The 144,179-nt window shown below is 34.0% G+C and overlaps 1 protein-coding gene across 2 annotated transcripts; it reads right to left on the minus strand.

Annotated features, from left to right (window-relative positions):
• Positions 1-17,897: 17,897 nt before the first annotated feature.
• On the minus strand, positions 17,898-104,307 carry Glrb (glycine receptor beta). 2 transcript variants are annotated; one of them, XM_005330924.4, is made up of 10 exons: positions 104,139-104,302; positions 102,329-102,478; positions 64,077-64,183; positions 62,374-62,441; positions 46,892-47,121; positions 46,702-46,784; positions 44,849-44,989; positions 37,603-37,755; positions 29,174-29,466; positions 17,898-20,270 (listed from the first exon to the last, which is right to left on the minus strand). In XM_005330924.4, exons 2-10 carry the CDS (start codon positions 102,448-102,450, stop codon positions 19,974-19,976), a joined length of 1,494 nt encoding a protein of 497 aa, XP_005330981.1. In that variant the 5' UTR covers positions 102,451-102,478; positions 104,139-104,302; the 3' UTR covers positions 17,898-19,973. The 2 variants fall into 2 exon arrangements, with proteins under 2 accessions (XP_005330981.1, XP_077878092.1); XM_078021966.1 differs by lacking the exon at positions 37,603-37,755 and having other exon boundaries at positions 104,139-104,307.
• Positions 104,308-144,179: the final 39,872 nt, after the last annotated feature.

Consider the following 144,179-nt stretch of genomic DNA (forward strand, 5'->3'; position numbering starts at 1 on the left):
AGAGAGCCTACATCCTGGGAACAAATTTTTACCCCTCACACCTCAGATAGAGCCCTAATATCCAGAATGTACAAAGAACTCAAAAAATTAAACAATAAGATAACAAATAATCCAATCAACAAATGGGCCAAGGACCTGAACAGACACTTCTCAGAGGAGGACATACAATCAATCCACAAGCACATGAGAAAATGCTCACCATCTCTAGCAATCAGAGAAATGCAAATCAAAACCACCCTAAGATACCATTTCACTCCTGTAAGATTGGCAGCCATTATGAAGTCAAACAACAATAAGTGTTGGCGAGGATGTGGGGAAAAGGGCACACTTGTTCACTGCTGGTGGGACTGCAAAATGGTGAGGCCAATCTGGAAAGCAGTATGGAGATTCCTGGGAAAGCTGGGAATGGATCCACCATTTGACCCAGCTATTGCCCTTCTTGGACTATTCCCTGAGGACCTTAAAAGAGCACACTATACGGATACGGCCACATCAATGATTATAGCAGCACAATTCACAATAGCTAGACTGTGGAACCAACCTAGATGCCCTTCAATAGATGAGTGGATAAAAAAATTGTGGCAGCTATACACAATGGAGTATTATGCAGCACTAAGAAACGACAAAATCATAGAATTTGCAGGGAAATGGATGGCATTAGAGCAGATTATGCTAAGTGAAGCTAGCCAAGCCCTAAAAAACAAATGTCAAATGTCTTCTTTGATATAAAGAGAGCCACTAAGAATAGAACAGGAAGGAAGAGCATGAGGAAAAGACTAACAGTAAACTAAGACGAATGGGGGGAGAGAAAGCAAGAGAGAAGGGAAAACATATGGAAATGGTAGGAGACCTTCAGTGATACACAAAATTATAAGAGGTTATGAGGGGCAAGGGGGTGGGGGGAAAAAAAAAAAAGGGGGAAAGAATTGAACAACAGCAGAGGAGGTAGAGAGGGAAGATGGGAGGGGAGGGGAGGGGAGGGGGGATAGTAGGGGATAGGAAAGGTAGCAGAATACAACAGTCACTAATAAGCCATTATGTAAAAATGTGAGTATGTAACAGAAGTGAGTCTGTATTATGTATTTGGGGAGTTCAAAACCCAATTGAGTCGAATGTATGAAAGATGATATGTCTTGAGCTCTGTAATGTTTTGAACAATCAATAAAAAAAAAAACAAAAAAAAAAAAAAAAGAAAAGAAAAAAAAAAAAAAAGAAAGGGTTCTTACACTTGTGACCTCTGAGGAACTCCTCACTTTTATTTCTGTGTATGCAGAAACTTATTCTTTGCCAGCTCTGGAAAGTTAGGCTTCTTGGTCACTGCCTGGAGTTCACAATCTTAGGGCCATGTTGTTATTTGGAAATGAGCCACATACACTCATCAGATGGTTAAATTTTGATGAGAAAAGGCAAGTGAAAGTTCACAAAGGAGACAGAACTAAGAGGTGTTTGATTAAAAGTGGAGGAGAAATTAGGCTCAGACCCCCCCTAAAGAGTGTTTGAATATTTGTAGTATTTGTAGACTTGAGCTGTAGCCAAAGGCTTGCTATATAGTCAGGAAAATGGGCTCTAGATGAGTACACGATAAAAAGTCCCACATGTAAGAGCATTTGATATGGCATTCTCTATGGAAATTTAGTGCAAGAATGAAATTGGTTCATGCAGATGCCCGATACTGCTGCCAGCTAGGCAAAGATTGGAAATTTTAGGTAGATTCCTCCCTAGCTCATGAGGTTATGAACAAGTGGGCATGTGTGTGCTTAAGTCAAAAGGTTTATAGCCTAGATGACACCATGTTCCTCTGGTACCTGATGGAATGACTGACACAATAACAAATTGTACCTAATATCAACAGGAAGGAAATCAATACCTGCAAAACTGATCATAAAGCTTGCTATATAGTTAGGCAAATGGGCTCTAGATGAGCAGACAATAAAAGTCCAGTCCCACATGTAGGAGCTAAAAGTAGTGCCTAGGATCTAAAACTGGGTTTTAATTGGAATTGGCGTAGGTTCTATTCTAGACTTTTCTAATTCTCCCTCAAAAACAACCTTAGAGAAAATGATTAAAAAGTAAAAGTAGCAAATTTTCTACTGCTTCATCCCACCTGGATATATTTCTTCTGGAAAACAAAACAACAACAACAAAAGGTGTGCATTTTACTGATATCAATAAACCAAAATGGAAACACACACACACACACACACACACAATAGTGTATGGACTTAGTGGATTTTAAATTTTTAATTAAAATACTAATTATCCAAAACAGGTAAGGAGAACATGAGAAATGGTTGGATCAGTTGTTTAATTGATTTGGTCCTCAAATCAATTTCATGGGGAAAATAGTCAGGGACTCCACTTTAGAGATTTCTAGCATGAAGAGCTGGGAGTCTGCAGGTACATATGCCTATAATCCCAGTTACTCAGGAGGCTGAGGAAGGAGGACCACAAGTTCAAGGCCAGGTTTGTCAACTTAGAGAGAATCTGTCTCAAAATAAAAAATAAAAAAGACTGTCGATATGGCTAATTGATAGAATGTCCCTGGGTTCAAGCCCCAGAACAACAAACACATACGTGAAAGTGTGTGGATGGGAAAAAATGCAATGTCTAATAATGAGTTACATTTTTGCTGTATCCAGTGCTTCCATACCTGGATTTAAATTTAACTATACAAAAGAATGGTGATTATAATATAAAAGATACAATATCCATGCTATTAAATATTATAGCACCTATATTCACTAATAAAAGTCCTCACTTCACTGCATGCAGACAAATCAGGGCTAGCTATGAATGTATCATCACCAAATGGCAGGGACAAACCTGAAGTTTTTAATCTGTCATATTCTTCTATTGCTTAGGAGTAGCGTCAAGAAGAAATTAGCAAGGCTGGTGCTATTATGAATCCTGTGGGTGAATAGGACATTTGAACCAGAAAAGGCTACCTTGAGTGAAAATAAATGAGAATAAGAGGAAATAAGAGCCTACAGAACAGGATTTCATAAATGAATCATAACCTGAGACAGGAATGCCATCATGTTATTTCTACAAGATATTTCCAAGAGAATCCTTAAGAATGAGAAAATAATATTTTTAACAATTTCTCTTATATCTGGCACTGATTGGGTGATTAGGGAAGCAGCCTGAACCTATTTTCTTTGAAGAAGTAGAATTGAACTCCTCCTCTTGATATGAGCTCTCCTGTAAGAACTGGGCTCAGAAAATACAGGACAAAAAGATAACACGGAGCACCCTAACAAGTCAAATTGGCTATAGTCAAATCCAACTCTTATTCAGTTTATTTCTTCAGACTATGAAAGCATAAGAAATTGAATAATTACTCGGTTGGAACACTGTACCTGTCAACAATCACAAGAGAGGGCTGACATTCTCACCCAAGAAAGAATTTGAAACAATCTAATCATTATGTAATTTGATATGTTTAAAGTTTAGTTCAGGAAGTGCTTGGAGGAATAAAGTAATTGAAAACATTTATGGAAATACAATCGGTTACAGTCCATGTTATAGTGTGATGCTATAGAATCATTGGACATTGGTGTTTTCCAATGGATCAGTATTTCAAATAAAAAGGTGCTGTCATTTCCATGATCCAATGAGTTAGAATTCAAGGAAGAAAGGTATATTACTAGATAGCCCACAGCAAGAATAGGTCAGCAGTTTGACATTATGTCTCTTTGACATCAGGCTTTGTAGAACCCTCTGCCATAATAAATAGGATATGGTTATGTCCACAGGCCAGATAGAATCTAAATTTACTATACAAAGGCCTGTAGTCATCACCCCAGTTGTTCTGATTGTATGCACATTATAAAATATGCTTTCTGTTAAGAATGAGTGGAGAAAGAGACTGTGATTTTATTGATGTATGATGTGCCAAGTATTCCTTTTTATCTGCTGCATCTCTATGGGCAACAAAGGATTTGTAGCTCAATAAGTAGAATAAAATAAAGATTGTGCTTATTATAGATAATGACCTCCAGAATGAGAAAATATTTTGAGACCAAATTTGAAGACCCAAAGTGATTTAAAATCACTTTCCTAAGGGATTTTCCAGCAAAAAATTAAATTTGCCCTTAACCTATTAAAAATTCCTCCATCAACACATGTTTCTTTAAAAGTTAAAAAAGCTACAGATGCTGGAGTTGAGAGAGCTAATAAAAAAAAAACTGAAGAACTGTAAAAAGACATGGTCACAGTTAACATGTTTTATAGAGAGAATTCCTTCTACACATATTCATAGTTCATCATGGTGGTCAATTAGGAGCTTTATTATTTAATATAAAATAGTCTATAAAATAAAACATGAAAAATTATGAAAATGTTTCTGATAAGCATGTATCAAGGAGATCTCAACTGAGATTAAAAGGGGAGCTGGAAAGGAAAAGACCTACCAGCAGGCACACAATAAAGTCTTTCCTTTATCATTGGTGAATATGAAGAAAGGAAAGAAAAGAAATCACATCTTTGTAAAGATGCTAGTAGTAAAGTAGCTGGAAAACCCATTGGTAGCAAGACTCCCTATATTTGGAATGTTTTTAGAAGGTTATACTTTGATCTATCTAGAAATAACCATGGTAAATAAATCTGAAGCATACAGACCCCATGATTCCTGGAAAATATAATGTAAGCTGTGCAACTATTCCAATATATATGAAAGGGCAATGCTTCTTGTCAAATAAATTTCCTTCAATTTAATAAATGAAGAGATTAAGATGATTATAGAAGTTTCAGAGAAAGGCAATAAAACAACAATGAGGCTTTAATTTTTTAAAAAATATCTAATCTGGGCGTGGTAACACAACCCTATAATCCCAGACACTTGGGAGGCTGAGGCAGGAAGATCATAAACTCAAGTCCAGGCTCAGCAATTTAGCAAGACACTGTCTCACAATAAACAATAGAAAGATCTGGGGATATAGCTTAGTGGTAAAGCACCCTTGAGTTTAATCTCTAGTACCCAATATGCAAAAAACAAAAACAAACAAGAGCAAAAAAAATTCTCTAAAACTAAGAAGGAAAAAATACATTATATTTCAAAATTCTATAAGAAAAGGAATAACCTTAAGAGAAAAAATGTTACCTAATTAAAATATAGGATATAAAAAATCTTAAAAGTTATGAGAAAAGGCAGCATACAAAAATCAGTAACGTTTCTCTACATTCACAATGTAGAGTCCAAGAAGGAAAGAGAAATTAGAATTTGTACAAAATAAATTGTTCTTAAGAAGTCTTAGAAATAAATTTAACAAAGGAAGTGAAAGATATGCACACTGGAAACCAAGTAGTGGTGAGAAAATTTTGAAAAGACACAAAAATGAAAAAAAAATACTGTGTTTATGGATTAGAAAAAATAATATTGTTAAAATATCCATACTACCCAGAGCTATTGATAGATTGAGTGCAATTTCTACAATCCCAGTGGCCTGTTTATAGAAAGAAATTGGAAAAACAATCCTAAATAGAATCTCAAAAGACCCTAATAAACTAAATCAATTTTGGGGAGGAAGGGGTACAGGATATTGAAACCAGGGTTGCTTTACCACTAAGTCACATCCCCAGACCTTTTTTAATTCTTTTAAATTTTGAGACAGGGTCTTCCTAAGTTGTTTAGGGCCTGGATACATTGCTGAGGCTGGCTTCCAACTTGGGATCCTCCTATACCACTAAGATAGACCCAAAGCAATCTTAAGCAAAAAGAAAAACATAAAGGAATCATACTAGTTGATTAAAATACACTAAAAAGAAATAATAATCTGAGTAGCATGGTACTGGTAAAAAAAAGAAAAAAAAAACAGACATATGAATCAGTGCAACAGAAGAAAAAGCCCAGGCATTAGTCCTTAAATTTATTACCAATTGATTTTTGATGTTGGTATCAAGACAAAATGGGGAAAGGACAGTCTCTTTAATAAGTAGTATCCAGTAAACTGGATATCTACATGTAGAAGAATAAAGTTAGATCCTTATTTTACACCATACACAGCAATCAACTCAAAACTGATTAATGACTTCAACATAAGAACAAACTGTGAAACTAAAAGCAAACATACAAACAGGAGAAGAGCTCCATCGTATTGATCTGGGCAATGCCTTTGGATATAAACCCCAAAAGCACAGAAAACAAAAGTGAAAATGGACAAATTTGATTACATCGAACTGCAAAGCATCTGCAAAACAATTCAACACAATAAATATACAAATAGAAGATGGGAGAAAATATTTGCAAACAACATATTTGAAAAGGAGTTGATATCCAAAATGCATTAAAACCTGAAGGACAGCAAAACAGAGCCAGTTTTTTTAAAGGAACAAAGATCTAATTAGGCATTTCTCCCAAGAAAACATACAAATAGGCAATAGGTATATGAAAAGGTACTTGAGATCACTAATCACCAAGGAAATGTCAACCAATACCACAATGAAATATCACTTCACATGTGTTAGGATATCTATTATCAAAACACAAGAGTTAAGTGTTGGTGTGAGTGTGCTATGGTTTAGATATGAGGTGTCTCCCAGGAGCTCATGTATGAGACAATGCAAGAAAGTTCAGAGGTGAATGATTGGGTTTGGAGAGTCAACCTAATCAGTGAATTAATCCAGTGATAATAGATTAACGGGGTGGTAAAAGTAGGCAGGTAGATGTAGCTGGAAGAAGTAGGTCACAGGGTTACCTTTGGGATTTAAATTTTGTCCCTGGTGAACAGAGTTCTCTGCTTCCTGGTTACCAAATCATGAGCTGCTTTTCTCTGCCAGATCCTTCCCCCATGATGTCCTACCTCATCTTGGACCCAAAGTTAAGAAGTCAGCTAACCACAGACTAAACTTCTCAACTGTGAGCCAAAATAAACCTTGACTCCTTCAAAGTTGTTCTCATCAAGTCTTTTGGTCACAGTAATGCAAATACTGTCTAAAGCAGGGTGTGGAGGAAATAAGTTGAAGAGATTTTATTGTGCAACATGGTGACTATAGTTAAGAATGTATTGTATTTTGAAAATCACTGAGAGATTTTAAGTGTTCTCACCAGAGAAAAATGATAAGCATGTGAGGTAATGCCTGTTAATTAGCCTGATAGAACCATTTCACAACATATGCATAATTTAAAACAGCATGCCACGCTGTACATGATTAATATAAACAAAATTTATTCATAAATTAGAAAGTAAAGTACACTTTTAAAATCTTCTAACTAATATATTCCAACAGGAAAAAAATGATCGGAAGAAATTGGATATGTGAAAAGGATTAGCAAAGAAATATTGAAAAATTTCAATAAGTATTGAATTCAATAATAAAAATGGTTGGGTTTAATAGTATTCCAGAATTAAATTTTCAGGCAACTATATATAATATCTGAGTTAAGAATAAAGAAGGAAATACTCATCTTGTTTGGTTCAGGGAGTGAATAGATTTATTAAATTTATTTAGACTTTGAAGAAAAAACTTAGATATGTGTGTTGGTATTTTTATACCAAATAATATAATGAATAGATTTCTGTCTGACAGGGAAAAGATAGACTCAAGAAAATGTGATCAAAATAACAAATAGAAGTAAAAAGAGGTAAAAGCACCATATAAAACATCAGACGTAGGTTCGATATATCACTAAAAACAGTAAATATAAATATGTCAAACATGCATGTTAATATATTGTTAAACTTTTACTTTTAACTTAGTTTTGATTCATACAAGAGTAGCAAAGGAAATACCCATTTCCCATGTTTTTCTCCCAGGTTGCTATAATGTTAGCATCTTATGTAACCATGTCACATCTATTAAAACTAACACACTAGCCTCAGCAGTCTCTCTAAATGAATTACAGGTTTTATTGTAATTCCTCCTGTCTTTCTATCAAATTTTCTAGGATCCCATGCAGCATACCATGTTGTATTTAGTTATCATGTCTTCTTAGTTTCTTTAAAAGCATGAGTTTCCTTGTTTTTCTTGATCTTGACACTCTTGGGCTGGGGGTATAATCTGTTTTTATTGTTGCATTATAGTTATTTATAATATTGGAGTTCATTTTGAAATTATTATACCTGCATGGAATTTACTTTGTTCTGATTGAGTGAGTACCCAGTATATTTGGGGTTCTTGGGATTGAATCCAGGGGTGCTTTACCACTAAGCCACACATCTCAAGCCCTATCTAGTTTTTGAGATAGAATCTCACTAAGTTACTGAAGGTGGCTTTAAACTTGCCATCTTCTTGCTTCACCCTCCCAAGTAGCTACATTTAGGTGTGGACCACTATGCCCAGTGCAACCTTAACACTTTTGAAGATGACTGGCCAAGTCTTTCATAAAATGTTTCCCAATTTGAATCTAGTGTTTTATTATAATTAAACAAGGATTCCAGATAGATTTTAAAATAACTCATATCACAGAGTTATACACAATTCACAGGAAATATACATAATGCAATTAACACAAGAAAGACGAAAATGTCAAAAAAGAAAGTTATATGATAATATTAACATTAGGTAAAATAAAGAATTAAAGGACAAAGGTTTGAAGTTGTATAATACAGCAAAATTCGTACAAATAAATGCAACAGTCCACCAAAAAAGTTCATTGTGAACTCATGTGCATGCAGTTGTATTTATTTTTAATATTTATTTATGTTAACATAAAGCTTCAAAGTATATAGTGGGTGAATAAATCTGTGAAAAGAAAATGACAAACCCATAATTTTAAAAAATGTTTTTGTAGATTATATTAAATCACACACAGTAAAATAAGAAATCACTAACAAAATGATAGCCAAATGTACCATCAATTATGATACTAAAATCCACACTCATAAATAATTTTAGATTGCAGAAAAAATAAAAATTAAAAATGTGGAGCATTTATAACTAACATTACATAAAAATATCTGTCCACATTTGTGGTATGCAGTAGAACTGAAAGGAGAATTTATAGTGCATTTGTTAGAAGATAAAAATGGTTGGTAAAACATAAACAAAGCATTCAAATCAAAATATTATGGAAAAAATAACAAACTAAATCTAAAGAAAATAGAAGAAAGGAAATAATGAAGATGGAAGGAGAAATGAATGAAATAGAATAAATGAAATAAAACACACACACACACAGGATAATTCAATTAAGACCAATAAAGTAGAAACTCTCAAATACAATTACAAAAAGAAAAACACATGAAAAAAATATCATTAAGGGTTCATTGGCATTAGAAAATGACATAGGTTTTAATAACTATTTTATGTGTCACAATACATTATGAATGATGTTGAGACAATAGAGCTGAAGTCTAAATGAAATGGGCAGTTTTCTAGAGAAAAATATAAATTATCAAAATTTGCCAAGAAGGAAAACACTTGAATTATATATATATCATAAATGTCTCCCAGCCTACCATCAATTGCACAAGAACAATTCAATTCTATGACAATTATAGAAAGCTGAAAGAACCATTAATTTCAAGTTTATTTAATCTTTTCCAGAGTTTGGAAAGAACTAGAAAGCTACCCAACTTATTTTAGAATACTAGTGTAACCAGATGCCTAAATGAAATATAGATAAAATTTTTTAAAATTATGATTGACCATTCTCACTTTTAAATAGACATATAGCAATTTTAGAGAACTTTTAAATGATTATACTAAATATAAAAGAAGTATGCCAAATTAATACATCACAAATATAGCTTATCCTAGGAAAATAGGTAGTATTTCAAATTTACAGCAGCTACATAGTAGGAAATAAGAGAAAAAAATACAACCATCTCATTAGCTAAAAATTAAAACAATGTGTTCAGCATTTTAGCTTAATGAAATTACTGGATGTCATTTTCTAACTATATGAGTTATTAAAAGAAGAACATGAATTCTTCCATATAATTCTGGTAGTAATGTGATTGTATGGGATGTAGTTACCTTGCATAATAATTTTATATTATCAATGAAATTTTGGTTAATTACTGATGTGTGGTATTCTACTTGCTATCTACTATACAGAATCACTCTCACATAAATACCAGGAAAAATTCACAAAAAAATGCTTATGGAAGACTTGTTTGAAATAATGAAATATTTTAAAAATATTATATTAATTACTAATTAAATAAAATGTGATACATTCTTATAAAGCAATAGTCTGGATATTTATGTGAATTATTCTCAAAGATCCTAATGTTGTGAAGGTTGTAAATAATTTATCATTTACATAAATCTCAAAACACTAATATTTGTATATTTTTCTTTTTAGTATTTAATTTAAACTAATAATCATGCATGCCTACAGGTATGATTTTATAGAATCAAGATAATCAAATGTAGGTGATAACAGCTTCAGCTTTATTTTTCTCTTCTCTTTCATGTTCCATTTTCTTTTAAACACTAAGTTGATGTGTTTATGTGTTACTTATTGATAAAAAGAAAAAAAAAGCAAAATTTAAACCATATATAAAATTAAAGTGATTTAATTCTCAATATTGGACTACAGGTAAACATTCTTTACTTTATCATGTTTCTGATATTTTTCCTTCGCACCTCTCTTTCCTTCCTCCTTCCCTCTCATACACATATACATACTTAAAAGCATCATATAGAAAGATAGCTAAGTCTTCAAAAGAAACAAGTTTTACCTAGGTAGAGAAATATTATTAGGAAGCAAGAATATTGATAATTCAAGTCCCATAACCCATATATGGTGAAACAAAAAAAATGCCTATTTAAATTACATGTAATTTACCATCTGTTTCACAGTTTGATATCTAACAGAAAGTTCTCTGGAGAGTTCAGCTTAAGTCCAAGCAAGGTAGGGTAGCAAATAGAACAAATAAAACTTGGGGTTGGAAATTTTAGAAAGACTTAGGCATTCCAAAGTGCACCAAGGAAGATATATGGGAAGGAGGGAACTAGAGGAAGACTGAGCCCCAGAAATGGAAATTGAGTTGGATTTGGGACTGTAATCAAGAATGGCAGCTCATGAATATGTACCAGATAGGATACCCTAACAAAATTTCCGCAGGTCCCCTAACCCCAGGAGAACAGGAGTGACTTGGCCTAGGTGAAAGGAATTAAATTTCGCCTGAATTTTGTATAAGTTCAAAAGAACTAAACTAGGTGAACAAGGAGGCAACTGGATATGTTTCCTCTCAGGATCATTTGGCATGGAAGAAACAGGAGTTGTTTTTGATGTATGGAATGAAGGGGGGGTGGGAAGGGTGTATAGTTCATTTTATGAGGTGAAGAAGAATGAGCCTGGGGTACATACAAGAATGGGAGTGTTTTTAAATGAATAAACACACAAATAAATAAATGGAACAATCTGTGGAGACTAAGTTTTTCTTTGTGGGCCATCTGGTTCATATCAATTAGCACACACTTATTTTATTTGATCTTTAAATAGGCATTCTGGCAAAAAGCTTCTAATGTAACCTTAAGTGAAACTGTCCCACATAGACATAAAATAGCCTTCAGAACTTCAAAAGGGGAAAAATATAGTATGTATTAGTTACAAATAGAATACAATTGATGTTATTATATATTTTTGTGTGTATATGTATACTTATCCAAATATATCCAGTATGTCTATATATACATACACAGACATATTCATATACAAACGTGTGTGTGTATCTCATGTGTGTCATATGTCCGTGGATGTTGTGTTCATCTACACCACTCTCATCTCAACTTGTTGTTTTGTAGGTAGAATACAAAATAAATCAGGGAAATAAAGTGTACTACCCCTTAAAAACATACACAGGAATTTATCCCTAAGAGTTCTTATGAGGTTAATATATATTAACCTCATAAAATTTCAAGGACATTTTCCATAGTATAACTCAAACAATCTATGTTTGTTAGTTTTAAATGCTCTTGACCTGAAATAGATTCTACCTAGCAAATATATTGTTAATGAAATCCTTTATTAATAATTCATCCATATCTTTTGGATCTAGTGCCTTTTTATTTCAAATTATCCTATGCAGTACATCTCAAACTCTGTTCACCTAATTTTTCTTTGACCCAACAAACAAACAAACAAACAACAACAACAAAATGACAGCTTCTAAAGGCATTTCAAAGTCCCCAGGTATTTAAATAATGGGACAAAGTGTTACTATACAGTCACACTATACATTCTTTTTCTGTTCTGGAGGTTATGATATTTGCTTCTCATGTCTCATCAAATTGCATATAGAGTTGAAATTGATTTAGTACATTAATTTATTTACCTTCATCTCTGTCCAGCACTGTACTTGTCTGAAGTGTTAAGACACTTCAGAAAAAGTTTTCTCAGTAAAATGGACGAGTACTTTGGTTCTAATACAAAATATATTGCCTTAGTGTGAGTTAAATATGGTTTTAATAGTTAGAGGTTGAAGTTGGCTTCATACATTTTAAGGATGAGTTCAGAATACAAAACATTACCATTTATACATTAATGTATAAATTCATTATACAGAATTGGGTTAATTTTAACATTTAATTAATTGAGAATAACCATTATATTTAGTAGTTGGAACTTCAAAGCATTAGAATGTGATAAAATCTATTAATATTATGATTTTATTAAACATAATTTAATATTCCACCTATGTTTCAGAAAGAAATTTAGAGTCATAGGGTTTTCCAGAATAGTCACTATGAGTGTCACTATGACCTTTTGTTATTACCACACATGGATTAATATAAGAAAATGAAGCTCAATTTCTATATTATGTTTTCTTTCAAAGATTCAGAAACATTCACATTTATTTGTGTTTTTCTGTGTTGTAAACTGTATGACATATTATTCTTAAATATGTGAATTTGAAAATTCTTTTTTTCTGGCATTATTATATTGAATAACCCACAACCTAACTTTTAATTATGAATTCCAAGTCAATATTCCAAAGACTCTGTTGCTTATTCCAAAAATAACAAGTAATTTATAGTTTTATCTAATGTATGTACCTTTAAATTATATTCTACATTGATAACAATGAATTTGAATGCTAAGGTATCTAAAAAGCAAAAGTAGTATGCATCTTTTGTCAAAATGGCTCTGTCATTTTAATAAAGACATTTTGAAAAAATGTGTTGTTAATAGTAATTTACTGCTAGAAATAGCATAATAGTAGTAAGAAATAAAACAAGGTAATTAAAAATATTTTCTCACATCCTTATATTCTGGAAACTCTGTTATATGCTGTGTATATAATGACACATTAAATTGTCACAATGTATGAAGTTGTCATTTTATTAAATATACAGGTGGGGAAACTGAGGTTCACACATTTAAATGTCTTGCAAAGATCTATATTACTAGTATGACTGTAGCCCAGACTATGTCCAAGGCATTGGTTTAACCACTATAAAAGACAGACATAAACATTATAATTTGTAATATTTATAGTATTGTTTATCCCTTCTTAAAAAATGGATGACTGAAAAAAAAACAAAAATTCTTTGACAAAATCAGCAGGATTATAAACGACGAACCAAGATTCATAACCCAGTATTTCCAATCCAAGTTTCTTTCTCCCATCTTCTCCTATCGCCCCCTATATTTATATGTGATATGGGCTTTCAGGTTAATTTAGCTCCTTAGTTTATTGTGCTCTGGTGCATGTTCCACATATATTCCTTAGAACATTTCACACTTTAATTTGTACATTTAAATTAATTCACCTTCAAATTTGAAAGTTTCCAAGATGCCAGTGGGCTGATTGGAAACTAGTGATTTTCAAATGAAAGAGCTTTTGAGCCTAGGAATGAATGAACCGGAAAAATGCAGCTGTGTTTAGAAAGAGGCTTTATAATAGTCCAAGGCAGAATTTATTAGGTTATTCCCTCTTAATGAGTTCCACATAATATGCTCTCAGTTAATATGTTAAAGATCATCTTTGTAGTTGACAAGCTAGCAGACTCTGACTTAGCCTTAGGAAACATGCTGCAGTTTGTTACTAAGCAAGCACATCTGATGCTGCACTTGTCATTCACGTACTAAGCACAAGGTTCCCAAAAGTCTTATGCTGAGAGTATAGTCATCAAAGAGAGGCAGACAGATATATACTACTGTCAAATTCTATTTCCCTTCTGTCCCATTTACAACCCTCAGACAGAAAAGAACAGTCTGTCCAGTGGGAACACACAATAAGCTGAGCTGAGTTTTCCAAAGGCTAAAATGATTTGCATCTTCCCTTACTTTGCCATTTCACAAAAACGTGTTTCTCTTACTGTCATCAATGGCACAGGGCAGGCAATACTAATTGACTAATAAAATCTCTATTCATTGAGGTAATTGGCAATGAACCTGCAGTTTCATTGCAATTCTTGCTAAACAGTGGGGGGCTCTGCCCTCCTTCGGGCTACTTCACTCTCAATGATATTAATTGAACTGCAAGTGCCTCAGGCTGCAAATCGGGATTTGCTGAAAATTGTGTAGGTTATAGGATTGAGATCAGATGTGGGTTTTAGTTAAGAAACATTAGCTAAAGTGCATTACATCACCAGCTCAGGAAACTCTACTGCTCATTATTTCCTCAACAATGTTAACTAGGATAGAAAATTCAAATAGCACTTTAAGACTTTTTACTGCAATGTTTCTTCACTTTGCAACTTGCATTTCTTTTTAGTTTCAATAAACTTCCAACTTCTAGCCTCAAAATTCTGTAATCTGTTATAAAATAGTTTTTATTTAGTCATCTTAAAGTATTTCTTTATTTTTCTTTTAGACAAATGATTTTGTTCAGTCTTCTTATGTTTCTTAATAATATGCATTATATTTTCATTTGTATTATGGTGATTTATATATTTAGTATATATGTCCTTCTCCCATTGTTGACTATATATCACTTAAGAATGGAAGTTATGTTTTATTCATCCTATAAACTCTTATTGATTTACAATCTTTTTGTTTAGTATTTCTTTCTGAGAGGGTTTAAAAGGAATTGCCTTTGAGTGTGATATGTGAGATTTTAGAAATCGAAAAAAATACTTATGGGAGTAAACTGTTTTACCAAAAACCTAACTACAACAGAATTCATAAGTTTTTTTATTATTATTTTACCTGGTTAAGAACATAATAAAATAATACATATTTATGTATAATTCAAATATGTACATATATAGAAAATACAAAATGTATTAAGGTATAAAATAATAAGTTTATGCATATGTATATATAAACACTAAGAGTATAAGCAATTTAAATATGACATCATATTTTCTGTTAGTATTAATGACAGGAAAATGTGTAAGGTGTTCTTACTCTACTGATATTACTAATGAATAAAAGAACTTGACCCTAGCCCCTTGAAAGATCCAGTTTCATTAAAAAATGAAAGTTAATGAAGGCTAAATCATTAATATATTATATATATATATACAATTAATTTGAAAACATAATTTGAGTAAATCTCCTGTTCTAAAGTAATGATATCTTATCATGAAAGTATTCAGTAAAGACTATAAACAAGATTTCAAATTACTTCTCATTTTAGGCCTGATAGTTTAAAATTTTATATCCAACAATGTATGTTCATTGAAATCTTCAGTAATAAAGATGAGGATAAACTGAGTGGGTTTTAGAGCCATTTAATTTGAGCACAGCACATGTAATAGAAAATATTTCAATTTTATTATTCACAGATCATGAAATCATTTGACTAAAAAACATTTAATATTGAATAAAATACATATTACTTAAATGAGTATTTGAAGACTCTTGACATTCAAGACTGGTCCATTTAAAAGAAATAGTGAACTTTAAATTAAGCACTTACCTAAAAGGAAAGAGACTGGCTGAACTTAAATGAGATATAAAATGGTCAATATCATTTTGGTTGGATTTTAGGATGTGAGCAGAATAGGAGTGAGAAATGGCTACAGACATAAGTTCAATATTAATAGAGATAATTGTATATACATTTTAAGAGAACTTTTTATTTCATTCATTGGCAGCAAAAGGCACTAAAAATATTTGATCCAGAGAATGCAGTAATCACAGCTCTATTTCAAAGACACTAATGTCATGACAATTAAATGAAACATGTGATGCTAGATTGCATCCTGAACAACAGCAAAAAAAATTAATAGGAACTTTGGTAAATTCAAATTGGGTTTCCAGATTACAGCATTTAATCAATGCTAATTTCTTGATGTTGGTACATTGTACTACTCTGGTTATGAAAGAAAATGGCATTGTATTTTAGGAAACTCCTAGATTAGTAGGGGTTAAAGGACATCCATCTGCTACTTCATTTTGAAAGTTTCAGGGAAAAAAAAGTAGGGCACACATAGAAGAGAGAGAAAAATAAAGTAAGCATGAGAAAATATTAATATTGGGGAAATTTGGATGAAGGGCACACAGAATTCTCTGTAATACTTTTCCAGTACTTTTAAACGTCTGAAATGGTATAAACAAAGTTTTTTAAAAAGAAAACTAATGGAGTAACAACATGACATGGGGTGAGAACTAAGATCAGAGATTGGGCAGATTATGGTTTACATGGTTTAACATCTGTTTGGAGGGAAATTTGAGAGAATCTTCCAGAATTTAAAATGTTTTTTATCTTTCAATTCAGCAACTCCATATTTGACATCTGCTTCATACAAATATACATATCCATGCACACAGATACTTATTGTGATATTGCTGTTTTTTATTAGAAAAAAAGCAAGCTAAATTTCCACTTTAAAAAGAAATGAAATTCAGGTACATTCATCCTATAGAATAAAAAGAGACAGAAGTTAGGTTTATGAAAGTCTTATATGTCCCCACCTGGAAAGAACTCCAATACACAGTAAATAAAAACAACAAAGAAATTGCAAAACAATTCATATAACAAAATCTTTTTATGGTATACCACATTATGTTAAATTACCTTTTATATTTAAAAATTATATAGAGAATGAAATACCCAGAATCAAATCTGGATTGTTTCAAATCAAAGGTGACACCTGGGGAAGAGAGAGACTAGTTCATAGAAAGAACGCTATGTCAGGAACACCAAGTGCTTACTCTATTGTTTTTGAACTGGGGATTGAACCCAGAGGCACTTAACCACTGAACCACATGCCCAGTCATTTTTAAATATATATTTTTTTTTATTTTGAGACAAGTCTCATTAAGTTACATAAGGCCTCACTATGTTGCTGAAGCTGGCTTTGAATTTGCAATCCTCCTGCCTCAGCCTCCCGAGCTGCTGGGATGACAGGCATTGTGCCACTGTGCCTGGTCATGTGTTTTAAAATACATAAATATATTAATGCATCATTTGTGCAATTCACAAGTAAAAAAAATTCACAAACTTAGTTCAAAATGAAATAGAGTTATAGTGGAGTGAGACTGTCAACTGCTGATATAGTAGAGTGGGAAAGTTCATTAGGACAGTGTCATTAGGAATGGAGAGGAGACAGAAACTGTAAGATGGAGAATGTTAGTCAGCTTTCTGTCACTGTGACATAGATGAAATATTAATCAACTTAAAAGGAAGAAAACATATTTTGACTCACAGTTTCAGAGTTTTAAGTTCATGGTTGGGTGGTTACTTTGCTTTTAGGTCTGTGGCAAGACAGAACATCACGGTGTGGAGCATGTGGTGGAACAGAGATGTTAACCAGGGATGCTGGGAAGCAAAGAGAGTCTGGGGTCCCAATATCCCCTTCCAAGGATACGTCCCTGACGACCTAATCTCTTTCCACTAAGGCTCACTTCTCAAAGGTTCCCCTATTCTCCAGTAATGCCACGGAATGGCTACCACTCCTTAAACACATGGCCTTTGGGAGAAATTTAATTTCTGAACCATAGAGAGAATATATAGGACTTGGGACTTGAAAAAATATTCACTGTGATAAGGAAGGGAAACTCTATGACCGGAATAAGCAATGTCTTTAACAGAAATAAAATAACCTACTGATTCATGAGGCAGATGATAATTTTTATTTTGAAGATACTTGATTTGAAGTACAGGAGATCCCACAAATTTAGAAATATATACCATAGAATGTACACAGGTGAGAACTGCCCTGGAATTAAATTACTAAACTCTTGGTAACACTTCTCAGTTTTGATGGAAGTTATATATACACACTTAATCCTGGGATAGCTATTTATATATAATTTGGTATTAAAATTGATCTTAAGGAGATACAAAAAAGAAATTCATTAACTTTATTTTCAACAAATATATTTCTATATAATGAGATCCATCTTCAGTATGTTAGAGTATATACTTAACACTCTAGGTCAAACTCCCCAATATGAATACAATTTGTAAAAATAAATAAGACATAAGCATATATAATTTTTGCAAATAAAATTTTTAGTGATTTAAGTGCTATTCAAGATCCTGTTTATCCTACCCTAGTTCCATTAGACTGCTGTTACCTTGGGTCTTAATAGGATACTGAAATCCATCTATATGGTTACTTGCGGCATTATTAAAATTTAAGATGGGTATGCTTTTGCAACTAGGGGGTGCTGAAGGACTAGAGAAGATGAGATTATATCCCATTAAAAAGCTCATGATCCGCAATAATCTTTTAAAAATGTCTTCAATGAACTGAAGAGCATTGATTTACAAACAGTGATTTGCAGGAGCCATAATTTTATTGAGTTGTCCATAGAAACATTCAGCTGGAACAAAACTCTCCAAATACCGTAAGTGTACTCCTTTGGTCTTACGTTTATGTTATGTGAATTACTGATAGTTCTAATTTTGGCTGTGGCAGAAATAAAAAGGAGCATTGGATGTGATATTATTAGAAAATGGGGGGTCTCATAAAAGGAGACTTAGTGCTTATTTTCAGGTTGGAACAAGATCAAAGTAAGCAAAACTCGGTCGTCTAGACTTTTGGCAAGAGAGAAAATACAAGTAGAAATGAAGTCTAACATAAACAAAGATATCATTTACATAATCTTTAAGTGTTTTGTAACATATCCCCAAATATTCAAATACATAAAATATAAAATAAAGTAGAAAACATTTTCAATTTTACTTAAAATATGTAAGTATTTTAATAAAGTAGTTAATATTCTTTCATGATTATGTTTTTTTTAAATTTCCAATTCAAGTTACTTCTAGTAATAGGGTACTTATTTCCTCTTGCTTTCTTAAAAAACATGTGAAATCATATATCTGTCATTGCATTCTGATTTAAAATATGTAAAACTCTTTTTAAGGCACAATGCTTTTGTGTACTCTCTCAACAAATGAAATCCATGAAAATCAATTTGGGTTTTAAAATAATTTAAATAAATTTTATGGTAAATATTTAACTGATGTATCTATCCTTTATGTATTTTTATTTATCAGAAGTCAGAATCCAGTATGCATTTATGTAACTGTGGGTTTCTCTTTGTTTCAAAAATGCTTTACTGTGTTTTATTATCTGGCAATTTGACAACACAGGCACATCTTAAAATGAGCTGATTTTACAAATTAATAACATTGGGAACTTTATTTCTCCACAGAGCCTGCATAATTATAACTGATATATTTCTACTTACAAAGTTTAAACAATATGTAACACTACTTGGCTTAATCTGTGATAATATCATCTAAAATTATACAAGAATAAGATGGTTTTCTTTGAAAGATACAAGGAAGGAAATTGGAAATATTACATATATTAGAATAGCGACCATAACAGGAATCAGCGTGCACATCATTTTATTACCAGAAATATCTGAAGTATTTGCAGTTTACACTAACCGAAGAAAAATGTTTGGAATTATATTATGTAGTATGCTTATCCTTCATTTATTCCTAAAGCAATATGCTTGCTGTACATATATACATCAATATTAGAGCACAGACATTATAGGATCATGCTGCCATTCAAAAGTAAGGTGCCACATTTTATTACAATCAAATGGCATCCAAAATGCAATATATTGCTATGAAAATGCAAAAGTTTTCACAGATCAGCATTTATGAATTGGGTTGGTCACAATGAAATGGGATTTTATTTGATAGAAATGGAAAAAATCATCATAAATATATAGACCAATATATAACATTGAAGAACAAGAAACAGAAGGGAAATAGTGCTCTTGCATATAGGTCAATTCGCTTTGCTGCTGTTGGAATAACAGGTTTGGCAGGGGGAGGCTTCTTATTGTTCTTTGCCTGAGATTTCCCAAGTCCATTGTTGACTTCAATGGGTTTTCCATAGCAGTCATAATTGGATAATTCAAAATCTCTTGGTAAGCTTCCAACAATGCTGAAGTCATTAGATCGCAGGTCAGACTTAGAAGTACAAACCTTTTTGCATCTGGTCTCACCAACCTGAGGATAAAAAATTAAGAACAGAATGCATTTAGATGGTACATCTAAAATTTTCTACTTATAAAACACTCCTCTTCAAAAGTATTTTTTTAAATGGCTGATTTGCACAAGAAGGTGTTTGTTTACACCACAAAGGACCAACAGAGACAGTAAACAACTAATGAAACTATCAGATTGTGTTAACATTTAGGGTTTTGAAATATTGCCTAAATAACAAGAATGTATCATGCAATAAAAGTTTGATTGGTTATTTTACATTAGGCTTGTAAGAGTTGTCTCAGTTTGAAGACCAAGTAATAAAAATTCATCCTTGTTCCAGTATGCAACCACGGTACAGATAATATTGCTATGATGTATGGGTAACAGAAATCTCCTACTTTTAATCTTGAATTTCCCTACTGCTCCTATTTCTAAATAGGGTTGTTTATAAATTACAGGCATTTATCCCTTCAATGAGACAGATCAAACCTCATGTACAAATAAGAAGTAAAAGACGGTCTCAGTTACAAAGCAAAGATTTGCTAGTGGTAGACATTCATGGCTTGTTTGTTAAAGTTGCACAAAACCATCACAGAGAAAATACAAAGAAATTTTATATACTTCACCTAGATCATACAGTACAGAGATTATTGAATTATTAGTCTTTAAATTATTAAATTTGAGTCATTTTCTTATAAAACACACAATAATTCTTTCTCACTGAACTCTTGTCTGACAATCAGAAATGTGCTTAGAAAACTTAAAGGTACATTTAACCAGCAATGCCCTAGAATAACACTATTACAAAAGGCCATGGAAAGGTGACCTAATGACTCAGTTGCTTAATTTTTTTTTTTCTGTTCTTACAACTGAGTTTTGTGATTTGCCTCTGGAATCTTCATTATTGACATTTAGCAACTTTTTACTAAAAAGGGAAACCATCTTATTATCTACTGTTTTTTATCTATTATAGTTATTCTATATTTTGCATTCTTTGTATAATTAATATATTAACACATTCTGTATATTGCATTTACCTTTACTAGATTTTGGCTAGATTTAAAAATAGGCCTAATGTAATAAATAAAACAAAACAAATTTTATTCACCAGCAATAATTTAGGTATCAGAAGACTATCTTTTATTTGACATACATTTCCTTAGCAAGTGCCGGATGGTAGTGTTCAAAAATAGATAGCAACAAATAATCCAGACATGCTAACTGAAAAAGTAAGTTCCTCAGAATTTATGCCTCTTATCAAACAATAACACTGCACTCCTTTATTGACCTTGGATATGCTAACTACTCTGAGTTGAACATTATATTTATATAATCATTGTATATGATCAAAACATCACATTGTACCACAAATGTACAAATATTATGTATCAGTAAAATAGTAAAAATTAAAAATTAAATGATAAAATAAAAAGTTGATGCTCATTTTCTAAAAAGCACATACAAATGCATTTATATGCACTCCTGACATTATACATTTAATTTATTTCCATTTTTTTTCCAATCATGGAAATTTTTTATTATATTATTTTTTAAGTTAACAAACAAATATTGGCTTCATTATTATACACTTTATTCACATCTATATATTGGGTAAGAATTTTATTGAAAGATGTTTATATAAATAAAATTGTAGAAAATGCACAAAACATATTGATAAGGAGGAATAGTAATTAGGGAGTTAAAAGTTCACCTTTGCAACTTCAAATACTTTTATAAAAAAAGATGTGAATCACCAATATGTTGAGCTTAGAGACTGCTTGTTATAAGCTCACATGAAAACACAGTCTCATCGTGGTTTAATGGGACTTTGTTTTAACTTTGGTAGGCCAAAGTGAAGAAAGAGGATCTTCCCCTGACCCCACTTTTTTAATATGCAGTTAAAATTTATCTATTGTAAGACCCCCACTGAGCCTAAAAGAGCTGTCCCTACATTTGGAGGGTGTCAGCACAGGTTCCAGGACTGGTTAATGGAGAGAAAGAGGTGACAATCATAACAACTAAAGTCTAATTTCTTTAAATATGAATTCAGGAAGCACACACACATGCACACACTCACACTCACACGTTTACCTCTGGCCCCCATTCACTGTCCCACTGAAGTTGTACAGAATGAGTTTTTAAAATTATTTTTAGCAACTCATCCACCATTTAAGTTCCACTGCCTGTGCACATGTAAGCACATGCACAAGCATGTGCACACACACACATACACACACACACGTACCTTTTCTGTTGTTGCTCCAGATAGAATCCCAGACAGAAGACCTCATGGAAAGCTCAAGTTTCCAGTGCCAGTTAAGGCATGTGTCAGCCTCTATGTGGTTCAGTGAACTTTTTAAAAGAGCAAATCACTACCTTGATTGGAGCAGAAGTTAAGAACAGACTCCAAGTATGAAATCTTCCCATTATCCTCAGAATCTCAGAGCAATCTTTAAATTCAGGGATTCTGGGAATCCCAGTCTTATTTTCTCCCTTTACAATTCTGGATATCAAAGGCTTTAGTTGCACTAAAGAATTCACTTTGCAAAACAAAGGAGTACTCTAGTTCCTGCAATAGACTTCAAAAGCATAACTCCTTATCATTTATTTTTAATTTTTGCACAAACAAGACCAAATGGTTTTACTGTAGAAATGTACTTATTATAAATCAGAATTTTTAAAACAGCTTAAGATGTGATTTTATTGTCTGTAAGTAGCTAAACATGCAACCAAATTTATATGATTGTGACCTATGTCACACATGAATATTTAAAAATTTTAAATATTTTTGTTTATATAACCATATTCTTTGATGAAGCATTTTAATAATTTAAAGATTTTTTTCCTACACAGTTTATTATGTGGCTATAGAATATTATGTTTATGCGGAGAGATTATTTAAATATAATAGACATGAAACTAAAAGAATAACTTCTTCAAGGTTAAAGCAATGTACAAAAGCAGTCCAAAAAACTTCAGGTTGGTTATATTAAGATTTTTACCCTTTTAATTCACTGAAACCTCTCTCAAAGATATATTGGAGAATTCTTATATTCAAACGATTAGAGTACTCTTTGTGCTCCTGAGTATGTGCGTGTACATGCCAGTGGAAAAAATAATTTTTAATGATGATACAACTGAATAAGTAAGATTAGTTTCCCAACTGCGGGGATGGGGGGAGGGTCTTTGAGGTTTTATTTAATTAATTAATTTATTTATTTATTTAACTTTTTTTTTTTTAAATTTTTGGTGGTCACAACATCTCTGTTTGTATGTGGTGCTGAGGATTGAACCCGGGCCATATGCATGCCAGGTGAGCTAACTAGTTGGCTGATCTTTTGTTTCATTCATCAGAGATTTCACACATACAAAAAGTTGATACTTTACACCTTATTAGAATATCAAATATATACATGAACATATAAAAGTGCTTGTAGTATGGACACCATTTTCAGTAGTTATAATATGGAAAGAAATAAACTGCTTAAAATAATAACCACACTTAATAACCCCACTTGTGGCATAAAAGGAGAAATGTGAGTGAACTATCAAATTAGTGAACCAAATATTAAAATAGCTGAGAAAGTATTACCGTTAAAATTTGAAAAAAAAATCTACACATTCCTAAAAATAAGTATGGCTGTGTTAATCTATAATTTATAATTTTTCAATTGTTCCTTAGTATGAATATATGCCTCATTTACTTTCATCATATAAATTTCTGTCACTTCTGAAATTACTGGTAGCAAAAACAAGGTAGCACAATAAAGAAGTTGACAAGAATTTTTTTTTAAATGATGCAGATAAAACATTTCTAATGCTTCAAACTTTAGCCTCTAAGACTTTTTGTGGTCCTTTTAAGTTTCCACTGATATGCATTTAAAAGCAAATATTTAGTGCAGTATTTCTTGACATGAAGACTTAGGCATGATTTCATGGTGATATGATTTCTTCCACAGAAGATACAGACGAAATAATTTGCATCTATCAAATGTTAATCAATCCTTATTCAAAACCAAATCATCATTATGTTAAAAAAAACAACATCTCATTGGTGGACAAATAGCAGCTTTTTAATTTAATTTACTCCCAAATTATGAGCATGCATATTATTTGCATTTTATTCATAAAACCTTTGGTGTATGACTCAGAAAAGGTGCTGTGGAGAGGGTGATAATACCAATAGCAGATCCTCAATTGCTTTTGTCGCATAAAAGGAGAAACGTGAGTGAACTATCAAATTAGTGACCCAAATATTAAAATAGCTGAGAAAGTATTTACCATTAAGATTTGAAAAAAGTCTAGGCAATTATGTATATATGATGATAAAATTTTTGTATGCAGGCCACAAACCTCATACTAAAAAAAAGACTAAATTATTGTTTATCTTTTCTACCTTTTAAAGTCATTCTTTTCTTGAGCAAGCACAATATTATTTGAAAATTAGCTTCAATTTCTATAGTCCAAATTACATTATACTTCCATTAATTACTATTGTCATTCCACATAAAAATAAATGACATAGCACCTGATTGAAATTACTTGGCAAAAGGCTATGTTTGGAAAAGTGAAATACATTGAAACAAATGAAGTTTGAATCCAAAACCACAAATATATTTTTCACAGGAAAACCACTAGCATGAAAGAAAACAGAAAAATAGAATTTAAAAATTGTTTCCATTATTATACTTTCTTTCATGCATCCAATATGGATCAATCTTAGAAATAAAGTTACAGAGTTTATGTAGGTTTGATGTGTACATTCAAGCTTATTTATTTTTAGACTCATCATTTTGAAATCTGTCTCAAAATAAAAATATTACCTGAGTATAATATTTATTATGGAAAGTTTATTTTCTCTGATAGAGACTAAGAATAATTTACATTTATTTCCAGAGATTAAAATTTATGGTCAATTCTTACACTATGTAAGCACTTCTCTGATTTTTATAGCAAAAAAGCCATAGCAGTTTCAGAATCCAGAGAAGCCATGTTATTATTAGCAGCTAAAAACATAATTAAAATACAGAAGTCCTTAAATGTGTTGAACTTTTATTCACTGGGTTATTATTTTAATGCTTGAAAGATAACTTTAAAATAACATAATTGAGTCTAATATTTCAGGGATTCTCTTTTCCTTCATAACCATGTTCATAAATAATCTTAATATGCTCTATAATGCTCTAAAAAGATGCTTCCAATTAGTCTCCTTCCATCAATATTCTACTTGACAGAGTACATTAAGATGTCAAGATCATCCATACATTGGTACTCTGTTACTAGGGGATTTCTGCAGTTATTAAGACCCCATAACACACCAGTGGATGGAACTGATTATGGCATTGTTTGAAAATAAGCATCTGTTCTGTGGAACATCCTTGCTTTCTTTATGCACCAGATCTCAACCAAAGCTCAAGGTAGAGGGATCGGTGGGATGGAAACTTGAGGAACTCCCACCTCGGTACATGAGCAACAAGGCCCCTCTCCCTGTGCAGTGTCCATACAGACTATATAGAAGATGTGGACTTCCATCTCCACCCAGCAGTAATAAGGTACTCCTTCTCCTCCACATTGGGGTGAGATCATAACAGCTCAACCATGCAGTCAGAAGGCACCCCTCTGATGTGTCAATAGAGACCACATGGGGAACTCTCCATCCCACCCAGTAGTAACAATCCCACCTTTACTGAGTGGTAAACCTGGACTTCCTTTTCCTGGAAGGACAGAGTCAGAAAAAGCCAGCTGAAACAGGTTTAAACAAGATTCAACAATTCATAATATAATGTGAAAATGTCTAGTTTACAACTGAAAATCATTCATCATGCCAAGAACTGGAAAAAATCACAAACTGAATGGAAATAACTCAGTGGATGTCAAACATGCAAAATCTGAGAAAGATATCAGGGCATTGATGATAAATATGCTACAGTGAACTATCATATTATGCTTGAAAAAATTTTAAAAAAATAGAATGCATCAGTGAAGAAATGCAAACTGCAAGCAAAAGACACACACACACACACACACACACACACACACACACACAACCACACACACCAAATGGTAAATTTTAGTACTGAAAAAATATAAAACTAAATCCTAAAGCTTATGGATGGTATCAACAGGAAAATGGAGGGGCAGAGGAAAGAATCAGTGAACTGAGAGGTATAACACAAGACATTATCTCATCTCAAAAATAACACAAGAAAATGGGGAAAAATGAAAAGAGCCTGGGGACATAAAAATATTACAATGGCTCTAACATTTTTGTAATCAGAGTCAGAAAGATGGGAGAAAGAGGGCATGTCTGAAAAAGTCCTCAAAGAAACAATAACTTAAAACTTTACATATAAACAGGAGACATAAATCTACATTTTCAACAAGCTGAACAAATCACAAAGAAGATTAACCTAAAAAAACCCCACAGAAACATTTAACTTAACTTCTGGTCACTAAAGACCAAAAAAAGAACAAATTGAAATGCAAAAACAAGAGACACTTTTCCTATAGGGAAAAAATAATTAGAATGTCACATTTTCATGAAAAGCCATGAGGTCAGAAGGAAGAGGCACAATACTGGTAAGGTACTAATAAAAATGAAGTGTCACATCAGAGTCCCATCCCCAGAGAAAATATCATCCAGGAATGAGAGAAAAACCAAGACATTCTCAGATGAAGGAAAACAAGAGTTCTCACCAGTACAACTATCCCAAAACAAAAATGGATAAAAGAATTATTTAAACAAAAAGAAAAGAATAAAACATCACCTTGGAATATTAGAATGCAAGAAAAAATATAGTAAGAATATACAATAAGCTTTACTTCTCCTGAATTTCGTAAATTATATTTTATAAGGAAATAAAAATCATAACACTGTTTAATGTGGTTCTAAATGTACACAGAAGAAACATTTAAGGCAATTATAAAGAAGTAGATAAAAGGATGTCAAGGGAAGCATGATTTTGCACATCTACAAACTTCTTAAGATGATGGCAGCAGTAGACTGTGGTAAGTTATGTATCCATGATATAGTATCTTGAACAACCACTAAATAAGTTATACAAAGAGAATATAGAATATTCAAAATGAAATTCTAAAAATTGTTCAAGTAACCCACATGAAACAGGAAAGAGAAAATGGACAAACAAAAACAAGATAGGAACTTACAAATGAAATATAGACTGAAATCCTAACACGTCAATAATTACATTAAGTATAAATGATCTAAATAAACCAGCTAAAACATTAGACTTGGCAGAGCAACAACCATAAACCAGCTACCAGTTGTGTACCAGACACTCACTTGAAGTATAATAACATAGACATGCTGGATGTAAAAGGGTATGTAAAAGGGTAGGAAAAGAGATATTACAGACATGCCTTTATCAAAGCCATGCAGTTTCATATTAATGAAATTTTTTTCACTACTCTTCATGAAGTGTATTAGGAAATGTAAAAGTTATACAATCTGAAGAAGCCTCCCCAAAAGTAGCAGCTAAGGATTTGCGGATGGTCTGGGCTTTAGGCTCGGAAAATGAGCGTAATGATAATAACAACAACAACAAAGGAGCTGTAGGCAGTACCATAGTTCATTTGCTTTTCTAGTGATGGTCAGCAAACTTATAGAGTGGTATGAGGTCTGAACATAAGCAGAGCAGATAAGATTTTTAAGATTGGAGGACAGTGTGAATTGGTCAGTCTGCTATGGAATTTGTCATCCTTAATGGAATGAAAATGGTCTCCTGGTTAACTAGTCTTCCCTACAAGAAGACATCAAAAAGGGGCCCTTTAGGGTAGGGAGAGACCAACCTTAATCAAAGAAGCTGCCTGTTGTTCCAGGACTTGTTATTACTCGACTCTGAAGGCAATGCCTACTATTCTTATATCAATGCCAGGATCCAGTGGCCAGGCAAGGTCAAGGAATGAAACCCTATCCAATTCTCCAGCCACTAATGGTTGGACTAAGTCAGTAGCCTGCCTGGTGTATTCTATAGGCAGTTCTCTAACTCCCTGGGGAACAGGTGGGTTATTTCATCAAGGGCATTGGTTCCCCCAAGTCTCATGACTGATGGAAGGTCCCTGTGGTCCTCTGTCCTTTCACCAAGGTCTATCAGAGGAGAAACATAGGGAGTCCCACATTCCGGCAAGATCTCCCTGTTTAATTATAACCGTGAAAACAAGCTTGTCGTGAGCAGTTAATAAATCACGTGAAACCTGGACCTTGAGGCCTACTTTTGAGAACCCTGTGATGGGAGGGCGCCAGGAGAAAGCCCATTTGCAGCTTGACTCCTGTCGATAGGAAAGTTCCTTGCTTGCTATGGAATTCACTAGTTCAAAATCCTTGATCTCAGATCCCAGCTGCCCAGGGGTAGAAGAGATGGGCTTAGTGGGCTACGCCCCAACTGTGTTGTTTTCCTCAACTTCGTCCTTGCTTACCCTAGAAGTTTTCACACCGAAACCCTTTAATGACCATAACTATAAAATAAATGCTCGGGTTCTCATTCCCTTTGTTATATCCAGCCTCCATCAGAGCTGGATCACCCCTTGGGCCCCTGCTTTTCACTTATTTCCATGTCTTTGTCTTTATCTCTTAAATTTCTTATACCTTTCATATTTCTAATATGACTTACTGCCCTCATTCGGGCAAACTGAACATGCAATGTTTTTTATCATTAAACTCAGTGGAAAGTCCTCAAGACATTTTTAATTAAGTTACTGATTTTTTATTAAGTAGTGTTTGATGTACGTGTTTTGAATGTTATCTAGCCCAAAATGTATGTTGGGCTCAATTCCTTTTCATCTGTGAGAAAGATAAAGTAAGTGAATGTGAATTCTGTCACATCTTTTCACACAGAGAACAGTATCTCTGTCCTGATACTGCAGAGAGGATGGGGAATCATTTCAATGAATAATGTCATTCTTACCTGCAATGTGCTAATATGAACAGGAGTCCCTGTACCATTCACAGGATTCTTTTTAGCTGCATTTCCACCTTTCCCATCTGCTTGCTCAGCCTTAGCGATTCTGGCTTTCTCAGCCTCAACTCTTTTAGGGTTGTTCAACATCACCTGGACAACAGCATACTCCACCAGGGAAGCAAACCCAAAGAGGAGACAAGCAATGAGCCAAACATCAAGGGCCTTCACGTAGGATACTTTGGGAAGCTCAGCAGCAAGGGTGGTGCACTCAGAGGCCAAGCTCAGGACAGAGAAGATGCCTACAGAAACAGAAACGGAAATTAAAAGTTGCCTGGATCCCTAAAAAATGATGTGCACTCATTGATGATTCACTAATTTCCTCCCCAGTAATTTTCAATGAGTCATAAACAATTCGTTAGGTCCTTCTAGATCTCAAAGACTAGAAGAAATAATGTATATATGCTTTTTATAATATATAAAATATTATTGATTAGGTTTTGGGATGTTTGTAAATACTTAACATCTTAAAAATAAACATTCAATGAAAACACAATTTGGTTCTGGTTTAAATACTGAAGTTGTCTAAACTATTTTATGGGATCTGAGGAACTATAGAGCTCTCTGATTAAAGAGGATTATTTCATTCTTCAGTTTTGTTTCAGGGATATTTCAATTACAGAAGGAATTTACACGCATGAACAACCAAATTTGAACAAAACAGAATTTACAAATATATTTTTTGATAAGAATTATTTTTAAAAAAAGATCTGATAGAGAAGACAAAGTAGAGAATATTTATGATTGCTTCAGGAAAAGCCAATAGCAACAACATCCAATTAATTATAACTTTTCAACAAAAGGATTAGAATTCTACTACACATAATATTAACTGTACATAAAAACTTGATAAGTCAATTTAACTAAAGTCATTAAAGCTAGCATAATACACTTTAAATCACATAATTTTAAAGTCCTAATGAAGAATCCCAAAAATGAATCTTTCTCAATTGCTACCCTCTATCCAATTTTCCCTTCTCACTTTCTCCCTTGCTTCATATTTTCAGGAAAAGGGAATCGGAAATATGATCTGTTGACACAGGCTACCAGTTACACAATGGGTCAGAAGAAACCTCATTCACTCTCAAAGGAGACTCCCTTTAAGTCAACTCAGTTACAGGCTAGACTTGGCTCTCTGAGTCCATTTCACTTAATCGGATGAATATAGTATTTTCTTCTTAGATGTGGCCCCTTTTAAGGATTAATGAATATATAATTACAATAATAAAAAGTATACTGAACTCTCATTTCCCTTCCGTTTAGGGGATAAGCACTATATGATTATTAATAATTGGTTAAAGCACTAAAATTATATTCTATTAATTACATAATTTTAAAAGCTTCTGAAAGGTGTCAGTTTTGTTAAATTGTTCAAGAACCTAAGATACTCTCTACTAGATATACGACCAATAGCACTTATACAGTTTTAATGCAATTCCTATTGAAATGCCAAAAATGTTCATAGAGATAGAAAGAGCAGTCATGATGTTCATTTGGAAAAATAAGAGACCCAGAATAGCCAAAGCAATTCTTGGTGAGAAAAGTGAAACAGGAGCCATCACTATACCAGACCTTAAATTATATTACAGAGCTATGGTAACAAAAACAGCATGGCATTTGTACCAAAACAGACTTACTATATGAGTGTACCTTAAATGTATGAGTGAAAAAGATACACTCATACCAATGGAAAAGAATACAAGAAACAGAGACAAACCCATATAAGTACAGTTATCTCATACTAGACAAAGACACCATAAACATGTTGGAGAAAAGATAGCCTCTTCCACAAATGGTGCTAGGATATCTGGAAATCCACTTGTAGCAGAATAAAACATAAAGCCTATTTCTCACCCTTGACAAAACTCAATTCAAAGTTTATCCAAGACATAGATATTTCAAAAACTGTACATCACCTATAAGAAAATATAGGCCCAACACACTCCATTGTGTCAGCTTAGGTACTGATTTCTCAACAAAACTCATAAAGCACAGGAAGTAAAATCAAGAATCAATAATTGGAATGGAATCAAACCAGAAAGGTTCTTCACAGCAAAGAAACAATCAAGGTCATGAAGAGAGAGCTTACAGAATGGAAGAAAATCTTTACCACCTGCACCTCAGCCAGAGCATTTATCTCTGGGGGATATACAAGGAATCCAAAATACTTAACACCAAAAAAGCCAAATAACCCAGTCAATAAATGGGCAAAGGAATTGAACAGACACTTCACAGAAGAAATAAAATTGATCAACAAATATATGAAAAAAATGTTGAACATGTCTAGCAATTAGAGAAATGCAAAACAAAACTACACTGAGGTTTCATTCCACTCCAGTCAGAATGGCAATTATCAAGAATACAAGAATAAATTATCAAGAATAACTGTTGATGATAATGTGGGGAAAACGTATACTCATACATTGCTGGTGGGACTGCAAATTGGTGCAACTACTTTGGAAAGCAGTATGGAGATTCTTCAGATAACTTGGAATGGAACCACCATTTGACCCAGTTATCCCACTCCTCAGCATATATCCAAAGGACTTAAAATCAGCATACTACAGTTATGCAGCCATGTCACTATTAATAGGAGTTAAATTCACAATAGCTAAGCTATGGAACCAACCCAGGTGCCCTTCAACAGATGAATGGATAAAGAAAATGTGATACATATACACTATGGAATATTACTCAGCCCAAAGAAGAACAAAATTATGGCATTTTCAGTTAAATAAATGGAGCTGGAGAATATCATGGTAAGCAAAACAAGCCAAACCCAAATAACTAGAGGCCAAATGTTTTCTCTGATATGCAGATGCTAATTCACAATAAGGGGCAGCTGTGGTCGCCAGGAAAGGATTAGATTAGATTAGATTAGATTAGATTAGATTAGATTAGATTAGATTAGAATTGGATTAGAGAGAGGAATGAGGGGAAGAAGTATCCTGGTAGGAAGGAAAGCAGAAGAGGAATCAGACAATATTACTCTGTGTGCATATATAATTACATGACAGATGTAATTCCACATCATGTACAACCAGAAGAATAAGAAGTTATACTCCATCTATGTATGATGTGTCAATATGTATTCTACTGTTATGTATAACTAGTATGAACAATTTAAAAATAAAAAAATAAAAGGGTTACTAGTGCCCTTTCGTCAGTAATAATAATAATAAAAGACTCCTGAAATACAAGAAGTAAAATCATGAACCAATAAATGCAAGGAATGATATGAAACTAAAAAGCTTCTTCACAGCAAAGGAAACAATCAAGAATGTGAAGAGAAAGCCCACAGAATGGGCCACCATCTTTGCCACCTTTGTACCTCATATACAGCACTAATCTATTAATCTCCAGGATATACAAAGAACTCAAAAAACTAAACCAAAAAAAAAAAAAAAAGAAAGAAAGAAAGAAAAAGAAAAAAGCACCCAATCAATGCATGGGCAAAGGAACTGAACAGTTACTTTACATGGATTTTAGTAGGAACATCTTTACTGCTTTCCTTGCTTCACCTTTACCTGCCATCAGAATATAAAGTAGGCTACATTCAATTTGGTGAAAATTGATTTAAATTAGCCAGGTTGGTGGCGCACACCTGTAATACTCGTGACCTGGGAGGCTGCGGCAAGTCAGGGCCATCCCACGGAGCATTCCTGAGCCTAGTTACTTTTGCAGGAAGGAGAAAGATAAGGGGAAAAAGGCAGGAAAACAAAGGAAGCCTAGGACACATAAAAAGGGCAGAACACCTCATTTCTTGGGATACCAGGATACAAGCTGTGGCCTCCTTCTCCCTCCCTCATAAGGAGAAGTCTATGTTACCCCTTTTTAAATAAACCCTGCTTCATAAAACAACAACAACATCAACAAAAACAAAAACGAAAACAAAAGACAATTGCAAGTTCAAGGTCAGTCTCAGCAACTTAGTGAGGCCCTAAGCAACTTAGTGAGAAGGTATCTCAAAATAAAAAAAAATAAAAGAGCTGGGGGATGTGGCTCAGTGGTTATGTGCCCCTGGTTCAGCACCCCTGGGTTAAATCCCCAATACTCCATTTAAAAAAAAAAACTGATTAGAATTGGAGTCTGATCATACTTTAAAGCCATTAGAAGGTTCTTATGTTGCTCTGAATAATGTTCAGAATGCATTCAGAGGTGTTCTGTGGTCCAACCCTCACCATGGCTAATCTTTCGGACCTCATCTCTCATTGCTCCACCTTTACCTCATTCTGTTCCAGCTATGCTGGCCTCTTTACTGTTCACCAAATACTCCAGCCATGAGCCTGCCTCAGTGATGCAGCCTCTGATGCTCACTGCCCATGCCCACTCTTTTTGTTTGTTCTGTTTCGTTTTTATGGGTACATTATGATTGTATATAACAGTAGGATTCATTGAGACCTATGTGTCGTTGCACATAATTTGATCAATTTCATTCTCCAGTACCTCCCCTTTCCTACCCTCCTCTATCCCCCTGCTCCTTTCTTCTAACTTAATGTTTTCTTTTCTACTTTCATGACATCATTTTCTTTTTCTTTTCTTTTTTTTTCTGTCCAGGTTCCACACATGAGAGGAAAACATATGACCCTGGACTTTCTGAGTTTGGCTTATTCCCTTTAATAAAATGCTCTCCAGTTCCATTTTCCTGCAAATGACAGGGTTTAATACTGCTTTATGGTAGAATAAAACGCCACTGTGTATATATACACCATATTCCCTTATCCATTATCGGTTGGTAGGCTATCTGGGCTGTTCCATAATTTGGTTATTGTGAGTTGTGCTGCTATATGAATGGATAGTCATGCATCACTATAGTATGCTTACTTTAATTCTTTAGGATAAATACTGAGGAGCTGAGGAGTAGTATACCAGGGTCATTTGGTGGCTCCAATCCTGCTCTTTCCAGGATGGTTGTACTAATTTACAGTCCCACCATCAGTGTGTAGGTGCTCTTTTCCGCTCACATCCTTGCCAGCCCTTATTATTACTTGTACAGATAAAGTTATCTGGTTCTTAACAAAAGTGCCAAAAACATACATGGCAGAAAAGACAACCTTCTTAACAAATGGTGCTGGGTAAAATGGACATCCATATGTGAAAGAATAAAACTAGTTCCCTATCTCTCACTCTGCACCAAAGTCAAACTCAAATGCATCAAAGTCCTAGGAATTAGGGCAGAAACTTTCCAACTGCTAGAAGAAAACACAGGGGCAACAATCCAACATGAAGGCACAGGCAATGGCTTTCTCAATAAGACTCTAAAGCTCAGGAAGGAAAGTAATGGCAAGAATTTTAAAATGAGATGGCATCAAATTAAAAAGTTTCTGCACAGCAAAAAAATAACAGGAGCATGAAGACAGAACCTACAGAACTGGAGAAAATCTTTGACAGATACTCTTCAAATAGAGGATTAATATTCGTAGTATAGAAAGAACTCAAAAAACTTACCACCACAAAAATGAAAACCCCAATCAATAAGTGAACTAATAAGCTAGATAGAATTTTCTCAAGAGAAGAAATTCAAATAGCCAAGAAGTATGTGAAAAAGTGTTCAACATCTTTAGTAATTAGGCAAAAGAAAATAAGAACTTTCCTGAGATTTCATCTCATTCCAGTTCAAATGACAGTCACCAAGGTCATTCTTCACTCTTTCCTAGATAACTTCCTCTTTTATTTCTTCACTTCCTTCATTTCTTTATCAACATTACTTCTCCTTAAGGCCTTTTCTGATAAGGAGGATGCTTTCCTTATATCACTGACTGACATGTTACATACTGTATTTATTTGGTGTCTGTTTTCCTCTCAAAAGAATATAAACTCATTAGAACTAAGAAGTTTTGAAAAATTTATTAGCTACAATTTATTTTTAGCTATTTATTTTGTGAACTACATCCCAATCTTCTTGAACAGTACCTTGAAAATAGCACAAAATAAGTATATATTTTTTTAAATTTCTTTTTAGTTGTAGGTGGACACAATAGCTTTGTTTTATTTATTTATTCTATGTGGTGCTAAGGATTGAACCCAGTGCCTCACACATATGAGGCAAGCATTCAACCACTAAGGTACAACCCCAGCCCCCCAAATAAATATTTTTAATAAATTAAAATATATGAAGTGCTTTTCAAACTGTAAAGCACTATATAAGGGTAGCTTAAAATTAACTTCTGAGTATATAATGTGGACTTTATACTCATTTTGTTAATCTTCTCAATAGCTCCTGCAAACTTTCCCATCTTGGTTAATGTTCACATTATCTTTCTAATTTTTCTGTCAAAGAAAGAACCTTGAATTTCCCATGATTCTACTTTCTTAAATCCCACAAAGGACACAATGACAAATATCTTTTATCATCCCTGAACTGACATTTCAGCAGATTTATGTTTAAAGTGGTTAGATCTGTTCTCTAAGTTTTTCTTGTGAACACAGAGCTGGAATTCAAAGGAAGGTTTGGCCCTGGAGACTGACTTTCAACCAGCAAATACTTTTGCCCCAGGGATTAGGGGTATAACTCAGTAGTAGAGCATGGGCTTAGCATGTACAAGACCCTGCAAACAATCCTCAGCAACAAAAACCAAAATAATTACAAAACAATAAGATACTTCTGCCCCATATAACAGAACCACCTGAATATTAAATGAAAGCTCAAGGACCTCATATCAGAAGTCTGAAAGAATGGGGATTTGCAGAGAAAAATCCTTTAAAGAAATATTAAAAGAATGGGATGTCTCAAAAGTACCCTTGGAAATGTAACACTTAATAGATAGCACTGCAAGATTGCAAAATATTTTCAATATAAAATGATTATTTGGGAGAAATGCATGATAATTTTGACAAGTCTAAAAATTTAAATCTAGTGGGATTTTTTTCTTGGATTGGTTTGTCTCCAATACAATTTACTACATAGTTGATTTTTATCCCATAATGAATTAGTTAATCTATCAATTATCATTTTGTCATCATTAACCGTAAGATGAAATTCCCCACATTTTTTATTTTTTAAGATATTAATTTGGTCTTTGTGGTTTAATATTAAATGTAAACCATGAAATTTCTTATTCAGGTAACATTATCCTTTTCATTGCTTCTTTCCTGATTTCCTAATCTTTAAAATCTGTACTTCATTTAATTCCTCCAGTGAGGTAGAAACAAGAGGTACACTGGTCTTTTGAATGCAAGGAAAATATCACATGTAACAAGAAATCACTCATGAAAAAATTAGAAACATCACAGTCCACCTATATGAATTCCATGTGACATTCAGAAAACACACAGACACAGAGAAATAAAAAATTTTAGAACACTCCAAAGCAATCAAAAATCTATGTCACAATGTCCATATTTTCAAATTTGTTCACTTTACCCAGAGGAAGGGCTCTTGCTAATTTTCTCAAGCAATGACTTTTCAACTCTTACATAGACTTAATTTTCAAAAGAATAGCTAATGATGTTTCTATGTCACCAATTATTAAAAATAATAAATTGAGGAGCAGGAAAAACACAGGAAAGATAATTAACTCTTATGTTAAGTAATATAAAAAGATAACTCATATCATTACACTTATGTATCACTCAATGCTAGGGTTATATTCAGAGAAAAGCATCATTAGGTGACACTGTCATTGTGTGGATATCATAGAGTATACATACACAAATCTACACGGACTAGCCTACTATTTACCTAGGCCACAGGGTATAATATCATATATGAAGTCCATGCATGACTGTATACCCTAAGATTGTGAGATGTATATAATATTATTGAAAAAGATTTTCATCAAAACAGCTGTTTTTAACTTTGACACTATTGAAGATGTTTGATTTCAATAATAGGTAAAAATTATATATCAATAATTATTGAAAAAGAATAGATTAAGTGCTTCAAATATCCCGAGTATACGAAAAGAAAAGCTTCAAAATATAAATATTAAGAAAATCTAGTTCATTATTAAATTTTGAAAGAAGTTTCCCTCCATCAATTTCAAGAGCCATAGTTTCAAAGTAGCTGATTATATCATCAGTTACTTAAAGATACAGGTCCTTTAGTACTTAACTGAAATCCAAAGTGTTTCATATTTCAGATTTCTTTTTGATTTTTAAATATTTGCATTTATTTTATATGAATCTTTGGAAATGGGGCCCAAGTCTTGATACAAAACTCCTTTACATTTTATATACACTTTGAACACATAACCAGAAAGTAATTTTGGACAATATTTTTAGTGCACCTGCCTACCAATGGTAATCTATCACCTGAGGTCAGGTGTGAAATTTTCTACTTGTGGTATCAAGTCAGAGCTCAAATTCAGATTTTTGTATTAACAATGTTCAACCTGTGTAACAGTCCTGACACGAGGGAGAAGGGTAGAATACTTTACCCAGGGGTACTCTGGCAGCACTTGCATCTGGGTTGATCCAGAAGGAAAGCCAGGAAAGAACCACAATCAGCAAGGTTGGGGCGTAGACACCCATCATGTAAAACCCGACCTGTCTCCTCAGGGTGAATATGACTTCCACACATGTGTAGTAGCCTTTCAGAAACAGACACATTACAGGTATGAGGTTTGCACCAACATTTTCCTGTAAAAATAACTAACATACCCATAAATGACAAGACATTTCCATCCAAGTCAATTTCACAAAGTCAATGCTGCAACATGAGAAGCAGATCCCACCTGCTGCTCCACAACAGCCATGTCTAGGTATTTAAGTCTCTGTGCAGTGAACCTCCAACAGTTCAACCCTTCCTGGCCTGAGAGTACTACTGGGGAAAAGGATCTATAGGAGTCATACAGGGAACAGTAAATCAAAGCACAACAAGTATAAAAGGAAACACTCTTGGACAATCCTTTCCCTGCATTAGATTTTTAGTCACATGTAGCACTGCTTATCAAGAAGGGATGGCAGTCTACCGCAATTCAAATGCATATTTATAACAAAATTTTGGCCCGGAGCAGTGGCACAGGCCTGTAATCACACTGGCTCAGGAGGCTCAGTTAGGAGGATTGCAAATTCAAAGCCAGTCTCAGCAAAGGCGAGATTCTAAGCAACTCATTGAGCCCATGCCTCTAATAAAATACAAAAAGGGCTGGGGATGTGGCTGAGTGGTTGAGTGTCCCTGAGCTCAATCCCTGGTACCCTGGTAATAATAATAATAATAATAATAATAATAATAATAATAATAATAATAATGGCGAGATGCTAAGCAACTCAGTGAGCTCATGCCTCTAATAAAATACAAAAAGGGCTGGGGATGTGGCTGAGTGGTTGAGTGTCCCTGAGCTCAATCCCTGGTACCCTGGTAATAATAATAATAATAATAATAATAATAATAAAAGTTATATTATTATTATATAATAATATAATAATAAAATATATATTTATATAATAAAAATATATTTTTATTATTATATAAATATAATAATAAATATATTTATATAATAATAAAAGTTATTATTATTATTATTATTATTATTTAAGTAGTTTTGGAGATAAACATTAGCAATGGGAAGAAATTGGTGTTTTCAGTTTATATTCACAAAAGACTAAAGTGCCAACATTTGGTCTTATTCTCCATTCCCTCCCCACCTCCACTCTAGGCCTTCTGGATGCACTCTAATGGGGGGAAAGGACTTTCATTTTCACACACTGAGACAAATACAGAAATTTCTTTACAACATAATTCTAGAACTGCCATGACAACTAGTCCCTAAAGTTAATCATTAATTATAGGCAGGCTCATGGTAGCCTTTGCTGCTTTAAGAAAATAAATGACAAATCTCACAGCACTCCAAACACAAGATATAGTTACAGATGCTGAAGGTGATTTTTAAATGCTTCAATCCTTTTAGTTAGAAATTCATAACTTATATACAAACAGAGATATGATAAATTGTGGTATAAAGGTGTATTAAGAATTGAAGTACAAATAATAATAATAATAATAATAATAATAGAACTCATGTATAATGGCATAATTTGGTGTGAACACACTTTATATAGAGTTACGAAAAAAATTGTGCTATGAATGGATAATTACAATTATAATGCATTCCACTATTGTCATGTATGCAAGAAAATTTTAAAAATAAATAAATAAAAGAAATTTACACATTAGATTTAATGCCTAATATGCCTACTTTAGGTAAAACAATGTCATTGTCCAGTTAATCAAAGTGAGATTATGCATAAATACCAAAAAAATTAAAATTTCTCTATGTTTTCAATTTAAACTGTACATAATTACTTAAAATTATTGGAACAAATAAATGAACAGAGAATAAGGGAAATAATTAATGGGGGAAGTATAATGTTACTTTTTACTCTTTTACAGTTAAATAATAGTTTACCTAGTCTTCCTAATTAGGATGATTATACACATTTCTAATGCTAGAAAAATGTTCATATTTATACATTATAGTACCGAGAGCAGTATTTATACACAATAGCTTCTTAATAGCAGTTACAAAAAGGAAGATTATTTACATCCTCTTAATAAGTAAATAAGAAATCTATTTTTTTCTTATGAATTATAATCCTTGCTGCCTCTGACACATTTTAAAGGTAGTAGGAAGAGTATGAAACAAAAACAATTTATTGATTGTAACTGACATAAACTGTAATTATGCCCAATACTCCCATATTATATAAAAAACAAAAGTGCAGAGCTTCTTTCTAAATTTTATTTTCATTAAAACTAGGCAATATATTAAATCATTCACAGGTTTTATGAGATAGAAAAAAAGCAAAACAATAAAAAATTTACCTCCCTTTCCTGTTTCCCACCACTCATTTTAACTTCCTGCCCAATCAAGAACATATGTTTTCAACAATCATGTGTAATATTTCAAAAATATAAACTTTTGTAATCACAATTACTGCAATTAAGAAAGATCAGTTCCAATTAAGAAATGCAGTTCAGAAGTACTCTGCTTTGAAATACCTTCGCTTCTTCAGACTGTTTTACATTCACCAACCACATAGGAAATGGAGCATGATACATAAAGGTTTCTAAACGAATTATATATATTTTAGGTAGCCTTAGTTGTCACAAAGATTATAATTTACTACAAAGCAGCACACGTTAAAAATAAAATTTTACGTTCCATCCCACTCTGTTTAAACGCCAGCCTAAATCATAGAAGTCCTGTGTTTTGAAGCAAGTTGCTAGCATGTACCTTTTGCAAAGTTACTCACAAGGGGAGCCTCACAAGACATGGATGCATTTTGCAATAAAATACATGCTTGATATTATAGTGATTTGGTCCATAAACTTTGATGAGAAACATTTCTTGATCTTTTTTGATCTTTCCCTAGTACTGTTACATTTATGAGAGGCAGGTGGCCAGTTAATTGATATAAATGTTCATTGGGCAAATTCAATTTACTTTCTATTTCCTGTAAGGTTTTATTTCATTTTTCACTCAGCCTACAAATTTAAGTACTTTGAAATACTTCTCTACCTTTCTGATTTCTTTCATCATAGAAAAGCATATTTTTAAAAAAGTTAATGTTGAGTCATTATTTCTATACAAATTAAAGAGAATAATGGCCATCACTTTATATATATATTGCTCTATTGTATCTTTCTACTATTTTACATGGTTCAGCATTCAATGTCCGATTTTTATAAATATCTAAGTACTGACCAACATTAAAGTGTTTCACTTATATTCATATAATGACTTATATAAATGTTGATGAAGTACCTGGAACACAGCAAGTGTCAAAAAATATTATATTAGCCATAAGCTCTTTATTATTTTCTGTAGCTAATGAGATTTCAGTGACTTATTTATGATTACTCAAAGAATACCACAAAAAACCCTACTCATGACTTTTGACTAATCCTCCCAAGTCTTTGTACCATACTAAAACCTCTTTTTTCCCTCTAACAACTAAAATGCATTTTTATTGTATTTATTTATCACACTGGATTATGGCTCTATAAAGAGCAGAAGCCTGTCTTTTATTCATTGCTAAGTCTCCAATGGAGATGTTTTAAAGTAGGCCTTAAAAGCGAGACAAGAAAAAAAAAAAAGGATGGTGGGGGGACCCTAGGATTTTCAATGCTATTAAATAACTTTGTGCTCTAAAACAAAATTACAAATAAAATTGCTAGCTTTATTTTCCTCTCTAAATGACAGTTAAAACTTCAATAAACTAGTCTTCAAATTTATCAAAGAAATTTAGACAGTATTCATTTTGAAATGCTAAGTATATAATCTGAATGTAGATAACTAATTTTTAAAATTATAACAGGACTCCACAAATTGTGTAATGATATCAAATTCAATATTCTAGTGCTTTACTTAGTAACAGTATGACCTCAGCCAAGTGTCTCTGCTTCATTAGCCTAATGTGTCAAATGGGGATAATAAAATACTTAACTCAGAGGATTATTGTGATGATTAAATAGTATAATTCCCGCAAAGCACTTAAAGCAATGCCTAGCATAGTAAAAACTCAAAAAGCTGTTTACTAAATATATGTTACTATAAAATAATCCCAAAACACATTTTTTGGCTTTCAAGATAATTTTTTTCATTACTAGATGGGTTATAAAATTCCTTTAAATTCTAGTCTTCTTAATTTGAAGGAGTTTGGATGGGTGAAGGAATACTATAACTAGTGCCAAGGCTGATGTAAATTTGCTTGTTTACATTCAGTAAGTCCTTCAGTTTCCCTGCACTTCAGTTATTATATGTGTTAAATAAAGGAGCTTGCAGGGTGCCATGATGCATGCTTGTAATCTCAGCAACTTGGGAAGCAGAGGCAGGAGAATTGCAAGTTCAAAGCCAGTCTCAGCAACTTAGCAAGGCCCTAAACAATTTAATGAGACCCTGTCTCAAAATAAAAAATAAAAAGGGCTGGGCATGTGGTACAGTGGTTATGCTCTTCTGGGTTCAATTCCCAGTACCAAAATAAATAAATAAATAAATAAAGGAGCTAGCTACTGTTTATCTGTAAGATGACTTCTATATCTAATAATCTATGTTTATTTGTGGCTGATTCATTGAGTATGTGACAACCTAATTTTTTTTGAATACTTAATATTGTTAAGATGGCAGTACTCCTCAAATCGACCTACAGATTTATTGCATTCCCTATCAAAATCTCAGCTACTTTCTGGGCAAAAATTGACAACCTGATTCTAAGATTCACATGAAAATTCAAGGATCCCCAAATAGCCAAAACCACCTTGAAATCTAAAGGATTCACCCATCCCAGTTTCAATAATTATGACTAAGTTATAGTACTCCAGATTGTATGGAAAACTGGCAAGGGTTTAGACAAAAAGACCAATGGAATAGAATTGAAAGTTTATTTAAACATTTAAAATATATAAAATAAAATATATCTATATATTTAAAGTCAATTGTTTTTTTGACTAGAGCACCATGACAATATGTGGAGCAAAAACATGGTCCTTTTATTTAATGCTGCTGGGATACTGGATACCCACATACAAAAGAAGGAAGTTTAGGCACTCAAACCATATACAAAAATTATCTCAAATTTGAGGCCCTGTGTTTAATCCTCGCCATCACACACACACAAAAGAATTTGACTCAAAATGGATCAAAGACCTAAATAACCTAACAGATAAAAATCTAGTATCCAAAAACACTAGATTCTTAGAACTCTACAACAGAGCTAGGCACAGTGGCTCATGCCTGTAATCCCAGGAACTCAGGGGGATCAAGCAAGAGGGTCACAAGTTCAAGGCCAGTCTTGGCAATTTAGTGAGAGGCTGTCTCAAAATTTAAAAGAAAAAAAAAAAAAAGAAAAAGAAAAAGGGTTCAGGAAGTAGCTCAGTGTTAGAGCATCAGTGAGTTCAATCCCATTACTGGGGGGAAAAAAAACTCTGTAACAGAAAGACCAACAGCTCAACTCACAGATAAACAAAGAACCTGAATAACCATTTCTCCAAAGAGATAAACAAATGATGGTCTAATTTTTAAGAACTCTCAGTTTTTGACTTGTTTAAAACTTGATAATTTTTTAGCTATATACTCAATTATTATTTCTCTTAAGCTAATATACTATAAGCTCCATTACTGAAAGAATTACATAAATGTCATATGATATGTCAATGTAATTGAAAGTCGACAATAGATGCTTACTTAGCCTATTTCTAAGGGTTATGGTTTAGATTTGGAATGTCCCTCAAAACCTCACATGTTCAGAGAGAGGGCTTTTGGGAACTGATTGGATCCTAAGGGCTCTGACCACATCAGTGGATTCATCCACTGATGGCTGAATGGAGCACTGGGAAGTGGGACATAGTTGGAGAACATAGGTCACTGAGGACAAGATGCCCTGGAAGGGTTTATTTCCTTTCAGCTTCCTCTTCTCTCTCTGCTTCCCAGCTGCCATGAACTGAGCTGCTTTTCTCCACCACATCCTTCTACTCTGATGTTCTGCCCTACCTCCAGCCCAAAGCAACACAGCCAACAGATCATGGGTTGAATACTCTGAAAGATGTGCCAAAACAGTTCTTTCCTCCTCTAAATTTTTCTTGTTAGGCATTTTGGTCATGACCACAAAAAGCTAACTAATATGCCCTTTTCTCTTTTGTTGTCTTTATTAAAATGTTGTAGATACATAAATGTTCACTCTCTTGTTTTACTATCAAGAGGATTGTTTTAAAGTATAGTTTGTACTCGAAAATGTCATGATAGTGGCCTTTTATCTCAAACATTTGATCCTCTAAGGTCTCCGTGACTAACCTATATACCATTTTACTACTGCAACATAAATATTGCAATACAGTTAAACTTTACTTTCATCTACTCCTGAATATCTTCTGGCATGATTTATTTTTTGATATAGAATTAGAATTATGTGGCAACTCACAAGTTGAACTGATTATTACTACTAATAATGCTCAAAATTTCAGCATTTTAAAATTTATGTTGCTAAGTGAAATAATACTATATTCACTAGTTAAAGCCTCAATGCCTATAACTATCACTAGGCTACAAAGTTGAATGCTAATTATGACATTACTGAATAGCAAATATCTTATTTTTTGCAAGGGCTCAACATATTTTAATAAATAAAGATGATTTGCTTTTCATAACTCATTGTTCTATGATTTAGGCCAACAAGACAGTACAGGGAATATTCACTGATATCCAATTACCTTCCTCTTTCATTGGTTTCTGTATAGCACAAAGATCCATATTCATATTTTAAAAAATTTTAAAATGGGCAAATCACCACTTAAAAACTGTTCAAAAGATAGTGGAAGAATACACAAGGATTACATTGTTCATACCCAAAAATATTCAGCCCCAAACTGAATCTCACCAGAAATAGAATATCTTGGTGACATGTATGAAAACCAATGCCTGGGAGAGTTTGCATTACTACAATAAAAAATCAAAAACCTCTTACCACCAGAATTACATAAAGCAAAGCAAATCTATCTCATAATTAAAAGACCAGAAAACTTCAGTGAACGTAATTCTGTGTAAGTTTTAGTATATGAATATAAATAAAAAAAATACTTGTACAGAACTTATGTTTAATTCTTTTCTATCCTTTAGTGTCTATTAATATTAAAATGAACCTTTGAAATAGATCTCAGTTTTATTTAAAATAAAGACTATCACTTACCAGTGCCTTTGTAGTATTTTGTACAGTTGCCGTATTCAATATCCTCCTTTTTAATATCAAATTGAGGCAAAGCAATTTTTTCTAACTGAACAGGATCTCCTGACTGCCAGATAAATCTTAAATCATCTGTTGTGTAACCAACTATAAACAAAAATTAATGAAAATGTTAGAATGAAATATAATTATTAATAATTTCTCAATATTTTTATACTCCAAATATTCAATAAAGGTAATAAAATAGGGCACTCTTATTGTAGTTAAAAATGTAGAGTTAAAAATCAATGGTCATCCATAAAAAAATATAAGCAGAATGGTTACAGAAAATTATCCTAAAGAAGGAGTAAGTTTAATTAACCAGCATATTTTTAATAGTTGAAATCTTAGGGCATCATATATAGCAATTCACTTCTATATGTTAGAATTCTTAAGTCTCCATCAATAAAATGATAATAAATGATACAAGATTTTTGCATACATGTATTTATAATCATGCGATAGGAAACCCTAAAAATTTTAAAGGAATGTAAGCATTTGAACTACCTAATTTTTTGACAAATCTGTCAGGAGAACAGGACAGGAGTTGCATCATGACAAAAGAGAAATCACCATTTTCCTGTATATACATATGAATACCATAGTGAATCTCACTATCCTGTACATCTATAACAATGGGATCCTCATTAGAATAAGATATATCCATGCTTCCATAATTATATCAAAATGAATTCTACTGCCATGTATAACTTAAAAGAACCAGGGAAAAAAGGGCAAATCAAACCATCTCTCAAATGGACATCATTACAATATCATTTCAGCATCCTTTTGGTAGCAGTTATTGTGGCTACAATTCAAGGGTTACACAGTATAGAGCAATCTACCATTGATATCTGTTGTGCATCTATTTTTTAAATTCAATATTTTAGTGCATCTACTGATATAACTAAAATGTAAATGCATAGTTGAAATATTTTATAAAAATACCTATCTATAACAGACATAAAACACACATACATATAACAGATATAAAAATATGTACACACATCCATATACTTATATGTGAAAAAGCTCATTTTATAGTTTGAAAGCAGTAACTATTGTCCAAATATAGGATACACTAATAAAAAATAATAACAAAGTAACTGTAAGTGTAAAATCTAGCAAGCATATGCATTACATTTTACAAGTTTATTATTCTTTACTTGTTGCCCAAATAGGTCATGTTATATAGATATTCAGACTAAAAATTTCATGTTAATTTAGTGTTAATTTGTCAAGATTTATGAGCTACTTTTATTTTCAAAGGATAAGCACATAGCAAATTAATTAATGTTTTGCAGAAAATTTCAATTAATATATCTAGCACATCTTTTATAAACTAAAAAAATGATCATGGGAACATTAAAAATATAATTTTGAAAAACACCAAAATATATTTTACACATTCATAAGAATGAATAATTGATAGAATTTACAGAGTTATTTTTCAGTGTTTTTCAAATTTCCTGCTATGAAAATGGGTCATATCATTATAGAGAAGTTATTTTAGTTAGGATACCATTTTTTCTTTACCTTTTCTCTATTACTCATTCAAATGAAGATAGCAATTGGATTTAGGTTAGAAGGGTATGCACCCATATCAACTGTACTAAAATCAGACTGGAACAGAAAGTATTTGTATATCTTCATACAAATTAATGTAATAAAATAATAACTGTAATTTTCCAAAATTATTCAAATGACCATTAATGGTCAAAATTATTTGTTTTATCACTGTTATATAAAATTTTAGTAGATTATATTTTCTAGATATAAGTATTTTATTTCCAAAATCACTTATGGCATTATTTACATACAGCTCTCAAGTTGCATCTTGCAGCGTTGTGTGTCCATGGGAAACAAAGTCAAGTCCAAAGGGCATGAGAGGGTAATGGATAACCTGAAAGCAGGAACAGAGAAATCAGAGATAATTTATTATATTCCTCTGTGATCCACTGATTGGAAAAGAAAAATATAAATAGACAAATATTAAGTATAAAGGAGTACCTCATGCTGACAAGGACATCACCATCCCGAAAAATAAACAGAAGGATATTTTCCTGGGTGACATCATGAAAATTGGCACTTTTTTCATTTGCAAAAAATAAATCAGGTTTCCACAAACATTTGTACATGGTGGGATCCACTGTCAGTGCATCTGAGCCCCTAAAATCACTAGGTAGCTTCAGCCTGGGATCGTTCCATTTTTGTCTCAGAAAGATGTTAACTCTGTAGTCCTGGGAAAAAATAAATAAAGGTGTGCATGTGTGTATTTAATGCTATTTTCAGTTATTTAAAAAATAATTGATGTTTATATGAATTGTTATTTCTAAGAATATGTTCAACACCAGAATAAAAATGCATTTCAGCAATTAGACAAATATTTTTGCTCCTCTGACATTAACTAAGATCCCAACAACTCACAGAGTTCACACACGATAGTCCTTTGATGTCTCCTGGGAAATGGTTCCAGGATTCCCTGTGGATGCCAAAATTCATGGATGTTCTAGTCCTTCATATAAAATGATTAGTATTTTCATATGATTGATGCAAGTCTTATGTATACTTTGAATCATTTCTAGATTACTTATAAAATACAATGTAAATATCATCTAAACAGTTTTTATATGCACTGCTTTAGGAATGGTGACAAGGAAAGTTCATACATGTTCAATACAGATGCAACATTTTCCCCAACAGTTTCCATCTGTAGTTGACTGAACCCACATATATAGGTGGGTTCTACTATTCTTTCAGTAGATTGAAGAAGGTAGATACAAATGGTTACTATATATTCTGTGGTAGGTCAGAGAAAAACTACCTGGGATACCCACATGTGTAAGTCATTATAGATAGAGTTTTCAATCAATAGCCAATAAGATGGAGATTATACAAAACAGATCAGAGCCAGGCATAGTAGTGCATGCCTGTAATCCCAAGAGCTCAGGATGCTGAGAGAGGATTGCAAATTCAAGGCCAGCTTCAGCAACTTAGCGAGGCCCTAAGCAATTTAGCAAGACCCTGTCTCAAAATTTTAAAAAATAAATGAATAAAAAGAGCTTGGGATGTTGCTTAGTGGTTATGCACTTCTGGGCTCAATCCCTGGTACCAAAACCAAAACAAAATAACAACAACAACAACCAAAAAAATAATAGGTCAGAGTAGATGCTAATTTCATAAATGTTACATTATAGACATTCAACTACATAGAAAATATTTTTAAATGCATTTAAGTAGTTTAATATTTAAGTCAGTTACTTGCATGAGTAATTTTAATTTTAAAACTTTACAAAAATCGAATTTTTAAGACATATAGATTCTGAAAGTATATGAACCTGGGAAGATTTGTAATATCTTAGTATATTTTATATTTGCTAATAAGGTTCTGGTGCAAATTGAGTTATTAGTATATACAGTCAAATTCAGTATTGAGACATCATGCTCAGATCTTCTAGCTTTAATTTTTTATCTATTAAACTCAGAATATGTATAAAAAATTCGAGCCATAAATTATTGTAGTGCCTTCCTATTTTCTTTTATTCTTTCTTTTCTTTTTTGGAATTGAGGATTGAACCCACTTCTTTGTTGTTTGTTTGTTTGTTTATTTTTTAATTTGAGACAGATTCTCCCTAAGTTGATGAGGGTTTTGCTAAATTGCTGAGGCTGGTCTTGAACTTGCCAACCTCCTGTGTCAGCCTACAGAGTCACTGGGATTACAGGTATATGACACTGCCTGGTCCTTTCTTGTTTTTAGTTATCTAAAATCCACACAATACTATTCCTCCAAAGATTTTGTCATGGTCAAAATGAATTAGATTATAAACTTCAAATCAAACCCCAAATAATTAAATAGGATAGAATGATAGATCATATTTTATTACACGATACAACCTAAAACATATCCACAGGACACAAATATGTGTGCTTTAATATACAAATAAAAAGTAAGCAATGAGTAGTGAGTAACTCGAGAAAAATGTGGGAGCTTCTACTCTGACCAATAAAATCTTTATATCCAGATTCTATATAGCATTTGGAGAAGGATAAGGCACTAAATAACAATATGCATTTACTGAACTACAGGTAGTGAAATAAGATTTGGTCTACTGTTATCCTACAAGTCTAAACTAGATATTCATAAAAATTTCCACATACTGAGGTGATAGGTGGTAATTACACTGCTCTGATTGTATGTGTGTATTGAAATATCACATTATATCCCCAAAATATGTACCATTCATATGTTTATTAAAATAAACTTTTTTTTCAAAAACTCAACATATAAGTTGATTTCTAAAAATCATATGCAGATAGTTCTGAAGTTAAAGATTATACAAACTGACACTGAACACATTCATACCCCTGAAAAAATAACATTTTTCTATCTCGATGAACATGAAATCAAGGAAACCCTATAATACAGAAAATGAAAATCTGCACCATATAGCCACATAAACTTTGTATCATAATGCACAAAATGCATAAAATTTGTAATGGCAGTTAATTGACAATTCCATATCCTATTACAGTTGTCACCTGTGCAAAATTTAACTCAAGCATTGTCCAAGATGAAGGGCTACTTCATGTGCATAAGCTTCCAGCAGATACACTGTTGCTTTCTGGCAGAACTTTTTATCCATTCCATGCAGGCATGAATGGCTTCCACTTAAGAAGGAATTCCTGAACCCCCAGTCAAATAGGCATGTAAAAATTTGATTTATACACTTATGATTTGTGTGTTTTTTAACAATATAGAAGTTGTAACTTGATAAAAATGTAAATGAAAAATAATTAAATAAAAAAGAATACACATTAGTTTCAGTCATTTTCTAATAAAATATCAATTATACTGCATTAGTGAAAGCACACATTTAAAAGCCACTTAAAATCATCTTAAGCATTCAACAGTATTCCATTTCAAATTTTTTGCTAAAATCCTTGTAATGATCTGCCAAATTTATTGGTATTCTAAAATTTTATAGACATAAAAACTATATTATTACCTTCTATAAATGCTATGCTTTATAAGGTATATTGTCAGATGGCTATACCTTTAAATTGATGTGTTTAATCTAAGCATTCACAACAATATGATCAAACAATATCATGTAACTTTTCCAAGGATCAGTATAAGAAAAACCTAGATGATGTTGTCTGTCTTTTATAAAATTGAGATTGAAGCTATAGTCCCATATTTTGATCAATGACTCTTGTGTAAAAGCATACAAGATGATTTCCTTTATACATATTTATTTAATGTTTTCTTTGTTTATTCATCCATTACAAACATAACTGTATAGATATTTAGTAAGCTTATTTAGTGTAAGTGCTTTACAAAAATACACCCAATAATCAGAGTTTATTTTGAAAACCTTCTCCTGATGCTCTTAAATGCTTCCTTTTACTGAAAAATAAAAGTTAAGTATCTCACGTTTTCTTTTTTTTTCTTATAGGTAGGAAACTGCAGGTTATTCCTATTGACAACTTCACTAACAATCTCTCATATTTTGGTGTAACTGTCATTATTTGACCCTTGCACATTTTGTTCAATTATGTCATTTGTTATTATATGCCTTGAACACTTTCCAGAAATAGCAAATTATGAAAAATAAATAACATAATGATCCTTGATAAGAGTCAGCATTATTTGGGTGTAGTTTCCAGACATCTCTGTCATTGTGGTTTCCAAAATAAGGGCATCTTACTTTAGCCTAATATTTGGATCTTTTTGTTTTACTAGAATATTACATTGATGCCCAGAAGTAGAAATATTAAGACCTCATTGGTATTCTTTAGACCAAAACAATTACTTCTCATAATATATGCTAGTTTGCTTATCAGTAATTAATTTTAAGGACATTACATCCATATTTTATAATAATATTCCAGATATCAGGCAGGGATTAAAATAATGTTCTGACTTAATTAACCACAGCCTATTTTGCATAATTAAAAAATGTCATCTACAATATTTGGGTAGACACTGAATTATCCTTAAAATTTCCAAACACACACACACACACATATATCCACACAACATACATACTTTTGGTAACACAATTCTGTGGTCTACCTATTTCCCAAATGGTATAGTTAACTCATCTAAAATAATAGCAAAATTATTTTTCCTCTTAAAGAATCATTATAGTAATTTTAGTAGTGTCTCTCTTGCAATCCAATCAATATTCTCACACAATTCAAAAATATATTTATGTCATTTAGTATGTTAAGTTCAAAGCATTCTAGACTTACTCAGTTTTCACTGATAAGATATATTAACAAAGCAAACTTCCTTCATGGAGAAATAGAGTAAAATATCTAACTGTATGTTCCATTTAATCATTAATTTTTTTGTTTGTTTGTTTTGGTACTAGGAATTGAACTCAGAGGCAATTGACCACTGAGCCACACCCCCATCCCTATTCTGTATTTTATTTAGAATAAAACGAGACCCTGTCTCATTGAGTTAGTGGCTTATCACCTCACTTTTGCTGAGGCTTGCTTTAAACTGATGATCCTCCTGCCTCAGCCTCCCCAACTGACGGGATCACAGGCATGCACCACCACTCCAGGCTCATTAGTTTAATTATTAATGCAGTTTATTTTTTTAATTTTTTTTTAAAGAGTGTGAGAGAGGAGAGAGAGAGAATTTTTTTTAATATTTATTTTTCAATTCTCGGCGGACACAACATCTTTGTTGGTATGTGGTGCTGAGGATCGAACCCGGGTCGCACACATACCAGGCGAGCGCGCTACCGCTTGAGCCACATCCCCAGCCCTATTAATGCAGTTTAGATAATAATTGATTTGGTTCACAAGTAAGAAAGTAATTGGTAAAGACAATAAAGGTAGTAAGAACAAATGAAAGTTGTTAAAGAGAATTAATGATTGCTTCAGATACCAGGGGCCAAGGAAGGCTAGAGTATCAAAGTCTAGGAGGCTACCAAAGAGAAGGAGAATTTTGACAGATAGTGATTGTTTTTGTCAGCTTTTTGTTACTGTGAGGGCTCATGGTTTCAGAGGTCTCAGTTCACAGATGGTTGACTCCATTCCTCAGGGCCCAAGGTGATGCAGAACATCATGGCAGAAGGGTGTGGTGGAGGGAGGGGGCTCAGCACTTCACACCAAGAAGCAGAAAGAGAGCTCTGCTCAAGTAGGACAAAATATATACCTAAAAGGCATACCCCAGGGACTCACTACTTCCAACAACACCCTATCTACTTTCAGTTACCACTCAGTTAACTCTATTAGGGATTAATTCACTGATTGGGTTAAGGTTCTCATCATCCAATCATTTCACCCTAAACCTTCTTGCCTAGTCTCATACATGAGCTTTTGAGGGACACCTCATATCTAAACCATAATAGTAATATGAGGGGGCAGAAGAACTAAAGAGTGAATAAATCATCATTTCTTAAGCACTTTCATCAACAACACAAAGCAATCATTAAATGTTAAGCTACAAAAATGACAATTAGGATCATCTCTAAAAAGAAGGCTGAACAAGAAATAGTAGTTTTGGAGTGATTATTGGAAAGATTTAAAATCAAGACCAAGAAATATGCAAACATTTAAAACTCAACAATAAGAAAACCACCTGATTTTAAAAATGGCCAAAAGACCTGAACATACAGCTCATCAAAGAAGATATATACATGGCAAATAAGCATACAAAAAGGAGTCCAACATATGTCATCATGGATATGGAAATTAAAACAACTATGAGATGCCATAACACACCTATTAGAATGGCCAAAATCCAGGACACTGACACCACCGAACCTTGTCAGGGACATGGAGGAAGAGGACCTCTCATTAGTACTGACAAAAACTGCAAATTGGCATGGCCATTTGGGAGGACATATTAGTGGTTTATTATAAAACCAAACCTTCTCTTACCATATGATCTAAGAGTCAAACTCCTTGGTATTTGTCTTAAGAACCTGAAAACTTATATCAACATCAAAACTTGTGCATTAATATTTAGAACAGACTTATTTATAATTACAAAACTTTGAAAGCAACCAAAATATACTTCAGGGATGAATGGATGAATAAACTCTAGGACAAAGAGACAATGAGAATATTATTCAGTGCTAAAAAGAAAGGAACTCTCAAACCATGAAAAGATATGGAGAAAACATTAGTTTGTGTTACAAAGTGAAAGAAGCAAATATGAAATAGCAATACACAGTATGTTTCCAAGTATATGACTCTTCTCAGAAAAGATAAAACCATGGAGAGACCAAAAAAGTATTTTTGGTTGCTAGGATTTAAAGAGGAAGGAAGGATGAACTAATGAAGCACAGTTGATTCTGTGTATGACACCATAATGGTGGATACATGTCACTATGACCTTTGGATGATTTTGATGTGTCTGACTAGGTTCATGAGTTGTAACAAAAAAAACCTTTTCCCATGGGAACCTAAACTGCTCTAAATCAAAAAGTCTATATGCATTTTGTTTATGGAACATTTTGTTTTCACTTTTTAAAAGGAGACTTTATATTTTAGAATAGTTTTAGGTTCACAGCAAAACTGAGCAGAAAATTCAAATTTCCCATATATACTTTGTCCCCAGTTACTCTATCCACATCCAACACCAGAGAGGCACATGGATTACAATGGAGGAAACCACGTTGACACTGTATTTACCCAAAGCGCACAACTTACTTCAGATTTCTTGGTTTTGTACATCCTATGGGTTTTGACAGATATTTGATTATGATTAGTAACTTATCAATCTTCTATAAGCCACCCAATTTTATAGAATTTAATAAATAAAAAGTGAAAAGTCAAACAAAATAACACTATCCTGGAAAATCACATGGCCTTTAGATGGAAATATTAGATAAGGTTTTATGTTTTAGATAATAATAAAAAGATAAATAGTAATATTTTTGATTATTCACAGTTTGGGAATAATTTTCCTGAATTTTTTATTAGATTCTTGAGTATGTAAAATTAGACAGCTTATAGAAGATGGATAAGTTATCCTACAAGGAAAACAAACAGAGATAGAGCTTATCCAAAATTGTTACACAGAGTAACAGAGTAGGAATAAAAGGCAAGAAAAAAATAAAAACAAATAAAGAAGCCTGCAGAGAGCAAGCCTTTGAAGAGCTGGTTGGAAGACTTATAATAATAAAATAAATAAATAACTTTGAGAATGTTATTTTACCAAACCAAAAATTCAAAAATTTGATGATATGGTCAACAGCAGCAAGTGCCACAGAAGGCCACGTACAGACGGAATGGTTTCAGATAGTTGAGGAAGCTACCAAAGAGTATAGCAAAACCATTTTTGGCTACAGTGGCATATTCAAAGCAAGATTGCAGAGGATTAAGGAGTGAACAGAAGATGCTTTCCTTATAATAAGGTAGGAAAAACAATGAAACACAACATAGAGTTTTAATAAGGATTAAGTGACATGATATATGTATAGTACATGAAATGAACCTGGAGATATTAAGTACTAAACAAATGTTTCACCCTTTTAAGAGCTGTCCCTATGTCTCTGTTATTCCTTTATAGTAGTGAATAATATATTTTCTCTGATTCAAAAAAAAATTCTTCAGCAGGGTGCAGTGGCACACACCTATAATCCCAGCGGCTTAGGAGGCTGAGGCAGAAGGATTACATGTTCAAAGCCAGCCTCAGCAACTTACGGAGGCCCTAAGCAACTGAAGGAGACCCTGTCTCTAAATACAATATAAAAAAAGGGATTGGGGATGTGGCTCTATGCTTAAGTGCCCCTGGATTCAATCCTCAGTACCAAAAGAAAAAAACAAAATAAAATTCTTCATATGGTATAAATAATTCAGTTTGTTCTGGGCAGGGGACACTGACCTACAATTATCCTTAACAGTAATTTATTTATTTGCAACAATTGTCAACACAGTGCTAAAATACAATTTCAGTAGCATCTTCTGAATGCTCCTTCTTGCTTTAAAATGTACTATTATAAGGTCTGTATACTTCATAAATTTCAGGTCTCTTTTCCAATCCTTTTGAAATTAATTTTAATGGATAACTTTCAGAGTCATATTCCAATGAGCATCACCAAAAACTGGAGATCACCTGCTTCCTTGCCTTACTCATTGTATCATTCTTGGCTATGTTTTACTGTTTTATTTTGAAAGAACTACAAATATACTTTTCTATTACTTTTGTAGCTACAGACCATCATGTTTCAATACAAGTTACAGTAAGTTTACAGGTCTTCTAAGAATGTGATAAAATTTCATAACTTAAATTAACATTTTGGGTTCAACATTCATTAAAAGGAAAAAGCTCATTAGTTAGTATGCTTTGGTTAATGTTTAATGAGAATTTCCAAATAATTGCTACTTATTGGCTTTGTAAATGCTTTATATTAAGATAACTATCTTTGAAACATTTATTTTCATTTTCAATTATTCAATCACAATAATTATAGCTCTGTTATTTATTTTTCAATGAACAAATTCCCCATCAGAAACAGACTGCTTTTTTATGAGTGGGAAATTACTTAATTGTTTTTAAAGTGCTTGGTGACAAATACTATTCATTGTTCATTCCAAATGGCACACTATTAGTCATTATCTGGAAAATGGATGTTCTCCAAAATTTTCAGTATCAATTAACACCCAAATTAAATTCTTTCTTCAAGGCAATAAAACATTTCATAACAAGACAGTAAAACTGGTTAAATTTCATTAATGGCATTTGACTACTAAGAACTTTTTATCTATATTTTGTAATGCAGTTAGGCTAGCTCTGCTGGATGTCATTTTTATCTAACTCTCACATACAAAATCATCAACTCATTTTATTTTCTCTACTTTATGATAAAACATTAGCATTTAAGAAAATAAAAGTGATGAGCATCTCACAGCGTCTGGCAGCATTATAATTAGAGTTCTGTCAACTGATCTATTACAAGCCTGATTTGAAAAGATTTAAAATTTAGACTTTAGTGAGGTTCAAAGTTTTACATAAGAATTATAAGTTAACAAAAATGCCAGTAAAATCTCTTAAGTGATATTTTAGCAATTTTTCTCAAAATATCACTTTTAAAGTTTTCAGTTAAATATGACTTAATATCACCTTACAAATATTCACATTTTTACACACCTACGCTTATAACTCATTTTTTGTTAAGAGTGTCTCAGGTAGTGCCAATATGCCACACTAGACTGTAAATACCCTGTATGTAGGTGTTAGTTGTATTCCTGCTATGATAATAAAATACTTTAGACTGGGTCATTTATAAGTGAAATTATTGCTCACAGTTCTAAGGGCTGAGAAGTCCAAAGTCAACGTCTAGTGAAAGCTATTGTTCATAGATGGCAGTTTCTGTATGTATCCTCACATGGTAAAAAGCACAAACAAGTTCCCTCTAGCTTCTGAATTGAGGGCACTAATCCCGTTCACATGGCTCCTGGTAATACTATTGCATGAAAGATTGGATTTCAAGATATGAAATTTGGAAGGACACAAAGAGACCATAGTAAGTAGTGACCTGATAGGACTGAGTGTGCAGAAAGTGTTCAACATTCATGTAACAATATTTGAATGAAGAAAAGACTTTTGTCATATTTTAACAGGTTAGAAGTTTAGCATCTTCAAACTATTAATTTCATGTTTCACTTACCTATCTATTGATAACAACTATTGGAAACAGTTAATAAAATAATTACTCAAAAGAAAAAAAATGCAATGTGCATGTCTCATCCTTCCTCATTAACTAATACAATACTCTAACTTAGGAAGTTTAGTTATCAATGCTCCTGAATAATAGAAGTAGGAGAAAAAAGATACAGATAAAAGTACCCATAAAAATTATGTTATTTTTCAATTTCAGATATACCAGAAAATAAAACTTTGATAAAGAGATAGAATGCAGTATTTTTAACTACTCAAAACATCTATTCTTTTTTAATTTCTTAGAGAATTAACTTTAAAGAGCGTGCTTAGTAATTACTAAAGAAAAACTGATTAGTCTGACATTTCCACGTATGGAAACAGTTAGATAGGATCAGAAAACCCTGTCGCAGGACTAGGAAGAAGGTTATATATAATAGGACACCTATCCAGGAGAATTTGGGAGAAAAAAATTATTAAAAATTGCTCTCAGCATATATATTAGTTTCCGACTGCTGCTGTAACAAAATTACCAAAACCTTAGTGAATTAAAACACTACAAATTTATTATCTTATATTCTGTAGTTCAAAAGACCAAAATCCATTTCCATGGGATAAATGTGAGGTATCTTTGCACAGATCTGGTTCTTGCATAGGCTTTGAGTAAAGAATCTATTTCCTGGCACTTTTCATCTTCGAGAGAATTCTACCTGAATCCTTTGACCTGTGGTCCCCTCCTCACACCATTCCATCTTTATGATTCCTTCATCACAACAACTGTTAATTGAATCACATCTGCCATGTCTCTTTGACTATGAAAAACGCCATAGCCATAAGTTCTGGTGGTTAGGATATGGATATCTTTGCAGGACCATTATTCAGCCTACCATAGGATATAATTCCTGAAGGTGAATAATATGAAGAAAAATGAATATAAAGTCATTTTAAGCTTTATGATTTTATATCTGAGATGTAAAATAAAATTTACTAGAAGAAATGTTTTAAAAACTGGGAAAATATGCCTAATATCATTATATAGTAAATGAAACCATGCTAAAAATTCATAGCAAAAGGAACAAAACATGAAGAATATTAAACTAAGACATGTTTTAAGGAAAAGATTTTAAATATATATACACAAAGAAACACTGTTTTGCAACAACAAAGATGAGCAATTGCAAAGAACTTAAAATGAGCTCTTTAAGCTGATCTCAAATATGATTTTTTTTTCTTGACAAGCACAGCTGTGTTGCCCAAAATGAGTTGAAGTCTATTATTAAAACAAACAAAAAGTCATGCAGCGAAAAGGCACAGAAAGACTGGCAGGATCATGAATTGTAGTGCAATAATAATTCAATATAATTACAAAGCATGCCTAAACTAAAGAAAGAAAATGGATTGCATAAACAGCCTTTTATTTCTATGAAAGAGCTCTTATGTATTTCTGATGAGACAAAGTGCCTGTGTATAGATTATTACAATAAACCATAATGCCCAATTTTTCCCCATGAGTGCAATAGTTCATATTTTCATTTATGAAAATCCCACTGGCTCAAGTCAGTGTAGGAAATGAATGGAAAAATCAACAAATATTGTAAGCATAGAGCAGATGCCACCAAGAATCTAACAAATCATTCTTCTCAGAGTCTTGAATGCACCTACTTCATTTGTCACAAATAGCACTACAAAAGCTGATAAAATTAGAAGTCACTGTTCTAGTAACTTTGAGTTGTGATGGTAACACTTACGTGATAATTTGGGTGATCCTACTATTAATGTCAGTAAATGTCACTTATAGTATTAATACTGATACTTTACAAAAATTTTATATAGTAGAATGTGAATGAACACACAGATATAAGAAATAGGAACTATAAAGCTACAGAATGAAACCATAAAACGGGCGGAAGGATGGCGTGGTTGCACACACCGGTAATCCCAGAGACTCAAGGGTCTGAGGCAGGAGGATTACAAGTTCAAAGTCAACTTCAATAATTTAGCAAGACCCTAAGCAATTTAGTGAGACCATGTGTCAAAATCAAAAATCAAAAGGGATGGGGGGGTCAGGATGTGACTCAGTGATTAAGTGTCCCTGGATTCAATCCCTAGTACCCCCCCCCAAAAAAATCAGTCTAAAGGAGCTTATAACCACAGAGATATGAAAGCACATAAATAATATGAATTTGGCTGTAGTGTTTCCTCCACTACACAAGGACAATTTGTGAATTGTGTGAATTACTTTTAGTTTAGCCAGCATTTTTTGGCATTCAAAACAAAAATAAGTAAGTGGGAAGGAATTTTTCCAAATGTAATTGGCTAAGATTTCTTCACCACAATGTCAATGTTGATTACCTTGAGTGCTTTGTTGTTTGATAATCAATTTTAAACACTGGAGAAAGGAGTTGAACCTCTCCCTTTGTAAATTGTTCCATTTCTGTCTGCTGCCTGACTAGTAGCAATTAAATGTACTATCTACCCCCAGGCTCTGTGTTCTGCATTGTGCTTTCTGGAATAAGCAAATAAGCAACTGCTTGTTGTGGTAACAAAGTCTGACTGGAGAGGAAAATGTTGTGAAAATATTGAAATTTCCAAAAGGTTAGGATTTTCTTTATTTCAGATGATCCTTTTAAGGAAGATTTCTAGGAGGCTATTAAGAAATAGAGCCACAAGTATACAAGGAAACTACTGTTACACCCATAAATAGTTTGGTTTATTTTCTTCAGCACTTTCTTTAAGGTTAGATTCTCTTGGGAAATATTGTAACCGTTGCAAATGCATAGGGTCACTATCACTGAATAGTTACTGTGCCGGGCAAAATACTATTGCTTTAAATTTGCAGTGTTTCCCCTTTGTTTAAGGTGTAACACAGCAGATATACAACAGACCCAAGCACAGTTCTATCTGATAGAAACTCACATACTGTCCACCATTATTTTTCCATGAATAAATATCCTGTTCTTAGACAAATCTAATCCCTCTTTTTGAGGAACATTTTTTATACATTTTTGTTTTTGTACCTATTTTGTACGTATTTGTTTGTTTTTAAATTATCCTCTCATGATAATTTCTACCCATGAATGAATGTGCTTTTAAGCTGCTCTCTTGAGTCTTCACTGTTGATTCTGATCAGTGTTTGTAACAAGTCATGAAGAACAAGTTTTGTCTAGATCCATTATTACTTTAGAAGACATTTTCATGCTATTTATATACCTGCAACTTGTACCTTTCCTAACTATTAAGCCACAAGGCTGAATAAATCTATGGAGTAAATCTATAAAATCTGACATCCTCACAAGATAAGTCTATGAAATTTTATAGAGGTATATGAAGTAAACATACTGAAAGCAAAAAAATATAATAATTAGGATACAGCAAAATATTCAAGTCTATTTGATGACTATAGTTCTGATTCTAACATTTAGGCTATGTCTGCCAACATGAGGTGTAGAACAGACCGATTTTCATTCAGGTTATCTGATCAAAAGAAAGAGTAAATAAATAATTTAACTCCTCTGGAGAAAGGCCTCCCTCCAACATTTCAAAAATTAATACTCTATAATAATGCTAAAAATTAATCTAGTGTTTAAATTTATTCTGCAAATCCTTTTACTTAAAAAAGCCAAGAATAGAAATTATTCATTCATTTATTCATTCAATATTAGCTAATATACGAAATTATTTATGTGTTCATTACCTATAGTCTACCATCTTCTATATTTTATGGAAAATAAAAAGTAGAATATATTACTTTTAACTTTAAGAGGTTTATAGTCCATTAGGGAATTAAAGGAATATATACAAAAAATATATATTACAGTATATAAGGTATCATAATTAAGTAAAAAATAATTAGAGATGAAAGAGATGGATTAAAAATAGGTCAAAATGAGTAAAATAGCCATAATAGGATCTGCTTAGAAGATAAGAGCTCACTGGAGATGAGATTAAATAATATGGGCAAAGCTCCCATGGTGAGAATCTGAACCCAGGAATAATTTTTTTTTTCCCGCAAGCTACTATATTGGGTCTGTACAGGAGAATAAGATTATTTAGAAATGATGAAATATTTATTACAATCCTCAACTGTAAAAAGTCCTTCCTTTTCTAATATTCTGTTCTCCCAGGTGTATTCAACTCAATACAGTCACATAATTGCTCATGGGACCTAGAGAAGTTTAGGTCCCTCATACTTAGAAGGTATTCCATATTTATAAAAGTATAAATACATTAATGACACATGCTGGGCTCTGACTCATATGAAAAAATTTAAACAAGAAAAATGATCCTGGCATTAGTTACACCTTAGATATGATTCCAGAGGCAACCAAGGTAAACAGTGGGGATATTCCCAAGAGGACACAACATCTCTGTAGTGGTGTTTGAGGTTGGTGTAAGTGGTGGCAGGCAAGATGTCCAGGGTTCAGAGAGGAGCATGGAAATCAAACAGCTGTACTGATGTACTTAAAACTATGCCTTTAGGAAATGTTATCTCTTACTATCACATAGAAATGTGCTTATACAGACTAAGCACGTTTTCAATTAACAAGTGCTATCCTAGTCTCCTCAATGATATATGGCATTTATATCTTATTTCAGAGAAGTCTTCTAGTGATCAATAATGTAGATCTATATCATTTAAATGAACATAAAAGTCACTGGAGGTGAACTTTGGATTTGATCCCAAAATCTTCTTTTAAATAATTCTCTAAATGTATCTCCATACTATCCAAGAATAGCAATTCTTTGGGGACTTATATATGTGCTCCTACAAAATAAAAATTAAAAATAACATTCATATCACAATTAGATATACTGATGAGTATCATAAGTTAAATACAACATATAATCACTATGCTTCTACTAGGACTAAAGAAGTAAATATTTTAAATCATTCTTTCTCTAGTTCACAATACTCCTGAAAAGATTATACTGTACTCTAACCATTTTTTACTGGCCTTACTATCCAAATTGGTATGACTACTTAATGTACAAAATCTAAGTATCTCAAATGATCAAACAAAAAAACCTTTGGGTCTTCCTTCTTTCACCTCAAGTATCCTACCTGCACATCATTTTGTCAAAAAGGGAATAGATCTAATGTTCTAAAACCTTGAATGGCAAGTAGACAATACTTAGAATATCTTTTAAGAACTTAGAGGTAATTATATTACACAACATTCAGGAAACATAGAGGTCTTTGTCCCTAAAATCTAAATCATCATGGGCAAAGGGCATTCTCCCAAAACTTTCTTCTCCATTTTCTCCAAGAGAGGAGGTAGCCTAGTCACTATTTCCCACCCTTCAGCTGTCTTTCCATTGCCTTTTTGCCTTGGTTCTCTATCTTTTCAGAGAGTTCTGGTACCTATTTTATGAAAATTAATTTTCCTCTTTGCTTCTCACAGTTCCCTGTTCCACACATCACTAAATTAGCATATCAGAGTAAACAAAGTTTCTCCTCCAGGAAACTGCAAGAAAAAACTGTGAATATGTAAAGCGTTTTTGGAGGCTCACACATATAAACATATTAGAAAAAAAACTGTTACTCAAGAGTTTTTATTACATAAATCCTTTTCCCAAATGATAGCAAGTCATAGCTTTTCAAGAAGAATACATGAATTTTCACAAAACTTTAAGTTTCAGTGCAACACTAAGGTTAAATTTGAATTGTACAAGTATATAGTCATTAGCTTAACAAAACCTGGGAATTCAGATATTTATACTAAGAGAAAGAACACATATTTTCCTTACAGAGACTCCTTATTTTTCAGTTATAATTGTAATTACACTAAAATTAATTGTACTTACTCTAAAATAATTGTACTTACTCTAAAATTTTGACAAAGATATTAAACTGTCATCTTACCATTGTTGTCTCTTGAATGGATCCAAAACTGTTAATAAAAATGTTCACTACCACATCAACAGGAATGCCTATGAATAAAAATTAAGAATATATTTAGTATTTATTAAAAAAAACTTGATCAGAATCTTCCTGATATGGTATTTTTTCATCCACACTGAGATGCAAAATCTATGGTCTTACTATAACATGTTCACAACTTATATTAAAATATTTTTCTAAGTAGGGATCATAATACAAATAAAAATGAGCTGTGTTTTATAATGTTTGATATTCAGAAATATTTCTCCTAATTTTCAAAACTCTAGAAAATATGTTTAACTTTTTAAAAATGCTTCAATTGGACTACTGCGTTTAGCTCTATGAAAATGTAAATTAATCTTTTAAAAAAATCATTTTTAAAAGAGTTCATTTTTCATTTTTTTCTAATTATTCCATATTTTTAAATCAAATGGCATAATACTATTCAATAACTTTTACCTGTAATGACTATAGTTTAATTTCTAATTCATGAAAATGCAAAGTTAATAAGATGTGTAACAGAACCATTTTAAAGATTTCTGACTGACCTGTTTGAAAATAATTTGAAAGTTCATGGAGTGAGAACTAAGGTATAATGTTGCAACTCTTTCTCTATTTTTTTTTTTTCAAATCATTGTGACTGCTGGTTGGGCTATCAAAGAGAAAATGTGAATTTAGCCTTTTAGCCACATAACCACTGCCTGATGAAAACCAGGTGGGGAATCAATATATGGTGGACATGTGACAACCCAGACCATGGCTGTTGTTGAAAGTAACTGAGTAGGTTCTGGTAATGAACAAAACCCCCTGTTTTTACAACATAGTTGTATAACTTCACTTGACTAGAAGCAGCTGCAGACCATTTTTCTGCAAAGGAGAAAAAAAATATCAAGCCTTATAATGTTAATCTGATCTACATTAATACCTGTCCTTAACCAACAATAAGAATTATAGTTTTCCAGAGGAAATTTTTTTTCCACATAGTTTTCCCTAATTCATCAAGAGGATTAAAGAAAAATGTTGGGGTGAGTATACAAATATACAATCTACTCATGACTTTTACTTATTGAAGTAGAGTTTTTGTTCCTAAAATGTGTAATAAATGATAATATTCTGTTGGAATAAAAATAATCTCTGTTGTAGAACGTGTAGTCACTTTTATTCATAAAGTTAACATGTTTTAAAAACCATATGGCCATTTTTTTTTCAGCAAAAAGAGATTTTTTTTTTAATCAATGTGAAACACTAACAAAAGTAAAAGAGAACTTAAGTAAATATCAGAACTGCTCTTTTTCTCTAAGTGGATAAATGATTGTTCTACAAATTATAAGTTTTGTGTCTGTAAATGAAATCCAGAGCTGAATGCAAATTAAAATTTTTTAACCACTAAAGTTAAGAATACACAGAAAATCTTAGAAAATCCATTATTACTTAAAAAATCCATTATATGAGTTAGCCTATTCACGGTACATCATTTTTTATTTTCTTAAACTAAAAACCATATTAAACTCTTAAAATTGCTTATTATTGACTATGCCAGGCATTAAATTGCTCTGAACTTAAAAGCATATAACAGTACAGTTATATGTCAATTTGAATTCATATTGTTTTGTATATCACAAAAATGTATTTTTAAACTTATAAAGAATGAAGAGGTTCTTTTTAGAGGCAGGCCGGCAACAAACCTTTGAAATTTGGTCTTATCCTAGGATCATAACTGACCAATAGTCTGTTCAAGATATTGCTAGTGGAATTGGCAGGTACCCTTGCAAGGTCCTCTGCTGATTGCTGACTATAAGAGAAAGAAAAGAAAATTTTATGAGTAAAAAACAACAAGTAACATAAATGGGTTGTTTTCAATGGGATAAAAGATTTGACTTTTTTGAGACAAATCCACAGCTATGACAGGGCTTTTCCAAATACAAGTAACTGAGCAGTAGCAAATATTTTAAGAAGCCCAAGAGATATCTGTATTTAAAATAAAAATAACAACAAAGTATTTTAGCACTGACTTTACTAAATGCTCAAAACACTGGCCTAAAAACTCCAAGTCACTTCTAATAAGCAGATATCCTTACTTATCCTGGAACAACAACCCACAATCAAAATCTGGGAAAGCCCAAAAGGAGTCAACCCATTAAGTCAAAAAGAGCCAAGAACAGTTTTGAACAACACATATTATTAACTTTCTGCTTAAGCAAAGGAGTATGGTCATTTTATGAGATATTATAGCTAGAGATGTAGCCTAAGAATTTATAAAACGATCATGCCAACATTTATAGAGTGATATTTCTCAAGACCCAGTGAATATTCTGATTACTGAGTTAAATGTAGTAATCTAAGCCAGGCATGGTGTCAAACACCTATAATCCCAGTAGCTCGGCCAGCTGAGACAAGAGGATCACAAGTTCAAAGCTAGCCTCAGCAACTTAGCAAGGCCCTGTCTCAAAAGACAAAATAAAAAGGGGTAGGGATGTGGCTCAGTGTTTTAGCAACCCTGGGTTAAATCCCTGGTGCCTCCTCTCCACCAAAAAAATTTAAAAAATAAAAAAATAAAAAGTACACACACACACACACACACACACACACGTGTTTATATATATGGGGGGATAGTTAGGCCATGGGAGGAAAATGCTCTACAGAGCTATAGGACATAACTAGCTATTCATTTACTGAATGTATTATCATTAGCTCTTTATTAAAAAGAAAAAAAACCTGCCATGTTTTCCTATTTTAACTTTTGCTATTTTAACTCTTTGAATAATGAGTCATGACTAAATAGGTGGTTGCTTCAGAGAACTTAAATAAAAGGGAATTTTTTTTGGTTTTGTTTTTGGTTTGGTTTGTTTAACCACCAAAATGTTTTGTCGTATAATCAATTTCACCCCCAAAAAAACAAAACAAAATTTAAAAAGCTCATGACAATCACAAGGAAAATTAACACTATTCTTGGAGTATCTAGCATTGCCTATATATATTTATAAGGCAAAAAGGCTTAATTTCATAAATCATGTTAATTTGTATGAAGCAAACTTTGATGCAACAGGTTTGGCTTTGTACTGAAATCAACTCTTTCCTATCAGGAAATTTGATTCTGACTTAATTATCATACAATTTTTGGATACGAGGCAAAATATGACAGCACAAAGTTTATTTAAAAATCTAAAATGACTATGAATTGATACACACAACTCTTTCAAATATAAATCAGAGTGTAAAACATTAAATCAAAAATGAAAATAAATTAGTTAAAATCCCAAAGGTTCAGGAGCTTATGTAGATTTTCTGAAATTGCTTCCTATTCCTTATCAGCTTCCACATCACAGTTTCAGGGATTTCAGCCTTGGTAATGACATTTTCTATTTCATTGCAGGTGAAACTGTAACCTCTTTACAGCCCATTGTGATTCCTTTAAAAGATGGGAAGCTCTACAGAGAAGGAGAGTATGTGGTGAAATTTGATACTGGATGCAAACTGGTGCTTGAACCTATCACATTTTGAAGTTTTCTCATTCAAATGAGGAAACAGAATTGATTATGAAATGCACTTGTATTGGATCAATCAGCCTGCTATTGTGCCTCCTCATATAAAATCCTTTATATGTCTTCAAAGCAATGAAAAAAACAACATAAAAAATTAACATCAATTTTTGTAGAGTACAACTTCCTAGCCTAATTTTTTTCTACCTGTAAGCTATATCAAATTCAAATACCAGCCCTCTAATTCAGCAGCAAATTTCATCTTTCCTCCATGCATTGGTACAGAATTGATCCCTGTTCCCTGAATGTTAAAATTTATACTTTCCATCATGCTGCTCTAAACACAATGTTTGTTTGTTTATTTATTTATTTATTTATCTATCTATTTATTTATTTATTTATTTATTTATAGCAGGGATTAAACCAGGATGGCTAAAATTCCCCAGCCCATTTTATGTATTTTTATTTTGAGACAAAGTCTCACTAAGTTGCCTAGGCCTCTCTAAGTTGTTGAGGCTGACTTTGAACTTGCTATCCTCTTGCCTCAGCTTTCCAAGTCGCTGGGATTATAAGCACATACCACCAAAACTGTCTCCAATGTGTCCTTAACATTGTTTTAAAACATCATTTTTCTAAAATTTTTCCTCAATCATGCCACCTTATACCAATGAACACAAACTAATACATATACCCTTTGCAATTATTTTGTAACTTTTTTCATATCTGTGTAAAGTACTAACTACAATGCAAACAGTATGGTTATTGAGGAACAGGTGACTTCCATACTTTTATGGTTCTCCATAGTTTTTGCTTAGTATTAAATACACATTGGTTCAAGTAATTTACATCTTCCAACTTTTCCCAGTAAATTTCAGCATCATGGAGAGAAAGAAAGAAGCCAGATTGGTAGAGGAGAGAGCAGGAGGTAAGTAAATACAATGAAAGAGTACATAGTATATGAAGAAACTGAGACACGGAAAGATTAAGGGATTTTTCTAAGATGGTAGAATAAGACTGTGGCTGTCATTCAGTGATAGAATACTTTGCCCAGCATACATGAGATCTTGGGTTCCCCAAGCATCATCAAAAGCAAAAGCAAAACAGTACACAGATACACACACACACACACACACACACACACACACACACACACGCACAGATAGAGTGAGAGAGAATAAATATTGGCTATTCTTAATTAGGATTCTCATTCCAAGTAATGCTGACCTAAAGGAAATGAAATTAAATCTATCTTCTTATTAACATTTGTCAAAGGACAAAATTATAGCAATTGAGTTTTAACATCTTGATTGATTTTATTTTCAAGTATAGAATCAGACAACACTCCATTGCAAAATAAAATAATAACATAAATATTCCAAAGAATCCGTCAGAGACGATTTTCTTGGGTAGATAGGAAGAAAGTGGAATAAATAAATAAATAAATAAATAAACAAGGTAAATTGTTCATTTCAGAGTTACTTTTCTCTACATGGGGACAAAGGGACAGAGTAATAGAAAAACAATTGATTAACAGCAGATTACTTCAAATGACCTTTTTTGTATAAGGATTAAGGCAAAAGGCATTTATTATTATGGCAACTGAAATCGACCTGTTTAGGAAATTGACAGTAATCTCTAATACTAATTTCTTGGGAAGGAAAATAAACCTCTAGTTTTGTCACAGAAGAGGTGTCTCTAAAGAAGGATCCCAGGGGTTCCCAGAAAGAAGGGGAATTGGACTCAGGACCAGCAGGGTTCTTGGCATAAGTAAAAGCAAAGAAATTGAGCATGTGCCAATCAGACCTAGACAGAGGTTCACTTAGGAATGTGAAAGCACACGCAAAGGAGAACACGTGCTATCCTAATAAGAAGCAGCAAACCTTGCCAGGTTGGTGTCACATGCCTATCGCCCAAGTGGCTTGGGAGATTGAGGCTGGAGGATCATGAGTCCAGAGCTAGCCTTGGCAATTTAGCTGGGGACTTGGCTCAGTGATTAAGCAACCCTGGGTTCAATACTGGGTACCCATCCCCAACACAGCGCCTCAAAAAAAAAAAAAAAAAAAAAAAACCAAAAACCAAAAAACAAAAAACAAAAAACCCACAATCTGTTGGTTTGGGGTTTTTTAGAGGAAGGGTTGGCTAGTGGCTGGACTAGAGGTTAAACTGAGGAGGGGTTAAGCAATTTCGTGCCAGTCCCCCCTCCCTTGTCCATTGCCCTTTTGTTACTTTTGCAGACAAGAATATGGGGTCAAGGGTGCAGGCCAAGGTCATAAACTGTGTTGATCAGAAGTTGTACTGTTTATGAGCACTTTCTTGCATTTCAGTGGTTCACGGATGTCTCCTGCATTTTAGTGGCTCCTGGGAACTTCCTTTAAGAATCAGTATATCTTTTTTGTATCCCCAGTTTCCTATCCCAGTTAGTTTGGCAATGTGGGACTTCATTGTGAGTGGCTCCATTCTGATTGTTACCCATTTTGTTGGAGGCTAATGCAGAAGTTGGGTCTGAAGAAAAGGCCTCCAGTAATTTTTATTTGATGTCATCCAGAGAGATATTTACTTAGGGTTCATGTATGTGCTTTGGGTTCTATTAGTATTATGGTTTGGATGTGAGGTGTCCCCCAAAAGCTCACATGTGAGACAATGCAAGAAGGTTCAGAGGAAAAATAATTGGGTTGTAAAAGTCTTAACCCAATCAATGATTTAATTCCCTGATAGGGATTAACTAAGTGGTAATTGAAGTGGTAGGGTATGGCTAGAGGAGGAGAGAATTGGGGTGTTGCTTTGGGAATATATCTGTATCTGTTCAGTGGCTTCTCTCTCTTTCTCTGTGTTCTGATCATCCTAGGAGCTGCTTCTCTGTGTCACATTCTTTCACCATGACGTTCAGCCTCATTTCAAGCCTGAAGAAATGAAGCTGGCCCTCCAAGGACTAAGACCTCTGAAACCATGTGCCCCTAAATAAACCTTTCCTCCTCTACAGTTTTCCTGGTCAGGTCTTTTATTCACAGCAGCAAAGAAAGCTGACTAAAACAATTAGTCTATACAGCAATCTGTATACAGGGTAAAAATGGGAGTTCATAACCCACTTGAATCAAACTGTGAAATATGATATATTAAGAACTGTGTAATGTTTTGAACTACCAACAATAAAAAAAAGATAAAAGTTCAAACCTTAAAAAAGGAAAAAAAAAACAGTTGAAAACAAAGCATTCTGCTCATCAAATGGAAAAATGAATACATCTATATACAATAGAATGCCAATAATAAACTATTTAGAAATAGTTTACAGCTTTTTTTCCTCTGGAATAAATTACATTAGTATACTAAAAAAATTAGTATAATCATTTTTTTTAATCATTGGTACTGAGAATATGGATTGGCCTATTCAAATGCTCAATGTTATACTAGTCACTTCCAAATTTTATTTCTCCCTGTGGTTAAAAACAAATGTGTGTTTGTTAACAACAAAACTATGCCCCAGTTGACAAAATCCACAGAAAATTAAACAAAAAAAAAAAAACAAGAGTTTTTATCAAATATCACACAGCCCCTTCACTTCTATTCTTTATTTGCGTCGATTTGAATTTCCATGACTCTGCTGCAGGTAACCTGACATAAATATTTAATCAACTTTCATATTAGAAATTCAGAGACTTTAAAAGTCAAATGGAATTCCATGTAGTTTATATTCACAAGCATGAATTTTGGATTCTTTCCCACCTAAGGAAAAAAATAGAAATCACATCTTTTAGTTTACCAATATTAAAATCATAATCGTCTCTACCGTTGAAAATGTTTAAGCATTAGATGGACACAGCTATGCCTGCAAATTACTATATATAAATGCCTTACAATTTCGAAAGTGATATCATCTAGGCAAAATGAGCAGGAAGGAGAAGAGTTAAATGACTTTGATTAGGTCACACACTTAATGCCTGGTCCATTATTAGCATCTTCTTATTCTGAATCTCAGTCCAATGCTTTATCCATTTGACTACATTATTATGTTTGATTTCAAGAAATGTAACAATTCTAATATATCACAAAGAAGGATTTATTTCTTGAGAATATGATACTAATTTAAGAAAATAACTTACTCTACTAAGACAAAGTGATCAAATGACTAGAGAAAATAATGTTTCATATCAAAAGCCTTTTTACAACCAGTCCGCTTTTGTTCACTTGCCTAAACTTCAACCAATGTCATTACTAATATGCAAAGTTATGCAAGGAATGTGTCAGGCTGTATAGCTGCATGATATAATGTTTTCCAGCACTGAGGGCAAAATCCAGAAATTTCTTTGTAAAGGGGGAAGGCTGAATTTTCCTTCACTCTAGAATATTCTTATTTTTGCATGACCCTTTAGTGACTATTTCAAAACAAGTGTGTATGAGCATATTGTCTTAATCTTCTCTCTCTAAAAGTTTAAGTCTAAAGGGATTGATTTATTTTTTTTTCAGAGTTATAAATGCACCAACTATGGTCACAGGAATTCTCAGACCTGAATGCAGTGTGTTATATGGCACTGTAAGTAAACTAGGGTGGGGCCTCCTCTGGACATAAGTGAAAGTAATCATAAAGCCACAGACATAAGGGAAGAACAAGGTATGCAAAGTGTATAGGTAGTAGTATTTTATTTCTGTTCTAAGGAAATGATTTTTTACCTCTTTGTTAGGTGACAGTCACATCTGAGAATCCAATGAAACCCATGTTTCCCTGAAAAAAATGTACACGAGGTTTGCAATTCTGAGGGAGTCCTATATCTGTGGACTAATTTAAGACACAGTTCCTCAAAGAAACAAATATAATCATTCATCCTCACATAGAAGAGATGCTAACTCTGTGGGAGTCTTTGGTAAATGCTAATTGTTCTTCCCAGACACCAGAAGACATAAAAAAAAAAAAAAAAACACAAAGGATCTTTGTTGGGTGAGCCTTTACATGGTAGATGCCTTTCTGAATACCAAACTAAAAGAACTCACAAAGAAATCATACCAAAGAAAAAAAATACAACTGCAAATAGTGGCAACAATGACTTTATTATTCACTGTTTTTTAAAAGCTGATACCCTATAAAGTAGGGGAGAAGAGAATATTTTAAACAGGAAAGGAGGGGAGAGGTATTTTACAGTGACCTCTCACAATGATGGTAAGATGTCCAAGTGGGACACAAAGGTCAACTGACAGGATACTCAGTGGTCAAAGTCAGAATGATTTTGATGACAAAATAAAATAGTGCTGGATTATAATACAAAGTATAAAAACAAATATATGAGTCCAAACTGGTAAAAATAGATGAGTAAATAAATAAATAAATGGGGAAAAAACAGCATATCTCCCAGGCTGAATTCCAATAACTGGCATAGAACCTCTGCTTTCAAATTAGTGGAACAGAACACCTCACTGTAGTGCTGTGCATTCCTACCAAATGGTTTGGGATGTAAAAGGAGACAGGAGAGTAACTTTACAGTAGAGGAACTTGACAATCACTTTCTGAGCAGATGACCAAGAATACCCTCAACAGTGACATCATGTTAATAAGACGTACCCTTTATAAGATGTGATGAGAATGGCATTTTAACCCATTCTGGTCTTCCTCCCCAAAGCATATGACCGTTTAATCATGAGAAAAATGGCAGGCTAATGGAAATTTAGGAATAGTCTATAAAATCCCTGACCAGTACTCCTCACGGCTAGAAAGGGCAAAAAAGAAACTGGATGGCACTTTCTTATTTCAAAATCCACAGTCTTACCTGGAAACAAGTGATCATATAGGAGTCACGTCTTGATAACATGTATAGCTGAGGCTTATGAAAAAAAAACCTGTCACAGGTCTGTACATATCAACTTATTAAAAGTTCAGCATGACATTTTCATCTACACAGAACAATTTTTAGACATACAGGTAGGTAGAGCGATAACCAGATAGACATTCAAAGAATTTAACACTTCATAAACATCAGTAATTATTTATGAATATAGATCATTGTGAGCTTATTATAGAGTATTTTACTTGCTTTGTATTTTCCTATCTATCCCATAACATGCCATCTCTTTTGACAGCTTTCATATTTATTTTCCATTCATTTTCATGGGTTAAGCTATGAAGGTCATGAATACAGACAGTAAGTGATACCTTTTATACCATTAGTTTAGTCTAAATTTATTTTTTAAAAAAATGTGTTATGGTATGTGTATGTGGGTGACAAAGTCTGTTGGGTTCTTATGGGCCAAGAATCTTGATTAAGATCAGTTTTCCTCAGTGTTCATTTTATTTATCCCCCATTTGGACTGAAGGAACTGTCATAGACTGTGGAAACATTATCAAATCTTTTATATCTCCAATTATGCCATTACATCATTCATGGCTCAAAGAAAAGTATTTTTCATTAAGTAGAAACATTTATTTGGAGAGATGCTGGATTTTGAACCAGCAATTTCCAAAGACCATTGAAGGCTAACCGTGGTCACTTTTAACTTCATATCACATGTGAGATGACTCACTCTCTGAAAAACATGACAGAAGTATCTCCTATATACATGGTATGTTTCTCAAATAATGTAAAATATTATACATTCTCACTTATTCTAATCGATTTCCTCCTGAGATACAAACCTCATGACATAAGGAATCATATTTAAACCTCAACCCAAACAGAATACATTATTGTGTAGTAACTTCCCATTTGCATAACAGGGTTTAATCTGGCTCAGCAAATACAAATGTACAGTAAAACTTCTAATTCTACTGTAATGGAATCTTTTTTCCTTAATTTCCTACATACAGTACAAATATAAAATATTTCCTTCTTGGCCCAAGAAAAATGTTTATAAGATAATCCCCCCCACACACACACACACACATCCAAGTTAAGTGTTAGTGTAACTGAAAAGCATTTCCCAAGATTCAAGAGACTAGTGGTGCAGCTCCATTCCATATGATGCTAAGCAGATCACTGTGAGCTTCAGTACACTTACCTTGAAATTAACGGTTCAAATTAGATAGTCTCTAAAATCCTCTTCAGTTGATAATCTGATTCTACCAAGAGTGAATACAGTGTTACTCAATCAAGTGAGGCTTCTCCCAGGAATGTTCGCTGCTCAAGGTTTGGAACTAAATCTCTTCTGGAATAGCCTTCCAGAAGGAATGGACCACGGAAACCCTGAGATACAGTTGTTGATCAGAAATATCAGTTACAACCCTAGGCCTGATGTAACTTGTCTTGCCTTGTGGCAGCCTGTATCCAATGTTTGAAATGGAGATGCAAATGGCTGCATCCCTTTCTATGAACTGAGACAACTCTGAAGGACTATTTCAGATTCAAAGCTCCATGTGGCATGGACCACTGACTCAGATAAACCTACACTGTTTCTGTGTTTTAACCACTTTGCTTATAATGAAGAGCTGTTGTTCCCCAAAGCAATCCCTTTCATGCAAATCTTCATCTCAGAGTCTACCAATGAAAGAAGTCAACAAACAACATCAAAACACTAAGTCCTGTGGTTGGATTATGATCTGAATGATCCCCAAAGACTGGAAACTTGTTTTCCAGCATGGCAAAGTAGAACTTTAAAAGATAGGGCTTAGGGGAAAACAATTAGATCGTAGGGGTATTATCCTAAGAAGAGAATGCTGGTCTTGCTGAATGTGGTGAGTCGGACTTCTCACCTCTAAAACTTGAACTAACTAAACCTCTTTTTAAAATAAAGTACCTCGCCCTAGATAGTTTGTTATAGCATCAGAAAATAGACTAATAATCTAAGCTTCCTTAAAAACACAGAAAACTTTAATCCATTAGGCCACCAGAATGATAAATTTCTCTTTTACTTTAGGCATTCTTCACTTTAAAAATTTTGAGTATTTACTTTATGCCCTGCACATGATCATCTAGTTATACATTTGAGAATCAAAAACATAGTCATTATTCTAAATGAAAACAATATTTAAAACCTTGGTTTTAAAAGAACTTGTCTAGTGATTCTCAATCCTGGCTATACATTGGATTTAGCTGAGGAGTTCTAGAAACTAATTATGTCTAACACTAGGAAAATCCTCAAATGAAATGTGAGCAAATAAGGGAAGATAAGTCAACAACTGATAAACTGAGAGACCTCCCCAGAAGAGGCAAATCCAGAAGTGTGAGGTATCAAAAAAACTCAAGGAAAAATAATAGATCATGGAATGGTTAGTTAAAATGGCCAGGTGACCATTGGAGATTAAGATGAGGAATAAAAACTCCCCATGAGATTTAACAAGAGTACTATTTTTTTTTTGGTTAAGAAAGAGGTAGAAGCCAGATTGGAACAGGTAGACTAGTCATGATGAGGAAGTGCATTTGACATATTGCAAAGCTTGACTAGCAGTGACACCCACATATCCACACAGCAGCAATCTCCAGATCTCCCTTCCCTCCATCGTCACAGATTCAACAGCAATACAAGGATCAGTGTCTTTTGTGGAAAGTCTAAAACTAGTTTGGAGTCTTCTGCACCCAAGGAAAGTATGAAATCAGCTACATGTAACCAGTAAGAAAGGGAGAGACACCCTCCTGCCACATTCCTCACTGCAGCCTGGTACAAAGTGATCCGGGGGGAATCCACAGCTCATTGCTTCTCACAGAGAAGCAAAGAAGCTGGATGATGTATGTGGTGTCCCAATTTCTCTAAAAAAGGCGGGCTTTCTATCTGAAGTACTGGCTTTTGTCTCTCTTCTGTGGGAACATTGATGGGGTTCAGAATACACTAGTGTCCTGAGGGTCACAGAAAAATAAATAAATAACAGCGAAAGTCTGACTAGCACGCAGCACTTGCCACAGCTCAGTGCAGAGCAAGGAAGCAGTAAACCCCCGCTGTCCGCTTCTCCCTGAAGAGGGAAACAGCTGGACCACACACCTAACATCCTAACTTTTCCTGGTATTACCACAAGGAATGGATTTTATCTCATCTTTCTCAGAAGACGGACAGTGTCTAAGATCCTTAAACCCTTGAAGATTCTAGAAAAGGAAGTGGTTGTGTGAACCAGCATACAGGACTCAAGACAAATCTTCCCAAGTCAACATAAATGGAGCAAGTGAAAAAACACCAGCTTCCTGATTCTCCCCAAGAAAGGAAAAGTTGATGAAAGATCCAACTTCTCCAAGAACTATAGGAGGGATTATCTTCTGACCTATCTATCTTGGAGGGCAGACAGGACCTGAAATATTCTAGACATCTGGGGGCAGTAAGATGAAAGGACAGTGGTTTTTCACTAGCAGGAAGGTTTGAGAAACCCACAAAGAGCTGAACAAATTGATTAGTAAAGATATTCTCCTGTATAAGGTCAGTCCATGCAGTTAGGAAGCCGGGAAGACCGAGAGAGAGAGAGAGAGAGAGAGAGAGAGAGATTGTTTCTTCTTTATTCTCATTTTCTGGCAGAGTGCCTAAAATCTTTGGAATGACATGGCTGCTGGATGGTAGTCCCTGAATATCCTCAGGTTATAAGCAGTTTCTCAGAAAGTTATGGTTACAGGTTTTAGCACCAACCACAACACAGCTTCAGGTGTGGGGAGAAAGGCTGAGTTTGAATTGATGACTAATGACCAGTGATTTAATCAATCATGCCTGTGTAATGAAATCTCCATAAAAAAATAAAAGAACTAGGTTGGGAAAGTTTCCAGATTAGCTGACTATGTCTTTCAGAGGGTAGTATATCGGGGGATATCACGGAAGTTCCCTGCCACTTTCCACATGCCTCGCTCTATGCATCTCTTTCATTTGTATTCCCAACAATATTCCTTCTTAATAATTGGGTAAGTGTAATGAAAGTGCTTCTCTGAGTATTATAAACTGCTTTTAGGGAATTAATTGAATCCCAAAAGGGGACCAATGAAACCCTGAGATACAGCTGTTAATCAGAAATATCAGTGACAACCCTATGCCCTCTAATTAGGAGGGGGGTGTCTTCCTCTTAGAACCCTCAAGCTGTAGAATTTGATATCATATCCAGAAAGACAGTGTCACAATTAAATTACAATATAGGTAGCTGGTGCCTACTGGAGAACCAGGCTGCCCCCTCACACACACATGCACGTTTGCGCGTGTGTGCGCGCGTGCGCACACACACACACACACACACACACTCACATATCTGTTGTCAGATGTATAGTAGTCAATGCAAAGTACAGTAGGTAAAACACTTTGTTTTTTTCTTTCCTACAGGCAACATCAAGTAGACACATATGCATTGTGGATGTTCCAAAAGGAAAAGAAAGAACCAGAAAGCTTATTCTAAGAAAACACCATAAAATTTCTTCAACTGGACATCCAGATCCAGGAATCCCAAATTAAAAAAAAAAAAAATCCAGGAAATATAACCTAACATATACATTCATAAAGATTGTCCAGAGAGACAGAATCAATAGGATATATACTTTTACAGAGAGATATAGATCATATAGATATATGAAAGGGAATTATCTCAGGGAATTGACTCATACTATTATAGAGGCTGAAGTCCTAAAACAGACAATCTGAAACAATCACATGACAGCATAATAAAGTGTAAAACTTGTTGGTAAAGTGAAATATATAGACTAATACACAATACTGTATTACTATAATATGAGTGAGTAAATAATTTTAGCTTTAATATAAAACTTAAGTATCAAAAATAGCCAATTAAATATAAGATAAACTAATGATATCACTGACAAAGTGAGAGGAAAAAAATAAACTGTGGAATCATTTATGTTATTAACATCATCATCAGCTTTACATAGACTATAAAATATTTAATACTTAAAATGTTTTTCTAAGCCCCTTTAATGATCAAAAAGAAAATTCCTTTAGAAGTTACAAAAAAAGAACAAAAGCACATGAATACAATCCCCCCTCTCATTTACACAGACACACAACACACACACACACACACACACACACACACAGAGCAAGAGAAGAAAATAAGAATAAAGAAATAAGACAACACAATTTACCAAGATAATAGCACATCCCACCCATTGATGATTAAATCTATATATATGGCTGTAATTTCTCAGTCAAAAGATACAGAACAGATGAATGGATTTTTTAAAATATTGAACCATACTTCTCTACAAGGGGTCTATTTTAAATTTAACACACACATAGGTTGAAAGTGATGAATTAGAGAGACTTATTCCATGCAAATCGTAACTAAACTAGAGCAGGGCGAACTATATTTATATTAAATCAAATAGATTTTAAATTAAAAAACTGTCATAAGAGACAGAGAAAAATGGGGCAAAATGCCAGGTGTAATAATAATAATACATATATAGGTATCCAACACAGAGGCACCTAAATACACAAGGAAAATGTTGATAGAACAGAAGAGAATAATAGCAATACCATAATAGTAGGGGAGTTCAATATTGCACTTTTAATAACTGATAAAACAACTAGTCAGAAAATCAACAAAAATGTGAACTTAATCCACATATGGAATAAATATACATAACAAATGCATAGCAGTTTATCTAATAACAGAATATACATTGTTCTCAAGCACACATGAAACATTCCACAGGATAGATCAAATGTAGGGTCCAAAAATAATTTTTTAAAAAAATTTTATTGGTGTATTCTAATTAAGCAAAATAATGAGATTTATTTTGATATATTCATATGTTCATATCATACATTGGTCTATTTCATTCTCCTGTGCTTCTTCTCTCCCTCCCTTTCTCTCTCCCCGCTGGTGCTCTCCCTCTACTCTGTTCGTCTTAGTCCTATTTTCACAATGTTCCTTTTGTTTTCTTTTTTTTCCTCTCTAGTTTCTGATTATGAAAGAAAACATACCACCCTTTACTTTGAGTCTGGCTTATTTTACTTAGCATGCGGTTTTCTACTTCTATCCATTTTCCTGTGAATGCCATAATTCAGTTCTCTTTATAGCTGAGTAAAACTCCATTATTTACAAAGAAAAAGTCATATTAACCAAATTAAGAAGAGTGATAACATAAGTGTTTTTCCCATCTGCAATGGAATGAAATTAGAAATCAATAGCTAAGTGGAAACTGGAAAATTCACAAATGTGTGAAAACTAAAGAAAATATTTTTGAACAAACAAGGTATCAAAGAATAAATGAAAATGAAAATTAGAAACACCTTCTTCAGATAAACAGAAACACAATACATGAACACATGGAAAGCAAAGATAAATAAATAAAGCAGCACTTAAAAAGAAGTTGATAGTGGTAAATGCCTACATTAAAAAGAATAAAGATCTCAAATATATAGTGCAACAGTACACTTAAAGAACTGAAAAAAGAAAAAAAATAAGTAAACCTAAAGGTATCAGAAAGTAGAAAATAATAGACTTGCAGAAAAAAAATAAAATAAAGAATAGAAAAAAAAAACAACAGAGGCTGAAGTTAGCTTTTAGAAAATATAAACAAAATTGACAAACTCTTAACTAGAACAACAAAGTAAAAAAAGAGAAGACTCATAAACTCAGAATTGGAAGAAGAAACATTACAACTAATGTCAAAGAAATACACAGGATTATAAGAGAAACTTTACGTATGAACTAACTAATCTAGAAGAAATAGGTAAAATTCTAGGCAAAATACAACATACTAAGACTGAATCATGAAGAAGGAGAAAACCTAAACAAACCTATAACTAATTGGGTTCGATCTTCAGCTCCACATAAAAATAAACAAATAAAATATGAAATATGATATGTCAAGAGCTTTGTAATGTTTTGAACAACCAATAAAAAAGAAAAAAATGAATAAAGAAAATAAATAAAATAAAAAATAAAGGTATTGTACCCAACTACACCTAAAAAAAATATTTTAAAAAATCTCCAACAAAGAAAAACCCAGGAAGAGATGGTTTTGCTGGCAAATTCTAGCAAACATTTATAGAAAAATTAAAGACAATCATTATCAAAATCTTCCAAAACACTAAGACTTTCTAAGTAAGTCATATACCATGGCCAAGTGGCATTTATCCCTGAGAGTCTAGGAGAGTTTATACCAAATCAATTAATGTACACATTGCCCACACCAGTAAGAATCAGATAAAAATTATCTAATCATATGGATACACAAAGGGCATCTAGTAAAATTTAACATTCTTTTATGATAAAAAATGTTTAACAAATTAGGAATAGAATGAAATTACCTCAGTATAATAGTATGAAATTACCTCAGTATAATAAAGGCCATACATAAAAATTCCATAGCTAAAGTCATACTCAATGATTACAAATTGAAAGATTTCATGCTAAAATCAAGAACCAGACAAGAATGTCTACTCTTATTACTTCTATTCCACATAATACTAAAAGTTCTACTATAGAGAGAGTAAAAAGTATAATAATGGAAAAAATAAATGTCTCTTTGCATACCACATGACATTATCTATAACATACTCTAAAGACTACACACACACTGTTAAAACTGATAAATTCAGTAAAGTTGCAGGATACAATATCAACATGCAAAAAGCAGTTGCTTTCCCATACATCAATGATTCAACTCCATGAAATGAAAATGTGGAAAACAATCCCATTTACCATAGCATCAAAAAGAATAATATATTTAGAAACAACTTTTACTAACATAATGAAAGATATTTACACTGAAAACTATAAAACACTGATGAAAAAGAAATCAAAGACACAATAAAATGGAAAGACATTCCATGTTTATGATTTGGAAATCTTAACATTTTAAAAATATCTGAACTACCTAAAGAGATTTACAGATTCAATGCAATCCCAGATTCAACTCAAAATCCCAATGAAAATAGAAAAATCAATTATAGAATTCATATGGTAGGACAAAGGGTCAACTCCAAATAGCCAAAGCAATTTAAAAAAGAAGAAACCTTATGGCATCACATTCCCCAAATTGAGAGTATAACATAAAGGTACAGTAATTAAAACAGTGTGGTATTGGCATAAAGATATGTAGGCCAAAGGATCAAATAGGTAGCTCAGAAATAATTCCAGATTATATAGCAACTGATCCTCAACAGCAGGCCAAGAATACACTATGGGAAACAAACAGTCTCTTTAACAAATGATCTGAGAAAAAAAAAAGAAACTATTTCTTTCTCTTAAACCAAACACAATATCAACCCAAAACACAGACCTGAAACTGTAAGATCTCCAGTAGAAAACATAAGAGAAGGCATTTAAGACATTGTTCTTGGCAATGATTTTATTATGTTATATCAAAAGCAAAGGCAACAAAAGTCAAAGTAGACAAGTGTAACTGAAACTAAACAGCTTTTGCACAGCAAAAGAGTTAGTATACTGAAAAGTAGCCTATGAAATGGAAGAAAATATCTGTAAACTACGTATCTAATAAGAAATTAATTCCCAAAATATATGATGAACTCCTACAACTCAATAATGACAACAACAACAATCATAATAAAACCTAATAACCTGTTTTTAAAAGTAATAAAGATTGAACATATATTTCTTGAGAGAAGACACAGAAACAGCCAACATATCTATGAAAAGATGCTTAATGTCACTAATCAGGGAAATGCAAATCTAAAACATAATGAGTTTTCACCTCACAGCTATTAGAATAGCTGCTATCAAAAACAACAACAAAAAATTAAATACTTGTTTGCAAGAATATGAAGAAATTGGAACCCTTGCACACAGTTGGTAGGAATGCAAAATTTGCAGTTGTTATGGAAAACAGTATGAAACTTCCTCACATTTTTAAAATAGAGCTACCATATACATTGGCAGCAATCCTGTGTGTTTATCCCAAAGAACTGAAATGATAATTCCCAAAAGATATTAGCACTGTCACATTCATTGCAGCATGATTCAAAACAGACAAGAATCAGATATACCCAACTATTTACCAACAAGGGAGTGAACAAAAAAGTGATATATATATATATCACAAAAAAGTGATATATATATATATATCACAAAAAAGTGATATATATATATATATATATATATATATCAGAATATTATTCAGCCTTAAAAGAGAAGGAAGTTCTGCCATGTGCAACAAAATGGATGAATGTTGAGGATATCATGCTAACTGAGGTAAGCCTGTCCCACAAGGACAAATACTATCAATTTCCAATTATGAGAAGTAACTAAATTGTCAAACTTGTAGAAAAAGAAAGTTGAATGGTGAGTACAGGAGCTGGAGTATGGGAAAGTGGAGGATTGATGTTGAAGTGGAATAATTATGCAGGATGAGTAAGTTCTCAGTATCTGTTGTATAATACTGTGCCTAGAGTTAATAATCCTATATACTTAAAAATGTGTTAAGAGGGTAGATCTCATGTTAAGTGTTCTTATCATAATTTATTTATTTATTTTTTAAGAAAACAATCCCTAGGCAATGTTTCCTAAGAACCAAGTCAGATATGGATATATATACAACACAATGATTTTTCCAATTATGGCTATATTTGGTACAGGAAAGAAAACTTGAGTATATTAAGAAAGATCAAGTGGAAGATAAAACTTGAAAAAGCTAATGCCAATTTCAGGTCTTTCCAGAAAATTGGAGGCAATAAGATCCAAGTCTCATTAGCATTAGAATTGGAGAAGAGGAGAGAAAACTTCCTTCCTCCTTGTGTCTAGGAGAAGAAGTAGTGGGCAGTAAGACTAGGTTTTACTAGTCTTACTAGTAAAATGTGAACTAGATTTCCTTCTTAAAATTGTCAGGCAAGCAAGCAAAAATAATAATCTTGTGTATATGCCCCAAATAAAGAGGCTCTGGATGAGCACCTAAAAGATTAAAAATGAAGTAGACTTTATTGTATTTTTAAAACAACTCAGAACCTTAAAAGGAACCAAAACATGTCGAGTTCCTTATATAACACTGCATACTACTTGCATGTAACCTATACAATCCTCCCATATAACTTGAATCATTTCTAGACCACTTATAATATCTGATATAATGTAAATGCTATGTAAAATTATGATGGAGCTGAAAAAATTCTATCACTTAGTGATGGTTTTTGGGCAACACATTATACAAATGTTGGTAGCAATACTGGTGTAAACAAACCTGTTGAGTTGACAGTCTTATAAAAGTATAGTACATATAATTTTGTATAATACATAACACTCAATAATAACAATTGTTAGTAGCTTTTGTATTTACTCCACTATATTTCTAAATTTGATTTTATAGTGTACTCCTCCTACTTATTTTTTTTAAAGTTAACTGTAAAATTAGCTTGGGCAGATCCACTAGGAGGTGTTCTTGAAGAAAGCATTGTTACCATGAGATGACAGTTCCATGCATGTCACTGCCACTTGAAGACCTTCCAAGGACAAGGGACAGGATGTGGAAGTGGAAGACAGTGATACTGATGATTCTGACCTGTGTATGCTTTGGCTACCATGTGTGTCTGTGTCCTAATTTTTAGGAAAAAAAAATCAATTTTAAAAATCGAAAAAGCTTAGAAGATAATGATATAAAGAAAGAAAATATACACAGATATGCAACATTTGTGTTTCAAGTGAAATATTATTACAAAAAAGTTTTTAAAAATAAAAATCCATGTAGTAAAAATTTCCACTAAAGTTAATATGTTATTGAAGAAAGTAACATTTTCAAAATAAACTCAGTATAGCCCATGTGTACAGTGCTTATAAAGGCTACAGTGGTGCATGGCAATATCCTAGGCCTCAAATTTGCTCACCATTTGCTCACAGACTCACCCAGAGCAACTTCCTCTGGGCTCCAATCATGGTAAGTGCCCTCTACATGTATACCATTTTATAATCTTTAGTTTTGTATTTTTAGGACACCTTCTCAATGTTTCAATATGTTTAGACATAAAAATAATTATCATGTTTTATAATAACAGTATTCAGTATACTAACATTCTGTTCAGGTTTGCAGCCTAGGAACAATAGTATACAGCCTAGATGTGCAGTAGGCTTTATCATATGGGTTTCTGTAAGTGTGCTCTGTGATTTCACACAATGATGAGACCAGTAATGATGCATTTCTACCACCTATTCCTGTCATTAAGCAATATATATTTATGCATGTAGTATCTGAATAAAGATCTGATCTAGCATATATAAAGAACTCCTACATATCAATAAAAAAATCAACAGTTTTTCAATGAGCAAAAAGTTGAAAAACAACCTTATAAAAGGGGCCAGCTAATGTGAAAGTGAATGCCAATAATATCAAATTTTGATGAGGTTGTGGAACAACAGAGATTCTCATACATTGATGATAGCAGTAAAATTGGAAAACTCTTCATATCTTCAAAAGTTACATACCCTCTGATACAAAAGTTTTACTCTAGGGAATATGTCTAACAGATATGAGTGTATACGATACCCAAAGTACATGTATAAAATTGTTCATAATGCCTTTAACCATAATGGACCCAAAATGAGAATACTCACCACTAGCAATAACAGTGATAGCTGAACTTTATCTGAGCTCCTGAAACAGGAACAACATTTAGAAATACTCTTATTCTTTTCTGTTACACGAAGCATCATCTTACTGCAAACAATTATCCTTCCCCAAATTACCTAGAAGAGGCCAGCAGGTGGTCTCCTTGTTCACCTAAGGCAAAACCAGATACAGAGCCTCCAAACTCCTGCATGGTCTCATCTATGAGTAGCTTAACTGTTTGTTCCTGTGGACCAATCTGAATGAAATGCTCATCAACTTTACTTGATCATACTTGACTTAGGCTTCTTTCTCATGGTCTCCTCAATTTTCTCGGACCCACTGTTCAGTCATGCCACATGTTCATCCCATTTCCCAACCCTGGGTTCCTCCAAACCTCCTGTGTTCTTATAATAGAGAAGGCTTTTCTGCTAATCTTGGAGAGGCTTACAGGTCTGACAGTTGGCACATTCTCCCTCCTGCGACACTCTTTTCAAATAAAGCCCCTCATCTGTATCTGGATTTGTTTTTTCATTCGACAATAAAATGGGAAAAGATAGCATCTAAACACTACAGAGCAATGAGAAGGGCCTGACCCCTGCTACCGACACCAGCCACAGGGATGAAATCTCACAGACAAGATGTGGAGCAAGAGGGCACATTCACGACTGTCTACAGTTATCATGCCACTTATTTGAAGGCCAACAAGAGGAAAACTCAATCTAACACCATCAAAATCAAGAGCAATTGACCTCTGGAAGGAGACATTAACTGGAATATGGCATGTGGGAATTTTCTAGAGTATAGAAGTGTTCTATATGTTTGTCTGAGTTGAAGAATCATGAGCTAAATGGAAAAAGTCATTGAATTAGTCACTGAACTATACTATTAAGATTTGCATCCTTTGCTGAATGTGATAGCTCAATTTTAAGGAGAGTTTAAAAAATCACGTAGACAGAATTTGGTATTTTACCACATAATCCATCAAAATATTCTATTAAGAAGAAAAATAGACGACTATGTAATTTACAACTAGCATTTGTGGTGAATATACACTGTGTATTGTACAGTTAGAACTAAAATAACAGTAATGTTTTAATTCTTAGGCTGGGTAACATGTACATAGTGTTTGTTTTATTATCATTTTTTTGAATTGCACATCATTATTATATATCTATTTTTCTATATAGTTTTATAGTAATTTTTAAAATTGTTGGCATATCACTTCAGTCTTCCTAATTTATAGACCAACAAGCTTTCTTTCTCACCTAACAGAAAAAAAAAATACCTAGCTCGACTGCCTTGGGAATGAAGCATTTCTCTTCTGGAGACAGAGTCTGGATTTGAATCCTAGGATATTACTGACTAATAAGCTTTGGACACTTAATCTCTGTGCCTTAGTTAGCTCATTTGTAAGTAGAGATAATAATCTCAGAAAATCAGTTATTCACAAAAAAATTTTTCCATAATTAAGTTAAACAATGTATGTGAGGAGATTAGAATAGCATCTAATGTTTGTATGATTCACAGTAATACCAAGAAGAGAAATTTATGTTCCAAAAGTGCCATCTCAGAAAAAAAAAAAACTATCAAGATCCAATTTCTTGAGAGTTCTCAATATGGGGTTTGATTAAGTATTTTTTTTTACATAAATATATACTATATATCCATGCATTCCTACAGTAATTTCACAGTTTTAAAAGGGAGTATTTTCCTTGCCGCTATAAACAAAAACTGAAAAAGAAGAAATTAAGTAAAGAGAGGATGGGATTTGAGAACTGAAATGAGTAATTTAAATTTCACAGCCCCTTGAGCAACTCACTCCAGATAAAGTTGCTTTTCTTCCTGTCCAGGAACCTAATGAACCTAATGAAAAAGCCCTAAAATACCACCCCTAATACCTACTCTGTTGGCTTTCACTACTCTTTGCAGGTGATCTTTATATAATTTCATATGTGTAACATTATTTGTAACAGACAAGAAAATAATCCCTTTTGAATTGTTAACTTCATTATAACAAGCACAGGCCCACCTGTCTGGAAAAAAAAAAGTGACCTAAATGCTCAAAAAAAAAAAAAAAACCCTATAGCAAACAGAGGTGACAAATGTGGTTGTGATTCTCAGTGCAGACCTGCCATCTTGAATACGGATAATGATAAGTCTTTGTTCCGATCAACCATTGTCTAGAAACCAATGTCACCTTTGATTGAATAAGCTAGAACCTAGAGGATTTAGTTATAAAGGAATTCTGTTTTCCCCCAGAGCCATCCCAACCTGCTCTGCAAGCTGGTACTTGTCAATATAGTTGGATGACATCTCCTACCTACTGACTTCATAACATTTCCAGTCTCTCATGAGAAAAACAGTTCCTCCTGGCACTTTCCGAACCACTTAAAATTGCCACGCCATCAGTCAGATGTGCACACCTGGTAATAATAAAACTCTGAGTCTGATTCAATACTGAAATCTCCTTCTTCCTCAGCCAGACCTTCCAGAGACAGGGAGGCTGCCTTGGGACTGGGGATGTGGCTGTGTTCCCTCTGTTCACCTGCCTTGATAATTTTCAGTATCTTCATGCTTCCTCAAAATCCCTCTTCAAGAAGCTCAAAATTCAGTTACCAAAGCCCTTTTTTCCTTTTTTTTTCTTTTTTTCTTTACTTCACAGCTGATTCCAACCTTCAGCTGCAGGCATTCTGCAGTCCAGAGACTATGGCAGTCACCTTGAGGTTCCACCACCCTCCTTGGCTCTTTAAGGTAAAGATTCTTTGTTTCCTACTTCAAGCTGATACTTTACTGATTTGCTCTTTCTCTTGATCTCTCACTTTCTGGGTCTCTGTCCTGTGATCTAAATCTGAGCTACAGTAAATATTCAAGTGCTCCTTTCCCTGACGGAAAACATTCCCTTCCCACGGCAGCCCTCTTCTGTCTGCTTCCTTGCTTCTAGTTTACAGTCACAGGCTGCCTTTGACCTCTCCAGTGAGGATCAGACACCAGCCCTCAATGAGCATCCCCCCAAAACAGAAGGAGATACAATTCTGCCTTGAAGTCCCTCTCATTAGGTTTGGGGAAAAGGAAAGGCACTTTTCTCCCATTCCCATGACTGATAGTACAAAAACAACCACAGCATTACCAGAATTTCCTCCAAAGAATGTCTCCCACTTGGTCTCTCCAACCTTATTCCTTTTAGGCCACTGGAGTAAATTCTGCACTAAAGGAAATAAAGCCAACTTTCAGCTTCTATGTAAAAACCTTTTGTGGTATGACTTACATAAGAGATCAGAATCCTGATATTATAGGGGTTCCTGGTTCTATTATTTTGTTCTTGACTTTAGGATTCAGCCATAACTGAGAGAGAAAGAGTCTCCTTTAACTTTTTAATATACTAAGTTAACTTTTAACTGATTTAAGTGGTAATTTAAACAGAAAATAGAACTAGTAAATGCACATCTTGCTCAAATACATTGACTACATAAGTAATATGAAAACAAAGTTTACTTGAAAATTATGTATAAGTAATTGTATTCAAACATTTTGTGTTGCTATAACAAAATACTTGAGATTAGTTACTATATTAAAAAACAGTTTACTTAGGTTTAAGCTCTGGCAGTCCAGAAGCATAGTACCAATGTCCTGGTCCCCATGGCTAAACCACAACATGGCAGAGAAACAGAAAGGGAAATAGTCATGTACAGAAGGAGCCAAACACATCAGGGAGCCTCCCTTTATAAACCTGTTTTCATGAGAACTAACTCACTCTGCAAAACCAGTATTAATTCCTTGCAAGGGTGGTGGTCCCATGATTTGATTCCCCTATGCTATGCAAAGCCCTTTAAAAGTTGTACTGTGTAAACAGTACTACCATGGAGACTAAGTTTTAAGTACCTAAACTCTTGGGAAACACATTCAAACAATGTCCAGACCATAGCAATAATTAGGGGTGTTCCTTAATAGCAAAAAATCAGTGATCATGTCTGTATTTGGGTCTGGAAGGACTTAGCATAAAGACAAAAGACTTTTAAATAAATAAGGTTATGGTAAATAAATGTAGCTATGCATATATTTTGAAGTAGGAACTTAGGAAATTTCTCATGAGCTAATATTTAAGAGTTATTAACATTATGTGTTTTAAATTTAATAACTTGTTTTTAATTAAGGTTCTTTGTTCTAACCAATTGTTTCATCAATAATTGTTCATTTCTACACAGAACTTTAAAAAGTCTCTATGTGAAAACCTAGATTCCTGATAGCTAAGCTATGGAATCAGCCTAAATGCCAACCAACAGATAAACTGATAAATAAAATGTGATAGATATATGCAATAAAATATCATTTCCCCATAAAAGTATGATATCATATTATTCGTGGCAAAATAGATGGAACTGGAGGACATCATGTTAAGTGAAATAGGTTAAAGGGAGAAAGACAAATTCTACATGTTCCCTCACATACATAGATGTTAAAAAATTCCAATATATTGGAACTGGGGTTGTACAGGCTCAATGGCACTTGCCTAGCACTGGGTTCGATTCTCAGCACCACATACAAATAAATAAAATAAAGGTCCATCAACAACTAAAAAATATTAAAAATTCCAATATAACATATAACAGTAATTACTAGAATGGGAAGGGAGGAGGGGAGAGATAATAGGTGTCCAAACACAACTGTAGAGACATACGAAGTCCTAGTGTTCTACAGAAAAGTGGAGGTCTATTGTTCACAATAACCTATGACATGTTCCTTGAATAAGTGAAAAAGATGAGTTTGAAGTCCTCCAAAATAACAATGAAAGGACATGGGAAAAATATTACCCTGATTTGATTGGCACCTATTGTATGAGTGTACTGAGCCCATGAATATGTATAATTATTTTGTGTTAATCAACATTTAAAAACATGTTTTAGGATATGGAAATGTTCACTATTCTGATTTGATCACTATCTACCATATAAATATAATGAATTATCACATGGCATTTCATAAATTTATAAAATAAAATAATAATTTCTCAAAGAAAACCTAGCTTAACTTCTGATACAAAGAATTCATATCTTAGAAATCTTATTCCTTTCCCTGCAAGGTCACCAAGAATTTTATCTGATATCCATAAGGAGATCTTAAGACAATTAAGACTCCCATTCAAGCAAGCTTTTTCCCCTAAGATTTCATATGCTACTAAAAGGTAATTCATAAATACTTCTTAGAAATTGGCCTCCATAAGTAATCTGAAACTCCATACACTAATCTTCTGGAACCTGAGCTGAAGGAGGAGCCACAACCAGCTATCTATGATTTGGCAGAAGGATCAATAATTAAAACTTACCCAGAATTTGCAGAGCCTTTGTGCTTATATAATTGAGCCTTAAAAGAAAACATTTGATATTCTATTATTTATCAGAACACTTTGACTCTTACAACCACACAAGTAAGGCATTTTGCTTTGAATGTATGTTCTAATTAAATGCCAGAGTTGGAAGGTGCTGACATGCTATCATGTGAAATTCCTTGTTATATTCCCCGACTTAATATGGCTTTTAAACAGAACCATGGATAATCTAATTTTTCTCTATCACTGTGAATCTCATGATAAGCTGGAAAAAGAGAAGAAAATGCTACTCAAGGTCATACTTTCCAGTCGTCTGAGAATCTCTGCCATTGTGGAATCACTCCAGAAATTGTCTCTCTTTCTTGCATCATAAATTTTCTCTCTCTACTAGAACATTTTCATCACCTTATAAATATGCTTTATTATCTCTCATCTGTTAAAAACCTGTCCAATGGTCCTCCCTCTCCTTCAACTATGGCCAATTTTTCTGCTTTCGTTTACATCAAAATCCATCAAACAAATATTAATACTACAGTCTCTGTTTCTTCTCTTTGCAATATCTTTTGAATTTGATCTATTAAGACTTTTGTAACCACCACCTATATAAACAATCCTTGTCAAGGTCACACATGCTGTCAAACTCCATGGCCAATTTCCAACCTTAGCTCTCTTGACCTAACAAGTATCAAATATTGTTGACCCCTAACATGTTCTTAACTTCACTTGAATTCCTAGTAAAAGACCTCACACTTTTATTCCTGATCTTACTTCCTTGATGTTTCTTTTCATTCTTCTTTGCCTGTTCTTCATTTCCACAACCTGTTCCCAAATAATTATTCCTCATATACCTTTGTATTTCCAGTTAATTTACTTTCTAAGCAATCTCATCAGGTCTCACAACTCTCAAACTTAGGCCTGCTGCTTGCACCTTTTTCCAGAATTTCTGACAACTAACTGACATTTCCTTTTTGATATCTAATGGATACCTCAAACTTACCATGTTCAAAACTAAACTCCTGGTTTCCCTCATCTCCTACCTACTTTTACCGCAATACATTTCATACTTCGCTTCCTTAAATGCGCACATGCTCTATGAAAAAGGAAGGCATCAGATGCTTTTTCTTGACCACAGTAGCACAGGGTGACTTCTTATTTATGAAACTCCCATTGGTAGTCAAATTGACTACTTTAATCAAACTCATCATTATTTTTTATTGGTGAAATATATATGCATGAAGAGGAAGATTATAAGATTGTATGCTCAGAAAGTAATATTCTGTTATTGAAAAAGAACTTCAATGAACTTTAAATTTCAGTAAAAGGCTGTAAGCCCACATGTTGCTTGAAAATGATAAAAATAAACAAAGGCCAAATGACAATGAACATGAAAAATTTGTTCCCATTAGTGAAGGTAATAACTAAATAAATATAAACACAGTGGCAAGAACATTAATGAAAAAACTTGGATAAGGAATGAAAAGAACAAAGACTGACTGCCAAATGTGCCACTAATCAGATATTTTCCCCATAATTAGTTTTTCTATCTTTACAAATTATCTTAAGTAATGGCAGAAGAATGAGACTAAAAGTATTATTTAAAATGCAAAACTCCTTTGAGCTCTTTAAAGGAAACTCTAATATAACAAAGATAGGTAATCCACTTTGTAGAATTTTTGCAGTTTAGAAAATACTCTCAAATATAATTTCAAACTACACAGTTTGAGAATTCTGTGAAATAAATAAAGATGATCATTTCCATTTTGCAGATAAGAAAATGGAGATCTGAAGAGGCAAAATGATAGCTTATTCAAGGCCACAAGTTCATATAGTAATTCATTCTAAAACAGAAGCCAGGTCTCTTCTGACTCAAGACAGCACTGTTTCCACATATTAAAACTGCAGGATAAATGTCTTCCCCAATGACACTGAGAAATTCATAAAATCATATTGCTAATGCCTTTAGTTTATGAATCAGGACCCAACAAAGATTATATGAGGAAACACAATAAATCCATAACAGAGTAAATGGGAGCTCTATTCCTTGAATTTTGTGGTCCATTGATTACTCCTCTGTATTAATTCAACTAATTTTACTTGAAATTTATCAATATTAATGTGATATTTTTATATTTTTAGCACTCATTTTGTATAGATTAAATGGCAGGAAGTTCATACAACAGATAATTTCTGTCTGGCACTAGAAGGGTAAGGAGGGGTGCAACAGAGTAAGAGAAAGGATAAGGCAAATGGCTAGAAAAAGTTACAGAATGTACAACAGAATGGGCTCACCAAGAGGGGGCCATACAGGGATACTAAGAAGTGCTGCATGGCAGAATATGATGGAAATGCAGAGCAGAATGAGAAAGAAACTTGAAGGCTAGCCCAAAGCAGGGAATAAAGCATCAGATACATATGAAACATCACAAATAATGTTGACACAAAAGAGTGACAGTTCTTAGAGTGAGGAACACCAAACCCTGAGCTACCCAAGACACTCTCAGGCAACAGAATCAAAATTATTTTCATAATAAAATAAAATATTACTTACTTTTTCAATATGTTGACATTTACCCTGATGGTACAAAAACAACTGATAGAGCAATAGGACAAATCAAGAAAAACAATACTCATATGTCTAAATGTAACTGTATTCCTTACCACCACATATCCACAGTAATATCCAAGCAAAAAATTGAAGACAGTGTTCCTAAGCAATGTTACTAAGAAATTAGTTTAAAAAATTATTAATTTTGTGGAATTATGAAACTTATATCAACACTTTTTAATATTCTGCATGGTAAAATACGGAATATCCAGACACCATTTCTGTTGAATTCCAAATTATGATAATTTTTTTCTGAGAAAAGTACAGTTGAGTGATTATTTAACTTAACATCAGAAATCAATAGCTATGCCTCAGGAAAGGCCATTTTCATGGAGCATCATAGAAAAACTATAATAATTCAGATATAAATATTTGGGCAAACTTTTTGTAAAAGTGAATGAAAGGAGCTTGTACTTTTGGGAAAACAACCGAAAGTTATTTGCTTTCAGTGACAGAATCTGAATTTCCAAACAAAAATATGAATTTTAGAGAAAATAATTGCCACCATGATTTTGACAGTTTCTCAATATTTACAGACTAATTCCAGTGAGATAGGCAGTATTATTAGATGAATGTGACTTTTTTGATGTTGTATAATAAAATATGTCAGCATTTGGAAGATTTGCAAAATATAAACCCCAGCAAACCAATATTTTCCAAATGTCCAGTGCATGATGTTATAAAATCACTTTTGAACAAAAGAAGTCATTCAATGTGCAAGAGAGAACAGTGAATTTTAATGAAACAGAGAACAAAATGTTCACTCATCTGATTTCACATTCACATTGCAACTCTCTTTTAGGGAACTATCACTTGTTAAACTTTGGCATGACATTAAAGAACATTCACAGTTATGAAAAGGCTATTAAAACATTCTTCCCTCTTTCAATTATATGTCTGCATTAGGTCATACTTTCTTCATATACTTCAACCAAAACAATCTATCATAATGAACTGAATACAGAAGCAGATGAGAATCCTTCCATCTTTCATGAAGCTGGTCATTAAACCAATGAATAAAAAAAGCCCCTTCTTTTATTTTATTTCTTTGGATTTTGAAAATATAATTTACTGGGGCTGGGGATGTGGCTCAAGCGGTAGCGCGCTCGCCTGGCATGCGTGCGGCCCAGGTTCTATCCTCAGCACCACATACAAACAAAGATGTTGTGTCCGCCGATAAATAAAAAATAAATATTAAAAAATTCTCTCTCTCTCTCTCTCCCTCTCTCACTCTCTCTTTAAAAAAAATATAATTTACTTTCATAAAATAAGTTATTCACGTTAATATTTAATGGATACACTTATTTTCAGTGGTTTGTCTTTGGTTTATGATGTGTGTGTGTGTGTGTGTGTGTGTGTGTGTGTGTGTGTGGTGTGTGAGGGTAAAGCCAGGGACCACTGCACGCTGTGCAATGCTCTATCCTGAACTACAACCACAGCCCTTAGATATTTTAGTGAATAAATATTATTTAAAGTTGATGCTTTATTTGTAATAAGGTAATATAAATAGATACAACCCACATAAGCTAGAGCTCTTTGTGTCCTTAAAAATGTATGAGATTATATATTAGATGTATTATATAAAGGGTTCCTGGAAATATTTGAGGTCCACTGCTGTAGAGTATCAACCTGTGGAGAGGACAGAATGGAGATCAGGAGTGTAGGTACGTAACTGCAGTAACAGACTCGAGGTGAAATGTTAGGGCCTGACGAAGACAACAGAAATAGGGATGGGGAGAAACAGCCAGATGCAAGAGTCATTGCTGAGCAAGAACAAACAGAATGAGTCATGATGAGATGATAAAGATAAAAGGACATAAAAGAACTGAGGATGATTCTGACATTTTTCATGAAAGCCTGGATACAGAGCCAGGGAACTCAGAAACAGAGCCAGCTTAAGATGTTTGATACCTTAACCTTGAGGTCCAAGAGGAAGATGAAGATAATGGCCTGGAAATCACAAGAGTAGTTACACATAGAGGTGAAGATACAGGCATAAACACTGACATGACTGGAAATTACTAAGAGGAAAACTGATGAGTAAGAGACTAAAAGAAACAAGCACACAATATCTGCTAAAACTCAAAGTTTCTGGACAAGAAAGACAGAAGAACAGTCAAAATCAGTTCCAGTCAGAGAGGTAGAAAAATGACCCAGAAATGACCAAAATTCTGTATATTGAATTGAATAGGAAGAGCAGATAAAATCCAGGGTTATTTCAGAATGGAGAAGATAGTATTTCTTATCAAGTAATAATAAAAACTTGAAGAAAGTCACTAGATTTATTTAAAAGGAATCAGATAAATATCTTTATCAAAAGGTACAGCAGAGACAGTAATCAGTATTAATAGATGAATAATTAAAAAGCACATAATGCCTTATTTGTTTTAAAGATCATGCATGGCTTTTGTAATTTAAGGAACTTCAACTAATGGAAAAAATACTGAAGGAGAACTAAAAAATTGTAGGCCATTTTGGTTCAAGAAATAGAGCAATTAACAGACCAGGGCAAGTGAATAAAATAGGAATATAAAAAACTACATATTTTTTTCTGGCAAGAGACCCTTCAATATGTTTGCAAGCCCTTAGAGGGAAAAAACTACCAAATAGTGTAACAAAATTAAAAACATGAGAGACCTGGGGTAAGCTGATAAGAGATGACGCAGGAGAGAATGGAGGAGATGGGACCTAGGGCTTTGATCAAAATAAGTTCCTTTTTTCCTTTTCTCCTAAGGTAACAGCAGAGGAGAAAAAGAAAAATATTGTTATGTTTGTTAGCTTTGGAGTAAAAACAGACACCAGCAGAGTTCCTGTTCAAAGACTTTTCTTCTTTTTCTTTGAAGTAAAAGTTAAAATTTCATGCTAAGACTGATAGGGCTGGGGCTGAAAGTACATAGTCAGAAAAAACAGAATTGCTATGGGACAAGAAAGAGGATTGTGGAACCATAAGAAAGACCCAGCCAAGAAGAGAATAGCACAAAACAATTAATAATGATCTGAAATGATAACATACACACTTGTAAAATTAAAAAATGTTATATTCCAGGAAGGTCAAAGCAGAACATATAGATGATAATAAAGAATGCTGCATTATGACCTTCAGATGACCTTGTCAGCCATGTCTATGGTCTGAGGTATCATTGAGAGTTAAATTCTGATGCAAAGAACACCACACATCTCCTCCATCTCCTCATTAATAGCTCAATCTTTCCTATGAGGTTATTCTCAGGAATCAGGAATTGAAGCAGTTAACTTCCTGAATGATCATGAGTTCCTACTATTGTATCCTTACCTGAGCATTAATAAAGGTCAGACATTTCAAGTTATCCAACATATTCTATTAATGACTTAGTAAGCATTTTACTGTTATTCCAATCAGAGCTCTAGAAATATTATTTCATAGTTACATTATTACTCAGAGGAAATATTCATATATATAAATTTGAATAATTTACTTCATGAATTCAAAGTGTAAATTTCTATAAAATGTCTGTGGTAAAGGAACTTACTTAAAGAGTTCTCAGCTCTCTGTAAAGGGCAGTCACATGTCTCTCTTAGGCAGTAGCCCATAAAGAACACAGGAGACTTTTATAAATCTACTCCATTCTTTGCAATATCACAGAAATTATTAGCCTCCAGAACAACAAATAAATAGCACAAACATCTTAATTTGTAAAAATGCAGTCAGCTAAGAAGGTAGATAATTCAACTGACACATGCATTATTCTACTTTGGAATCCTTATAAAAACCTACATTTGGTAAATCAACTCTAAAATTAGATCCCTTTGCAATTAGCTTGGTTAAGAAATAGAATTTTGAGTATTTTTTCCCAAGCTTGACTGGTTCAAAATTGGAAAACAAAATAGACTGACAAAAATGCTCAAAAACAAGCATAAAAATAAATTTATATCATAAACAGTATAGTTGCCATGAATGAATAAGGGAAATTAAGAAACTACTGAGATCACACTTTTCACTGTACAAGGCAGACCACTGAGACCCAGATAAATGAAATGGCTCACAGAATGTCATAAGTCAATCAATACAGTGCTAATTGAGATGTGGCAGTATTCTTTCTGTTCTATTACAATTCCCATCATAATTTTGTAAGTAGATGCATAAAGTTAATATTAAACTGTACAAGTTTAGAAGTATTACTTTTAAACAGTACCAGTGAGCCACTGACGCATCAAAAACCAATTTATGATTTTTTTCTATATAATCAGTTACCCATTGGATTCCATTGGATTCATCAAGCATGAATAGAGCTCATATACAAAGAATTTTGAAACAGGCAGCTTATATAACCCTCTCACCTCAAATATTTACAACATACTTAACTAATACCAAGTATAGTTCAACTACAAAATGAAGGATGTTGTCACATAAAGAATTAAATAATAAAATATCAAAATATGCAATATGGACAAAAACGGTTTTGGTAAACTGTGGGTTACTGAACTTAAGACCAGCAAGAGGGATATGCAAGCAGTATGATAAGGTGGAAAAGAAAAAAGAGGGTGAATAACTGAGAAAATAATGTAATGAAAATGGTTAAGATGATAAGAAGAGATACACTAAAGAAAAACTTGAATATGATGATCTTGGAGATCATTTTAAGAGAAGGGGCAAATTCCACTTAAGTTTCATGCTTGAGTAGCTGATGAAATGAGGATGCCAAATTAATTGGAAAGGGGATCATCATTAATTCAATCAATTGCAAAATAATAGCTTGCTATTAAAGTGCAATTGTTCAATAGGTAGTAAGAAAATACAAAACCGAACATTAGCAAAAAATCAAAAACTTGATCTAGATAAATATTAATAACAATATAGGCAACATTCATTTGTATCTATTTTATAGATTATCTGTATCTTTTCCCAATCAGTCTTTCATCTTTGAGCCAATATAAATGTATCAAGCATTTCCATAAGGAAGCAAGAAATTGGTATTAACTTGAAATTCATTTAGTCTGTTAAATAATACTAGATAGAACAATCAGAACAAGAAGATGACTGACACAGTCCTGAGATAACACATAATGGCTTTGATAAATCATTAATCTTCCCCTCCCACAACATATAGACCTCAAGTGCACACATTCTATCATTAAATGGCACTGTGCAGTAGACAAAAAAATTCTCATAACAGATATCAAACACCTTTAAATACATACACCATGTTTTTAGCTTATGAACAAACTACTATAAATAAGTCACATTTTCCCCAACTGCATATAGAATCGAACCAAAAAAAAATGATTATGTCACAAGTTTTAAAGGTACAGCGCCAACAGTTTGGAGGAAAGGTGATTTAGAAGATAAGATAAATACACACTAACATAAAAACACACTGATATAAAAGCATCCTTCATGCTTGAGAGCTTATTAAGCTCCTCATACCTAAGATAGAGTATGAGCCAAAAATGAGAGCGATTTGGGAGGAGAAATTTCAAACACATCTTGTAAACATATTAGTTGCACTTATCATAAACTAGCAGACGTCTGCAATCTGAACAATTCTCAACAAAAGGGAAAAGTTTCCCTAGCTCAGTGATGGCAAAAATGATGCCAAGACATTGCACAGCCTGGACAAGTTCAGTATTAAAAAGTATTATGTCTACTATGAGCAAAAACAAAAACAGCAAAGTGTTCCTGGAGTTTTCTGATGTTATTGTTGAGACCATTCTGTTCTGGTTTTTATTGCTGTTATTCAATCAAACATTCTGAAACTATATTTTGGTATGTTGTGGCTTAATATAAAATATACAAACAAGCAAATACAAACGCACATTATTATGCCTTCTTAGAAATTTATGGTAGGCATTGATTAGATCATTTATATTTGTCATCCTGTAATGATTATTTCTCAAGAGGTTTAGTAGCTTGACACATTTTTTCTGACTGACTTAAGTCAGAAAAGTAGAAAAGATTTTTCTGGATTCCAAAGAGACATTTTTAAGAACTTGATTATTCATGAAATTTCAAGAAGAAATTCTGTCACTGAGGATTACTAAATCCTTATTATTAACACATGACCAAGATATATTTATCTTAGGTAGTTGAGCTTTCCATGCCGATGAACCAAAAATAAAGGCAGACCAATTTAAATAAGTGAATCCAGCTAAAATTTGTTTAAAAAAAAAAAACGATTTTTTCCAGGTCATTTTGCTATTGGACAATCATAAGGCTGTAACCAATTTTAATGTTACAATCACAGAATCTTAGAAATCTCACAAACTGAAATGACCTTAAATATCAACATCCAGCCTAGCTACCTATCCAATGTTCAATGTTTCTCTAAAGCATTTCTGCCAAGTCTGAGTGGCTCTAATAATAGGGACTTCACTACCTCCCTTTCTCCTCAACTGTATTTTGTCGGATCTCTATGAGAAAGTTCTTAATTTGGAGCCAAAAAATCTTTCCCTGTAGCTTCTATTCATTAGTCCTGGTTTCAATTGTGGTACCAAGTCAAAGTCTACTTTCTGAACTCCAATTTACTTTTTCAAAAATTTGAAGACAACTATCAATTATCTCAGGTCTTTCAGCTCTTCCTAATGTGGCATGATTATAGTTACTTATATCATTCCTATTTTTCTACCCTGAAAATACTGACTAGAAGGGCAGAAATCCCTATAACTTTTGCTTTAAATCATCCTACTAAGAAAATCAATATACTTAACATGGAATTATTAAAATAGAAACACTAACTTCTTTCTTAAGTATTACACATGTACCGACACATTCATTTGTGTCATTATTACAATATCTAATATTTTTCCAAATGCACACTGCTAAGCTATTTACATCCATTCTGTTCTTTCACAGTGATGTCTGGAACAAAGTATAATTAATATTTCAATCTTATTAAACCTAGCCTGTCACTTTATCCCTTCTGGATCATAATGGTTTCCTAATTCTGCCTAACACATTCACTACATATCCCAATATCAAATATCCTAAGTTTGGATGAGTATTTGCTTTGTAAAATTTTATTTTACTCATTAATAAGGTATTTTTTATGACGAGACCAAAATTCTACCAGGCAACATAATCCAAAATAAAGATGCCTCACTAATTACATACTTGTCAACACATAGCTTTCTTTTGTTTTTCAGAGAGAGAGAGAATTTTTTAATATTTATTTTTTAGGTTTTTTTCCGGTGGACACAACATCTTTATTTTATTTTTATGTGGTGCTGAGGATCAAATTGCGCTACCGCTTGAGCCACATCCCCAGCCCACACATAGCTTTCTTTATATAGAGATCATATTTCTAAATATTTTTCATAGGGACCATGAGTTACTTTTAAGTGACTTAACAAAATCCAGATATAATGACTTAACAACAGGTAGTCAAAGATCTTTTGGTTTTAAAGCCTTTTTTTTTTGGTGGGGGTGTACTAGGAATTTAACCCAGGGACACTTTACACTGAGCTACAAATCCAGCCCATTTTATATTTTGAGACAGGGGTTCACTAAGTTGCTTAGGGCCTTGCTCAATTGCTAAGGCTGTCCTCAAACTTGCAATCCTCCTGTTTCAGCCTCCACAGTGGATGAATTACAGGCATGCCCCACCATGCCTGGAGGTCTTCAGGGTTCTACTGAGCCTTTAAACAAATTTTATTAGATGTATATTTTGTGTCGGGCACTACATTGTTATTTGGTGATTGAGACAAATAAGACGCTGATGCTAAGGAATTTAAAATCCAATGAGGAAAACAGACAATTACAACTTATGATTACCATAAAATATTATAAACATGAGAGGAAATCAGGGAACTTTGGAGGTATAAAATGTGATTATCTAAATCACACTATCAAAAATTAGGAAAGGAGACTAAAGGTTAGCACAATGGTACAGCATATATGAGGCCCTGAATTTAATCCACCTGTACCTCAAATTAAAAACAAACAAAAAAAAAAACCAATTAGGAAAGGTTTTCCAAAGGAGGCAACAGAGTTCAAGTTTGAGTCTGAGATCATAATAAGACAGTCAGATTAACACGTTGGGTGTAATGTAGTAGGTCCTTAAAGAGCTCTGGGCTGGACATAGAGGCTTAGGAATCAATAGTGAATAAATCACAGTAATAACCATGAACTTGAATTTGGAAAAGACCACTGAGGCAAGAGAAAGAGTCAAAGCATTGGTACAGCAAAGAACAATGGGAGATGTAAAATATCAAATATAGACAAGACATGGCTCATGTGTATGCTACATAAGAAGGGGCCAGGATAGAGGAGATACTATTGTATCTCAGATACCAGATCAAGAGCTTTGTGAGTGGACCAAGAAATCTGAACCTCATCCAGAAAGCTATGCAGTCACTTTACGGACCTCAACATTGGAATAGCCTAAGTAGATTTAAGATTTGGGAAATATGCTGCAGAGTCAAGTTGGGATATGAGTTTATGGAAGAAAATAAGAAGCACAGAGACTAAAAAAGGGTCCACCAAAGAGAGTGGAAAGTAGTAATTAAAGCAATGTGTACATGGAAATGGAAATGAAGGAGATTCAGAGATGGTAAAGATTCTGCATTTGGGCTGGGGTTGTGGCTCAGTGGTAGAGTACTTGCCTGGCACGTGTGAGGCACTGGGTTTGATCTTCAGCACCATATAAAAATAAATAAATAAAATAAAGGTATTGGGTCCATCTAATAACTTTAAAAAAAGACTCTGGATTGACAACTCTGCATGATTGCTAAATTTGAGAAGCTTGGATAGAAAGTGAAGGTCTATAGTGATCCACACAGTGATCCCCAGGATTTTAGTTTAGACAGCAAAGGCAGGAGGGTGCCATTTTCTAAGAAAGAGACTATTATGTTAGGAGTGGTGAGGAAGAGTTTTGAATTCAGACTTCATCATGTTGAGTTCGAGGTCATGATAGTCAGGATAAACAGGTGTAGCACTCTTCAGAGAGATCTAGACACAGAGACCTAGGAGTTAACAGGAAATGATGGCAGTTTCAGCTATGTATTTGGACAAAATCACTGAGGTAGAAGAGAAAAGGAGAGGAAAGACCAATGTTACTAACATCAACTTCGAGCTGTAAGATAAAAAAGTAATGGTACCCAAGGACATATGTAAAATATTTTTACTAATTTAAATTTTCTTATTTGTTAATCCATATAAATTTTCTAAAACTTTGGAAGTAAATTTATCACTTATTTTATCAAGCCTAGTATTGCTGCTTCACTTACACATCAAAAAAAAAATTAAAATCAATTTGTGATTTTCTAGTGCTTCAAAACAGTATGGGTTTAAAAAGTGAATTTAAAAAGCCAGGACAGTTTCTGATCTGACTTAAACTTCCCCCCAACACACACACACACACACACACACACACACACACACACACACACAGGCTCACTGTTGTAAGATATATGGTAATTCTAAGACTTGCTGTTGCAATTTTCATAAAAATCCAATCATGACTTTTGATTTAGGCAGGGGACAGGGAGGAGAACAGAGCCCTGTCATCTTCATCACATAGGGAAACCTGACTGACCTAAGAGGACTTAAGTCCACACATGGAATCATCATGACAACAAAGAATTTACCAGAGTTGGTGTCAGTATGTCAGCCTTAATCAAAAAAAGGTTACTTTAAAGAATCTCTAACATGAACATGTGTCCTTTAACTAGGGAAGAGTAATATCTGACAACATCCACTTCCCTCAAATGTTCATCTCTTGGTTATGGCACAAAAACTGCAACAGTGAAGGAGGGTAATGGTTGTAGACTGTGGTTAACCCTGAACCTGCCGCCACTATCCCCAGTTGATGCTCAACTGGGCAGATGGCCAAGAAGGGACGTGTATAACTCAGGGACATGATGTCAGACACCAAAAAATTTGGCCCTGACATCATACGGTTAAATAAATAGAAGTATCAAAGGTGAAAATCAGGAAATATCCTTTAATAAAGAGCTCTGCTAAATGCTAGGCTTTATGTCTCCATGATGCTGACTCCAGACTCTTAGTCTCATATAACTACATAAATACCAATCGCAGAATACCAATACCAATACCAATGTGCCTTCTTTACAAAATATACTTCCCCAAATATATTCTAATTTTTTGTTTGTTTTGGAGTACTAAGGATTGAACCCAGGGGCACTTAACCACTGAGCAACAGAGCAACATTCCCATCCCTTCTATTTTTATTTTGATACAAGGTTTCATTAAATTGCTTATGGCCTCAGGAAGTTGCTGAGACTGGCCTGGAACTTGTGATCCTCCTGCCCCACCCTCCCAAATTCCTGTAATGAGAGGAGTGTGTGACCACACCCAGCAACCTAATGCTTCCTACAGAACATCAATAAAAGTATAATAGAAAATATTTAAGTAATAATGATGCTGCAAAAAAACGTTGTCTATGATCAATATAACATTTAAGAAATCTTAATTAAAAAATGACCTGTAATAGCAAATTAATTTCTATTCCAGATCACTGCGCATGTTGCATTAGTTGTGAAAAACACATTATATTTTGTGAAAGTTATTTATGTATATCCTGTTCAACTGTTCTGCCTTTATTAATCAGTAATATTAGCTTTTTCTATAAAAGTAGAGTCTAAAATGCAAAATATTGTCTTTTGTAGGGTTGGATTTATATGGTAAATGAACTAACATTGCATTTAATGACATGCTTTTTGGAAAATATCCTAATTTCCTAATATTTCATTGCCTTTACTAAATTAGAAACTTCATTTACCATATAAATTTTCTTCCTTCATACATTAATATAAACTAAAAAGATTTTGAAATCATAGATTAGCTATCTGATTTTTAAGGAACACTCATTTTAAAATATATTTAAATATTTTTAAATCACCTTTTTAAATTAGTGCTTATCAAAACACGAAATCTCAGTATCTGGTTTAAGTTGCACACATAAGAAAGCAATAGTAAATTTTTTCTTACTAAAGGATATATAAAAATTATATAAATTCATGGCACCAATGAAACTTTATAAAACTTTAACTCAGAGAATTAGGTATCACATTCTAAACCTCACTTCACACTGTCATTTTTTCATATGAAAAGTTTGGCAGACGTGTATTTTAATAAACCACCTTGCTCTTATAACAAATGCATTAAAATTTCTTTATGTAAGAATATAAGACATGAAGAACATACGATGGGCATAGGTACTGCTTCTTTTTCCCCTTTCCTTTCTTTGAAGACTTTTCTTTAGAATAGACTTCTTCAACCCACAAGGAAATTAAAATAAAAAAGGCTATTGCCAATAAAAACTTCATCTTGAAAGGTTAATTTCAGGAGCTGGATCTATAAAAGAACAAGAAAATGTTTACATTTATGAAGCAAATGATAAATATATAATTGTCCCTTTAAGAATTATGATCCTTAGTACCCACAGGGCAAATACATTTGTATATCAAATCCTCATTGCTCAATCCCACATGGTTACATATCACTCTATATTTAAAGTCTCTTTTATATGGTAGTAGTAAAGTCTTTTTTATATAGTAGTAAAAGTCAGTTGAAATAATGATATATACAAAATAAGATTCCAATGAGGTATAATAGGTTACTATGTAAAATTTCCATTCTATGGTTATATAAAATTGTAAACTGATATTGAATTGAACAGGATATCAAAATATGTTTAGGAAGATACCTGGGAGGATGCCTGACAACATTAAAATGGTTATTTCTGATTAGTACCTTTGAGGTAATTTTTGTTTTCTTTTAAAATGTCTATGTTGTTTGGATTTTGTATGTAAAGTTTTCAAAAACAATAAAAGTATTTTAATTCTAAGTATTAAACAACTGAGATAAAGGAAAAATTTAGCATCAAAGTTTCCTACTCTAAGTTCATTGTGTTTTTATTTATACACATGAAATTTGCAAGCTATTTTTACCCCCAAAACAGTACATATTAGTTTGTTAGCTTTCCAGAACGCTTATGGGATACGAACATTCATCATCAAAAAGATTTCTCTAGAAATTGGAGGTAACATTACATGAAAGAATACAGCAAGTGTGGTTACACTCTTCAAATAATCTTCTTAGCTACATTTTAATAAAGTGTTGATGCTCAAATGAGAATTAAATTCTTCCCAGTCTAATGCATCAAAAAAAAAAAAAAACTTTAAGCATCTTTTAACATTGGAATATTTGAACCTCTTTTAGACTCATTGTCAAATCATAAATTGTTTCTCTCTCATTGTTTTCCACAAAGTACAAGACTTGTCAGGTTCCTGAACACTAACTTAATTTCCATCTCACCCTCATAAATCTGCATCGTCTATGTCATGTTTTTCAACTCTTTTTCCCAGGATTTTTTTTTTTTCTCTTCCAATGCAGGCCAGAAGGGCATCTTCCCAAGTCCTTACACCTAACACAACTGAAGGACCTGATGAGACCCACAGCAACTGATGGCTCTAAGTCAACGTATAGCCTTGAGGGCTCCCTTCCCCCATCCTACCACCCCAAGCATCTGCTTCCAGTCACTTTTGCCCCAGCAGCAGGTACTTGTCCACATCTTTCCCCCAAGAAAATGGTTCGAAGGGGAAGCAAGAGAAAAATTCCACACTGCTCTCAGGCTTCATTCCCAATCTTTCAAAAGAGACAGCGGCAATGACTGGAGGAATCCGCACAAATAGAACTCCACCAGGAGCCCGCCCCGCCAATCTTGCGTTCCCTAATTATCCGCGGCCCTCTGCGCACCTTCTTCCCCCGCGTCCGGGTGGACGCCACCGCATCGGTGACGCGGCTGCAGCGGCCCTGTGCCCCGTGCCCCTCGGCCGGGCAGGCAGTGCTCTCCGCCTCCCGCTGCACGCCGCAGTGCTCCCCGCGCCCCCGCCACCCCAGCCTGGACCCGCTCTTTCCGCAGAGGCGCTGATTCCTGTTCCCAGACCCTCCGCTGCTGTCCCTGCCCACCCTCTCCTGCACCTCCCTCCTGGGTGAAGCCCCCGGCCCTTACCCGAGGCGCCCCGCCCGCAGCCGCCAGGCGAGATCGCGGCGGCCCGGGGCCCAGGTAGCGGTGGCGGCCGGGGTGCAGCGGGCGCAGAGCGGGGTCAGCTGCGTCCCCGCCGCCCGCGCGACCGCTGAGCTCGGCTGACGCGCCTGCTCGGGCCGCGGAGCGTGCGCTGTGGCGCGCCGCTGTCGGGACCGCTGCGGGGACCACGGGGGCCGCGCTGAAGCGGCACCGTGACGCGGGAGGGAAGAGGTATCCCGAAAGCGTCAGGAAGGACGCGACACCTCCCCTCTGAGAGCCCTGGCGGGTTCTAAGCAGAGCGATTTTGTCGCCGTGCGTTTTAAGGGACTAAAGAGATTAGGGAGGGATGCCGAGAGGACAATGTTGGAACAAAAAGGAAAATAGTAATAATAATGATCCCTTTCATGGGACTGGAATTATTTAAGGTCAGTTTTTTGACCACTAGCAGGAAAAGCAGGATAGAATACAAACGACCTTCTTGGACCAAAAAGGGCAAAGTAGTTTGTGTGATTTCATATTTGCCTGGAATCCTGGCATCTAAGTCTCAGAGTGATGGCTTCAATTACGAAAAGCCTGACCTTTCTAAGCAAGCTTAAATTGATCAGAATTACTGGCACAATATAGCTATATAGGTAAAATTGCTTTTAAAATTTGTTACATAATTAGCAATTGTACCTAGCTTGGCGGTTTGAGAACATCATTCACCTTTATTATCACATTTGGCCCAAAGGGTGGTCCTGGGCAAGTTTTTTGCCCCTTTTCCCATTTTACAGATGAATAAACTGAAGCTCAGAAACACTGAGAGACTGACTTAAGGTTAAAATCTTGAAAAGAATTTACCAGAAACTCGAAGTCAGTTATTTTTACTCATCTGGACCAGGTATTATCTTTACCAACAGCAAGATGCTGTTGTATTCAGCCCTATTTAGGAAGTACCCCTTGCCAGGTATAATGGTGCTGGCTATAATCCCAGCATCACAGGAGTCGGAGGCTGGATAATTGCAAATTCCAGGCCAGCCTGGGCAATTTAGGAAGCCCTTCTCAAAAAAAAAAAAAAAAAAAAACGCTCTCAGTAGTAGAGCATCCCTGGGTTGTATCTCCAGTACCACAAAAATAAACAAAATAGTCTTATTTGGATATTAAACTCTTGGATAACAAACATGGTTTTCCTATAAACTCATAAATGTATGTAAAATTGATTTTTAAAGAAAGCATTGTCTCAAGTAAGCATTGCTTAGCATTGTTTTGTAGACCTACTAATGTACCCACTAATAAATGTTTTGACCCATTGCACATAAGAAAGAATAGCCATGTTCTATAAGATTTACAAAATAATTATTCTACATGAGAGTAATGGTCATTAAGAAGTTGTCATTATTTACATTACTAAGTGGTCATTATTTTATTTGAAAAGCTGTACAATCTGGGGTCCTCCAGATTGGATCAGGATAGGAGTTTGAATTCTAGAATGATGTTGATAACATAAATTGTGTAAGATATAACTTTTGGAGAACAAGCCAAATAAGAAAGAATATGGTAGCTTTCATGTAACCACATGGCTTCAGAAGCTAAAGAAATCTTTAAACCTAGTTTTCAAGTAATCAAAGAATTTTTAAGAGTTGGAAATAATAAGATGTTTGGATTCCCATAATAAAATAGACTTATCTTTTATGTACAAAATCTTATGGAAACACTTGAAAGAACGTCTATGCTGGAAACCTCTATGGTGGACTTGCTCAGTCTCTCTATTATTGGCTCCAGCTCTGCAACCTTGGGGGATTATAGTGGGCAATGAGGTTATTCATAAGAAAAGCATAACCAACTCAGGATGGGTCTATGAGTTGTTTTGCCCAAAGGTTGGTAAATATAGTTGGTGACTTACAAAAATTTCTTATAGGGCATCAAGCAGTCACAGTCATGATTTTGAACATATTTTTTTTCTATGAAGATGATATGCATACCTATATTTATTGTCATGGACTGCAGGACAGTTTATTCAGGGCTAAGCAGAGTGGTAGATGAGGGGATGGAGAAAAGACAATAGACACAAAAATAGATAAAAAGCCAGGGCTCAGTGGTTTAGTTGAAGGTTTTAGATGAAGGGACACTGACCACAAGCAACCTGGGCATATTTACTATATGCGTGCAAACATCAAAGGATTTATTGTGAGAAAATTTCTTCAAAGCCCTCAGAGTGAAGGATAAACTTCTATGCAGCCCAATTATAATTATCAGCTTACACCCATAAGTCTCTACCCTTGGGCAGCTGGCATTTGAACTTGGGGTTAAGAACTGATAAAATTCTGAAGCTGGCACAGATTCTTCCTTTGAACAGGGCATTCTCTTAGCAACTGGGCAATCTTTGATTGGTGCTTTCACATGGAGAGTTCTCCAGAGGGGCATCACCTCTGCCACAGGAGAGTTCAAGACCCATAATTCAGTCACTGCTCCCAACAATTTATATAGTTGTTTTGTAGTATAATGTAAAAGAGTAAGCTTCTAAAATAATGCCATGAAATAATGTTTTCCCCAGTCATGTGAAGTTCTTTCTTCTAGTTTTTTTCCTCTATATTCACTCGTATTATTTCATCAATTAACATGGTTGTAAATACCATGTTCATGACTCCCAAATTTACTTCTCCAGACCTCTTTCCAGAACTCCAAACTCTGTTTATCAAAATGACTCCTCAGCTTCTAACCTTTCATATTTAATGAATGTATCAAACTCGACATGGCCAAACTGGATCTATGATTTTCCCTAAAATTTCTCTTGAGTTCAGCCTCCTCTTTCTGGTTGACTGCAGCCTCCTCCTTTGGGTTGGTTGCTTAAGCCCAAAACTGCAAAGCTATTCAAAATTTCTCTCTTCCTCACACCCAAATCCAAACTGTAAGGAAATCCTGTTCTCTTTCAAATTATATCCAGAATTCCGCTACTACATATTATTTTTAGTTACCAACCTGAATTGAGCCACCAACTTCTCTAACTTGGGTTTATGCATCAGCATTCTAACTGCTCTCCCTGCCACATTCCATTGCCCTCCTTCATCCCTGACTTCAACCCGGCAGCCAGAGTGATCCCTTTCAAACATACTATGTATCCTATCATATCATTCCTCAACTCAAAATACAGCAATGAATACCTCACTGAGATTATAAATCAAAATGTTTACAATGCTAAAGGAACCAATTGTTATTTGCCTCCATCAAATAACTGACTTCTTTACTTCTTTCTCCTTCTCCCCTCTGCTCCATTTATTCTGGTCTTGCCAGTTATGGTCCCACCTTACATTATTGGCTCCAACTATTCCCTCTGCCTAAAATGCTTTCTCCTCAGGCAACTACATATCTAACTCCCTAACATTTTCAATTTTCTCATTTGTTACCATCTTTAAAAGTGCAGACTCTCTCCTTCATTGGAACATTACTCATCCCCTTTGACCTGCTTTTCTTTTCTCTTTTTTTCACAGTACTTATTGTGTTCTAATATATTATATGCTTTACTCAGCTTTTGCATTGTTACCAAAAATCCTGAGAAGAATAAAGAGCAGAGGAAAAGTTTATCTTGGGGCTCGTGGTTTCAGAGGTGTCTGTCCATAAATGGCCAAGATCCATAGCTCTGGGCCCAAAGTGAGGCAGAACATCAGGGCAGAAAGACATAGGCAGAGGAAGCAGCTCAGAACATGACAATCAGGAAACAGTGAAAGAGCTCAGCTCACCAAAGACAAATTTAAGCCTGAAAGGCATGTCTGCAATGGCCCACCTCCTCCAGCCACCCCCTACCTGCAGTTACCGCCCAGTTAATCCCACTGATTGGGTTAAGGATCTCATGAACCCCTCCCACAATCATCTCACCTCTAAGCTTTCTTGCACTGTCTCACACATGAGCTTTTGGGGGATACCTCATACAGAAACCATAACAATATGGAGTACTTATTTCATGTTTGCTGCAACTCTCCTTGCTTAAGCTCAAAGGCAGAGTTTTTGTTTATTTGTTTGTTTGGTTTTTGTCTCTTCTCATTCACTGTTGATATCCAAGCATCTAGAAAAATATTGAATGAATAGTAAATCTTGGCCTACTAACTTAAATTTCTGAAATTTCATGTTTTCTTATCAGCAAAATGAAAACAACAACAGAAAAATATTTATAGAATTGTTCTAAAGTCTGAAGAGATACATTGATGTTTAATTTCTGGTCCAGAGAAGAAGGGCCACAAGGAATTACCTCTTCCATGCTTGTTTCTATCTATTTGCTTAATTGTATGTTAAATGTTTGATTGATGGGTCCTTGTTATACATTTCTTTCAAGTTTTTGGTTATTTTCTTGACCTGTATGCTAGAAATATTTTGTATGCTTATCTGAAAGCATTCAATGGAACCCTACTTTCAATGTACACAGACCTAGCTTAAAATATATCAATTTTATTTTACCTGGTCATGAATCCTGAATTCAACCCTAAATATCTTGTGTTAGACTAAGAATTCAAATATTAGAGAAAGAAATATTACTCTTACCAAATCATTTGTTCATATGACATAAATACTTATCACTCATCGCTGCCCAAGTAGTGATATGTATATAACACCTACATCTTAAATATTAATTTCTTCCTTATTTTTCCTTTGTATGAGTTGTGGTTATTCTTTAGTGATACCTTGAATTGTAATAGTCATTCATGAAATTTTTTAATCAAAATTTCCATGCGTATAACTATCAGATATTTGTAAGTAAGGCATACCCAGATGTTCTTAATGTTTTTCCCCAAATCATCATCTTCAAAATTTTCTCAAAATAGATATTGGGATTATAAATAATAAAGAGAAGTTTGCAACAGGAAATGATGAAAATAATGGGTTATCACAGCCTCTCCTTGTTATTTGTTTGTTTGTTTGGTAGTATTTTTAGAATAATAAAAATAATATTTGATAACCTAAGATCACTTCCATATGTTTTCCTGACACAGTATATTATCCTAGAAATATTCTCAAATCTCTTAAATATTTTTAAATCTAAGTTTTAAGCAATAATAGGCACAGTTTATCAATTTTTTACTAAAGAACTACCTTTTGTGTTGTTTTAAAAACTTCAAGTTTTTTGCAAGTAATTTTTATACCTACATTTTTTTATAAGGAAAAAGGGGTTCAGAAAGGGAAATTAACTTACAGAATAATAGATTTGAAAGGGGAATCATAGGATTATTCATCTTTAATATCCTATTATGTCATTAAAACTCTGTTTCCAAGGATCCAGGGAGTAAACTTAATGGTAGAGACCATGCTTAATATTTGTGAAGCCCTGGGTTCAATTCTGAGCTGTAAAAAATTGTTTGTAGTTCCAGTTGCATGTAGCAAAAATTTCTGCCTGCATAAAAGAGATTGAAGCCAAAGGGGATGTTCTAGTACTAGCACTGGCTCTTTCTTCCAACTCCAGGTTGGCTTTAAAAATCAACTAATATGTGAATAATTTTTTACTTAAATGGTTCTGTGATGGTACAATAAGATCAAAGAATATGAAATATGAATATGATCATTTTCCTGTTTATAAATTGTAGCATTATACTGTTTCATTTAATTTAGGAAATAGTTCAGAACAATCAAATGCCCACTTTAACACTTAATCTGTCACCAATCCTTATTCCCAAGGAGAAGATCTATTTGTGGTTGTAGGTACACAGACTTAAAACAAACATTACGATTATAATACTGTGTCAGAATTTTCACTGGGCTAGCACTTACATCATATGATTCAGTGTGCTTAGGTAAATTAGGTATACATATGTCCTTAGCATCTTAGCAAAAAAAAAAAAAATGGAGAGAAAAAACTTTGACTCCTATGTAAATGACGTGATGTGAGTACTGCATTTTAAGAATTTACCTTAGAAACCATTAAATATATTGATTATGCAGGGTTGTGAAAGTTAGTCTAGTATGAATTATATACTCCTGGATTTTAGTCAAAGCTTTTTACATGGAGATAAATATAGTTAAGCAACTATCATCCATAGATCAGTTTGTGTGAGTTATTTATTCTTTTTACTTTGTAGTTAACATTGATAGCTCAAAACTAAACATTCTTCTGAAGCAATGCTGAGTTACTGGCAGGAGCAGATTACTAGTAATTTGGGGCCAAAATCTTACATTCAAACAAGATATTTTCCAAGAATAGTTTTACCATCTGTGAGGGAGGTTTTAGTTGTCTCTTCCAACAAGTTTTGAACATGCCCATCAGTACTCCTGCAGGGTGAGGAAGAGGTCATTTTATCTACCAGCCAGGAACTAAAGTCTTAAATGTTTATGGCAATATCTCTTCCTCTTGTATACAAAATAGATATATAATCTCAGTTGAATAAATAGTCCAAAACTCTGAGTCTCATCAATAATGTCAATCTTGATTTTGTTGGTAGCTCCAGTTTTCAAGATTTAGGTAAGCAATTAATATTGCAGAAGTGTTATTGAAGGACCATGTTACAATTTATTCCTCGTGGTTTAGTACATCAAGAGAGATCAACTGAAAATCCAACCATGTAGAGTACGAACACTACATCTGTCGTTGTGGGAAATGCTTCATATTAACCACATCAGTAAACTCCATTTATAATTTATATATATGGTATGAGAGGTGATGAATCAGCACTGGCACTCTAGTATTTTTTTTTTTAAAATAAGAAAGTGAACCAAGAATGGTCCTACAAACATATTTAAACAACCCTAAAAATATAATTAAATAGGCTGTAAAAGAAAATAAAGACATTTATTAAATTATTGAGGCTTTAAAATAAGACTTTAAATTTAGCTTCACCAAGCAAGCTCTCATCATATCATCATCATCAAATAAGCTTGCTGGAGATTTTATTAAGTTTTTTTTTAAGATTTTTGATTATATCTCTCTAACCTAATTTTAAAAGCTTTCTTTGTCAACAGTATTTATATGTAGTACTGGTACAAAAGGAGCAGAACATTTGTCCTAAGGTAATAGCATCAGCAAAGGGAAAACAGAGGTAAAGACCCAGTTCTAAGGCTGGCTTGTCTGGGGAGGATGCCAAGAAAAGACTCAATAAAACATTAGTTTGGGTTAGAAAAAAATGAGACCAGAATAAATATTCAGATAAAATTCAGTAGGCTAGCATTTCCTAAAGTGTTCTATTCAACATTAGACCTCAGGGGGTTTTGTGGGAAAAAAAGAAAAAGAACAAAATTTTTAAAATATGTATCTATTATTTTTTCTTTTAAAAACGTATTAAGTATTTTAGCATATTAACTTTTTATGTCATAAATACAGAAACTTGTCAATACTATTAAACCCAGTGCAACGGTTTTACTTTTTTTTTTTCTCTCCAAAATTCACTTGTTGAAATCCGAACAACATATGAGATGGTATTAGGGCACAGGATTTGTGGGTGGTAATCAGGTCATGAGGATGAATCCTAATGAATGGGCTTAGTGCCCTCATGAAAGGAACCTAGAGAGCTCTTTAGCCTCCTTGTGCTATATGAATACAGAGCAAGAAGACTACTGTGTATGAACCAGGAAGCTGACACCTAAATCCAAAATCCTGGACTTCTCAGCCTCCAGAAATGTGAAATAAATATTTGTTGTTTAAGTCATTTAATCTATGTGATTTCTGTTAAGGCAGCTCAAGAAAACTGATATCCACTGCTTGAAAACATGTTTGACCAAAAATGATTTTTTATTTTTAAGTTTTAAATATATATGTGTATGTTTATATATAAATATACACACAAAAAACTAGGATTCAAAGAAATATAATTCATAAAATACTGCTGAATGTAAATACATATATATATATATATATAAATAGATTTCTAGCAGGTTAAAGGGGTAGTGAAAGCAATTTTACAGGAGAGTAGGAAAACAGGTAAAATAAGAGACTAGGATACTGAGCCTTGCTAGCCTCTTTTAGTATAATCATGGCACAAGGTGAAGGGTAGATTAAATGAGGGACATGGAAGTAAATAGAAATGATCAAATCCTGGTGATATTCTGAAGAAGTAATAGACAACTACTTAATAAGAAACAAGCTACATAACTCACTAGAAAGTATAAAACAAGATAAATTCCCTAAATGACTCTGAAGTTCTCATGGAGAGATAGCAAACAATCAATTTGAAGCTACTGCAAGCAACAAGAGAGGATTCTGCACTGATCATTACATCTTGAGTGCTCAGGTGGTAAAATTAATAGATAATCAACAAGAAAGAAATTAACAAGATTCAGTCAGGTGGTAAGTCTTATGCCTTAAAGAATTTGCCAGGAACAAGAATAGAAGGTGGCAATCTTAGCAACAAGTAGAACGAGGAATTGGTATAAGATGGATGGTAGGGATTTTCACAATAATTCTGAAACTTAAGCCTTGAAAACAGAACACTAGTGGTTCCACTAACAATGAGCAAGGAAAGGTGCTGGTACTTAGGGATCATGCCAATGAATGTCATAACCATCTTTTAATGTTAAAATGAGTCAAACACAATACCATCCCACTTCTTAAGTATCTCACTGTCTTGTAGGATATTACTACTAGATACTACTAAACTGCAAAAGTACAAGAAAAATCTTATGGGCAAGATACCCATAGCTTTCTGAACCTGAGGAGTGTGTTATTATTGGCAAGAAGATGCAGAGTGGCATTTCTCATTGATATTATATTTGAATTGGATTTTGTGAAATTAATGTACCAGATTGACCAAAAGGAAAAATGAATTCCTAACAAATGGGAAAGCATGTTTGATGACATAGATGTAGAACACATGGTATGCTCATAGCTCTCAAAAGTGTTGTATTTTGTTGCAACATAAAGAATTTGTGATATGGGGAAGGGCTAGAGTGACACAAAATGAAGCTGGAGGAGTTGTTAGGGACCACATCATGAAAGTGCCCACTTACGACATTTATTTTATAGACTGTAAGAAAGTAGGGAAGGATCTGCAGAAGAGCTAATTAGATTTGTTTGTGTAGAATGATTTCTTGAACAGCTATTTAGAGATGCCACTAGGAGCAAGAAAACAAGGAACAGGAATACTACTGAAGACGTTACAAAGGTCTTCATAAAATTACAAAGCCTTAGGACATAGAGGAAGGCCAAAGAATATATGAGATATCAGTGAATCAGAATGCCCAGAAAGGGGGATGATTGGTTGTTGAGTAATGAATGCAGGAAAGTCACAGGGTAGAGAGCAACAGGGTGACTGGTTTGGGTTTATGCATTTTGTTTTCTTTTGTTTCACTTCGGTGGCATGGAAGGAAATATGAATTGTGATTATGCAACAGAAGGGATAACTTACTTTCTACTGATATCTATCCACCTCATTCTCTTGATAAAAATCCAATCCTAGGTGAAGTCAACTGACTCTTTCTCCAAAACTGAGTTGCCAGGCTAATTCTTCAGCATGATAATTAAACAACATTTATGATAGAGGAGCCCTTGTGTGCTAGCAATCTCGGCATGTTTGCTCTTGTTTTCCCTATTTATATCATGCATTCTACACTCTCCTCAAGCTTCCAAATACCTACCTTCCTACTCAGTCTCAACAAATGAGAAAGTGTAAGCCAAAAGATTATAAATCATTTAGTGTCTATTCAATAACCTGCTTATATCCTTTTTCCTTCTATTCAATTAAAATAAAATATCTTTTCTCCTCTCTAAGATCAAGTTCTGATCCTATACTCTGAGTCTTACCACCCCTTATATGTGGAGGACCTCTGAGACATCAATTTTTCTCTCACTTCCCCTTACCTTTATCTTGACCACATCTACTCTCTATCATTCAACATACCTAGGCTTTCCAAAATTTATAAATAATGACCTTGATCTACCCCGGATTACACTTTCACATCTTATTCCTAGTCTTTAACAACCAAACTTTCAAGTGTTGACTATCTGTCTTCATTTTCTTCTCTCTCTCTCTCTCTCTCTCTCTCTCTCTCTCTCTCTCTCTCCCTCCCTCCCTCCCTCCCTCCCTCCCTCTCTCTTCTCTCTCTCTCTCTCTCTCTCTCTCTCTCTCTCTCTCTCTCTCTCTCTCTCTCTCTCCCCCTCTCTCTCTCCTCTCTCTTTCTCTCTCTCAAACACACACACACACACAGTTTTGTTCTTTTCAGGGTTAGGGATCAAAGCCATGCCCTTGTGCATACCAGGCAAGTGCTTTACCACTGAGCTACACTTCTAGCCCCTCCTTTCTTGAATACATAGTAATTTAGTGTCTTCCACTTCACTCCAAATGCTCACACCAGCATACTTGAGTATTCTTTCATGGTTGACTTCATTTCTTGTTGTGGTGAATTTTCCTTTTAGTTTAAAATTTTTCTTCCTTTCACTTTATTCTGCTTTCTTTGGCCATTTCTTCATTTCATTCACAGATTACCCACCCCCAGTGAACTTCCGGTTCTTTGTTTTTAAAGGCCCTCCTCTCTTCTCATTCTGTGTAATCTTTATGTTCATTTTATCCACTTCCTTCATTACAGTTACCATCCGAATATGTTGATATCTGAGTTTGGGCTTCCAAAACATAATACAAAGACTGGGTGCCTAAAAAACAAACATTTCCTTCTCATAATTCTGAAGTCTGGAAAGTTCTGGATCAAGGCATCAGCAGATGTGATGTTGGTAGGTGCCATTTCCTGGTTTTCAGATGCTCCTCTGTGCTTTATACCCTCACATGACTAAGAGAGAAATCTTCTCTGAGGCTGCTTCTTATAAGCCACTAATCTCACTCACAAACTCTCCACTCTTGTAGCCTAATTTCTTTCCAAAGATCCACCTTCTAATATCACATGGGAGTTATAATTTCAGTATATGAATTATGGAAGAATGCAAATGTTCAGTCTACAATAATCTATGACTTTTAAATCTCTATTAGCCCAGAATTCTCAGGAAGATCCAGAGCTATATAACAACTACTTCCAGACATCTCCCCTTACAGATCCTGCAAGAGTTCCAAAATAGGAAGATATAATCCTCCTCAGATATTTCTAGACTTCTCACACTCTATGTTTTATTATTTTTATAAAAACCACCATTATCTACTCAGTTTCCCGACTCTTCCTGTACCTCTTATCAATTCACACTTTGTACTTCAGTCCATTGGCCTCTTTGTCTTCTTCCAAAAAGCCAATACTTTTTAGCTATCAACCTTTGTAATTGTGAATTTTAGGAGGAATTCTCCTCTACCAGTTCTTCTAAGAGCTAGAATGCTGTCCTTTATCTTTACTTTAAATGTTTTGTCAGAATTTTCTACTCCCTGATCTAAATTAGCACCACATATAATTTTCGATTTTATTATGCTGTTTAGTTTCTTCATAACCTTTGTCATGGTCTATAATTATCTTGCTTATTTATTTACTTGTTTATCTCTTCTTCTAAAATGTAATGTCTCCAAGAGTAGAAATTATTTCTATCTTACCCACTATTATATCCTCTACATCTAAATGCACTGTTCATGTCACATAATAGGAACTCTGTGGTATTTTAAAAATAAAATTCATTGAGTATTCCTTGACTGAATTGCAGAAGGCTAAGCAAGCAACTCAGGAAAGAGTCATTAAAACTGTGAATCGAAGGATATCAAGAGCTGATAATTCCAGATAGTGAAATACCACTGACATATTATTTTATGAAAGGGAGTTTTTACAGGAATAATTTCTTTTACTAAATCTAGTACATTCTCTTTGACTAAAAGAAAAAAAATAAAATTTCTTTTACTAAATATAGTACATTCTCTTTGACTAAAAGAAAAAAAATAAAGAAAAATGGGTGGCTTAGCTTCATTTTTAGTATGATGCAAATAATCCAGAAAGTCAAGAAATAATGAAATGGATACTTCTATATCTCATTTCATTTTATAAACTTGATGCTTCATGTACCATTTATTGAACAAATAGGGATAAACTGGCATCCTAAGTAACTTTCTATTTACTGTAAAAAATGCAAAACAGTGAGTAAAAAGTACAAAATTCCAGTGTGATTGTTTAAACAACAGAAGTTTTTTTTTTTTTTTTTTTTTTTTTTTTCTCACACCTTTGGAGGCTGGAAAGACCAAGGTGCTGAGAAAGTTGGTTTCCTATGAGGCCTCTCCCCTTGGCCTGCAGATGGCAGTGCTCTTGCCGCCTTTGTGCCTTGACCTTCCTCTGTACACACACATCACTGGTGTCTCTTTCTCTCCTCATATGACACCATATAAGGGCACCATTGAATTGGGGACCTACCCTAATGGGCTTATTTTAACTTAATCCCTCTTAAAAGATCCTATCTACAAACACATTTACATTATGCATACCCAAGTTTAGTACTTCAACCTCTGAATTTTAGGGAGACACAACTCAGCCATATAAATACTTACAAGCAAATATAAACATAGAACAAAGTTAAAAATTCTTACACTTTTATTGACTACTTACAATATTGGTTTATAAATTTATTCTCTCATTTTGAAGATAGAAAATTTTCAGACCTGTTATATAAACTGTGAACATTTAATATCCTGTAATGAACACCAGACACGGCTGGGGACTAGACTTTGACCCCAGCAGGCGAAATGGGGAAGATATATGTGAGATGTATTTCAAAAGAAAGAGCATCATACTTGGAAAGTGATTGAATAAGAAGTATAATGAAAAACACTCAAAGACAACTCAGAGATTTTGAAGTTGGACGCCTAGGTGGCTAATGGGATATTTATAGAAATATGAAATAAATGAGGAAGTACACTTGTGGGAAGAAGCGTAAAGTATTCCAGTTCAGGTGCATTGAGACTGAGGCACCAGATGGTGACATCTAATAGGCTGTTAGAAATGAAAACCCTGATACTTAGGAGAAAGTGCAGGACAGAGATGTAATTTAAGGCATAATACCAACTGATACACTAAAAGAAGATACAGAAAAAGAAGTCTTGCTGTGTCTTTGAGGATGCTTACACTTAGAAGAAGACAGAAAAAGAATCATTATTACAGCCGAGGAAATAAAGTGCACTGTCATGAAAGTAAAGAAAAAAGACTGTTTGAGAAAAAGGGCAGTTACCAGTGCAGAAGGCTGAAATCTATCATCTTCAATGAGTAAGATGGGGAAAAAAATGAAAAAGAAAAAAATAGGGTGAGGGGGTGCAAAGGACTGACAGCCCACATGGATTGGTTACTTTGTGCCAGAAGAGTTATGTGTAACATCTCTAACACTGGATGTAAATGTCATATCTCAGTTTTTCTGTGTATTAGAACCAGAATTGAAATCCCGGCCTTTTTATTTTTATAAATTATTTCATCAATTATATATATTATTTATAGTCAAATGTCTGCCTAGAACTTTAAAAGAAATACATGGAAGTCAAAACACAGTACTGAAGGGAAAATAGAATTAGTAAAAATGATTGATAGATCTGCCTACTCTACAAATATTAATAAAAAACGAGGTCTGACATTTTCAACATCTTATATAGGTCATCAAGCGCCAATTAGAGATTCCATAAGAATTCATGGAGGTCATTAGTCAAAGTGGAGAGTCCCAAGTGAAAACTTCTTATCCCAAGACAAAATCATTCATTGTAATTTTGATGATGATCCATCTCTTATCTGTGTGTTCCATTTATCTTCTTTATTAATTCAACTCAAGTAGTTTCCTATACTTTCCTTCATGATTTAATAAAACCCAGGATCTAGTTATGGATGGTTTATGAAGATGCAAACAATAGAAGGCTTGAACAATATATCAGGCAACACTACTTAAAAGAAAAAGATGCTTACTCATTAAGATTGAAGGGCTACCACATAGCTCATTTTAATTAAATTTCATTTTAATAAAAATATTTTTGAATATCTATGATGAGTCAAATATCCATAATATAAAAAAACTCATAAAAAGTGGATTCTACAATAAAATAAGGCAAAGTATGAGGGGAAAAACCAAATGTTTATAAACCAGCATAGGAAAAGTCATCACAAGTGAGTCCATGCACTCTGGGAGCACATGTACCAGTTGGGGAGACTCAGGAAGACTTCTTAAAGGAGATAAATGAGAGGGATCTTGCAACATAATTAGGAGTGAGCTGGATCGAAGTTCTTCTGGTGCAGATATTTTATTCTGAACAGATAGATAGTGGTGCATGTGGACATTTGAATAGTGCATGAATTCAATAAATAGTCAGAACATCAGTGTGCTTGGAGAACTTTAGGAAAGAAAATGGGAAACGATAGTGCCAGAGAAGTAAGTAAGATCAAATAATGGAGAATACTGAACATATGGTAGAGTTTATTCTTACTTCATTCTGAAGAATAAGATCCACTGAGAAATCTCAAGTATGTGATAAAACATGGCCATATTGCTTTTAAGTGTTATTAGCAGAGGAAAATGTTGACTTTGAATTATTTCAAATATTAAATAATTTCATTAAAATACATTAAGCAAATAATGCAATGAATGACACTAATAGTAACATTATGATTCTATAATAATACACCATTGTTTTCTCCATTTTGTGTAATAGTAATTCCTTTAAGTTTTTTTAAATACCTGCACAGCTAATTTAAGGAGTTGTTTATGGAGTATTTCAAAATTTAAGTCTTTCTGGTTGCAGTGGCACCCACCTGTAATCCCAAGGACTCAGGAGCCTGAGGCAGGAGGATCAAAGTTCAAGGCCATCCTCAGCAATTTAGGGAGACTCTCAGCAGCTTAGTGAGATCCTGTCTCAAAACAAAAAAATTAAAAGGGCTGGGAATTTAGCTCAGTAGAAAAAACACCCCTGGTTTCAATCCACAGTACAAAACAAACAAACAAACAATTAAATCTCTTCTATAATGAATTCTGTAAAATATTTGAATGCTAGTCAATCTGAATGCTAGTCAATACCCTCAATAGGTAACATGCCTTATAAAAATAATATTTATTCAATAACTTTGTACATAATAAAAATAGCATTGACAAGAATGGCTGCTAACACCAATCAATGTTATTCATGGAACTTCCACCTCTACTGGTCTTATTGCAGGTATTAGTCACCTTTCTCTTGAAGTAAATAAATGACTGAGAAAACCAACTTCAAATGAGGAAAGGTTTATTCTGACTCATGGTTTCAGAGGTTTCAGTCCACGGTCATTTGGCCCTGTTGCTTTAAGCCTGTGACAACATAGTACAACATGGGGGGGGGGTGCATGTGGTAGAGAATGAGTTAATATCCTGGTGGTCCAGAGCAAAAGAGAGAGACAGAAAGGGACTCACTATCCTCATCAAGGGACACTCCCAACAACCTAACTTCTTGAAAGTAAGTCTCTCCTCTTAAAGGTTCCACTACTTCCCAATAGTGTCACAGGCTGGGGAACAATCTTTTACCCCATGGGCCTATGGGAAACATTCAAGATCCAAACAATAGCCCTGTAATCATAGCACTGGAATCCTTGGTCCACCAGAAACCTCATGGCAGAAAAGAAGACAGGTATTTGTAAAAAAAAAAAAAAAAAAAAGAGTTTAGGAATTTACTGAGGCTTGTATTTTATATTGGGAGTAAAGAGAAAAAATTATATGGAGGATCCCTAGGGAATCTTTTCCACTTAATGAATGCAAAATTATTTCATCCACTTATCTTTAGAAGAAATTTATAGCATGGTCATCAGAAATCATAGCTATTTCATATAAATCTCTGTTCATGGATTTCAGGAAATTTCCAGATGAATCACATACTTAAATGTTATAAGAACAGCATATTTATTTCTCCCCGCCTCTCTCTCTCTCTCTCATATGTGGGTTGAACCCAGAGACACTACCCCAGCCATATTTTTTCTTTTTTGAGACAAGGTATTCCTAAGTTGCTTAGGTCCTTGCTAAGTTAATGAGGATGACTTTGAACTTGCAATGCTACTGCCTCAGCCTCCTGAGTTGCTGGTATTATAGGTGTGCACCACCACACTTGTTATCTCTTTTCTATTATAATATAATGACATATATTTAATAAAACAAATGTAATAAAAGACAATTGAGTCTACATTCATTAGGAAATCAATGTGTGAGTGTGTGTGTGTGTGTGTGTGTGTGTGTGTGTTTATTTTGGCATGTTTTCAAAAGAAATGGAGGAATTTCCATACACAATAATTTATTTATTATTTAATAACAATTCTTCATTTATCTCCATTCCATTTTGGTGAGTATAGTCCATAGAGAAAATATGTGCAATTGATTGAGTTAATTGTTTCCATTTGAAAACCATGACAGGATGTTTCAACCAGATGCCAAATCAGTTACAATGTACTTCATGAAACAGGTAAATGCAATACTGACTGTTTCAGAACTGGGTCTGGTGAATGAGTATGTTTTTAAATTTGCAATAGATGACATTTACTGCAACCTTCCTGATTTTGTCATGCACACTTAAATGTTGTTTTTAACAAATTTGTAACTCTGAGTGAAAATTGCTCTAAAAGAAAATGAGAAGCCAAGAAGAAGGAGAAAGTAGCTTAAAAGTTTAAAATTTTAGAAGAAACTGGTTAACATATGAATAAAATCAGTGTATTTAATCTTATTTCTGTTGGCTTTGAAGCAATATGCTTCATTATCTCTATATTGAAATGTAGACAGAAATATACTTCAAGAAATAGGTCTCTTTATTTTCACAATTTATCATAATATTATCATACTGTGAGTAAACAGGGGATTATTGATTTGAGGGTAGGTTGGTCAGGTACAAAGTAATACCTAAAAAGCTCTTCTCATACACAGATATAGATATTATTTCCTTATTTTTTAGCTCACAAAAGTGAGCCCTGCATTTCCTTAGGAAAAAATAAAATACACAATTATTTCTAGATATCACAAATTATTTTAAGGGCGAGTGAAAGGAATCATCCCTGACTGAAGCCAATGCATTGTAGATAAAAGAATCAATAAAATAGAGGGTCCATATAATTTCATGTATATATAATAATTGAGTTTATATAGAGATGAAATTTTAAATTACCATGGAAAAGATGGATTAATAAATAAATAATTGAATAATCAATGCTACATTTGGGGAAAATAAATTAGGTTCTTTTCAGACTGACACCAAAATAAACTCCATATAAGTTAGAATCTATTAAAAATAATATTATTTTTTTTTAAAAAAGTTAGGTTTCCAAACTTGCAAAAGCAAAAAGTTTATTCTGAAGGAGATACTTCCTCCATGGAAGAAATACTCCCCACTTCTCAATTTAGAAATAGTCATGGAGAATAAGAGAGCAGGAATACATTTCAAGAAGCCTCCCAGGATTCACAAAGTACAAGAAAATCATGGATTCACAAGAAAATCCTCTTTGAGTCAGGAAAGACATCAACCCATGCCACCACTGGGATCTCAGCATTGCTCTGAGATTGGCATCTACTATGTTTCCTCATTTTCCTTTTTTCAAATTGGAGTGTTCATGATTGTGATATTCCACTACTCTCCATGGTGGATATATGCATATGGTAGGAGTAAGTAGTAACAACTCTAATAGTGAGTAGCAGACAACTATTGTTGTTTTCTAAGCTCATAGATTTCTAGACCACAGGGAAACACAGCCAGACTTTATGGAGAAGGAACACATCACCCAGCCATCTCCGCACTTTGAACTTGATGGGATTTTTGTCATCCTCCTTGGGGAAGGGTTGTGTTAAATTTGTGCTGTGGTACTTGAGCAAACTGCAACGTCCTGTTAATTCCTATCCTGCAAAGTTTAAAATGAGTCCAGACCACAAGAAGCATTTTGTGTGAGACCGGATGGCAGCACAAAGCAAAAGCCTTATTTGTTCCATGCTCAGAAGTCCACTAAGAATATCCTGCACTGGGGCAGCTCACACATGTGGTTTCCTGATTCTCCTTGTTGGTGTGAGACACCTTCAACGCCTACCAGGTCTCCTCATCTGGCTTCATTTCCCGGGCCAGGCACGTGTATAGCTCCATAACAAAGAAGTCCAGCTTCTATAGGTCACTCACCATATCAAAGGTGGTGGCTTGGTGGTGGAAAGAGACAGATACAAGGTCCAGCTTCTCCTCAGGGGCTCTCATTTGGTTTTGTTCTCTCTCATCTTTTGTACACTTTTCCTTTTCTTTTGTTTGTGTGGCTGACTTCATGTGCAGCATCAGATACCAAAGTAATAGCTGTATATTGGCCATTTAATAGATAAGGTTGGAGACCCTTAATAAATACCATATTTTAGAGAATTTCCTCTTATTAAACCCTGTCTAAGATGAAGGTTAGTGAGCAGAGTGAAAGGAGGGAGACAAAAAAAGGTAGGAAGAAGCTTTTTTAAAAGGCACACAGTATAACAGAAAACGTGGAGACTATGGCTATATCTGCAGGTTGAATGAGAGATGAGAATTCCATTTATCTGTTAGGTACAAGGAATTATTATCTGATAAGGTAGGAAAATGGGAGAAGGAAAGTGGGGGTTTGGAGAATCGAGGAAATGTAAGAAATAGTCACTGCAGATTGACTAGTTGACCAGAATAACTATAAAATAACAATACCAGACGACTATGGTTTGGAAGTATAACCCACAAGACCATGTTTTGGAGGCTTGACCATCAACTTGTGGTAGTATGAGGAGGTGGTAGAATCTTGGGATGTGTGGCCTAGTGGAAGGAAGTCAGGCCATTGGATGTGTGCCAGAGAAGGGGATTTTGGTTTCTTCCATTTTCTCTCCCTCTCTGCTTTCTGGCAGTCATGAAATGAGCATTTTTGTTCCACCATGAACTTCCTGCCAAGATATTCTGCTGTGACACAAGCCCCAAAACAACAAAACCAACTCACCAAGGACTTAAACCTCTGAAACCATCTGCTATAATAAATCTTCTTTGCTTCTAAGCTGTTTATCTCAGGTATTTTGTCATAGCTGCAGAAATCTGACAAACAAAAATAAGTATTGAAGGGATACCATTATTTCAGGCATTACGTTAGTACTGTCTACACATTAACATATTCAACTCTCACAAAATCCTTATGGTTGTGCCATGCTGTTTTTTAAATTTTAAAAAATATTTTATTAACATGTAATAATTATACATATCAATGGGGTGCAACATGATGTTTTAAATTGTGTATAAGGCATGCTAATACAATTTTATAAAGGAAAAAACAGACACAAAACAATAAGTACCTAGTTCAAAGTAATACTTTCAAAAAAGTGACCATTATTGTCAAAACTATTTTATGATAGAATATTATAATTTTTGGCACATAGATTTCATATGGATTATTAATTAGGTACTATTTTTATTTGATTTTTACAGGTGGGAATAATGAGATCTAAGGAAGTTAATATTCCCCAGGTTTCATGCATAATCAGTGCTAATTTAAGATTTTTCACAAAAAATAATAAGTTACCATAGCCTAAGGATTTGTAATCTGATACTATTAATATGTGCATATATATATTAATACATACTATATGTATATTTGCATATATATAATGACTAGTTTATATTGACCTAAATATAAATCTGATTTACACTTTAGAATCTAAAGCTAAATTAAAGTATATAAAGTGATATCTAAAACAAACTTGGAAGAAGTTGACAGAAGTGGTCAATACAATACAATCTCACAATACAATCCAAATTTTTAGCTTCTATGGTAACAATATCATACATGGCAATTTTGAGAAGCAGATCATAATTTCTGAACCCAAATTTCTTGTTTCCATCTTAAGTTAGTGAGATTTTCTCCTTCAGTTCGTGTCCACTTTGGGGTAGCTATAGGGAACGAACACAGTTATACGAGTCTATGGTCAGAGTTTTGTCAGGAAAAAATTGTTTTTGGATTTATCTGTACTATGGCCCCTTAATCAAAATTTCAAGTTTTGGAATAGTACTATGTAGTTTTACTTAGCATAGATTTTAAAATATTCTAAATTTTATTGAACTTTAGTACACATACAGAAAGTCAATTTTTTGAACAGATGAATGAATCTTCACTAACTGAATGCACTGATAGAGCAAGAAGTTCTTCTTTCATCTCCTGTTAGACTCACTTCATCTCCCAACAAATCACTTTCTTGATATATAAAATCACAATTAGCAGAGCCATTTATATAATATATAGTTATACTCTGTTTAGGATATTTATAAAAATGGAATCATTTGTATACTATATGTTCTTAATCTAAATGGAATCAAAAAGTATATATACTTGAGTCTAGCTTCTTTTGTTAAAATTGTGTTGTAAGATTAACTTACATTGATGAACTTAATTATTAATCCTAAGTAATGATTAGTATTTCATTGTCTGAATATATTTTAATTTATTTACTCACACTAAGATATTGATGAACATGTAGGTGGTTTACATTTTGGACTACTATAAGAGGAATTGATATGAATGTTGTAGCACAAATACTTGATGAATACATGTACTATTACTTGGGGGCATACATGCTACTACAGTAAATTTTATTAAACAATTTCCCAAAGTATTGACAAATTTACATAAACACCAAAAGTGTATGAATAGTTCAGTTACTCAATATAGTTTTTAATATCCAATGTTTTTTATCTCTCATTTAGCCATTCCATAATGCCTTTTTATTTAAACTTATATCTAGTTTGACTGATGAACTGGAGCACCTTTGTATACCCTCTGTTGGAAAATATCTGTCATTTTTTGTTGGACTGTTACTCTTAGTGCATTGAAGAGTCCACTGTCAGAGACATACAAGTATCTTCTACCATTCCATGACCTGCCTTCAACTCTTTTAAAGCTATTGTTCAATGATCAGAAGTCCTTAAATTCAGATGATTCCTTTTTAAATCTTCTAGTATCATTTGTATCTCTGATGGCCTATTTATGGATACTCTGTCTCCTCCAAGAATAAGAAAATGTTCTCATGTTTTCCTTTAAAAATGTTTTGATTTATCATTGACCTTTTGATCTGAAATCTTCTGATATTAATTTTTGTGTATGGCTGAGGTCAGTGTCAGAACATTCTTTCCCAACTCATTAGACAACTGAGTCAGTACTATTCGTTGAAAAATGGTATCATCCCAATCAAAATTTTATTTTTCTCATTTGTGTGTTCTGGGTTCCCTTAAAAGCAGACCATGAAGCAGAACTTAGTATGCCAAGTGTTTATTGTGGAATGCTTCTAGAATCAATATCTATGAAAGACAGGAGAAAGAAATGGGGTTGAGTAGCAGGAGAAGTCATATTGAAAGGCAGTACCAACAAAGGCATCAACAAAACTCACAGGACACTCTGGAGCTGAGATGGCTGCTCAGCAATATGTTGAGTTGGAACTTTTGTAATTCAGCATTGATCAGTCTTTAGGCTGCTCCTAAAAAGAAACATGGCCTTGAGCAATACCCGAAGGGGAATGACAACTAAAAGCTTTTCTAGCACTGAGTTCTTAGCAGATTAGGGAGAAGGTGTCCTTCATTTTGAAGCAGGGCATTGTCCATAGTATACTTCTTGTCCTGCTCACATCACCTTCTTCATCCAGGAGGTAGCTCCTGTCTGATGCAATATAATAAATGATCTCATGCTGATGGACCCTCTTCAGTTGTGTTTATTGAGACCCTTCATAAAAAAACGCAAATTCTTATGCTGAATTTTCCTGCCAAAACTAATCATTGGCCCTTTCCAGTGTTCCCTATGCAGTCAATTTGTCTGCCAGTTACTAGTAGATATCCCGAAAGAAATATGCTATATAGAAGGATGAATATTGTTTTCTGTTTCTGGAAGACTAGATATTTGATAGAAGGAGTGGTTCATTCTTGGTAATTGGGAACCCACATTCCTTGGCTCATGCATATCCCCATCCCTGCCATTATAACTATTTCATTTACGTATCCATCATGCCAGCACTGAGTCGGCTGATGACAGAGTTTCCCTGGTGTCAGCTGACTGAATAATTTTGTCTACTTTCTTGTTTTGAGAGTATTTCTTGATAAACATCTCTTGTACTCATTAGCATGTGATGCAAAGATTTTCACACATACTACCCAAGTACATATATCCACTCAAATGTTTCTCAAGGATAACTTTTTGCAAATCTTTCCATTTTACCTTTCCCAACTCCTAACTAATTGGACGAGACATTTTCCACTGACCATGAACCATACATATAGCTCTCATTTAGAGCCATTTGTCTTTTTATACCAGGTTAATAACCAGGACCTTACTCAATATTTTGCCCCTTAGAAAGAAGCTCCCTCATATGCTAACCTGGAATCAAGCTTGACTTGTTTTTCTTCACAGACTGTTATAATGGCTCTCACATTTGGCCATAGTGTGAGCTGAGAGAGGCTCTGTGCAGTAGTGGTGAGTGACATGGGAATCTGAACTACATTTCCAGATACCTAGTTTGTGCCTTCAGATCTGCTCATCCTTGATCCTAAAGATTTACCCCTTCCATTTCACATGTATTGTTGCCAGCACATGACCTCATTAGACAATAGCAATGGGTTATTACTACCACATGAACTCATTCATGTTAGATTTGACAGCTCTATGATGAGCAGTTCTGGCCACAAGGTAATGTGCCATGATAAAGCACTCCATTTCCACTGGAGTACAGTAATGCACCAGAGGCCACTTTTCACATCCACTGAAGATGACATGGCCTTGCCACATAACCCTAAGTTTCTATGTTTTGATTCTCCCTTTGAGACTTCCCATAAACTTTTCACAGCATCAATTGCTACTGATACATTAAGTATCATAGGGATAAATGTCGCAGTCTGTCTGAGGACCATAAGGACTGCCACAGAGCCCTTTCATGCTGTGATTCTATTCAAGGTGGAAGGCTCTTGTGTTTCCTAGTATACAAGTAAAAGTTTATTCCCAATGTTGTGTTGTGAATATTAGCTTTTTGCTAAAAACTCCTGTGTTAATGCAGAAATGTTCAGAGTTGAAATGATTATGCTTTGTGAGAGCCATAACATTCTAGTCTATGCCAGCTTAAATGGACTAATGAGCATTGGTAGGTGGAGCATGGCTAGGGGAGGTGAGTCACTGGGGGCATGCCATGGAAGGGTGCATATTCTCTGTGGTCCCATTCCCCCACCAGCTTCCTGGCTGCTATGAATGCAACAGCACTCAGCTGTTACATGACCTTTGCCATGATATTCTGTCTTATATTGGGCCCAGAGCAATTAACTCAGTAAACCATGGACTAAACCTCTGAAACTATGAGCCAAAATAAAGTTTTTCTACTCTAGGTTGTTCTTGTCAGGTATTTTGGTCACAAAAACACATAGCTAACAAACACAGAAATTGGTTCTGAGACATGGGATCATTCCTTGACTAGTCTGTGTGTTTCAGAAGTCTCTTTTACTGGTTTGTAGGAGGAACTTGGAAAAGTTTGAAGATTCAGACTAGAGAACTCAAGATTTTTTAAGCAAAGTTTAATGAGTGATTCTGGTGGGAGCTCAGAGACCAGAATGTCAGTATGAATGCAGATAGTAAAGACTATACTCATGAGGTTTCAGAGAGGATTAAGGACTCTACTGGGAAAGGTACTAAAGACTAATCAAGTTATATTCTGGCAAAAAAAATCTTGCCTATGTCTGTCCATATCCTGAGACTTTGTGTGAGGCTGAATTTAAAAGTGATGGACTGATTAATCTGGCATGGCAGCATTCAGGCTGTAAAACAGGTATTGCTGGAAATTTTTAGCCAGGTTTACTTGGATCATCAGGAGCATAAATCAGAGCTGAAATAATGTAAAACTTGTAGCTTAACCAGAAAAGCTCATGCAATACTAGGGCTAAGAAATGTGTGATCATTGAAGAGATTACAACTATTAAAGAGATGCTAAGTATTTTGCCCATCAGTAATAGGGAAGATGACTTGAGGGCATCTCAGGAATTTGGAAGACCACACTCATTGCAGGCTCAGAATTTAAAAGGGGAAATTCCTTCGAGAATAGATTCTGGCAGCACCCTGCCTGTGCCCAGAGTCCAACACAGTTGTTTCACAATGCTCAGCCACACAGAAAGTGGCATTATAGCTGTTCAGAGTTAAAAAGATTATGCCTTGTGAAAGCCATAACATTCTAGTCTATGCCAGCTTAAATGGACTAAATGAGTATTGGTAGGTGGAACATGGCTAGGGGAGGTGAATCACTGGGGGTATGCCCGGGAAGGGAGCATATTCCTTCTGGTCAGTCCCATTCCACCACCTGCTTCCTGGCTGCTATGAATGTCAGAGGGCCAAGCTACTGCATGAGCTGCTTGTAAACCTGATGTAATCCACATGGTGCTGGTTCTGCAGGAGTGTGGGGTGCCAGAATTTAGAGGTCATGAAGACTTCCATTGAGATTTCAAAGGAAAGCCTGGTAGGCCAGGCAAAGAGTAGCAGGATTGGAAGCCCAAGGGAATTGGATGATGCATGAAGCTATGAAGGTGAATCCCAAGCTTTAATGCAGACCCCAGGACTTAAGTGATGCCAGTAATGTGAAACATATTCCAAGGAATGCTCCTGGCTACAGAGAAAGCCAAGCTGAAGAAGAAGTCATGTGGGTTGAACTGGTAAGGCCAAAGAAATGGAACTTTGGAGAGCACATCATGCCTCCACGTGTCTTAAATCCTATATGTGGAGCTACAGGCCTATTTGCCTCACTGTGTTGTGATTTTGTTTTTGTCCCATCACTTCTTTCTATGCCCCATTCCTTCCTTTTGGAATAGGAATATTTACTCTGTGCCGTTGTACATTGGATATATGTAACTTGCTTTTGAATTTTATAGTATGGCTCAGAACGAAGAGATTGCCTTGAATCTAAATGAAACTCTGAACTTGGCCTTTTGTGTAATGTAGGAACTGCTGAAACTATTGGACTCTTAGAGATGAACTAAATGCAATTCACATTGTGAAATGGCCATATTTTGCTGGGGCTGGGAGAGAATTTCATGATTTGGATATCAGGTGTTTTCCCAAAACAACTGTGTTAATGAAGGAATGTTTGGAGGAGAAATGATTGGATTTTGAGAGTTTTAACTTAATCTGTCCATCCTAGTTTGAATGGACTCACTGGGTTGTATATGTAAGCAGATGAAGAGTGACTGAAGAAGTTGGGTCACTGGGATTGGGTCCTGGAAAGGTTCATTTTCCCTGTGGTTCTTCCACCGCCCACTCCCTGCTCCCCAGCCACCATGAGGTAAGCAATGCTCATCCACCATAGCCTTTGCCATGATGATCTGCCTCACCTTGTGTCCAGAGCAATGGACTTAGGCTCATGATAGACTAAATATCTGAAACTGTGAGCCAAAATAAACTTTTCTTTCTCTAAGGCATTCTTGTCAAGTATTTGGGTCACAGAAATGAAAATCTGACACTATAGAAGTCAAGGTATTTCTACATGTGGCATCTGTGTGCCTCTTTGACTCTAATATGTCTATCTAGGTTTGTCCTTCCTGGGTAGGACACAGTGGAATAATCTCTTGTTTGCTTTGAAGAGTAAAGGACTACTGAATCCCTAAAACTGTTATTGATGTATTGGGTGCCTGAATCTTCACTGGGTTTGTTTCCCATTCTTTAGAACATGTGGGTTTTATCAAAGCTTCCAATCCATGAGTTACTTCTTGCTTTCCATTCAAGTTAGGAGAGTGGCATAATGCAAAGTACCTTTCTGTGGGATATCCAGAAGTATAGTTCTCCTTGGACTATATCATGACAGTGCAAGAGAGTTAACATAGCACAGGGACAAAATTACAAATTTTTATATGTGTCCTGTCTATTCCAAGTATGTGCAATTTGTTTATAATCCTCTTTTCTGCTAAGAATGGGAAAGAATGCATTGATCAGATCAATGGCTATATACCATGCACCTGTTATTTCATTGTAGCAAAGAGGCTGACATCTGGCCCAGCATTTGCATCTGGGACTAGTACTTGGTTGACTTTGCAATAGTCTGTTCTCATCCTCCAGCCAGATAGCAGACAATCTAGCTCTGAAATCACATTTTAGCATCTGCTTTTTTGAACACTCCTGGCACTAACTGCTGCAATTTGGCTTTCCTATGAAGTAGATTCTGAGGTGAAGATTAGCTTGCCAGACATTTATTAAAGAGTTATATTCTTGGGATTCCTCAACTGTAAAAGAGACAAAAAAAAAAAAAAGAAGAAGAAGAACAAGGGCAGAAAACGAAATTGAGTTGAAAGAAGCTGTCCAAACAAAACCTTTCATGGATTCCACAGACAGGTTTAGGACCTTTTAGAAATTTCTTGGGTTGAAGAAGGGGACTGGGTCTTTATGACCCTATGTTGGATGCAGGCTAACCCCAGAAGTAGGTGTGGACTTAAATGAGTCAGTTTTCTGGAGCCAAGACAATCCCCAGAGAGTAGGTAGTTGAGATCCATCTTCCAGAAACATTTTTAGCAGCTGAGAGAATAAGTTTTTCATTTTCTATGGGAGAAATGAGATGTAAATATCTCAGAGCACCCACCACAGATGACAGTAAGTAGGGGTCATTTTTAGGACTTCTATTGTGCTCCGTTGTTCAGCTTGGTTATCCTTTTACTAGTATCAGTTTGACTAAATTACTGTAGCTATATTTGATAGGATATATCATTGTTTTTCTTCATCGACACTTATTGACTTATCTATTGTTGGTCTTTTTTGTATACATTTTATTTTTTTTTCTTTTTTTTTTTTTTTTTTTTCTTTTTTTTTTTTTTATTGGTTGTTCACAACATTACAAAGCTCTTGACATATCATATTTTCATACATTAGATTGAAGTGGGTTATGAACTCCCAATTTTCCCCCAAATGCAGAATCACATCGGTTATACATCCACAGTTTTACATAATGCCCAATTAGTAATTGTTGTATTCTGCTACCTTTCCTATCCCGTACTATCCCCCCTCCCCTCCCCTCCCTTCTTCTCTCTCTACCCCATCTACTGTAATTCATTACTCTCCTTGTTTATTTTCCCATTCCGCTCATAACCTCTTATATGTAATTTTGTATAGCAATGAGGGTCTCCCTTCATTTCCATGCAATTTCCCTTTTCTCTCCCTTTCCCTCCCATCTCATGACTCTGTTAAATGTTAGTCTTTTCTTCCTGCTCTTCCTCCTTGCTCTGTTCATGGTTGCTCTCATTATATCAAAGAAGACATTTGGTATTTGTTTTTTAGGGATTGACTAGCTTCACTAAGCATAATCTGCTCTAGTGCCATCCATTTCCCTGCAAATTCTATGATTTTGTCATTTTTTATTGCTGCATAGTACTCCATTGTGTAAAGATGCCACATTTTTTTTATCCATTCATCTATTGAAGGGCATCTGGGTTGGTTCCACAGTCTAGCTATTGTGAATTGTGCTGCTATGAACATCGATATGGCAGCATCCCTGTAGCATGCTCTTTTAAGGTCTTCAGGAAATAGTCCGAGAAGGGCAATAGCAGGGTCAAATGGTGGTTCCATTCCCAGCTTTCCCAGGAATCTCCAAACTGCTTTCCAAATTGGCCGCACCAATTTGCAGTCCCACCAGCAATGTACAAGAGTACCCTTTTCTCCACATCCTCGCCAGCATTTGTTGTTGTTTGACTTCATAGTGGCTGCCAATCTTACTGGAGTGAGATGGTATCTTAGGGTGGTTTTGATTTGCATTTCTCTGACTGCTAGAGATGGTGAGCATTTTTTCATGTACTTGTTGATTGATTGTATGTCCTCCTCTGAGAAGTGTCTGTTCAGATCCTTGGCCCATTTGTTGATTGGGTTATTTGTTATCTTATTGTCTAATTTTTTGAGTTCTTTGTATACTCTGGATATTAGGGCTCTATCTGAAGTGTGAGGAGTAAAAATTTGTTCCCAGGATGTAGGTTCCCTATTTACCTCTCTTATTGTTTCTCTTGCTGAGAAAAAACTTTTTAGTTTAAGTAAGTCCCATTTGTTGATTCTTGTTATTAACTCTTGTGCTATGGGTGTTCTATTAAGGAATTTGGAGCCCGACCCCACAATATGTAGATCGGAGCCAACTTTTTCTTCTATCAGACGCAGAGTCTCTGATTTGATATCAAGCTCCTTGATCCATTTAGAGTTAACTTTTGTGCATGGCGAGAGGAAGGGATTCAGTTTCATTTTGTTGCATATGGATTTCCAGTTTTCCCAACACCATTTGTTGAAGATGCTATCCTTCCTCCATTGCATGCTTTTAGCCCCTTTATCAAATATAAGATAGTTGTAACTTTGTGGATTAGTCTCTGTGTCCTCTATTCTATACCATTGGTCCACTCGCCTGTTTTGGTACCAGTACCATGCTGTTTTTGTCACTATTGCTCTGTAATATAGTTTGAAATCTGGTATCGCTATACCGCCTGATTCACACTTCCTGCTTAAAATTGCTTTTGCTATTCTGGGTCTTTTATTTTTCCATATGAATTTCATGATTGCTTTATCTATTTCTACAAGAAATGCCATTGGGATTTTGATTGGCATTGCATTAAACCTATAGAGAACTTTTGGTAATATCGCCATTTTGATAATGTTAGTTCTGCCTATCCATGAACAGGGTATATTTTTCCATCTTCTAAGATCTTCTTCTACTTCTCTTTTTAGGGTTCTGTAGTTTTCATTGTATAAATCTTTCACCTCTTTTGTTAGGTTGATTCCCAAGTATTTTATTTTTTTGGAGGATATTGTGAATGGGGTAGTTTTCCTCATTTCCGTTTCAGAGGTTTTGTCGCTGATATACAGAAATGCCTTTGATTTATGCGTGTTGATTTTATATCCTGCCACTTTGCTGAATTCATTTATTAGTTCTAGTAGTTTCTTTGTAGACCCTTTTGGGTCTTCTAAGTATAGAATCATGTCATCTGCAAATAGTGATAATTTAAGTTCTTCTTTTCCTATTTTTATGCCTTTAATTTCTTTCGTCTGTCTAATTGCTCTGGCCAGTGTTTCGAGAACTATATTGAATAGAAGTGGTGATAGAGGGCATCCCTGTCTTGTTCCAGATTTTAGAGGGAATGCCTTCAACTTTTGTCCATTCAGAATGATGCTAGCCTGAGGCTTAGCATAGATAGCTTTTACAATGTCAAGGTACGTTCCTGTTATCCCTAGTTTTTCAAGTGTTTTGAACATAAAGGGATGCTGTACTTTGTCGAATGCTTTCTCTGCGTCTATTGAGATGATCATATGGTTCTTATCTTTAAGTTTATTGATGTGGTGAATAACATTTATTGATTTCCGTATATTGAACCAGCCTTGCATACCAGGGATGAATCCTACTTGATCATGGTGCACAATTTTTTTGATGTGTTTTTGTATTCGATTCGCCAGAATTTTATTGAGGATTTTTGCATCTAGGTTCATTAGAGATATTGGTCTGTAGTTTTCTTTCTTTGAGGAGTCTTTGTCTGGTTTCGGAATCAGGGTGATGTTGGCCTCATAGAATGAATTTGGAAGAGCTCCCTCTTTTTCTATTTCCTGAAATAACTTGAAAAGTATTGGTATTAATTCTTCTTTAAAGGTTTTGTAAAACTCTGCTGTATACCCATCCGGTCCTGGGCTTTTCTTGGTAGGTAGTCTTTTGATGGCTTCTTCAATTTCATCTATTGATATTGGTCTGTTCAAATTGTGTGTATCCTCCTGACTCAGTCTGGGCAAATCATATGACTTAAGAAATTTATCGATGTCTTCACTATCTTCTATTTTATTGGAATATAGGTTTTCAAAATAATTTCTAATTGTCTTCTGTATTTCTGTAGCATCTGTTGTGATATTGCCTTTTTCATCCCGTATGTTAGTAATTTGAGTTCTCTCTCTTCTTCTCTTTGTTAGCATGGCTAAAGGTCTGTCGATCTTATTTATTTTTTCAAAGAACCAACTTTTAGTTTTGTTAATTTTTTCAATAGTTTCTTTTGTTTCAATTTCATTAATTTCCGCTCTGATTTTAATTATTTCTTGCCTTCTGCTACATTTGCTGTTGTTTTGCTCTTCCTTTTCTAGGGCTTTGAGATGAAGTGTGAGCTCATTTATTTGTTGGTTTTTTCTTTTTTTGAGGAATGACCACCAGGCGATGAATTTTCCTCTTAAAACTGCTTTCATTGTGTCCCATAGATTCCGATACGTTGTGTCTGTATTTTCATTTATCTCTAAGAATTTTTTGATTTCCTCCTTTATGTCTTCTGTAACCCATTGATCATTCAGTAACATATTGTTCATTTTCCATGCGATGTAGGATTTTTCCTTCCTTCTTTTATCATTGATTTCCAGTTTCATTCCATTATGATCAGATAAAATGCATGGTATTATCTCCACCGCTTTATATTTACTGAGGGTTGCCCTGTGGCATAATATATGGTCTATTTTTGAGAAGGATCCATGTGCTGCTGAGAAAAATGTATATCCATTTGATGATGGTTGATATATTCTATATATGTCAGTTAAGTCTAGGTTATTGATTGTGGTATTGAGTTCTATAGTTTCCTTGTTCAACTTTTGTTTGGAGGATCTGTCCAATGGTGAGAGAGGTGTGTTGAAGTCACCCATAATTATTGTGTTGTGGTCTATTTGATTCTTGAACTTGAGGAGAATTTGTTTTATGAATGTCGCAGCGCCATTATTTGGTGCATAAATATTGATAATTGTTATGTCTTGTTGGTGAATGGTTCCTTTTAACAGTATATAATGTCCTTCTTTATCCCTTTTGATTAACTTAGTCTTGAAGTCGATTTTATTTGATATGAGGATGGCCACCCCTGCTTGCTTACGAGGACCGTGTGCATGGTATATTTTTTCCCATCCTTTCACCTTCAGCCTGTGTATGTCTTTTCCAATCAGATGTGTCTCCTGGAGGCAGCATATTGTTGGATTTGTTTTTTTAATCCATGATATCAGCCTATGTCGCTTTATTGGAGAGTTTAAGCCATTAACATTCAGAGTTACTATTGATATATGGTTTGTACTTCCATCCATGTTTGATTATTTATCGTTTTTTTTTTTTTAAAAAAAAAAAAAATTTAGTTTGTTTTTCCATGATTCTTTTTCCCCCTCACCCTCTGTCTTTACCGAGGCACTTCCCTCTGATGGTTTTGGTTATTGTTTTTCATTTCTTCCTCATGTAGTGTTTTGCTCAAAATGCTTTGCAATGCTGGTTTTCTGGCTGCAAATTCTTTTAACTTTTGTTTATCATGAAAAATTTTTATTTCGTTGTCATACCTGAAGCTTAATTTTGCTGGATACAGAATTCTTGGTTGGCATCCATTGTCTTTCAGTGTTTGAAATACATTGTTCCATGACCTTCTTGCTTTCAGTGTCTGTGATGAAAAATCCGTTGTTAACCTTATTGGTTTACCCCTGAATGTAATCTGTCTCCTTTCTCTTGTAGCTTTTAATATTTTCTCTTTGTTCTGTATATTGGATATCTTCATAACAATGTGTCTTGGCGTTGGTCTACTGTGATTTTGTGTGCTCGGTGTCCTGTATGCATCTTCAATTTGTATATCTGTTTCCTTTTTTATTTCTGGAAAGTTTTCTGTAATTATTTCATTCAGCAGGTTACTCATTCCCTTGGTTTGAATCTCTGTACCTTCTTCTATCCCGATGACTCGTAAGTTTGGCTTTTTTATGTTATCCCATAACTCTTGGATGTTTTTCTCGTGATTTTTTACCAGCCTTTCTGAGTTAGCTAGACTCTTTTCAAGATGAAATAATTTGTCTTCATTATCTGACGTTCTGGTTTCTACTTGCTCCACTCTGTTAGTGATACTCTCAATTGAGTTTTTAATTTGGTTTATAGTTTCCTTCATTTCCAAGATTATGTTTTGATTCTTTTTTATAATCTCTATCTCCTGATAAAGGTGCTTAACTTCTTCTTTTATCTGTTTGTGTAATACATTCTCAATGTGTTCTTTTGCTGCTTGAATTTGCTGTCTCGTATCCTCTTTAAGGTTCCATTCCATCTGTCTAAGGTGTTCCTTGAGTTCTTTATATGACCATTTTTCTGATGACTCTAGTTCCTCCTGAATATTTAGGCTGTCCTGCATTGTTTGTACTCCTTTTCTTCCTTGCTTTTTGAAGCTGCTCATGTTACTTCTTGTTCTGTTTGACTGCTGCGTTACTGTTTACTCCTATAAATTTATTTGATGCTGTAGCCGCAGGTTTCAATGAAGTTATCTCCTCCGCCGCAGTCTGATGACGTCAGTTCTCTGCCATGGTGGTATCTCTTGCAAATGGCGACAGTTCGTTTCCCTTTGCCGGGTGACCAATGCAACGGGTGGGTCCTTACTGTCTCTCCCAAGCCCCGTTTCACACCTGTGGCCACTACCTATGAAGGCTCGGTTGGCATTTACCTCCGTAGGATCAGAAGGGCTGACCGGTTGTTTCAGCCGGATGGATTAGTGCTGAGTCACAGCTGTTTGTCTGCGGGAAGCAGGCGAACGGGAGCTTGAATTCAGCCGATCCAGGTTCAGTGTGTGTTCTGAGAGGCCCAGAATGCTCGTTCCAGATCCACGTCAGCTCAGCATTGCCTAGTGATCCTCAGCAAACAGAATTAGGCTGTTTACGACTCCCTATGCCTGCACAGCTGAAGAGGTCAGAGACTTGATCTCTCCGCGCCCGCCGCCATGTTGGAATCCTTTTGTATACATTTTAGAATAGATTTACCAGTATTTTATTTTAAAATAAAACTTTCTGGGATTTTGGGTTATAATTGTATTGAATCTACACATATTCTGGATAAAATTGACACCTTTATAATACTGTGCCTTCCAATACTCTATCCTCCAATAAAAATATCTATCCATTTATTTAGTCCTCTTTAATCTCAATCAGAATTTAGTTTCTAGTGTGTAATAGTTGGGCATGTCTTGGTAGATTTAGTTCATGGTACTTCATGTTTTCTGGTGCTAACATATTGATACCATTTTTCTCCATTTCACTTTTTGTTATTGTTTTGTTGCTGAAATACAAATAATTTTTGTAGATTAACAATACATCTAGTAACCTTGCTTAACTACTATTAATTTTAATTCTTTATAAATTTTTTTTATAATTTTCAGGCACATAGTTATTATGTTTATGAATAATGGTTTTATTTATTTTCTTTCTTTTCAATTATTCCATCTTTTTACTTGTCATATTTTACTGCCTATATGTGTAGTTCAATGTTGAATGAAATATTGAGAGTGACATTTGTTAAATTACTTAGACTTTTAAAAATCATTGTACAATTTTGTAAAATTTTTGTTTTATGTTCTTTGTACTATTATAAGATACTATAAATCTTATAGATTAGTTAAAGATTAATACATTGCTCTCCTATTACTAACATTCTTGAAGTTTTGTTATGGGTAAATGTTGAATCTTGTCAAAAGATTATTCTAACTCTGCTAATGCAAACCTTTCCCCCTCCTTCCTTTTTTCCTTAATGTGGTAAATTACACTGTGTTAGTCAGCTTTCCATTACTAAGACCAAAATACCTGACAGAATAGTTTAGAGGAAGAAAGACTTATTTTGGCTCATGGTTTCAGGGGTTCAATCCATGTTTGGCCACTCCAAGGCAGAAGCAACATGGCAGAAGGGTGAGGTGTGGAAAAGCTGTGGCTCATGGCTGTCAGGAAGTAGAGAGAAAGAGAAACAAGAAGTGACCAGGGACAGATACTGTCCCCAAGACCATGCCTCTGGGGACCTAAATTCTCCTAGTAATACCCCAGCTGCCTAGAGTTACTACCTTGTAGTCCATTCTAATCTAAATAGATTGATCCACTGATGAGGTGACAGCCCTCACAATCCAATTATTTCATAAAAACTCCAATTTTGAACCTTGCTGCATTGGGGACAATGTTTTCGACACATGAGCTTTTTGGGAGACATTCCATATCCAAATCAAAACACACACTGACCATTTTTTCAGTGCTAAACTAACTTTGCATATGGAAAAAAATCCATCTGGTATTGGTATCTAAGTATATATAAATATACACCGAATTTAAAATGCTAATATTTTATTGAAGATATTTGCATCTATATCCATGAATAGGCTGTAATTTTCCTTTCTTATAATTTCTTTTCCAGGGTTTGGAAACAAGATTTGAATATTAAACTTAGAAAAACAACTTGGAACTATTCCTGGGAGAATTCAAGTGTCTCTTTAGTATTATTTCTTATTAGATTTCTTCTTTAAATGTTTAGGAAGATATCATCAGAGACACTCTCTGGGCCCAGGATGTTTGTTGTGAGAAATTCTTTAATAATTTATTCAACTTTGACATCTACTCTTTAGATAATTACTGATTATATGCAACATACCAACCAATGTATATAATGCATTTTAAATATCATTTCAATAGGGTTTGATGAGCTATGGTAAGCCTACTATGAGCCTATGTCAAAGAAACAAAGGTGAAATATATGTGCCTGTCCTTGTAGAATTCATATTTTATAGAAGGAAACAGCTTTGTCAAAAATGCAACAATAAATATGAATTTCACCTTTTTTGGAGGGCCGGGGCATGGTGGGGATCTAATCCAGGGTCATGCACATGCTAGGCAAGTGCTGTCCAACTGAATCCATAAAATTTCAATTTTGATGTATTTTAAGTAGAGTTCCATGGAACTTCGAGAGTTGAAAATGAGATGATTAGACTTCATCTAGGCTATTTATGAATGATTTTCATGAGTGATTAGCAAATAATTATGTTCAATTTATCATGACTTAAAAACTTTAAATTATTCCCTTTATCTTTAAAATAATTTTATTAATATTATAGCTACTCTTCCAACTTGTCTGTAAAAACAATAATATCTCCAGTACAGTCTCATATTAGAAGGAAAGCCCAGTTCTTGGTAAGCTTCCATCTCCCCTTTAAGTGGGTAAGCTTGATTTCTCACCATCCTCTGCTGCCATTGCTTCTACCCACCACTTGGTGTCTCTGTTCACAACTGGACCTCCACAGTCAGCTAAGATGATTGAGTCCATGAATCTCCCAAAGTTCCAGCCTCTGGATGAACATGGAGCAAGAATCTCCACTGCTCAGATTCACACAATAACTCCTGCTATTCTCACAGCCATTTGTAGCCATTGCTCTAACTCCCAGGAATACCGTTTAAAAAGTGTTTTCAGGAGCTATCTTTGCAGATCTGAACCAGAATCTATAGGACACTGGTTTTAAGGGTGACCTGTCTTTCCTTTATAACTCTCAAAACTCAGAGCCAAGGTACATCATCTTTCCAGTTCACCCACCTGTTAAGAACTTTCCAGTTCCTAACCTGTTAAGAGTTGTTATAAATATCCTGAATCTAACACCATCCAAACATAGAAGGTGTCTGTGTAGTCCCTTTGCTAAACCAAATAAGCTACTCCAATCAGACACAGAGAGAGAACTATTTCCATATGTCAAGGGAATTTACTCTCCTAAGGAGTACCAACATAACTTTCTAACACTTCCATCACTACAGTAAAGAAGAGGAAAAGCCAACATAAGTTTAATGTGGGGGTATATATACAAGAAAATGTTCTTTCATTAAATTTTCATTTTGTTCTAGGTAGTACTAGTATGAAGATGTTAATTACTTATGATCTTATGAAAATACTTCATGGCATTTAATTGCAACAATCGCACTACTCCATGAGCTGTTCTCTATTATAATCATCAGGATTCCTTAGACTTTTCTTTGGGTCACAATTTTCTAGCCCTTTATTCATTTTCCTCATTCTTGCCAGAGATTTTCCAGTTTGTCTACACCCTTAAAAGAGTATAGTGACCAAAAGTAGCCACGCTACCCTAATAAATAGCTCATGAATGCATAATATAGCAGAAAGATTGCTTCCAAATGCTCCATGAATTCTTCCTTTTAATAAAATCCAGAATCAGCATGTCTTGGGGTCACCATAAAGACTCCAGGTTTTTCCTCTTCTGTTTGTGTAGTCTGTCCTTTCAATATTTTGTTCTTCTACTAAATATTGTTTTGTTTTAGAAACATTTTGCTAATGTCACTTTGGTTTTTATTTTAACATTCCAGAATAATGGCAAGATTTCCAAATGTTAAATTATTCCACATCTCAACCCCTTTATGTACACCAGATTGATTATTCACTAGTTTCAATTTATTGAGTTTTTTAAAAACCATTTCACATTTCCCTACCATATCATAACATTTATGAAGAAAAGCACCATTTAGACAATAATTCACAAAGTCTTTTTAACTCTGGGAAAAATTAATTGTATTTTCTCTTACTTTAGCAATAATGCAATGATGTTGTACAAAACAAAGACCCTATTTTACTTTCAACAGAGTGCTATTACTAAAGAGAATCCTTTTTTTTTTTTTTTTTTTAGCTTTCTATTCTAAAGCAGCATACGTATACATATCTGGAAGCAAATAGATTGATCAAACATTTCTTCGTAGTTTGTATAACATTTTATCTTAAAGTTGTGTGTAAATTCTACAGCGTATTGCACTGTTCAGGAACAAAGAATGAATTTACTTTTATATAGTTCATTAAATCTCATCACCTTCAATGAATGAATCTTTAAAGGACATTAGAAATCATCAAATAAAAACTTACAATGAGGAATGTGAGGTTCCGGTGATTTTTTTTAAGAGATTTGTCAAAAATCAATTAATTAGGGACCAAAGCTAGATTAAAATCTAGTTTTTTCAAGTGCAAAATCTAAAGTTCATTCTTCTCCATAACACCATCTTCGAATTTTTCATTTCAAGAACTTCAATAAAATGAAGAATTGAATATAAATAATGCATAGGTGTTTTAAGTGTATGAACTTAAGTACCCAAATGTTGCTACTGCAAAGTTAAAATTTTTTTATTGGTATTAAATAGGTAGTTGCAAATATTATTGTAAATGAGACCTAAATGGACTCTGTTTAATATATTTGAATGGTGATAAATATTGCCAATTAACTACTTTATGATTGTTCTGGGCTTTTATCCTTTGTCACTAAGCTCCAAATCTATGCTTCAACCATGTACTCTGTAAAGCTGGAACTGAACTCTGCAAGTGACACTTGTCAGACTTCTTTACCCCTGGCTTCTTGTTAGGTATTACAAATGGAAGGAACTAGAGGGAGATTAACAGAGAGGTAGAAAGGAGGAGGGACTTCTTTCCTCCTGTTGGCTTGCAATGCCTGTCATTAACACCCCATCAGTGGTAGCTGGGTGCAGCCTTCAGCCTTTTCCTCTGCATTTTCCTGCCCAGAGGTATCAGCTGCATTCAGGCAGTGGCCTCCACTGGAGGTCTGCTCCTGGGTTCTGTTAACTCTAATCTCTTCCCTTTATTCCCAGCCCTGGGGGTGGCAACTACTTCCTGCTCTTACTTCATCCATTTATTTTAGTATTTCCCTTTTCTGCTAAGCCCTCCAACACCTGGTTAGCAAATTTCCTATATTAAATCCCCCTATTTAAAAGCTTGTTCCCTAGCAGGCAAGACTACACACATCAAGAAGACTTGACATTTTGCTTCTCTTTATTATTCTGAATTTTGTACTATTCAAATCAAAATTCTCTACCCTTTTTGAGAGAGGGAAAATTGTAACACTGAATGCCTACCTGCCTTGGAATAAAGTTTTCTAAGAATAATCAATCATAAAATGTAACATATTTCTGGCGACAAGTAAATTCTAAAGTGAGTATGTGACCAGGTGAATAAATGTGTAAAGGAGGAAAAGAAGAGGAGAGATGATGGGGAAGAAGGTTGAGCTAATTATCCCAAAAAAATAAAAAAGAAAGAAAAAAAAATATATGCAGAACAGAAATAGGGTCCAAACAAATTATACTTGAATCATCTCTTAATAGTACATTGATATGACTCATACAGTTTTGGGTAGAATACTGTGTTTAAAATACTTGCACAATAGAGGGATAGATGGGGAAAGGGTAATCTGCAGGTATTAAATTGTTGTTAAATAGAAGTAAGTTCTGGTGTGCTATTGCACAGTACTGTGACTATATATAATAATAATAATACGTTTCATGGGGCTGGGGATATAGCTTAGTTAATGGAGTGCTTTCCTGGTATTGCACAAGATCCTTGGTTTAATCCCCAGCATCACAAATAATAATAATAATTAATGATGATAATAATAATACATTGCATATTTTAAAAAGCTACAAGAGAGGATTTTGAATGCTTTTACAATAAGAAAATCATAACTGTTTGAAGAGATAATATATTTACTGTGATTTAAAGACTATAAAATGTATACATGTATTGAAACATCACATGGTACCCCATTGAAATGTTTAATTTTTCTGTTTTTATATATGAATTAAAACAAATTTTAAAAGAAAAAATTATTAATGTAAAATATGCTTAAAATGGACAGTGTATTTTAATAGTACCTGTGAAAATATAATTTAAATAATCTTACTCAAAGTATTTCTCCTTTTTTGTATTGAATACTTCTAGCTGACATTTCATAATTTAAATTTAAAAGTGAATTTATGCAATCCACTATATCACTAAATTGTGCAATCAAGTCAGGTATTTGTAGAGTTGTGAGAGAATGTAGAAATTAAAATGTTATTATGTTCCCTAGGATATAGTTTTGGAATCCAAGAAACATAATGCTAGCTAGCCAAGTTTTAGTTGTCTAGAAATATAAGACCTTTAAAAATGCTGATATAAGCACATAAGTCCTGTGCTAATTAGAAATGATTTAATGTACTTCCTACAGCACATCTATTTTATAAGGATTCCTGCAGGATTTAATAACTAATGAGAATCTGAGCACAAAATAAATGCTTACAATTTTCTGTTCAAGCACAAACCATATAATATTGTTCTGAAAATGCTTAAAAATACTCTTATTTTCAACACCGGTGTTATTAATCTTTTATGGAAGGTAGTTTACATCATACTAATGAATTATACTAGAAGATCCAGAAAACATCTAGTTTTTTAAATGCAAGGTTTTATAGATAGCAATTTATCTGTGTAGTCTTAAGTTAATATTTTGTTGTTTTTATTCAGGTAAATTTTTGTGCTTCCTGCAAATAACTTATTTATAGACAATTTTAGTTTTAGAATATAAATCACTATTAGTTTTAATTACCATATTTTTATATAGTCATATTAGTCTTTATACATTTACCTACTCTGTGATCTTAGAAAAATTATTTTCCATGGGAGGGAGATCAGTGGAGTAGGGTAAGAGGATTTAAGGAGAGGGAGGAGAAGAGAAAAGGGAAGAATGATGGAATGAAATTGACACAACTATCCTATGTGCATAAAAGAATATATCACAGTAAGTGTTACTTTTATGTGTATCTATAAAGCACTAATTAAGAAAATCTATGAATAAATAGAATTAAGAGCAGTAAACAGTGGCAGGGTGGAGGTAGGGTAAGAGAAACTACAAGGGAGTAAATTGGAGAAAATTTATATTCCATGCTTATATGATTATGTCACAATAAACCCCAATATTTTGAGTAACTCTAATGCACTAATTAAAAATTTTTAAAAAAGAAAAACCACTTTCCTGAAGCATCAATAGAAACAATTATGAAAAATGAGTACTGTCTTTAGTTACATAAGATAATTTTTATAATTAAAGTTTTATGAAATTATAAATATATGAATTACAATCCAACTATTAGCCTGGCCACAAAAAGAAATGGATACTGAGAAAATTGTCAGCAGGTGTTTTAAACTGAAAAATGTTTTTCCTTATGAATATCAAAAGTAGAAAAAGATAGTGTTTATTTGAAGTAATTTTGTTAGCATATGAAAAGTCTGTTGCTTTGTGTACTTAACTTGGTACAACTTTTTGAATTAACATATCATCGACTTAGTTAAAAAGCCTTGTCCTCAAAATTTTCTAATCTTCAGATTTTGAATTCAAGCTTCTTGGTCAGATTTGAAAGCAGTGGTGTTAGGGCTAGGAGTGTGGCTCAGTGGTAACGTGCTTACTTACCATGTGTGAGAAGCTGAGTCCAATGCTTAGCTCAGAAAAAAAAAAATATATATATATATATATATTATAAATTATACATATAAGTTATATATATAAGATATGTATATATTTAGCATATATGCATATGCATATATATAGAAATAAATAAATGATGGAGAATGTAGAAAGCTCTAGTGCATCTAAAAGCTTCCAAATGTAAGTTGGGTCATAGATA

Source organism: Ictidomys tridecemlineatus, chromosome 9 (assembly GCF_052094955.1).
Source record: "Ictidomys tridecemlineatus isolate mIctTri1 chromosome 9, mIctTri1.hap1, whole genome shotgun sequence".
NCBI classification, from domain to species: Eukaryota; Metazoa; Chordata; class Mammalia; order Rodentia; family Sciuridae; genus Ictidomys; species Ictidomys tridecemlineatus.

Excerpts from the sequence above, each read along its gene's own strand:
- Glrb (XM_005330924.4), bottom strand. The coding sequence starts at position 102,450 with ATGAAGTTTTTATTGGCAATAGCCTTTTTTATTTTAATTTCCTTGTGG. Across the intron at positions 64,184-102,328 it reads AAGCAGTACCTATGCCCATC|TCAGCAATCAGCAGAGGACC; the intron begins GTATGTTCTTCA and ends TTTCTCTTATAG. Across the intron at positions 44,990-46,701 it reads CAAGATGCAACTTGAGAGCT|TTGGTTACACAACAGATGAT; the intron begins GTATGTAAATAA and ends TTTTGTTTATAG.